This window comes from Chionomys nivalis, chromosome 21 (assembly GCF_950005125.1).
Source record: "Chionomys nivalis chromosome 21, mChiNiv1.1, whole genome shotgun sequence".
In the NCBI taxonomy this organism is placed as follows: Eukaryota; Metazoa; Chordata; class Mammalia; order Rodentia; family Cricetidae; genus Chionomys; species Chionomys nivalis.
The window spans coordinates 44,903,390-45,025,285 of NC_080106.1; the positions used below are offsets into that span (position 1 = coordinate 44,903,390).

The 121,896-nt window shown below is 42.7% G+C and overlaps 1 long non-coding RNA gene, 1 other non-coding gene and 1 pseudogene across 2 annotated transcripts; 1 reads left to right on the forward strand and 2 right to left on the reverse strand.

Moving 5' to 3' along the window:
• Window positions 1–42,073: 42,073 nt before the first annotated feature.
• Window positions 42,074–107,793, forward strand: LOC130863490 (uncharacterized). The gene is made up of 4 exons (XR_009055732.1): window positions 42,074–42,331; window positions 55,325–56,417; window positions 60,052–60,524; window positions 106,877–107,793. It is a non-coding gene; the product is annotated as an uncharacterized LOC130863490 (long non-coding RNA).
• LOC130863488 (KH domain-containing, RNA-binding, signal transduction-associated protein 1-like) lies at window positions 70,004–74,722 on the reverse strand (annotated as a pseudogene).
• A 13,567-nt stretch (window positions 107,794–121,360) lies between the features above and the next one.
• Window positions 121,361–121,462, reverse strand: LOC130864222 (U6 spliceosomal RNA). The gene has a single exon (XR_009055919.1). It is a non-coding gene; the product is annotated as a U6 spliceosomal RNA (small nuclear RNA).
• Between the last annotated feature and the right edge of the window lie 434 nt (window positions 121,463–121,896).

Here is a 121,896-nt window from a genome sequence, read left to right on the forward strand (position 1 = left end):
AAGGGGCCAAGTTTACTTTATTATTTTATTTTTAAAATAAGAGCTCATTCTTTCTGGAACTAATGGTGGCCTAAGAGAACTAGGTTAATCTCTTCCTCCACCACACTCCACGACATAATTAGTCCTACCCTGTCCTCTTACTTCTTAACAACTCCCTTCAACTTCAACTGCAGCATACCCAGTAGCTGACACTTGGTTGGACTCCATGTCAATCCATAACCACCCTGTTAATATGAATGATTTGCTCATGTAACAAATCAGAAAATAAAAACTAGATGGTGGGATTGCTATTAGAAGCCACATCTTCCACAGCTCCATATAGACAATTCTTGTTTCCTCCCTCTGTGAACTTGGGTGAGTCTTACAAGAATCAAACACCCTAGCGACTTAGTTCAGAAATATTCCCTGACCACAAGTCCAGAAGAAATAGAATATACCCTCTACCATAAGTCCAGACAGAGAATATTCCCTCCACCATAAGTCCAGAAGGAATTTACCTGCCATCATAACTCCAGAAGGAATGTACCCGCCACTCTAACTCCAGAAGGAATGTACCCGCCACTCTAACTCCAGAAGGAAGTGTAACATAATAAAAACTGGCAACCACGTGTGAGCAGAAGAACCACTAGGTTAGATAACCCAGTATTACAAGGCTTGACCCCACTCCAATCAAGACATACAAAGTTAATACAAATATCCCAATAACATCATTCTGAAATGAGCTAACTTGAGTATCAGGCATAGAGATTTAGAAAATTAAGTTAATCACTGAAAGTTCCTTTAAAAAAATACTTCTGAAGCTGAGAGTTGAAAACAAACAGAACAAAAAAGGCCTACCCGCATATTCCAAAACCAGGCAGACTAAAATTAATGTGAAGACTGTGTTATGAAAGATTTATTCAATAGAAGCAAGTACTATATAAGACAAATTCTCTATATTTGAGGCTTGGTAGAACGTCATTACAAGTGAAGTCAGAAGCATGCTGTTCCAGTACTGCATCAGCTCAAGTTATTCACCTGCCGTGTAGGACTACTAGAAAATGAAATTTTATCACAGTGCTACTTGGAAATGTTTCACCTTGGAATCTCGAGAAAATGAAATCTCTCCAGCTGTGTGCCAGGAAATGCTGCAAGAGTCATTTTATGCATGTGAAGACTACTTAAGAAACTCCCTGAGACTCATAGGAAATAGATTTGGTGGCAAAGTGAACTCAATAAAGATCCCAACAGTGAAGGAGAAACCTTGAGCTTTAATTTTTAGAGAATGAAAACATGATACAAAAGCCACAAGCAAACTTCAAGATCTTTCTATTGGCAAGCATGCCCAGGGCGGTGTCACTTTCTCAGCTCACTGCACAGGTAGCACACAGTCTTGGACATAGCGCCTTTCTTCATGAGTCTTACGGGACAATAGCCTGTGACAAATCTATTTTACTTCTAGAAACTGTTTCTTGCTAGTTCCTCAGTGCTTCACTGTCTACTGCTCTCGTCCTCCTTCCCAATCATCTTCGTCTTTTTTACGCCTGTTTTTTTCTACCATGTCCTTATACAGAAAGTCAACTCTCTTTGCTGTATTTTGCCACAGCCTCCCTAGCATGTGTTCTGAGATGGACAGCTGCATGAGGCACACATGAACAGAAGAATTTATGGTCTCAGTCATTCTCTGTACTTGTCTTTCTCAAAAGTGACCGTGCTAAAGCTCATGTGGGGGCACCTACCAGCTCCAGGGAGGGGAGACGTGCCCTCTTAGATTTATTAACATAGGAACACTTGTGATATTTGTCTTCTGTACTTGTGAAAATAGTGCCACATTTTAGGCTATAACCTGGCAAATGTCACAAATACCTTCATCATTTTTTTCAAGATAAAAGGGGGAAGATGATTCCACAGACCAGCAAGAAGTTTAGAGAGCGATTAACTTAGGTCTTCACCGGCACACAATGCTTCAGACTGGTAACTTAAGGCATGTAATTCTTAACCATCTTCCAGAGGCAAGGAAAAGAGTCTCAACCAAGAACAGGTGCTGAAGCCAGTTGTCTCCACTGAGAAAGAACTGCGATTTCAGTTACGGTACAGAATAACACAACATAGTATATAAACACAATACCATAAGCACATACTATATATACATGATGGGAGTCCTCTATTCACCACACTATTTGCTGAATATCAGAGGGACACAGTACTAAACTACGCCAAACACACAATAACACTGTCTCCCCTTCTTTTCTAGCATCTCTTGAGAAGGAAGATGGTAAACACTTTCAGTAACTTAAATTTACGCTGCTCAGGACCCTAATCAAAACTAAGCAATGACAACAGCACAGGTTGCTGGGAAAGGTAGCAGGTGTGCTCTTGGACGTGCCTATGAGTCCTGACGCATCCTCTAGGTGGCCTTGGGCAGGATTTCTAACTTCATTGTTCATATCCTCAGCCATGGAGCTGAAATCCTAACTCCCAGGAGATGGCATTGCCAATGGGTTCTGGGAGGGGTTAGGTTACACAGCCTCAGCAGATGAGGGGAGCAGAAAACCTCATCTTTGCTGAGCTTGTTCTTCTGTCTTCCCAGTAAGGGTAGATTAGAAATCAGAGCCTTTACTATCATAGACTTCTACACAAGTGCTTCCTTAGATTTTCCCTTAAACAGATGAACTAAACCTGAATTTTTCCATGTGGTTGAGGGACATCGATAGAAGAGTTGATCGGGTAAGTTAATATGAGGCCATGGAGTTTGCAAGGACTCTAGGTTCACTCCCACAACAAATAGCTCAAGAATTCTATATGTTTGGATGAACGAGAAAGAGAGAGAGAGTGAGAAAGAGAGAGAGAGTTATTGACTTTGTTATCGAGTTTACAAATCATCGAGGAGCAAATATATCTTTGAAAGACTGCGATTTCCTAAGCAACAGTAACAACAACAAGTTGGGCTGGTCGAAATTTCTTGAAGCCACCAGGATTTGAAGGGTGGACAATGAGGGATTTCTACACTCTAATAGACAAAAGATCTCAAAAAAAAAAAAAAACCAAAAACCAAAAAAACCCTGCTGTGCTGTAATTATCAGTCTGCTTGCCTCGTCCCCTCCTCTCAGGAGCTGGAAGACAGCTGTTAAAGCACCCTTTGCTTAATGATGCCTCTTTGGCCACAGCTCCCAGGTCATTAGAGAACCTTCCTTCCCACAGTCTGAGGAGTTACAGCCTTTGCTCATGTGACACATTTTCCAAATGATCAAACTTTCCCATAACAATTCTGAAAATGATTTTCCACGATTTTGTGTATCTTTTGAGCTTGCAACCCCCATCTCCCAAATTGTGGTCAAATAATAAAATCATTACAACTGATTTCATGTAAAGTAATACCAACACTTTTAAAAATGGTTAATCTGAAATCAGGGTTTGAGCATTTAATGAAAGGTCACTAAAGTGGTGTAACTGAGGAAATTACATTCTTTCCAGCATCATTATTAAAGGACAGCTGTATGTATGTATCTCTCAATACCCTCTAATGTGTGCACGTATGTATCTCTCACATACACTCTAACAGACTTTGCTTGGGATACAAGAATTTGGTGAGCTGCTTTTAAGGCTTTGTGTTGATCCTTTGAGGTTAGCCGAGAAGAACCAGGCCATGGTGTTCAAGCAGGATGGCTCCCGCCTGCTGCACTGCCTTTCCAGGCTCCTCCCCTGGTAGCTGTGTGTGAGCAGCAGTGCACGAGGGCTTCCTATCTGTTTTCCTAGGAAAGCATGGAATTGCTAGGCTGTGCTCGACATAATGAGCCTATGTTTGAAATACATGCTTTAGATTAACACCGAGTCAGTTAGTAGTTAATCCATTCTACGCACACTGGTTAAAAGGTCATTTAGAACAGGGTTCTCAACCTGTGGGTTGTGACCCCTTTGGGAGTCGAACAACCCTTTCACAGTTGCCTAAGACCATCAGAAAACACAGATATTTACTTTACAATTCATAACAGTAGCAAAATTGCAGTTGTGAAGTAGCTATGAAAATAATTAATGCTTGGGGGTCACCACAACATGAGGAACTCTGCTAAAGGGTCACAGCACTAGGAAGACTGAACACTGACTTAGAGGGACCGGGGAAATGGCTCAGCCAGTGAGGTTTTGCCACAGAAGCATGGGGTCTCTGCACAGTCCTCGATGAAATGCGGTACCCACGAAAACACTGGGCACCGTAGCAGTGCTGCGCTGGTAGAAGTGGGAGGATAGCTGGGGCTCGCTGACAAGCCCAGGTCCCAGTGGGAGACCCTGACTCAAACAAACAAACAACCACCTCCTCCAAAATCCCAAAACACAAACAACAAAAAACGACAGTGCCACTCGAGACTGACCCTTGCGCAGGTACACGCATGCACAAATCTGAACAATATGCTCTCTTAGATGTCAGCCTCACTTGCTTTATGGACAGGGATGGAACCATGCTCTGTTCTGTGGCCACCTTCATTTCCAAAATGTTCTCTATGCAGATGGTCCCCTGCACTCCCCAGGGACCTCCCAGAGCACCCTTCCCAAATCCTATTGCTTCCTCAACTCTTCTGGTCATTCTGATGTATCTTCAGAGGAAAATAGCCTTTTACTTCCAGTCCTTAATCTAACACTATAAACATTTGGGCAATATTGTGAGATATTTTCTTGAAATAGTATAAAAAGAATGGATCATTTGAAAAATCTTCATAAAATGTGGAAGCTGATATGTAAGCTCAGGGAAATATTCTGTCCTAGGTAAAAAGAAAATCAAAGAACTGAGTTGCATAATAACATTTGGGACAGATGCTTTGTTTGCCAGTGGAGAACTGGGGTTCAGTGTGTTTCTGAGCACCGCCAAGCTTACCTAGCCAGGACTGGGACTTTAAAACAATCTGAAGGTCCGTGCATGTGTGCAGCATCTTACTGCATCAGGTACAACTTAGCAGTTCATGTGAGCAGTCAGAGAATAGGTTCCCAAAAGCCTAAAAGTGAGACTAAGAATTTTACTTAACCATACTGCTCAAAAAATAATGTGAGGTAGTTGTATATTCACCTATTATAAATGTCATATAGTCTTAAAAAGTAGTGTATATGTGTGTGAGTGTGTGTGTGAGTATGTGTGTGTGTGAATAGAGATAGTCTTTAGGTAGTTAAGATAATCAAGGCAAATATTTGAGTCATTCTCACCAATGTGGGGAAACCGATTTACACAATTGTTTGTTTAGGCTCAAGTCAGTCCAACAGACTGAGGTTTCCTCCTGTGTTTGCCAATCTTTGACAGCTGTCAGTTTGCAGGTCTGACTGCTTTATCTGGGCCTCACCAATGCCGCACTGGCATCTTCAGAAAATGGGCCGTGAGAGCTGCGGCTCCACTGTCCCAAATCAATTACTGCATTCTTAAACTGGCAGGGTGTTCATTTGTGGGCACAGAGACAGCCGTAGGGGGATCGATTGGAGGATAATGTCATGTGTAGCAGGGGAGAAAGGAGGGAGTGTTTTCTGCTTAATGGGTTGGTGTTAAGTGGGTGGGAATGACTTCTAATTAGCCAACAATTGCTGTGTTTTCTACTTTCCCTCCTTCCCTCCTCCTGTCGGTCACCAGCTGCCAATCCGCCTCCATTTCTGTTTTTTCTTCCTTGAGTTCATTGCTCATTGCGGTGGAAGCCTTTGTTTAGGGAAGAGGGCTCCCAGGGTCTCAGCTGCCTGGCTGTAGCAGCTCGCAGCCTCCCATGAGTAGCAACTGTCAGCTGATTCTATCTTCACTGAACCCACCCGAGAGACCTGCGCACTCAGTACCTGCGTTAGCCAGACTGTGCAGCCTCTTACTGCGGAGTGAGCCAACTCAGCACTTACTGGGATGCAGTCCACCTTAACCCCATGTTGCCCCGGAACACGTGAGAAATCTGGCCCCTTTCTGGTTCAAAGCTTGAATTGACCAGAGGTGCTTCTTTTGATGCACACTCCTAAGAGTCTGAATATTTTGCTTTGGCCAAAGGACAAGGAAACGGTCTCTGTTCTATGCTTCCCTGTAGGGAACTCCCCGAGGGGAGAGAGCATAGAGTGGGACGCAGTATTATTGCAGCCACAGGAAAAACAGGCAGGAAATTGGACAGCATTTTACAAAATGACTTTATAACATGAGGTATTAAAACTCATTTCTTTTACAAACATCCAATGGTGGGATGGGAGCCTTATTTTGTAGGCATATGACATATGACATTGTTTCTCTTTATACTTATTTATTTAGTGTGTGTCCGTGTGCGCATGCGTGTGTGTGTGTGTGTGTCACAGCACCCATGTGGAGATCAGAGGACAACTCGCAGGTGTTTTTTCCTTTCAACCCATGGGTCCCAGGGATTGAACTCAGGAAGTCAAGCTCGGCACAAGCCCCCAGCCCACTGAGCCATCTCACCAGCTTTAATGCAGCGTCTCTATGGGGTTTCCTGCATTTCATTTTACAATCAACCAGATAAAACTTCCTGTATAAATCAGTAGTATTTGGAAAATAATCTCCTAGAGAAACCATGGAACCTGTTGTGTCCAGAGCGTGTCTAAAGAGAATGAACGGCACGGCAAGGGGAACCTACTTGTGCCACGGGGGAGCATAGAGCACACTGAAAGCCAGTTGCGGCATGCCAGGAAATGGGGTGCCCACACTTGGAAGTGTGGAGCAGCAAAGGGCTTACATGTAGCACAGTCAGAGCAGCTTGTTAGGGAGACAAAGCTGGGTAGAAAAAAGTAGATCATTTTAGGTAAATCAGGACACCGCAAGTAGTGACACGGGGCTGAGACGAGAGACAGCACTTGTTCCGGAAAGCTGGCACCGCAACTGGGTGCAGTCAGAGTGTGAACCAGACAGATGCTTGAGCCCCTGCGGCAGGCACATGGCGTCCACTCAGTGGTCACCCCTCACACGTGAACCTGCAATCTCTTCCCACGGACCGCATCTCTAGGAACTGGGGAACGGTGCGGCAGAGACAGCACCGAGATGGAAAGAGCTGTCTGCACACATTTGACAGGCAGAAGGAGTTTGGAGTCGGTGCATGGGCTTATGTGAAGTGACATGTAGTCAGGGGGAAGCTACTACACAATCAGCTCAAACGCTGAAAGACAGGACATCTAAGACCAGTTCTCACACATGAGAATCCAGCTTGCTCTGAAAGCAGGCTCTGGGGTTCCACCACTGGAGGTCTGTATTCATTAGTTCCGAGGGCCCTGGAACACTCATTTACAACAACTCTGTGCCACCCTCACAGCTTTAATACAAGTGACCTTGAATTCCACCTTGAGAAACTGCCTGGAGTTAATGTAAGCTTTAGTTTTAACCATAGGTCGCCTTAAAGCACCTGTGTACAGTAGAAACCACAACAGAGTCCGGATTCACCAAGGGGTTCTTCCAGCTCCAGGGCTGTTTGTGTCGTTTTCCTTGTAAGACTCTCCTACCCAAAATGAAAAGACCGGAATGGGGACTATAGGACAGAGAATGTCAGAGCGCTTCCCAGGCGGCACAAATCGTGTTTGTCAACATCTTGGCGCAGGTCCTAGTTCTACCTACAGCCCATCTTCACAGAATAGCTGAAAGCCAACCAGAGAGGTCTTCTCAGGCAGACCTCAGTGGTTTTTTCTTACGTTTGTAATGAAATCCAAAGCACTCGCTGTGGTTTAAGAGAACTATTAACCAGCTGCCCCCAAATCCTTCCCTTCTCCCCTTCTCTCCCCTCCTTCCTCTTTTCCTGTCTTTCTCCCTTCCTTCTCCTTTCCCCCTCTCTCTCCTGGCTCCTTCCTTTCCCATCTGCCCTCTCTGTCTCTCTCCTTTACCTTTCCGTCCTCCCCCTCCTTCTCTCCCTCTCCTCTCTACTCCTTCCTCTTCCCCCTTCTCCCCTTCTGCGCCTGTTTCTGCTCCCTTCACATTGCTGTTCCACAACGGAGTCTGGATGTGCCTGGGGAAGACCTTTCCCAGAAGACCTTGCTGCTTCCTTTCCCAGGCCTGCTGTGAGGGCTTCCATCTGGACTGGTCCCACACCGCTTGGCGAGCTCTCTTCTTATGCTGCTTTACTTTCTTATCTTCTTTATCTTCATTGCTACCACTACTTCTAGGGACTGCCTGCCAGCGTCTTAACCTGCTTCTTTGCTGACAGGATTCCCAACTTTATAAACTCAGGTGGGAGGCTGAGATGTGTGCTCACTGTCTATGTTAAAAGGGGACGCATTTTGCTGCTTTGCCTCACAGATGGTGGGATGCTTGTGAGCCAGGGCTCACCTATCATCTTTGCGTCTGCTGTTGGGAGCCAGAGGCAGTGATCCAAGGCTATCCAGAACCCAATCCAGCAAGGGATGGCACCAGGCAAGATCTGTACTCTAAAGCATTCTTAATATTTCCCACGACAACAGATCAGCCCGCCAAAATATATACATTGTGTAGCAGCCCTGGGTGCCCTGGAACTCGTGATCAGGCTGGCCTCAAACTCACAGAGATTCACCTGCCTCTGCCTTCTGAGTGCTGGAACTAAAGATGTGTGCCACTATTGTCCAGCTAAGGCTTTTCTCACTGTTATCAAATCTTGGATTTGATACATATAAACCTGAAAGATTTGTACCTGCATTTTGATTTGGGAGTCACCGTCTTGGATCCCGGACGCTCAGTTTGTACACATGTTTACACAGACCTAGGTTCCCCTAAGTGTGATTATAATCCTATCTGATTGTTTAGTTACTTCTTCAATTTGATTTATTCATGAATGCAGGTTTTCATTCACAGGTATCTTTAATTTCTGTAGATAGCTTTATTATTATTATTTTCATTATTTTTTTCTTTAAATAGGTTTGCAAAAGAGTCAAAAGGTAGTCTTGAAGAGATATGGTTTTATATTTTACTGAGAAGGCTACTCAATGGAAGCAAAAGTTAAAAAAAATTCTGTGTTAGATATAGAAAGTGACAAAATTATGCATAATTATCTATGCAATTACACTTGCCCTGGCTTGAAGATTTTTAGCCAGGAAAGCTTAATAACATTTGCATGGCTAAATGAGACAGCAGGAACAATGGGAAGGGCCTCGGGGCATGGTCGTCTACTTGAGCATCCACTTGGATTTTCAGCGTAATTAGTCATATAATTGTGTGCCTAAACTTAGTGGATCCATGTAAGTAACTATCAATTATTAAAAAGTAGAGCTTGTAATGTTTTTCTCTCTGCTTCCTGCCAATCAAATTACTAAGGAACATACTACGTTCATGTTTCATCACATACATTTTCAAGTCAAATTAACTGTGAGGCCTTAGGTGAAGGCGGATGAACAATGTATCTGTGAACTCACTCAGATGTCGGTAGCTAAGTCAGCTGCTTGGACATTGATGTTTTTAGGGAGTACTCTTGCTATCCAATCATAACATCATTGAAGGATTTGACCATAGTAAATATTACCACAGTACTTCTGAGAGTTCAGGAAGCAAGTCTATTCAAGTATGTTCATAGTGATGTCAAGATGCATTTCAGAAGCATTGACGCAGCTCAGACTGGCCTGGGCTAAAAGGTAGAGATGGACATTGCATTTCTTCTCCAGATCCTGGCCCAGTGCTTCCCATATGGTGTATATTGTGCTATATATGGTCTATATAACCCCAGGAGGCTACCATCATGCAGGAGGAGTTACAAATATGTCCACGGGTTGCTATTCTAGTCAGTGCTGCTTCTAAGTCACTGTAAGCAATTTCTAGAAGAGAAATTGCCATGAGAAATGTGCAGTTTTCTGATAATTTTGTCAAATATCCGAGTTACACAGCTTTCACTCATATCTGAGAGTTAAAACAGTCTTCCCCTGGAAAGTGCATGCCAACCGATCAATGCTGAAAACATATACACTAATAACTCATACACCTGGGCAGGTTGTACTTATGAGTTTAGGAATAATGTGCACACATGCACATGTGTGCACACACACACATACACACACTCACACGTGCACACACACACGCACACATACACACACACATGCATGTCACAACATTTAATGAAAAAAGAGGGCACAAATTTGAAAGAGCAAAGAGGGGAATGTGGGAGGGTTTGGAGGGAGGAAAGGGAAGGGGAAATGATGTCATTATATTATAATGTAAAAAATAAAAGAAATAAAAACCATGCCCCAGGCGGTAGAATAACGTAATTATATTATAATTTAAAAATAAAAATATTGTAAAAACTTTGAAAACTAAGTTAAAAAAACACAAGGGTTATAGAGTAAGAAAATTTCTAGAAAAGTAAATTCTGGAACCAGTTTATAATTTTAAAGAGGAATTCCCAATTGGGGAAGGTTTAGGAAGAATTAAAATTGATGTCTCTATTGCTCATGCTTCAAGTACCAACAGTGTGTCACCTCTTTCTTTAGAAGAAAAATTAAAATGAGACAGTAACAGAATTGTCCTAACAGAAATTTGCCAAAGATGGGTGACAAGGACCTAGGGGAGAGCCTCGTGTCCCCCAACTCTGGCAGTGGTGGAAGGAGTTAGCTACATTCATAGTGTGTCGGACTCATGGCCACAAGTCAAGGGTTACAGCAGGAGGGAGGAGACAGACACTTCTCAGGCAGTGAAACAAATATGACCTGGGGAGAGGGGGTTCGCCCAGCCCTACAAATGCAAACCCCTGGCTGACTCAGTTCTGGCATTACCTTGGTTTTGCATGGTTTAAATAATCCAAAGACTGTTCATGGGATTCTAAAATTATCAATAAAAACAAAATGTCAACAGCACAGTAGGAGAGCCTACTTCCATTTTTCTTAGGAGAGGTGCGCTCACTGTGCTTTGGAAAGTTAAGCCCGGATGCACCACCAACTAGCAAGCATTGTGAGCAGAATCTAAAGAAGAGTTATTTTTCTGTTGGAGCAATCAAGAATTCTCTTTTATTGAACCAAGGCAGCAGATAGAGAAGGAGATTCTCAGAGTTCGGGAAGAAACAAAACAAGAAGCAAATCTCTCAACCTGAGGGAACTGGAGTCATATTATTAGTTTCCAATGAAACTAGTTTTAGCTTTGAAAAAATACTTTATTCTGTAAGAAGTAACTTGTCACTGTGCTATACAAAATAGACGAAGGGTGGCATTGTGTATTTTAACGAAGAGATTGAAAATCCACACACAAATTCTTCCTTTTTCTTTTAGAATTGGTTGCAGCCAAGTACTGTTTCTCTTTTCAGGCATTTTGGTGTTATGCTCATTTAGGAAAAGTTGCGGAAGGCACCAGATGCTTTCCCTGATGTCTGTGAGGACCTGATTCACATGATCACTTTAAGTAAGGCTGACAGTGAGGTGCACATTGGTTTTCTTCTTCTGACACAAGTGTGGAACACATAAAGAATGTATTTTAATGCTTTTATCCCACCCATTTGTCTCATCCAACTTGTTTGCTGTGACTAAAAATGGGAGTTTAATGCAGTATTTAAAGGGTTTCTATCTTTAAAAAAATTCACAGGCAGACCCGGAGAATATAAATGCCAATTGTCCTACAGAGAGACAGCTGCCCCAAGCCTGTCACCACCACCCTTACTGCTTCGGTCCTGGGGCTTCTGGAGTCAGAGTAGGCTAAGCAATATGGAAACCTATATGTGGATGGAGACTGAGATCCTATATGTCTTCTCCTAAAAGCCATAGGTTATCAAACAAAGAGTGTAAGGTGCCTCTTTATGAGCCCTGGTACGGCAAGATCACAAGATTAGCCAACAAGTCCTGCCACTAGTACTTTCTCATCAGAACTAGGTGATAAGGCCCCATTGCTGAAGGTACTTCATCTCTTGATTAGAGGACAGAGCGACCAAGATGGAACCGAACAGGAAGTTTCCCCACTGATGACAACAAGACAGAGCCACCAAGCTGAAACTGAAGAGAAAGCTTCCCCACTGATGACTAGTTTTCATGGTGTTGCAAGACATCAACTGTTTCACCCAGGTGTGAATCCTAAAAACCACAATATCATCCAGTCAGGCAAGGTGTGCCTACTGAAGCAATAATGGCATGTTATAGGAGTAGCCAAATGCACTTTGAGTAGATATGAGGCTTGACCCTAGTAGGGAATCCTTGCCTGATAATGTAAATGCAGTAAAAAAAATCAAATAAGCAAACAAATAAAAAACAAAACTCATGGTTGATGAAGTCTTCAACTCTACTGGGGAACTTCTGTTTATTACTCTTCTTTAGTTTATCGTAACATCACACTGCTTTCTGAGTATGTATGTTTATGCCCATATACAAGTGCTAAACTCAGCCTTAATCAGAGATGCTTCTCTTTGTAATGAGTGATGGTGAATACAGAGAAGCCTTGGCTGCTCAAGATGCTGAGAATTATAGACCGTTGAATGCTTAGCCTTAAACAAGACATTTATACAATTGCCACAATGGTTTAGGGAACATGGCAGAAGAGGAAGTAGAAAAAAATGTAGAAACAGGAAAACAGGAAGAGGGGCTGTGAAATGCTAGCTTCTGGCATGGCGATCATGATCTCACAGGAGCTTTGCCTGAGTGCACTGGGCTCGTCAACAGGTACATCAATTCAATAGGGCTTGGGAAAGTCCTACCTCTCACTCCTGAACTACTGGTTACTCATGGACGCTGTGGCAAGGGAAAGACATCATTGCAGTCAGTTAGCCATTGATAAGTCCGCTGGGCTCCAGTATTAGTCCCAAACCCACCATCACAGAGAAGGCCCTAGTTAATCTCAGTGGGTCACAAAACAAAAAGACACCAAAGGGTAGAGGGACTTGTAGGCAAGAGAGGCACAAAGGGGCTAGGTAGGAATTCAGAGAGGGTGGGGTAACAATAATCAGGATATACCATGTACATGTACAAAACTGTCAAAAAAGCAAATTCAATGAAAGTTTTTGTATTTCTTAAATCTTGCTTGCTAGCCTATTGGATAATTTCATTATTGTCTCTTCATATTTATGGTTATTAAGCTATAGGAAAGGTATCCAGTCACAGGAGAGTATGAAGGCTTGGTTATGAAGATGAACTTTTCATTTCTTTAAAAGGGTGAGGTAAGCACATGACTGAGAAATGCAAGCAAAGTTTACAGTAGCAACAGCTTGGTACTAAACAATGCTCGCCACATGAAGCCAACGTAGAGGCAAAACTGTGAGACCAAGTCATGGCATTTCTTGAAGAATATTGTAGGAGCCATAAAATCCAGATGATGACTTTCCCATTTCTGTAAGCCTTCACATAACATCTCACTGAGAATTGTGTCCTCACATTCCAACCAGCTGGTGTGCTCATCTGTTTTCTTTTTCTGATGTAATTTGCCTTTGGCCTCAATGAGAAAGTGGATAGAGATCCTGCCACTGAAACAGTTCTCCCCAGTGGTGGAGCTCATGATATTGCCACTTAAATGGGCATAACCGCATGCCTGGATTAACACCGCTGTTAATACTGAATGGGGAAAGCATTTCTTTCTATGTTGCTGTGTCTTTGGTTACAATGTGAATTACATTTTTCTATAAAAACACACATTTCCTTGATTGGGAAGATGTCTTGGGTTTGGGGAGCAAACAATACTCTGGAGAATTCAGGAGAAGGTCATAGGCCCCTGAGCCTTCCAGAACCAAACAATTGGAGTTGCTTCAGCATCAAGTTGTTTTGGTGAGGTGTAATAAACTTGATTTCCCCCCCTCAACTTTTAAATTTGGGAGACTCAATGTCGGAAGGAAGGGCAGGCTGTATGAGTCATTCCCACCCTCTCCCGGTATTAGAAGAGTCTGAAGGTGCCTGTTCTTGAGTGTCCCTCCGAGATGGACAAAGATGACCGTGGGTTCTGGTGAGTCACCGTTCCATTTCATTTGGGGACCTCAGTGTTCTCACTGCACAGTTCCCTTAGGGGCATGCTCTCTGCTTACAAGAATATTGGCAGTTCTTTGAGCTAATGATTTGTTTGGAGGGTGGAAGTCTCCAAGGTGCCAATAACACACGCACAGCTTTAATAATATAGCTTTTTGATCTTTGATGTGTTTTTTTTCTCTGAATACAGGGGACCCTCAATAGCAAGATTAAAGATGCCTCATCCTACAAGGAAGGTGGGAGTTGAAAACTTAAAAGCTCATATTTCCAAACAATATTTTTGTACTTTTCCATTTTGTCAACATCGTGTTTGGTGAGCACCATCCTTCCCTCATGTGGTAATTGGATGGTAATCCAAATAGCGTGGTATCATATGCTTCCCAAGGACACATCACGCACAAGCTTAAAACGTGGTTAGTGCAAACTAGCTTGTGGTTTGGCTTACATAGTCATCTTGGATTCTGTTTGATTTAAGCATTTACTTGGCAACTTGTAGATGTCAAATATCACATCTTCCTTCTCAGAAAAATACCAAGAGTTTAGAATGTGTGTTTGAGAGACCCACGCTCTCAACTGAGCAGCTAAGGTGATTAAAAAGATGGTCGTGGTAGAAAATGAAATGAAATGGCTTGCAGAGAAATAAATGATAGCAGAGAAATAAATGACAGCCACTGAGATCAGAGAAGAGAGCATTTTCAAGTGGTAGGGGCCTCAGGCATCCTGTCTAAGGACCTGACTGAACTGAGCTGGAAGGAAGGAGGTCGTCGGGACAGCCACGTGGGCAGGGCTGGTGGAGTGTGAGTAGGGGAGCAGCCGGGAAAGAACCCGGTCAAAGGTCAAGAAGCCTTTATCCAGAACCCAGAGAAGAGCCAGGGAGGAGTTTTGAGCAGAGTGAAAACGGGGTGTCTTACGTCAGATTTTACGAATGCACATGTGCAAACAGTCACACGTGTTAAATAGTTTCCTGTGGGTTTTATTCCCAAGAAGAAAAGATACAGCGTGAACTGTGTCAGCAGACTGAGAGCTCAGTACTTGCACTTGTCTACGTTTTACTTCTGCAGGGAAGATGCTCATCCCTGCAGAGCTGAGTCACATGAGATGAAGCAGTGCCGGTTGTGATTTCTCGAGCACTCCACGCCTGTGCAGACCATGAGCGTTAGTGTCTGAAGCACAGAGAAAAATAGATGGTTGCTCCCAAGCCCTTCGGAAGAAAATTTAGCTCTCGAGAAACCAAAGAGCCACAAATGTAAGCGGTACAGATGGGCAAAGGCAGAAGGGTTTTCAGAAACTGCACACTAGGACTGTGAGACACACCTGGAACCCACCAGAACATGGCTTTTCCGGCCTTTCTCCCTGCAAGAGAGTTTTTCTCACAGTATCATAGGATGATAAGAGTTTATTCAAGACAAACTGAGACACTGAATTGCTGGCTGACCCTTTTCAGTTTATGACAGCTGACATGGGTCATTTCCTTGTATTCTGGGCAGAAAACATGAAAATCTAAGATGTAGGTAATTCCAAGATGTGTGATGAGCTCTCCAGGATCTAACAATGAGTTTTAAAAAAAGTTTGGTATTCAGGGTGGCTCAGTGGGTAAATGTGCTTCCCACCAAGCTTGGTGACCTGAAGTCACCTAGAGTCGAATGAAGCTAAAACAGAAAGCTGATCCTTATACTAACCTGGCTGTTTATAATAAAATAATATAATTATTCATAAGAAAAGATAGTTTAAGGGGCATTGCTATAAAATATTTTCCAAACTCAAAACAATAAAAGTAACATTAACCACTATCCGTGAAGCACATTATCTAAGCAGTGTGTCTGCGGTTGCTCTCATCTGTGCACCGTCCAACCAGATAGTACTAGAAAGCACAAGCTGATTTCACGCGTCTTACTCCTTGTAAATTGTTCCTTACAACCCGTCGGTACAGAGTGTGGCCTCGAAGATTACTGGGAAGTTCCTGCTCAGGAGTGGAGAATGATTGGCAGACACATCATTCCCACTGTTTTGTGCTTCTCTTAAACACCACCAGTAAGATACAGCAGGAGAGCGCACCTAGCTTCCAACGTAGTAACCAAAGAACAAGAACAAAATTACCAAGCAAATTCAAGTCAGTAACGTGCGAATAGACATTTCCAACACAAATACCTTGGCTACTAAGAATGATACAAAATCTAAAAGCCAAAGCCTTACCCAGAACGGGGTCATGTTTGACTTGCGTTCTGCTTTTCTTCCAGGACAGCAAGCAGTTGAGGCTGTCCATATCTGCAGACTCTATGTAACTCGTCATGGTCAGCATCAGCTGGTGGGCTCTGGCTATCCCATAGTGAACTTTGGTTTCTTCCATCAGCGCTGTTTTCATGAGCTCCACAGTGGTGCTGAAAGCTTGCTGGAAGTACTCGGAAGCCTTGCTGTACTGCCCCTAGTGAGAAAGAGAGAACGCTGTTTTATTTCTTACCTTGCCCATCTCACACACTTGCTCACCTCACCTCGGCACACCTGTTTCTTTCATCAGAAAAGGCTGTCTTCTGTAAGCAGAGCTCACATGATGGTCAGAACCTTGAGATTAATTCGGTTAAAAATCTGCATCTATGGCTGAAACACTGAAGTACATAGCAGCAGGGGAAGGAAGTAGACACAATTTCAACACAGTTTTACTAATTATACCATTGTATTTATCCAGTGAAATATATTTAATTGTCTTTTGTTTTCATTTATAGCAGGAAGGCCCTTGGCGCCAACCTAGTGGCCACAACTGACAGACACACCTCTCTGCCAACTCTGGTCACTGCTTCTCTTTCCTTCGATGCACATGCTGTCGTTTAGCTAAGGACACGGGAGAGTCTAGATTTAAAACATGTCATTGTAATATAGGGCTAGAACAAAGCAAAGGTGAGAGGGGTTGAGCAAGATACATGACTTCAACCCCTCATCTCTACATGCTTCTGCAGACACACGCCTGTGTACCCACACAGCTGTGCCCCCTGAGTGTGTTTGAGCACTCAGACACACATAGACAAAATAGAGATATTTAAAACATTGTTGAATACTCCTTTCAAAAGAAACTTTCACAGGAGAGGAAATTTTTTGCAATAAAATTTTTAGCCATATTCCCAAACTTTGTCAAAAGAAGTGGGAATTCAAAGCACCATGGACACATCTCCATGCCACACACCTGCACAGATGGGGTGGGCACACCTGCACAGATGGGGTGGGCACCCCTGCACAGATGGGGTGAGCACACCTGCACAGATGAGGTGAGCACACCTGCACAGATGGGGTGAGCACACCTGCACAGATGAGGTGAGCACACCTGCACAGATGGGGTGGGCACACCTGCACAGATGGGGTGGGCACACCTGCACAGATGGGGTGGGCACACCTGCACAGATGGGGTAAGCACACCTGCACAGATGGGCTGAGCACACCTGCACAGATGAGGTGAGCACACCTGCACAGATGGGGTGGGCACACCTGCACAGATGAGGTGGGCACACCTGCACAGATGGGGTGGGCACACCTGCACAGATGGGGTGGGCACACCTGCACAGATGGGGTAGGCACACCTGCACAGATGGGGTGAGCACACCTGCACAGATGAGGTGGGCACACCTGCACAGATGGGGTGGGCACGCCTGCACAGATGGGGTGGGCACACCTGCACAGATGGGGTGGGCATGCCTGCACAGATGGGGTGGGCACGCCTGCACAGATGGGGTGGGCACGCCTGCACAGATGGGGTGGGCATGCCTGCACAGATGGGGTGGGCACGCCTGCACAGATGGGGTGAAGCTTCAGCTCCGAGACCCTATGTGTAGTGGAGCAGTTGGATGAGTGGTCACACTGATTGAATAAGAGATACCTGACAGCGTGATGAGTGGTTCCTCTCCCACGCAGCAATGCAACACTGCACGTCCTGTCCATAGGGAAGTCTATGTGCACTCCCTAGTCAATTCCTTCTATCAAATTTGCTCGTTGATGAGAAGCGCCTTCACATTGTATAAGTAATAGTTATTATTTGATGCTGTAAGCAATTCTTTTTAAATCATAAAAAGGTTTATAATGAGAAAAGATTATTTAATTAAAACAAATGAAAGGTGGTATCTGTTCCAATTATATATGATTGAGAACTATGACACATATTAAAGATACTGAAAATACAGACATCCTTGATAGATACCAATGAGTAAGGAAAACTACACACACAAAAAAAGCACAATTTGGTCAAGGATAGCTTTGTTTAAAAAAATAGAAATTGAAGCATCTAATTGCTCCTGTTATATTTCTGAGTTTTGGGCTGTTTATTAATTAGGTTGGGAGTTTGAATCTGTTAGCACAAGGGCTCTAAACAAATGGACACATATTTAAATTTCCAGGATGATTTACCGACATAGGTTAAGATGAACCATCATTTGTCTGCTGAGTCATGAAGCAGCCACTATGCGTGAGTCTGCATGGCACCCTGAAATCTCTGACAGTTCCAGGGTACAATCTCAGTGACATCATAGATAATGAAACAAAGCTCATAATAGAATTTTTATGTGTATTCTGTTTCTTACAGATCTAACAAGCAAAGTAAAAAAAAATGGGTGTTTTCTAAGGGTAAATAATCTCTCTCTCTCTCTCTCTCTCTCTCTCTCTCTCTCTCTCTCTCTCTCAGTGTGTGTGTGTTTGTGTGTGCCCCTGTGTGATGTGCTTATGTGTGAGTGTGGGCTTGCACATGCCATGGCACACTTGGGGAGGTCAGAGGACAATATTCAAGAATCAATTTTCCTCTTTTATGGGTTCGAAGGATCACACCCATGTCACCAGGCTGTGTGGCAAGTGCTCTGACCCACAGACCCATCTCACTGGCCTTTTCCTGCTATTTTGACATAATAATGACCGTATTTTGAACTGTGATTATTTTTGATCTTAACAGGGAATGAGAAATCTCATAAAAGGCTGCCCTTTGGTCACTTTGTAGCAATTATATATTTTCAATTAACATTCTATCAAAAGATCACGTCTAGAGAGTGGCATGGGACATCCCTTCCCCCAGATTTTATAATAAAAGGCTAACTAAGATAAAGACTATTTTTAAGATGCACTAATTTAAATAATAAAAGCACTACCGTAATCACAGAATATGCCAATTCAGTATTTTTCAAAATGATAATTTTGCCTTGTAACTTCTGTCTCACAATGCTATGCTTTGAAACTTGTTGCTGACAATACCATTAACACCAGCGGCCCCAGCAATGTGAAGGCAGAAAGGAGGAGATACAGCAGCCAGTAGGGAGCTGTTCTGCTTGTGGCTATCGCTCTGATTAAACGCCATGACCAAAATAACTTGGGGAGGAATGCATTTATTTCCCCTTACAGCTTACAGCTTATCATGAAGGGAAGCCAGGGTGGGAACTCCAGTTAGGAACTGAAGCAGAGGACAGGAAGGAACTCTATTTACTGTTGCTCATGTCTCACTGAGCCTACCCAGGGGTAGCCCCATCCACAGACGGGTGGAGTCCCCGACATCAACCACACAGACTCCCCGACCAATCTGAGGAGAAATTAAGGTTCCCTCTTCCCAGATGGCCCTAGCTGTGCCAAACTGACAAAAAACACAGTACAGGGGTCTCACAGGTGCGAGCCTGCTGAGCCACAGCTGCGTCTGGTTTGTTTTTAAGGATTCGGGACAAGTTTTCTAAGTGACAGGATACTTTAGGAAACTGAAAGCGTGTGGGATTTCAGAAGTGACAGTGCTTTCTCAAGTGGTGTGACGCTGGTTCCCAAATGAGGTCAGTGGACTGATGCCCTTCTGCTTCCCAAGCACATCAGGCTCATTTCTTAGACAGGAACTGCAGACAGGGTCTTGGCTCTCACAAAAAGTTATGTTCTAGCCAACAAAACAACAGCAAGAAAGCAAGGCAGGCAAGAGAACCATGCAACAAACACAGCATGGACTATTAAAATACAGCAGTGATGAAGTTTCCCGGTGGTCACTTTTGGCCACCAAGGGTAGATACCAGCAGCACATAGACCTACACAGAGTTCCAAATGGCAAGAATGTAAACTGAGGCTGGAGAACAGTCCAGAGAGAACCTTCCAGCTGAGGCTCCCACGCTCAGTCAGAACTAGCCTTGAATGTGTGACAACTATTGAGAAGTCTGGCTGTGGTGGAGCTGGTGAAGGAGAGATCAGGGAGCGCTGAGGTCAGAGGTCGGGTGAGGCCGACTCATAGTTCAGGACAGGGTGAGGACGTAGCTTATGCCTTCTGCCGCGGACAGGCTTACTGGAGAGGGCATATTTGGGATGGGCGAATGTGGCTGGTGGACTTTGAACAAGGGGAATGATGGATAAAGTGGTGTTTATTATTATGTTTGCCGTGTCTACTAGGGGACGATGGATAAAGTGGTGTTTATTATTGTGTAATGTTTGTCATGCCTACTAGGGATCTGGTACAGGTGAAAGTGAGCAGATGGATGGATGCTCAAGGCTAGAAGCTGGGGGGGGGGTGCGAGGATTTGGAGTTGTGAGTATGACCGAGAAGTAGAATAGAAGGGAGAGAAGATGAATTGGCTTAGCAGTAATAGTTTATATCTAAAGAGATCAGGTTAAGAATGTCAGACAGCCAAAGGGCTATGAATCTGGACTTGATGAGGAGGGGGGAGCTTGATATATCAAGGAACAAACAGTGATTATGTACTCAGTGTGCAATGGGAACCCTATCATGTGCTCCATGTTTATTTTACGATGCCCAGTCCAGCGTGTGTGTGTGTGTGCATGCGTCTGTATGTGGGGTGGATGTGGATGTATGGAACTGCACATGAGTGCAGATGCCAGAGGCATTGGATCTCCCTGGAGTTGGAGTTACAGGTGTTTGCTAGTTGGCTATGGGAACCTAATTCATGTTCTCTGGAAGAGCCGTGTGCGCTCCTCCACTAAGCCCCCTCTCCACCCTCCATACACCCCTTTAGACATCCTCTGAATATCAGCCACACTCTGGTTACTCAATGAATAGGCCAACATTGCAGGAAACATTTAATCACTCAGCATTTTAAGGTTTGTATGAAAATTCAAAATTTTAAAACATTTCAATTTAAGTATAATAACTTATCCTAACATTTTAAGTACTGTTTTCTAATAGATGTCTTAAATATATAGAAAATCACATATTAGGGCTGCTCAGATGTCATAGCAGGTATAGGTGCTCGCCTCTAGTGTTAAGTTTTCTTGTTGCTGCCAACTAGGTGAGGAAACTGGGAACTAGGCCACCCAATGTCTTAATTATCAACTGCGCACATTTCAAAATCAGGTGGACAAAACCCGGGGTATATCCTCTTTGCCTTGTATAATCTCCCTCCAGAAAGGCATTAATTCCTACTTTCACAAATAACTTATGGGATTATTCAGCTGTGTAACTAGGATATCAGCACTTAAAATAATTGCGAACTGTCCGCAGCCACCAAGTGAAGAGGTATTAAGTTATTTATTGTCAATGTTTTCTTAGAAAGAGATTCTGAGGAATTTAGAGAAAATTAAAATAGCAACCATCACTCAGTTCTAATTAGTCTCCTTTGTTAGAACTACTACCTTTCAAACTGCACTGAGAAGTATCACTGCCGAGAAGAAATGATGGGACAATTCAGGTTAGCCTGAGCCATCGCCAGCAGAACGCTTTGAAATGACGACAGTGTGAGGAGTGGCAATGAGAAAAGATTAAATGTAACTTTAATAATTTGAGAAGCAGATCAAGCTTTGTTTTGAAGGGCACGTGTTTATAAAATTATGTACTCGGTGTTACATTATTTGTCATTGTCATTAAGACTATTCACCAAAGTATTGTATCAACTTGTGTATTTGAACCATCCGTCTGTCTGTCTTTCACTGGTGGTGTGAATGAGAATGCCCCAGCATTGGCTCAGGATGCTTAGTTCCTAGTGGGTGCTGCTGTTTAGGAGGCTTGGGAAGTGTGGCCTCGATGGAGGGAGTGCATCACCAGGGTGGGTTTTGAGTGTTCAAGGACTCAGTTTGCTGAGTCTTTACTCAGACACAATTCTCAGTTTGCTCTGTGCTTCCTGCTTTTGGTTTCATACATGAGCTCTCAACCTTCTGATCTGGCTGCCACACAAATCTGCTGCCATGCCTCCCACCATGATGGCAGCAGACTCATATACCTCTGGAACCATAGCCCCACACAAACTCTTCCTTCTATAATCTACCTTGGTCATAGCGTTTATCACAAGAGCAGAAAAGTAATTAATATAGTGTCTATCTGTCTGTCTACCTGATTATCTATCTATCCATCCATCCATCCACCACCCACCCATTATCCATCTGTCTATCTATGTGTCTGTCTGTCTGTCTATCTCTTTCTCTGAATAAATTATATACATATATATAAAGCATATATATGAACACATATATAAAAAGATGAAATGAATGTCCAGAATCCTCCAAATTTTATAATGAGAATAAATGGGCAAAAATTAACTTTTAGTTGTTGACACAGTATTTGAAAGTTAAACTGTTCAAGAATCAAACACCAGAGAATAAATCACACTAGTGACATTAAAAACCCTTGACAAAACTTGAGAAATGAAAATGAAAGCATAAAGTTAGTATTTCTGTTTGTCTCATTTTTCTTATCTTTCAGTCATGAGGGAAACAGGTGGATACTTGGCATTGCTGTCAAGTGGACTGTGGGTGTTCAGTGTGTTGTTTGGTAGGATAGGAAAGCTGTAGCAATGTATGCTTTGCTGTATTTCTGAAGAGTCATCCTTTTAAGGAGTCAGTTGTTAATTCAGCTAGTGTGGGGTGCAGTCCCCTCTGACGCAAGCTTCTCTAGAGTAGTCTTGGCATGGCTGTGCACTACCGCTTTATCTTGAAAATTAAACAAAACCCCATTTTGGGGACCAACAGAGCAGAAGTGATCCAGGAGGTAGAAACGGCAGGTGAAGCATAAGAGAAGGTCCTTGGGGACGGATGTGGAAGGTAGAAAAAGGAGAAATGGAGTGGGAGTCAGCCAAGGTGAGGGCAAGGATGGGAGGCCCCGAAGGAGAAGGCAGGAAAGCAGGGGAGAGGTGAAGGAGGTGAAGTGGGAAACCAAGGAGACAGGAGGCCTTGAGACTGTGAGCCCCTTCCCCAGGGTCTCAACAGCAGTCTCTGGGCAAGGAAAGAAATGGCGTCACTGTCAGCACATTGACTAATCCTGGTGGCTTTGTGCTTTGAGAAACCCATTATAAATTCCCTTTAGAGTCACTTTTGGGATGGTGGCTTCTTTTCCTGTGGAGAGCAAAGGAGCTAAGGGAGCCACAGGTAGCTGAGAGGAATGGGAGGCCAGGACTTGCTTGCAGAAATTTTCCTCAGAGCAAAAACGAAACAAAACACTACGTTCATGAATTTGTGTTCATTTGAAACTCATTTTACTAAAGATTATGGTAGTGGTTAAGAGTGTGGATTGGACTGTTACAACTGCTTTGAATCTAGGAGACTTGGAGTGAGACAGACTCCCAGAGGCTCTGGAACAGAAGATCGCAGACGTCATAGAGTCGTAGCAGAGTCGTAGCCTGAGACACAGGGTTAGCCCAAGGTGCTGCTCTTACTAGGCCAACTCCTTTTCTCCTCAGTATTTACATTGCATGTAGTGCATGCTTGTGTTCATATGGATTGTGTATCTGCTCATGTATGTATACATGCTTGTGTATGTACATATGTATGGAGGTCAGAGGTCAATGTCTAGTTTCTCCCTCGAGTGCTTTCTATGTTGTTTTTTTGAGTCAGGATCTCTCTCATTGAGCCTGGGCTCACTGATTTGGCTAGCATGGCTGGCCAGTGTGCTCCATTGGCCCACTGGCCCTGCCCTCGCATCACTGGGGTTATAAGATGCGCTACACACTGTTTTCCACACAGGTGCTGGGGATCTGAAATCAGGTCTCCATACTTGCAAAACAGATACTTTAATGACAGGGCCATTTCCCCAATCCAGTCCAGAATTTATTTACCGTGTGTGTGTGTGTGTGTGTGTGTGTAACTATCTGAGTTTATGTGTATCTCCTGCATGTAGGTGCCCGCATAGGTCAGAAGATGGTGTCAGGCCCCATGGAGCTGGAGTTGTAGGTAGCTGTGAGCTGTCAGGTGTGTGTGCTTGGAGGCAAAAGTCTTTTTCAAGAGTGGCAAGGACTTTTAATCATTGAGCCTGCTCTCAAGTCCCCTGGGGTTGATTTTTTTAAAATTAATATTTTAGTTTGTATATAAATCCTGGGTTTCCTTATGACACCTTCATATGCATATACCATGGCACCCTGTTCGTAATTACTGCCCCCTCCACAGCCCTCCTTCCCCACCCTCTCAGGGTTCTTTCTTCCAGAGTTGCCCTTCTGCTTTCATGCCACTTAATTTAATCCTTATAATAACCCCACTTGAGGCAAAAGTCAAAGCACCTAGAAGTGTAAATAACTTGTGGCAGGTTCCAGATCTTACGAGTGAAGGAGCTGGGCTTGTCACCCGAACAGTGGGCTCCACGGCAGTGCTTTCAATCACCGAGCACTCAGATTAGCACAGAGTGTATGAACACAGTTGGAGAATATAATTACCCTAAAAAATGATGGATCTGAATCATGATCAAAACGGCAATTATAACCGGAGAAGCAGGCTTCTCCCATACAATTTCTAATGGAGACCCTGGGCAGCTGAAGACAGTAAAACTGGGATTACAACTGTGCATTTACTAATCTCGGCTCCTGGGATGCTGTGAAAACCACACTCTAAATTCCCTGCGGAGTCATTCTTAGGATTTTCATTTCTTTGCCTGGTAGGCCTCCCAACTGGATTAAAAAGAAATAAGAATTTGGACTGAGAGAGGAATGTCAGAGTAAGCCGGTAAGAGTCAATAGTTATCACAAAGTGCCTTTGAATTTAAATCTTTACCTTGCTCCCCACATTCAGTCACCTTGAATACTGAATGGCAGTGGTTGCTGATGTGGGGTGTCTCCCCCCAGATGAGTAGGAAAGAGGCATTTCTAATTCTGCCCTTGCCTGTGTCTGTACCACATCTTGCAACTGCAGTCATTGTCCACACTGACTAGTGAGACAACAAGCATAAAGCGAGAAGAGATTTTCCAAATCTGCAAGCTTTTCCACAAAAAAGGAACACACAACTCACCTTTTCATTGTAGATGTCGCCAAGCATCATGCTTGCGCGTATCACGTCGCAAGCTTTGGAAGTTGTTCCTTGCGATTTTCACAACCTTTTCCAGGTATTTAATTGCTTCTGTCATCTGTCCTTGGCTGGAATAAAACGGGAAACCATTAGTGTACATCTCATCGTTGTGAAAAGAAGGAATTTTGTGTCTTTGCTGTAAAAAGTGTGGGGTGTTGGTCAGATGGTTAGACTTACAGCACACACTGTGCATTAGCAGACACGTGGCTCAGGATGTCAGATTTACAGCACACATCATGCATTAGCAGACACGTGGCTCAGGATGTCAGACTTATAGCACACAGTGCATGACCAGACATGGCTTATCTCTGTTGGGTATACAATGAATTAAAACTCAAAACTTAAGTTATTTTTTCAAAATTCTATACACCATTTCCACTCTATCCTTCTCTACTCCAACTACTTCCATGTCCCCTCCACTCCTTCCCAAATTCATAACCTCTTCCTCCTTAATAACATTTTACACACTCACTCTCTCTCTCTCACACACACACACACACACACACATACACGCATGCATACAAAGCACATACATATATGCATACATAGCCTGCTAGGTCCATCTAATATTGCTCATCTGTATATTTTTAGGGATGACCACTTAGGATTGGGTAACCTATCTGGGTCTTCTCTCTAGGGAAGACTGAACCCCCATTTCTCTGCCATTAATAGCTCTTCACCTAGGGTGTGGACTTAAGAGAGTTTCCCATCTACAACAGCATGCCAGCTGGTGGTATAGGAGTTCCTTCTGCTTGTGTGTTGCTTTTGTTGGTTAATGAATAAAGAAACTTCCTTGGCCTGTTGATAGGGCAGAACTTAGGTAGGTGGGAAAGACAGAACTAATGCTGGGAGGAACAAAGGCAGAGTAGAAGAGTCACCATGGAGCCATCAGAATCAGACATGTCGAATCTTTCCCAGTAAGCCACTGCCATGTGGCAATACACAAATAAATAGAAATGGGTTAAACTGAGATGTAAGCGTTAGCCAATAAGAAGTTAGGGCTAATGGGCCAAGCAGTGTTTTAATTAATATAGTTTCCGTGTGGTTATTTTGGAGCTAAGCTAGTCTGGCAGCTGGGATGAACAAGTAGACCTCCTCTAACAATTGGCGCCAATGTGATGGACTAAATCCACTTGAAAACCTGAGAGAGCTTAATTTTAAACACAAAAATATAGTTCAACACAGCTTTTTGCTGTTTACTGGCTCCTTTAAGAGAGATTTTCCTGACTTAGCCGCAGCAGGAAAAAAAGTGTTGGTTTTAAAATGCTGGCTTTCTGGGCTATGCTGCTAGCATGACCTCTGTCTCTTGTGGGAGATGGAGCATTTGGATGGGGTTTGTGAGTAAAGTGCTATGGTTTGCTTTATGGAAAGGTGGACTCACTGTGTGCCTGGAAGTGGGGCAATGCATGTGGCTCAGAGACACAAGAGGCTCCACCATGCTGAATTGTGTAGAGGCTTAGCAGGAACTACCGTATTTATCATAATAATAACACAGATTAAGTTTTAGACTGGGCTGACAAACAGGTGGTTCTATATTACTCCTACTAATGGCGCAACTTAAGTTTTTAAGAAGTGCTTAGCATTTTAAGAAGTGCTCCTGGATAGTAAAGAATTACAGATTCCAATAGAACAAATTCAGACATAAATGACCTATAAATGGTTCATAATGTTGGATAAATGTATGTAGGCTTGGAAGAGAGAAGAAAAAGAATATAGAAAGTCATTAAATAAAGTTAATGCTTAAGAAAGGTAGTCTTTAAAGAGACAAAGTACAGATAGTCATAGATTAAAAGGAGTAAAGAAAAATAAGCCATATAAAGATGGAGTATACACAGAGAGTCTGGATTATGTATATTATTGTATTTTCTTTGAATTTTTTGACTGTGAAGAAGCGAAGTACAAGGAGACATTTTATTGTATGGGATGCTAATCTAAACCAGCATGTATATTATAAAGGTATTATGACTTCAGAATTTGGGTCTAAGGATATGGTGCATTGGAAAAGAGGTTCTTCTTTTGTTTTCATAGAAGATGAGAACCTGTGGATTGCTTCTAGACAAATATGATTTGATAGACCACAGCCCCCTGAAAGGTCACCATGAACACCCTCAAAAAATTACTTCCCCAAACTGCTGACTGAGATGAACATAGCACACAGGATACACCTTTAAAGACCTGAATAACAGCTCCCCCAAACAGCAGGAAATAGTATGGACAGAACTACACCCAGATTCCCAAATATTGTTTATAGATGTTCTTTTACATTTAAAGGAGGATATGCTATAGAGATTTACATTGATGTGGAGCTTGGTTTATTGATACAAATTTAAAGTCAATTTTGTTATATGTATATGTAGTTTTGATCTTGATTAAGGTATTGTGATTGTGCAGCTCATTTAAAAGTGTAATGTATAATTAAGAAATATAGGTTAATAGAGAGTTATCTTTAATAGTTAACCTTGTAGTCATGCTAGTTAGATTTTCTAGATTTATGGAGATATATTTCGGCTAGTTAGGCATTTAAAAAAACTCAGAATAGCCAAAACAGTCCTGTACAATAAAGGAACTTATGGAGGCATCACAGATCCATGACTTCAAACTATACTACAGAACTACAGTACTGAAAACAGCCTGGTATTGGCATAAAAACAGATAGAAGAACCAATGGAACTGAATTGAAGACCGGATGTTAATCCACACACCTTCAAACACCTGATTTTTGACAAAGGAGCAAAAAATATCAAATGGAAAAAGAAAGCATATTTAACAAATGGTGCTGGCATAACTGGATATCAACATGTAAAAGAATGAAAATAGACACATATCTATCAACATGCACTAAACTCAAGTCCAAACTGATTAAAGACCTCAACATAAAGCCAGCCACACTGAACCTGAAAGTGGGAAGTACACTTGAACACATTGGCACAGGCGACCACTTCCTAAATAGAACCCCAGTAGCACAGACACTGAGAGAAACAATATAAATGGGACCTCCTGAAACTGAAAAGCTTCTGTAAAGCAAAGGACATGGTCAACAAGACAAAATGACAGCCTACAGAATGGGAAAAGATCTTCACTAACCCCACATCAGACAGATATACAAAGAACTCAAGAAATTGGTCATCAAAAGAACAAATAATCCAATAAAAAATGGAGTACAGACCTAAACAGAGAACTCTCAACAGAGGAATCTAAAATGGCTGAAAGACACTTAAGGAAATGTTCAACATCCTTAGTTATCAGAGAAATGCAAATCAAAACAACTCTGAGATTCCATCTTATACCTGTACGAATGGCTCTGATGACAACGTATGCTGAAGAGGTTATGGGGTAAAGGGAACACTACTGCATCACTAATGGGAGTGCAAGCTGGTACACCCCCTTTGAATGTCAGTATGGTGATTTCTCATAAAATTAGGAAACAACCTTCCCCAAGACCCAGTAATACCACTTTTGGTATATATCCAAAGGATGCCCAATCGTGTCACAAGGACATATGCTCAACTATGTTCATAGCAACATTGTTTTTCATAGACAGAACCAGGAAACAACCTAAATGCCCCTCGACTGAAGAATGGATAAGGAAAATGTGGTACGTTTACACAATGGAGTATTACACAGCAGACAAAAATAATGACATCTTGAATTTTGCAAGAAAATGGATGGAGCTAGGAGACAGTATTTTGAGTGAGGTATCCCAGATACAGAAAGACAATTATCATATGTACTCACTCATAAGTGGCTTTTAAGCATGAAGCAAAGAAAACCAGCCTGCAAACCACAATCCCAGAGAACTTAGACAATAATGAGGACACTAAGAAAGAAAAACTTACATAGATCTAGCCTACATGGGAAGTAGAAAAAGACAAGATCTCCTGAGTAAATTGGGAATATGTGGACCTTGGGGGAGAGTTTAAAGGGAGAGGAGAGGCAGGGAGGGAAACAGAGAAAAATGTAGAGTTCAATAAAAATCAATTAAAAAAAAGACAAAAAAAACCAGACAGGAAGACCATGGAACCGAATTGAATACCTAGATATCAATCCACACACTTATAAACACCTGATTTTTGACAAGAAGCCAAAAATATCAAATGGAAAAAATAAAGCATATTCAACAAATGATGCTGGCATAATTGGATATGACATGAAAAGGAATACAAATAGATTTGTATCTATTGCCATGCACGAAACTCAAGTACAAATGATCAAAGACCTCAATATAAAGCCAACTACAGGGAACCTCATAGAAGAGAAAGTGGGAAATACACTTGAACTCATTGGCATAGGAGAGCACTTCCTAATTATAACTCCAATATCCTGAATCAGAGCAGATTCTGTAAAGAAAAGGGCACAGACAAAATGCAGCCTACAGAATAGGAAAGGATCTTTACCAATCCCACATCTGACTGAAGTCTGATCTCCAAAATATACAAAGAACTCAAAAAATTGGTCTTCAAAAGAACAAATAGGCTGTGCACACTGGCGGCGCAGAACCATGGCGCACACCTGCGGCACAGACCAGCGGCGGACACCGGAGGCGCAGACCCACAGCAGACACTGGTGGCGCAGACGGGAACCTGGTTCTGTCCCTGAAGTCCCTCCTGAGTGGTGAGAGTGTTCTTGACCTGCGGTGGGACCCAGGAAACGGAGCAGGAGCATTCCCCGACCCCCTTGACTACCCTGTCAGTCTGTGAGGGCTGGTACCCTCTGCTGCGACCTCTCTCTCCCTGGCCCATCCCAGCTTGCCCCCAGAGGCTACCTTCCTTCTCTCTCCCTTCCACGGGGCCGTAGGATCACCCAGTTCAGACTGTTTGGGCGCTGGTCGGGTGCTCGGGGCAGAGAGCAGCGGGAGTGTCTTTGTTTTGGTGACTGGCCTGCAGAGTGGTAGGCCTTTTGTTGGCGAGGTCCCTGGCAAACAGGGAGCCTGGTCAGGTTCCTGTAGACCCTCCTGAGTCGTGAGAGTGATCTTGGCCAGCAGCGGGAGCCAGGAAATGGAGCGGGGGCACTTTGTAAGCGGGGCCCCTGGCCAGCAGGGAAATCTGATCCTGTTTTAGAAGTCCCACTAGATAGCATCTGTGGAAAGAGATGGGCAGACTCCAAGGCAACAATTCACCCAACAATCTGAAAAACAACATGAAAACAACAGAACCCAATGATCTTACAACAGAAGGACTTGAACACCTTAACACAGAAGAAGTGGAAAAAATTGACTTTATGAAAGCAATAGAGTACCTCAAACAACATGTAAAAATGCCCTTATAGAAATGGATGAGAAGTATAACAAAAAGTTTGAAGAAATGAGTAAATACGTAAATGACACCCTGGGAAACCAAGAAAAAACGATCAAACAGGTAATGGAAACAGTTCAAGAATTGAAAACTGAAATAGAAGCAAGGAAGAAAACACAAACTGAGGACCAGCTGGATATGGAAAATCTAGGTCAACGAGCAGAGACTACAGAAACAAGCATAATCAATAGAATATAAGAGATAGAAGAAAGAATCTCAGATTCTGAGGACACCATAGAGAAAATAAATGGACTGATCAAAGAAAACAGCAAAGCCAACAAATTCTCATCACAAAACATTCAGGAAATATGGGACACAATAAAAAGACCAAATCTAAAAATAATAGGGATAGAAGAAGGAGAAGAGTCACAGCTCAAAGGCCCAGAAAATATTTTTAACAAAATTATGGAAGAAAATTTTCCCAACATAAAGAAAGATATTCCATTGAATATTCAAGAAGGATACAGAACACCAAACAGACTGGATCAAAAAAAAATCCCCTCACCATATAATAATCAAGACACCAAACATACAGATTAAAGAAAGACTACTAAGAGCTGCAAAGGAAAAAGGGCAAGTAACTTATAAAGGTAAACCGATAAGACTTATACCTGACTTCTCTATGGAAACCATGAAAGCCAGAAGGTCCTGGATAGAGGTACTGTGGAAACTAAGAGTCCATGGATGCAAGCCCAAACTACTATACCCAGCCAAGCCATCATTCACTATCAATGGAGAAAACAAAACATTCCAGGATAAGAACAAATTTAAACAATACATAACCACAAATCCAGCCTTACACAAAGTAATAGAAGGAAAATCATAACCCAAGAAATCCAACATTGCTAACACTGCTTACAATAACGCAGGCATCTAGCGACCCTTCACCAGCACAACTCCAAGAAGGGAGACACACAAACTCTGCTACCAAAAACAATAAGAATAACCGGAGTAAACAACCACTGGTCACTAATATCACTTAATATTAATGGACTCAATTCACCTATAAAAAGGCACAGGCTAAGAGATTGGATACGAAAACAGGATCCAACATTCTGCTGCTTACAAGAAACACATCTCAACCACAAAGACAGGCATCTACTCAGAGTAAAGTGTTGGGAAAAGGTTTTTCAAGCAAATGGGCCTAAGAAACAAGCAGGTGTGGCCATACAAATTTCTAACAAAACTGACTTCAAACTAAAATCAATCAGAAGAGATCGAGATGGACATTTTATACTCATAACAGGAACAATTCATCAGGATGAAGTCTCAATCCTCAATATCTATGCCTCTAATATAAAAGCACCCACTTATGTAAAAGAAATATTACTAGAACTCAAGGCAGACATCAAACCACACACACTAGTAGTAGGAGACTTCAACACACCTCTCTCACCAATGGACAGGTCAATCAGACAGAAACCTAATAGAGAACTGAGAAAGATTATTGGAGGTAATGAAGCACATGGACTTAACAGACATCTATAGAACACTCCACCCAAATAGGAAAGATTACACCTTCTTCTCTGCAGCTCATGGAACCTTCTCGAAAATTGACCACATATTCGGTAACAAAGGAAACCTCCACAGATACAAAAAAAATCAGTGTCCTCCTGTGTCTTATCAGATCACCATGGATTAAAGTTAGAAGGCAACAATAATGCTACCCCCAGAAAACCGACAAACTCATGGAAACTGAACAGTCAACTACTGAACCACACCTGGGTCAAGGAAGAAATTAAGAAAGAAATTAAAGTCTTCCTTAAAATTAATGAAAATAGACAACATACTCAAACCTATGGGACACGATGAAACCAGTGCTCAGAGGAAAGTTCATAGCACTAAGTGCCCACTTAAAGAAAACGGAGAAAGCATACATTGGGGACTTAACAGCACACCTGAAAGCTCTAGAAAAAAAAAGAAGCAAACGTGCCCAGAAGAAGTAGAAGACTGGAAATAATTAAACTGAGTGCTGAAATCAACAAAATAGAAACACAGAAAACAATCCAAAGAATCAATGAAACAAAAAGTTGGTTCTTGGGGAAAATCGACAAGATCGACAAACCCCTATCCAAACTAATTAAACGACAGAGAGAGAACATGCAAATAAATAAGATCAGGAATGAAAAGCGGGACATAACCACAGGCACAGAGGAAATTCAGAGAATCATTAGATCTTACTACAAAAGCCTGTATGCCAAAAAACTGGAAAATGCAAAAGAAATGGACATTTTTTTAGATAAGTACTGTATACCAAAGTTAAACCAAGACCAGGTGAACAATCTAAATAGACCTGTTAGTTACAAAGAATTAGAAGCTGTTATCAAAAACCTCCCTTCCATAAAAAGCCCAGGACCAGATGGTTTCAATGTGGAATTCTACCAGAACTTCCAAGAAAAGCTAATACCTATACGCCTTAAGGTATTCCACAATATAGAAAAAGAAGAGTCATTGCCAAATTCCTTTTATGAAGCTACAGTCACCCTGATACCAAAACCACACAAAGACTTAACCAAGAAAGAGAATTACAGCCCAATCTCACTCATGAACATTGACGCAAAAATTCTCAATAAAATACTGGCAAACTGAATCCAAGAACACATTAGAAAAATTATCCATTATGCAAGTAGACTTCATCCCAGAGATGCAGAGCTGGTTCAACATACGCAAATCTATCAATGTAATCCATCATATAAATAAACTGAAAGAAAAAAAACCATATGATCATTTCATTAGATGCTGAAAAAGCATTCGACAAAATTCAACACCGCTTTATGATAAAGGTCTTGGAGAGACTAGGGATACAAGGGTCATACCTAAATATAATAAAAGCTATTTACAGCAAGCCGACAGCCAACATTAAATTAAATGGAGAAAAACTCAAAGCCATCCCACTAAAATCAGGAACACAACAAGGCTGTTCATTCTCTCCATACCTCTTCAATAGTGCTTGAAGTTCTAGCAATAGCAATAAGACAACATAAGGGGATCAAGTAATTCATATTGGAAAGGAAGAAGTTAAACTTGCATTATTTGCAGATGATATGATAGTATACATAAGCGACCCCAAAAACTCTACCAAAGAATTCCTACAGCTGATAAACACCTTTGGTAATATGGCAGGATACAAGATAAACTCCAAAAAATCAGTTGCCTTCCTGTACACTAAGGATAGGAAAGCAGAGAGGGAAATCAGAGAAGCATCACCTTTCACGATAGCCACAAATAGCATAAAATATCTTGGGGTAACTCTGACCAAAGAAGTGAAAGATCTATTTGACAAGAACTTTAAGTCTTTGAAGAAAGAAATTGAAGAGGACACCAGAAAATGGAAGGATCTCCCTTGTTCTTGAATTGGGAGGATCAACATAGTAAAAATGGCAATTCTACCAAAAGCAATCTATAGATTCAATACAGTCCCCATCAAAATCCCACCAAAATTCTTCACAGACCTTGAGAAGACAATAATCAACTTTATATGGAAAAACAAAAAACCCAGTATAACCAAAACAATCTTATACAATAAAGGATTGTCTGGAGGCATTACCATCCCTGACTTCAAACTCTATTACAGAGCTACAGTATTGAAAACAGCTTGGTATTGGCATAAAAACAGAGAAGTTGACCAGTGGAATCGAATAGAAGACCCGGACCTTAACCCACAAACCTACGAACACCTGATTTTCGATAAAGGAGCTAAAAGTATGCAATGGAAAAAAGAGGGCATCTTCAACAAATTGTGCTGGCAAAACTGGATGTCAATCTGTAGAAGAATGAAAATAGATCCATATCTATCACCATGCACAAAACACTCAAGTCCAAATGGATTAAAGACCTCAATATCAGTCTGAACACACTGAACCTGATAGAAGAGAAAGTGGGAGTACTCTACAACACATGGGCACAGGAGACCACTTCCTACGTATAACCCCAGCAGCACAGACATTAAGGGCATCATTGAATAAATGGGACCTCCTGAGACTGAGAAGCTTCTGTAGAGCAAAGGACACTGTCACTAAGACAAAAAGGCAACCTACTGACTGGGAGAAGATCTTCACCAACCCCGCAACTGACAAAGGTCTGATCTCCAAAATATATAAAGAACTCAAGAAACTAGACCATAAAAGGCTAATCAACCCAGTTATAAAATGGGGCACTGAGCTGAACAGAGAATTCTCAACAGAAGAAGTTCAAATGGCCAAAAGACACCTAAGGTCATGTTCAACTTCCTTAGAAATCAGGGAAATGCAAATCAAGACAACTTTAAGATACCTGTCAGACTGGCTAAAATTAAAAACACCAATGATGGTTTTTGCTGGAGAGGTTGTGGAGAAAGGGGTACACTCATCCATTGCTGGTGGGAATGCAAACTTGTGCAACCACTTTGGAAAGCAGTGTAGCAGTTTCTCAGGAAATTCGGGATCAATCGACCCCTGGACCCAGCAATATCACTCTTGGGAATATACCCAAGAGATGCCCTAACATACAACAAAAGTATATGCTCAACTATGTTCATAGCAGCATTGTTTGTAATAGCCAGAACCTGGAAACAACCTAGATGCCATTCAGTGGAAGAATGGATGAAGAAAGTATAGAATATATACATATTAGAGTACTACTCAGCAGTAAAAAACAATGACTTCTTGAATTTTGCATGCAAATGGACGGAAATAGAAAACACTATCCTGAGTGAGGTAAGCCAGACCCAAAAAGAGGAACATGGGATGTACTCACTCATAATTGGTTTCTATCCATAAATAAAGGACATTGAGCCTATAATTCGTGATCCTAGAGAAGCTAAATAAGAAGGTGAACCCAAAGTAAAACATATAGTCATCCTCCTCGATATTAACCTTCATCTGGCGATGAAAGGAGACAGAGTCAGAGTCCAACATTGAAGCACCGAACTGAAACCCCAAGGTCCAAATCAGGAGCAGAAGGAGAGAGAGCATGAGCAAGGAACTCAGGACCGCGAGGGGTGCACCCACACACTGAGACAATGGGGATGTTCTATCGGGAACTCACCAAGGCCAGCTGGACTGGGTCTGAAAAAGCATGGGATAAAACCGGACTCGCTGAACATAGCGGACAATGAGGACTGCTGAGAAGTCAAGAACAATGGCACTAGGTTTTGATCCTACTGCACGTACTGGCTTTGTGCGAGCCTAGGCTGTTTGGATGCTCACCTTACTAGACCTGGATGGAGGTGGGGGGTCCTTGGACTTCCCACAGGGCAGGGAATCCTGACTGCTCTTCAGGCTGACAAGAGAGGGGGAGTTGATTGGGGGAGGGGGATGAAAATGGGAGGCAGTGGTGGGCAGGAGACAGAAATCTTTAATAAATAAATAAATAGAAAAAAATAACAAATAATCCAATTTAAAAAAATGAAGTACAGACCTAAATAGAGAACTCTCAACTGAGGAATCTAAATCTGAAAGACACTTAAGGAAATGTTAAACATTCTTAGCCATCATGGAAATGCGAATCAAAATGACTCTGAGATACCATCTTGCACAAGTTAGAATGGCTAAGATCAAAAACACCAATGACAGTCTATGTTGGAGAGGATGTAGAGTAAGGGAAACATTCTTCCATTGCTGATGGGAATGCAAACTTGTACAACCACTCTGGAAATCAGTATGGCAGTTTCTCAGAAAATTGGGAATCAACTTACCTCAGGATCCAGCAATACCACTCTTGGGCATATACCCAAAGGATGCTCAATCATACTACAAGGACATCTGCTTAACTGTGTTCATAGCAACATTATTTATAATAGCCAGAACTTGAAAACAACATAGATGCCCCTCAACTGAAGAGTAAATAAGGAAAACGTGGCACATTTACACAATGGAGTACTACTCAGCAGTAAAAAATAATGACATCTTAAAATTTGCAGGCAAATGGATGGAATTAGAAAAAAATCATACTGAGTAAGGTGACCCAGATCCAGAAAGAGAAATATAATTTGTACTAACTCATAAGTGACTTTTAGACATAAAGCAGAGAAAAACCACCCTACAGTCCACAGCCCCAGGGAACCTAGACAACTTAGAAGACCCTAAGAGAGACATGCATGGATTCGCTAGAAAGGAAAAAAAGACAAGATCTCCTGAGTAAATTCGGAGCACAGGAGGGGAGGGGAAGGAAGGAACAGTGGGGAAAATGTATATAGCTCAATTAAAAACAATGAAGTCTATAAAAAAGAAAATAGGTAAAAAAATTAGACATGAAGTTATATGTTGTGTATTCATTTTATGCTGTTTATACAAATCAACAAAGACAAAGTAGACTAATGGTTGCTAGAGGCTGAGAGAGCTGGAGGAAGGGTCATTAGTAATTCATACAGGACTTCTTTCAGGGATAATGGAAAGTTCTTGATATCAGAAGGTAATCATGGGCACATAATTCTGTGAAGGTATTAAAAATCACCGAGCTGTGGAATTTCAAAGGAAAATTTGTATGTCATTTTATGAATTGTCTCAATAAATCTCTTTAAAAGTTTCTAAAATGTTTATCAGAAGTGAAGCTGTTAGATGGGCAGTGCACCCCTTTAATCCCAGAATTTGGGAGGATCTGAGTTTGAGGCTAGCCAGAATTACATAGTGAGTGAGTGAGCGAGCGAGTGAGTGAACCAGTCAGCCCCCCCCCTCTCACATGCACACACAGTGAGTACTTTCCTTGTGTCTCTCAGCAGTGAAATTTCAGGTCTCACTAAAGTTGCACATGTTCTAGCAGAATGCTCAAAGATTTGTGCACTTTCCAGCAGAGTGTACGGCGTGTGCTGGCCATGCAGATCCTTTAGAAGGAAGGCACAGATGGAAGCTGGATAGAGGAAAGATGCAGTCCACATGAGCTGAGCATCAAGGAAACCGAGGGAGCCTCAGCCACGTGGGTATCTGGAGATCTTGTCTTTTCAGTCACATTGGGATGCTTGATGAGAAGGGAACACAGCTGCGCTGGAAGGGTGTGTGCCTGGTCAGCACAAGTCCTGCGTTTGATCTCCAGCACCTTAAACTATGAGGGCACACAAAGTCTGTCTCATCCTCTTTTTTGAGGCCAAAAATCCCAAAAGTTAAGCAGTTAAGAAGGACAAACAAGACCACCTTTGCCTCTTGTTCTGCTTGGGCGACTGTGGCTGGCACTGAGGAATTTGGCTTTCTCTGGAAGGTTGGGCACATCCTGAGCATGGTAGACTTGAGAGATGGCTCAATGGTTAAGAGAACTGCTTATTCTTCCCGAGGACCCAAGTTCAATTCCTAGCACCCACATGGCAGCTCACAGCTGTCTTTAGCTCCACTTCTGGGTACACACATGATACAGACATACATGCAAGCAAAACACCCATACACATTAAAAACAAAATTAAAAACCCGAGGCCTCACCCTGACACCTCAAGAATAAACAAGTACTTGACCTTGGTATCTCCCCTCACCAGTAAACTGGCATAAAGAGGCCAATGTGATGGAACCCAGGGCCTTGGCATGATGGGTAAGTGCTCTACCCAGTACACCCCCAGCCATCCCAAGGGTTTTCTTGGTTTTCTTTTTCTTTACTGTGTGTGTGGCCACACATGCAGAGCCATTAGCTCTGTTAGACACAGAAAATACTGGCTGCAAGGCCGGAAGACTCAGTTAAGCCTGGCATCTGGCCCTGTATTCTTTTTTCTTTTTTAGGTTTTTGTTTTGAGGACAGGATCTCACTATGTAATAGGTCAGGTTGTCCTGTAACTCACTGTGTAGAACAAATTGACCCCAAACTAACAGAGATCTACCTGCCTCTGCCTCCAGCCTGTGACCTCCAAACTCTTACTGGGGTGTGTGTGTGTTTCAAGGCCCCAATGAAGGACTCAGGAGGCAGAGGCAGGTGGATCTCTGTGGAGTTCAAGGTCAGTCTGGTCTACAGGAGCTAGTTCTAGAACAGGCTCCAAAGCTACAGAGAAACCCAGTCTCAAAAAACAAAAACAAAACAAAAAGTAGCAAGATATAAGAACCAGAGAATGGAATGGAAAATGGATATGTGCTATGAATCTACTGATAGGTACAAAATAATGTGCCTCAGATATGTGAGAACTCAGGGATAATCTACAATCAAACAATAGAGTTTACAATTCCTTTTCCTCCTGTTTCAATCCCACCTATGAGACAGGGAATTGTAGAATGTATTTAAAGTTGTCAACTGCTCTGTGAGCTTTTCCCATTCTTCTCTGAATGCATTAACAGGTGTTGACCAAGACAGGCAGAGAGCAGAACTTGTACAAGATGGAATGAGTCCTCCCAGAACTTGCAGGCTGGGATCTGTCTCGACCCACCTTCTGAAATGCTTACTCTAGCAGATACTGGAGAAGCAGAGTGCATGCAGTCTTAACAAGCTGGCAAACAGAAGTATTGAAGCTGGTTTGGAAAGGAAGCAGTACCAACCTCCTGGAACTGATACTGATGTAAACCAAGTGTGATAGTTAAGGACCACGTGTACTGTTTTACTCATTTCTCAATAACAGTTTCATCCAAAGGCTCCACATGCAGCTCCTATAATGTGTCATAACCATTGTAATTCTCTGTGAGGCAATTACCAGCTGTGTTATAGACATTGTGGGTCACATGAGGTGTGTGATGGGTTCTAAAAGGAATACTCAGCCATATTGATGGGCTTTCATTGATGTCTACAAAATGGGAAATGAACTGTAAGGATATAATTAGTGGTGGTGAACGAACCCACAAGTTAAGGAGAGCAATACAATCATAGACTGCAGCTTTTCTTTTCTTTTCTTCTTTTTTTTTCTTCTTCTTTTTTTTTTGTCTTGCCAAGGGAAATGTGATGTCTGTGTTGGTAACTTCCAAACTGTTTAAATTCTCCCATGAAGTGATTTCATGTGGTTCTATGGACTAGTTTTAATAGAGTTACAAGTTTAGAACTGTGGTTAGATGAGTGATAGACACAGTTATAGAGAGCACTGTTTACACTAATTCAATGTGAATATAGACTCTTAAATTATCTAATTATTACACCCCATTGTGAGATTGCCAATGTGGGTAACTGTGGATACCTTGTGACAAAGATAGCAGTGTCAGAAGATGAAGAAGAGCCACTCGACATGGTGAGAGAAAAAAAGCAGTCATTTGTCCTTTAGTCCACCGCCATCCAGACGTATCCAAATATCATTTATTTTAGAGCAGTTTGATGAATTACATCACTGCCATGATTACTTTTAGTCAGCTTGATGAAATTCATAATTGCCATAGAAACAACCCCTGGCTTATCTGTGAGGATTCTCAGCCAATTGGGGGTCAAGTCAGCTGAGGTGGGAAGATGCAGATGTGGCTAACATCATCCATGGGCTGTGGTCCTGGACTGGGGTGGGGGAAGTGGTGGGATGTGGCATCATTTTTTCTATTTCCTGACTGTGGATGCAGTGTGACCAGCTGCCTCAAGCTCCCACCTCCATGCCTTCCCCACCGAGGTGGACTGCGCTCTCTCTCTCCATATGCATTTCTCACTGTGGTGGACTGCGCTCTCTCTCCATATGCATTCCCCACTGTGGTGGACCATGTCCTCCACTGTGAGCTACGATAAAGCCCCTCAAGCTCCTGCCTCCATGCCTTCACCACTGTGGTGGACCGTACCCTCTCTCTCCCTGCCTTCCCCACCACGGTGAACTGTGTCCTCTCTCTCCCTGCCTTCCCCACCATGGTGGACAGTGCTCTCTCTCTCCACATGCAGTTCCCACTGTGATGGACCGTGTCCTCCACTGTGAGCTACAGTGGAGGACACAGTGTTGTCACCTCAAGGACACCTCAAGTTGTCACCGCAGTGAGAAAATAGCGAATACATTGGCAATAGCGACCACTTTCATAAAAATCCCTGAGACAGTGACGAGGCAAGATGATGAGGCTGGTACTGAAGCCTGCAGCTGTGTTCACAGCTGTACACTGGGAAAACAGACTGTGATGGCATCATCAATTGTCACTGATAAATACAGCCTATTAGGTCACCCTGTTAGCATGTATGGGCCACTCTAGGCTGCACTTGGCACAGAGTACACAGAGAGAGAAGCCCTGGGAAAAGCTGCTGTTTGTGACAATAACGCAAGATGTATCTAAAGAGTCAGGTTTCAAGGAAAAATAAGGCTTTCTATACTTCCACGGGGCCACTCTGTAGTGATGGGATGCAGGCAGCCTGATTTTCATCCTGCCCAGCTCCTGCACAGCTAGCTTTAAAGCACCCGAAATAACAACTCACAATTATATTCATTTAAACACTGCCTGGTCCATTATATCTAGCCTCTTACTGGCTAACTCTCACATCTTGATTAACCCATTTCTATCAATGAGGTGGTTGCTTACCGGGAAGATTCTAACCTACATCCATCTTGGGCCAGAGCTTCATTGTGTCTGCCTGAGGCGCCTGCCTCATTGCCTTCTTCCTCCCAGCATTCTGTTCTGTCTTCCCCACCTACCTATGTTCTGACCTATCAGGCCAAGCAGTTTTCTTTATTAATTAACCAATGAAACAACAGATAAGACAGATGACCCTCCTCCATCACCACTCAATGTCTAATACTCATTAAAATGACACTGTCTACCCTAAATCCCATAGCCAAATGCCTAATAGTCCCATTTCTAAAGCAATACAATCCATATTGTGTGGTGGAGGGCAGGAGCTAGGGCTAAGGAGGACATTGGCACAGGACTCCCCCAGGCTTTCTGAAGAGGGTGGGAGCATCTATGTCCTAGCTGAAGCCATTGTGCCCCTCTTTATATTCAGAGGACTTTTGAAAGGTCAGAGAATTTCATGTGTGTGTGTTGGGGGAGGGAATAAGAAGGACACTTACACGACAGCTTTCTTCTCCAGGCAGAGAACATGTAAATGCCAACATACTAATCAAATCCCCTTGAGAGACCAACTGGAGATCTTGGGTGAAGGGGTGTGAATAGTGTGGTCTGGTATTAATTCTAGTGAACTGGACTTAATTTTCTACTTTGGGAGGCAGCACATAATAGTCACTGTTTAACATCATTCCCTTCGACCTCAAAAATCGTCTCAAAAGAAACCGTATGTGGAATTTATGTACTCCATGTTCTGCCAAAGTCTTAAAAGGGCTAGCATGGGCCTTGGTGAGTGGTAGAGGGCCCTGCTTGTCTGAAGGGTCTATGCTCACCATCTGAACCACATGGGAGGAGCCGAGAACCTGGTCAGACACTGTCCCAAACAAATCACAGTGCTGATACTAACAATACTAGAATCCACGAAGGAGTAGAAATACCTTGGCCCAGTCCACAGGAGACATCGAGGCCGAAAACTTACTGAGTTAGTGAGGCACACCCATGGAATAAGAACTAGGTCATACCAGTTCAGGAATCTTCCACTGGCCAGGTAGGTGACTTCTGGGGTCACTCACTCTTTCATTTTGAACTTGTGCTATTTTACAAAATGAATGTGGTGGGTTTAATTAGGGAATGTGCATTTTAACTTTTGCCAAAGCGCAGCATCTCACCTGCAGAGACTCAAGAAGACTAAGTGGTGCAAAGAGACAGACACCATGTCACTCCAGAGTTGGTGGTTTCAGCAGAATGGGAAAGGTTGCCAAATTTATGACTTTTTATAGAGAAACTAGAAATAAGGAATGTTTGTATAAAGCCCAAATGTTCAAAACCAATTCAGTTTCTAAAGCACTCAATTGCCCAAACAAACATACAAATAAAAACCTGTTGGTGTGACATGACCCAGGGTTTGTGTTTCTCCCCCAAGCAACCAGCTAAGTTTAATTCATTTCTAAAGCCCTTTTCCATCTTTGAAGAGAAATTAAAGAAAGTGTCTGACAAATGACATGGTTTCTTCTATCTAAGATCTGTTTCTCCCTTTGCAGCATGTTTGGGAATGAACTCCATGCAATTGCCTTCTTCCCTTTAGACATGGCTTCCTCCCCTTCCCACTGAAGCAGTGCAATTGAGCATCTCCAGAACATGAGCACAGAAGGCTCGCCTGGACTGCATTCCTCACAGAGGTGGAGCAAGTGAACTGTTAACAGCATCACATATTGCAAGTCAGTCTCTCTGGTTCCCACCTGTTTCTAATTCCCCACCTCTCTACTAGATACTCCCTTCCCATCCCCCACCCCATTTCCTCCTTTCCTACTACTTCCCAAATGTGTGTGTTCCCCAGCCTCAGTTCCTAGCCCTCACTGTTTTCTCGCCCAGTGAGCTCATCACTACCTGCAGCTGCAAACACCCTAGATTCACGTATGTGCATAAACAGCTTCTGATCAATCTCAGTCTCCCACCCTTCATTCCCAACAGCCTCTTGGACATCATTACTGTAACTAATTTATGCTATCCACAAATCTGACACACTCCAGATGTTTAAATTACTTCCCCAGCATTCCTTCACTTATCCTGAATTAAAAATCATATTTTTCATCTTTGCCTCACCCCCTTTTCCCCTAGCATAATATTATGCACGTTCATGGATTGTATTCTGAGGAAGACGTGTGCTGTAATTCCTCATGGACTCAATGCACTCCAGTCTCCATGTTAGAGTTCATGGAGAACAATGCTGTCGTCTTCTGCTTTGTGGGCATGTCCCAAGTCTGCTAACTATTGACCATGGGACACATTCTCTCAACTCTCTGAGTCTTGAAGCTTTCACCCCAGCTGGACGCATCTAATCAGTGCCCTCCAAATTCCATATTTCATCTGTGCTTAGAATATGCCTCCTAAAATCCCATGTGTTCAGATCCTACAATTATCCAAAGACTAGTTCAGTTTGTAACTTCTAAGGAAAATTTTCTGACTTTCTAAGCTAGGGGTTTTATCAGTGTGGCATCTTTACCAGCAGTGACAAAGTTATTTCAGATGTTAAGACTAAGAGCCATATGATATTGAAAAACCCTAATTTTCTAGGGTTCAGGGAAGGATCCCCAGATTCAATAAACCATGCCAATGGATGCAACAGCAAGAGGATTTTTTTTTTTTGATTTTCGAGACAGGGTTTCTCCGTAGCTTTTGGTTCCTGTCCTGGAACTAGCTCTTGTAGACCAGGCTGGCCTCGAACTCACAGAGATCCGCCTGCCTCTGCCTCCCGAGTGCTGGGATTAAAGGCGTGCACCACCACCACCCGGCCAGCAAGAGGATTCTTTAATGTCGAAGGTGCCAACGGGGTACTCAGTGCTCCAGTGAGACTGAGCCCCCTTGGTATTTTTCCATCAAGTATTTATAGGGTCTCAGGGCTACATAACAGGGAACCATAGCAACTGCAATATCATTGGTTAACATGTGGGGGTCAACATCAGGACGAAAACAAGTCTAACAGGATGAAAACAGGACAAAAACAAGTCAAAGAGGACAAAAACAAATCAGGACAAAAACAAGCCAGTTTTCAGCCAGTTCCTGCCCTGAGCTTTGGTACTGAGTGTTTTTCTCAAGGCTGCTTCTGCTGTCCACAGATTTCCTGTTTTTGCCCCCTTGGCAGGTGTAGCCGGTCTCAAGACTGCTTCTGCCGCCCACAGGTATCCTGTTTTTCTCTGGTCTAGTTTATCACAAAAACATCCAAAGATGGAGACTAGGGTTGGGGTCTTTCAATATGGCTTTTAATACATAGGTCTGTGATTACTCTTTTTAAAAAATAATTTCCTATTTTTTTATTTTTTATTTTATGACCATTGGCATTTTTTCTGCATGTATGTCCATGTGAGGGTATCAGATCCCCTGGAACTAGTGTTATAGACAGTTATGAGCCACCATGTAGGTACTGGGAATTAAACCCAAGTCTTCCAGAAACACAACCAGTGCTCTTAACCACTGAGCCATCTCTCTAGCCCATGGTTACTCTTGTATGTGTGTGATATTCAGTAGGGACCAGCTTTTTTGAGGGTTTTACCTAGATGTTTTGATGTCTGCCTTCTCCATTGTTCTCCTGTACGAATGTTGTTATGAATCAAGCATTTGTGATGTGAAAGTTGCAGTTTAAGATTTCCTATGCATTAGGAACTGTCTTCTGGCTCTTTCTTCCTTTCTCACTGACAGTGTATGGCCTATACACTGGAAGTGTTTTCACTTCCACATACATTTTAAAGACAGCTTGTCACCTACCTATCACAAAAAATTCACTTCAGTGTTTGATTAATTTCAAACCATCGAATTTTAAACTGTGTGGTAGTTTGAATGTAATTGACCCCCATAAATTCATAGAAAGTGGCTAGGAGGTATTGTTATTGGAGACTGCTTGTTTGTTCCTGGCTGCTCAGCTCCAAAATAGCAACATAAAACTGAATTAATTAAATCACTGCTTGCCCCATTAGCTCTAGCTTCTTATTGGCTAACTCTTACACCTTAATTTAACCCATTCCCATTATTTTATATTTTACCAGAGGCTTGTGGCCTATCAACAAAGTTTCAACTGAAAACTTGCATCTTTATCCTCTGGTGGTTCCATAGCTTCTCTCTGACACCACCTCCTTTCTCCCAGCATTCAGTTTAGTTTTCCCTGCCTACCTTTATTCCTTTGCACACGCCTAAGACAGTTTCTTTGTTAACCAATGGTATTCACAGCATACAGAGGGGAACCCCACATTAAGGTATGGTCTTTTTGGAGAAAATGTGTCACTGTGGAGGTGGACTTTGAAGTCTCATATATGCTCAAACCATGCCTAGTGTTCCAGCTTACTTCCTGTTACCAGTTTATCAGGATGTAGAACTCTCAGTTCCTTCACCAACATCAGGCTTGCCTGCATGTCCCACCCTGATGATAATGAAGTAAATCTCTGAAACTAAACCAGCCCCAATTAAGTGTTTTCTTTTATAAGAGATGCCTTGGTCTTGGTGTTTCTTCACAGCAATAAGACATAAATTGATACCAGGCACTGGAGTATTTCTGTGATAGGCCTGACCATGCTTTTGTTTGAAGGAATATGGACTTTGGGACTATGGACTTAAAGCAGTTGAATGCTTTAAGTGGGGCTTAATTGGCCATCCTTGTAGGAGCATGGAAGACAGTGATGATAAGGGTGATTTAAATTGTGGGGCCTCTGGTTTCAGAAAAGAAGAATGTTAGTATGTTTCCTAGAGATCATTCTTGTGATATTTTGGTAAAGAATGTGGTTGCCTTTGTTGTCTTAAGAGTCTACCTGAGGTTAAAATCAGGAACTTTGGTTTAATTCCATTGATAGAGAAAGTATTGAAATAGCCATGTATAGACTCTGTTGTGTGGTTATTAGTGCTAACTCTAATGAAGATTTATAATGAAAAAGAATAAGCTGAGAAATGAAAAATACAAAATATAAAATTTGAGGAGAAAAGGAGCACCAGGAAGTGGAATAAATAAGTGTTTAGTTTAAGGAAGTAAACAATTAAAAATGGAATAAGGGGAGTGGTGACTTCAGGGCAAGGTCCCATCCAGCTAAGTTTCCAACTTGTGAAAAGGAATAAAAGGAAAGCTTAGAGACAGGTGTGGTATTGCACCCCTTAAATCCCAGCACTCCAGAGGCAGAGGCAGGCAGATCTCTGGGCAGATCCAGCCCAGTCTATGGATCCAATTTGAAGACAGCCAAGCTTAGGCTATGAAGGAAAGCATAACAAAACAGAAAGTCGATGAAGATGTAATTAAATGAGAGGGCCCATGTTACAGAACCAGAAGTCCAGAACTTGGCAGCTTCAGCCATGTGGTTCTGGAGTTAAGGAAAAAGAAAGGAGCTATGAAATTTACCTTTGTGACTAAGGAAAGCATGTGTCAGAAGTGTTCCTGAATGGAGGCCTAGAGAGGCTATTGCGTGAAGCTGTGAAGGTGAAGTCTGGATTGCCTTGGAGACCTCAAGATATTGACGATGCCAGAACCATGCAACACCTAGTGAGGAAAGTTGCTAACAGGGAGTGGAACCAGCCCAAGAGAAAGAAGTGTGCTGTAAGCAATAAAGCTGAAAGGAGTTGCACTTTGACCTCAGACATGGAGATGCAGAGTTTGGAGTTTGTCCCATTTTTCGGTCTTGCTTTGGTCAGTATTAGAGCAGCTGAATTTCTCTTCCTTGGAAATAGGAGAGCTTGTGTTTTTAAGGATCTGCCTGAGCTGTCAGTTTTGTATTAGAAACTTCTCATATTTTAAAATATGATGACCAAGGGCTGTGGTGGTTCAGTAGTTAAGAGCTCTTGTTGCACAAACGTAAGGACAAGAACTTATCTCAGCACCCATGTAAAAAGCCAGGTGTGGTCCCAGCTGGCCTAGAGGTGGACACAGAAGGGCAGGGGCTTGGTGGCCACTAGTCTAGCAGAAAAAAACATGAGCTGTAGATTCATCAAGAGATCCTGCCTCAGAGGCACAAGGTGGGAAGTGAAAGAGGGGAACTTCTGACACCCTCCCCAGAGACACATGCAAGTGCTTATACCACACACATACACACACACACATACACACTGACACACATGCACAGCATATACTCACATACTTACACAAATGTGTGGTAACTATTTCTATATGACTTTAGTAACAAATACTGTCTTGACCCACTTCACTTTCATTTACTTATTCAACAAAACGTAACTGAATACCTACCAGAACCTCATGCTAAGAGATGACATTGAAAGGCATGGTCTATGTGAAGCATATACCATGGTACACAGTGTGGCCCCTAAACCACCACCAGCAACAAGAGAACTGAACAAACATGGATTACTTTGATATAGTATGACATAACAATAAAACATGAAAGAATATTTGACTGTTGGCAACTTTGCAAGGCAAGAGCATCACATCTGAGACAGGCCTTTTACTGGCAAGGTGGCAAGTTTCAAGTCCCCCCACAGGAACACAGAAATATGTAGGAGTTAAAAATTAGCAAATGGGAACTATAGCAATCTCAAGTATCAGGGTCAAAGGAAAACTCCACTTTCCCAAATTCTGATCACTGTTTGAAGGGACAAATGGGTATCTGTCATACCAAAAAACCTCTGGGGTCAGCTGAAAGTCAAAGCTTTCTGAGAAAAACTAATATTCATTCCCAAAGTATTGAGAACTTCTGTCAAGCACTCTTTCAGGTTTTGAGGGTTTAGTAATAAACAAAATCAGAATGCCTATGTTTGATAATGCCTCTATTCTGTGATAAGAAACATGACCCCAAATGCCATGCTTGGATGCAAAGGAAAAGGAGCCCAGCAATGAGAACACATAGTATGCATTTATTTATCCTCTCCTATAGGGATTTATGGATCAGCAACAGTGCAGGCTCAGCTACAACCCCTGATGCATTTTTAGAATGTAAAATTATAAACCTCAGTTCTACAGCAGTATGTGGCTGGATCTACAAATCCTTTACTATGATTAGCAAACAGGAAATGGAGAACTAGAAATACAAAAGCTTCAGTTTTAAAATTACCCTAGCTTTGCCTTTGGCTTTACTTAGTAAGTGGGTTTGTCCCCAGTGCTACTGAAATTCAGTTACTGCTCCTAGAAAGGCAGGCTGCGACATTTAGAGGCCACTGCAGGGAGTCACTGGAAACATCTTACACCATTGAGGATACGTGCAGAAGACTTTGAGGACTGGGGCATGTTCTGCAATCATGATAATTTATAATAGTGAAAATATAGGCAAACAAAATTACATAAAATTCTACTTGGCTTCCAATTTAAAAACTTCAATTAATAAGGTCACTACTATAAGGCTCCAGGTCTTTTGCCAAGTATCCCCTGTCTATGACCAACAAAGGAGCAAGAAGATGCCAGAGTGTCTGGGAGGATGAGCGCGGGGAGGCGGTGAGTGAAGGGGTCTCCAACAAACAAAACCTCTACTGTCTCAGCTCTAATTCTAGGAAGGTCTAGCAACTTAAGTTTGTGGTTTTTATGAGTTTCAGAATTTGACCACAAGAAGGTGATATTGACTTGGGGGAGGTATTAAACTGTATCCTATAGAGTTTATCTACTCAAGGAAGATGGCTGAGTGGAAAAAAATGGTATAAGGACCTGAGTTCAAATCTTCAGACTCCACATAAGTCTGATGTGTCTCACAAGTGGGGCATTCTGTGATTCCAGTGTTTGCGTTCTGCAATTCTAGTATTCCTACTGGGAAACAGCAGGCAGAGATGGCAGAGTAAATGGAGCTCACAGGCCAACTAAGGTGGCATAGCTGCAGGAAGACGATTGTCTCAGACAAGATGGAAAGTGAAGACTGACACCTGAGATTGTCCTCTGTCCACCACATGGGTGCCATGGCATGTGCCAGTCTGCACCATTCACACACATGATGTACACACACATTGTATACATTTGTAGCCATACAGGAGCACACCTTATCAGGTATACACAGTATACACACGTGCACTCACCCCACACACACAGCGCGAGGGCCAGTTTGCTAAGTCAAAGGCCTTAGTGGACACTAGGTGTGACTTCATATACACAAAAACATGACTGGGTTATCAAAGTCTTCTGAAAACTGGAAACAAGACTTCCTATCCAGGGAACAGGGTTGAACCAAAAGAAAGTTCTGTTAGCAAAAGAGTCTGGACAGAGGGGCATAGCACATGCAGCAAAGGAGAGCCTCTGGCATCTGCGACCCTGTGCTGAGTTCCAGACAGTCACCAGCCCACTGACAGTGCTCCCAGCAGTAGCCCATCCACTTCTTCCACCTCACTAGTTTCAATCCAAAGCCAAGTGTTTGGTTCCTCCTCATTCCAGTCCCTCTTCCGTGCCTTCAAGGAAGTCCCAGGAATGATCCTTGGGTAGATGTAGCGTGGGTCACTTCACCAAATCCCAAACCTATTCATTCCTTCATACTTAGTAGCATATGAGTAGTTTCCAGACAGTGTTAAACCCACATGAATTCTGTTAACGTGATGGGTAAATAAGATAAGAGTAATTTCCTTTACCTCACCATTGCCACTCTCCACATAGGAGCACAGACTGAAAAATTCAAGAGCTGACCGACAGCAAAGTTAGTCTAAATTATCTCTCCTGGAACACAGATTTCTCAAAAATAAAATAAATACTAAGATATAATGAAGAGCTTCCATTTTCATAAGACCTACTGTATGACTTGTTTTTGAATAATGTTTAATTCCACAATTGAAAATAATGCTGAAATCTACCAAAATATTTTCAGTAAATAAGAAATTCTGACCTAGGTTTCGTTAGATGGCTGCCTTGAAGTAGCTGAATTATTTAAAATAGCCTTAGCACAGTCTTTCGTGAAGTATGCATGCTTTTGCAAGTTTAATACATTTATTTATAAGTTAGCATTTTAAAAGTTAGTGTGTGCATGCAATGCATCTATCTCTAAATATTTATGAGTGTACTTCACCATTAAGCAAGGAGATAGGAATGGAAGACCATTGAAAAACATTCTAAATACTGAGAATGCTTTCAAATGGGAGGAGAAGACTCGGTATCCTAACTGCTGACTGCAGTTTAAAGGTCCGCTGGTTTCAGGTCAGCATTTCCAATTAAGAAACCTTTCCATCGTTAATCTACTGAGTCATAAAGGCTGTTAGGAAACAGGCCAATCCACAGAGGTGGGTAGACCAGGACAAAGGACAGGGATCTTAGGATTCTTGAGCATCTGGGTCAGAGAGAAAATTCTCGGAAAGCTCTTTCTCCAGTCTACCCTCGTAGTGAAGAGAAAAGCTGCTTTCATAGCTCTGTGTTTGGAAAGGTATTAGGGAAAGAACGGTTGGAAAGGAGAAGGTAGACTTCCCAAGCCTGTGCATTCTTATGGGGAAGTGATGAGCGTTCATCTGCCCCAATGGTTGATTGTTCCTTCTATGGCCACAGCTGCCAGACATAGGTACCAGCCTCTGGATTTCCTGTTTATCCATGACCTGTGGACTGAAAATAAATTCTCCTTAAGAGCTGATAGATATTCCTAAGGGAATATGATCTTGTAACATTTTCTTGCAACTTTCTACCTTAATAAATGGGTGGGGGGGCATCAACATAGTAAAACAAACAAACTAAAGCAGACTTCCTATTCCTGGAAATGCAGAAGACAGAAGACAGCAAAATATGAACAATCCCCAAAGAAAGGGTAGATGAGGCGGAGTAGATGTTTCCAGTGCGATTTCTGTTACATTGTTACATAATTTAAAACTCTAGCTGGTAAGAGTGCTAGCTTTCACATGTTACTTTTTTCTGCTTTTAATCCAAGAGTCATGGGAAAATCTAATTTCTTGTGCAATTACAGCTCACTTTCAAGTGATTCCCACTGCTAGAGACTTGATGTGGAAAGTTGATCCTGTTCATAATAAAATTCTGAAATGTTCTTTTACTCGTTCCTATGTTGAAAAGGCACAGAGAGCCTCAGGACTCTCTCCTTTTGAATTTTTAAATCAAATTGATTTTTAACTTATAGACAAACAGACAAAACATAAACATATTATGTATCTGCCACATGATGTTTCGGCCTGTACTTAGTATTGCAGAATGTTTAAAATCAGATTAAGTGTATATCTCTCCTCTAGTGTTTGGCATTTCTTTGTGATAAAAAATATTAACAAATCTTTTCTTCTAGCTTTGGAAATACATAGTAATTGTTGCTGTCTCTAAGAGAGTGTCTCTTTAAAGAAAAAAGCTATAAATTCTAGCTGTTTCCTGTGTACACTTTTATTGTATGTGCATGAAGTGTGATCAGGAGCATAGGTAAACACATTATTGAGAAGCTCGGAGTTACCAATATTGACTCCTGGTTGCATTAAGGGAATGATTTAAAAACATCTCCCTTCAGGGTAATTTTTACCAAAAGTGAGCCCAAATTTGACTCTCTACTTCTCTCTTCCTATGTAAGCACTCTTGTGTGGTGCTGAATCTGTGCCTATCTGAAGACTGTCTTGGAAATCAGTCTCTCCCTATGTGTGTGTGCATGAGTGTGTGTGCGTGCGTGAGTGTGCGTGTTTGTGGATCCCTAACAAAGGGCTGTGCTCACTCTTTTATTGAACGGAACAGAAAGTGTCACCTGGGAAAGGGATGAAGAACACTTTGCAGGAATCTTTATCAGAGTTTTACAAGTGATTTAGTCCTACCCTAACCGACCCAGAGTCTTACAAGTGATTTAGTCCTACCCTAACCGACCCAGAAAACATGCAAATGGTATCAGCCAATTTCAACATTTATGTCGGACACTCATTTTGTAAGATAGTTTCTTTCTATATTGGCTGTTTCCAGCATTTATTACTATAACATATATACACATATGCATTACTCAGGGTGGGGGGCACGGAAGAGTACATAACTTAAGACTTCAGCCATGCATTAGGATGTAAAAGCCGAGAACGTGAGAAGTCCAAGGCAGTAAGGTTGGCTGCTCCACCGTTCTAACTGCAGATTAAACGGACAGGCTAAGTACACAGTAGGACAACTGTCTTAAGTATTAAGTGACTTCAAAGTTCGTTATTAACTCTGGCCTTGAGGTCCAGCAGAAGTTCCAGTCTCTTGGGATGTAAAATGTAATGTATTGCTGTATTCAGGTATGTGTGGAAGCCAGATGTTGGATTCTGTAGATTTGGGGTGACAGGCAGTGATGAGCTGCCGTGTTGGCGCTGGGAACTGAACCCAGGCCCTCTGGAAGAACATGCACCTTTGATCACTAAGCTATCCCTCCTGCCCCTCTAGTTTTACTTTTGAATTAACATAAAAAAATAATGTCCCAGACGCACACTGCTTGTTATTCTTATGTTCTCTTTGTTTTTCTAAGTACGCCTGTTGTGATCCAGCTGCCCTCACTCCCCCTGACTGACAGCGGAACTTCCTTGTGGTCTGTAATTGACAAGGATGTTTATGTTCTTTCTGGCTGGTGGGTCTCCACAAAAGGAGTAGAGGTATAAAAGGTTGCTGGGCAAAATAAAGGTTGCTGTTCTTCCACCTGAAAAGAAGCCTCCATGTCTCAATCCCAGCATCCCCCGCCAGTCTCGGCTATCCAGGCTGCGCTGGCTGCAGCATATGCCCTTTACCATATTATAATTGTATGCATACAATATTGTAATGTCTCACATATCTTCAATGTAAGGTTATATTTATAGTCATAATTTTTATTAAAATAATATTCTACTCCTTGTGAATTTTCTAGTTTGGAGCTATATGCTATCATAAAATGTTAATTTTTTAAAAACATCTTTATGTATTTTCTGGCACTTTCTGGATCCAGCAGTGAGACCTGAAATTAATGTTTAAGAGAGACAACTTGTACCAATTGATCACTTCCAACTACGTAAACTTAGTTTCTTTCTCCCATGTAATTAGCTTCGTGGGAAGTTCCAAGATGCTATTACTCTGACCAGCTTTCCCCAGTATTTTGGGAATTATTGCAAAAAATGACAGGCCATCCAACAAGGAATACACAAGAGAAGCATAACAGAAAACTGACAGGGCAAGTCCTACACCAGCCTGTGAATTACACCCCGGCGACACGGTGACACTCCTCCCTGTGTCCCAAGTTCACTGCTGTTTGTGGGCTCAGCCTCACTGAGGAACTCCCTGAATGCATGGAGTCTAGACAGTTCCATTGGGGTGTGTTCTCCATCCTCTTGGCACACTGGTCACTGAATCCCAGAACTGGGTGAAAACGTCTCATTCCAGAATTCCTTCCTGCTGCTGGTCTCCACCACCAACACCAGGTGCCTGCACCACCCTCCTCCATCTGCCAAGGCTGCTGCCTTTTGTGAATAGTTAGGTCACACTGTCATCGCTCTCTAAAAGTGGGGAACAAGGCTTGGGAGTCAACGGAAACTGGCTTTCTTTCCCCCAGCTTTTCACAGTATTTACTAGAGAGACAGACACTGTTCCTGGCCCCACAGGGCTCCCTCTATGCATGGACTTGTTTTTTTCTGCCCACTCAGATAATTTGGACTCACACATCCTAAGTAGTGTATTCTTGTACCAGAGTAGTGTAGATACCAAATAATGAAATAATGAAAAGCTATCTCCCAGTTTGCACAGACACCAGAAATAAAGACAATTGTTTCATGGCAATCCAAGATACTGATGTTTATGAATTTTCCTTTATTTTGGTTTAGAATAAACAAATAAGATCTAGTGCAGCCTTGCAGTTATTTCTTAGAGCAATACACAGTAGTAATAACATGTCCACTAAATGGCTGACATTCTACATGCATGCCTTTATTTAGACTTAACAATTCCAAATACTAGGTACCACGGCCCTCATGAACTTAGAAACAAAGTCAGCACTGGGGCAGCAAGATGACTCAGTGGGTAAAGGAACTTGCCACGAAGACTGATGATCTGAGCTCAATCATTGGGACCCACGTGATGGAAGGAGAAAAAAACAGAGTCTCTCAGTGTCCTCTGACCTCCACACATGTATTGTTGTGTGCATATGTGCTTGTCTAGTGCACACACACAATTTCAGTAAGGGAAAGTAATTTTTAAAAATGAAATTGAGAATGCAAAACTGTGACTTGCCCACATCTACGGCCTTTGTGAGGAACACAGGCCTGATTCCAGAACATTTCTGAACTTCGCCACTTTGAGGCTATCCTTGTTGAATTAGCTGGAAGTTACAAGGCTATTACCCAGTCCAATCCACTTACCATCCCTAGTCACCATCCCTGACCACAGCGGCCACTGTCTGCCCACTATCACATGGGCACTATCACATGGTTTGAATCAAATTTCAACACTGTAAAAAATGAACTAATACCTAATTAATTGGACTCTACTGTAGCCTTTTACTCCAAACTACAAATTGGAAACTTACTTGGTTCTTTCAATAGAAGCCAGGCAATTAGTCACTGGCTGCCAGCGCAGGTTTAGGACGCATTTTCTATTTCTCTAATAACTAAAATGAAGAAGACGTTTTTTCAGCTCATTTGGCATTTGTAGAAACTCCATAACAGTGTTAAATTGCACTGCAATTGCTTAGGGCTCACAGTCTGATTCATACAAACTGACTTTGGGGGAGACCAAAACAACGGGAGAGCAGCCCTCGGCGCGAAGCCTTCCAGATCCTGATCACAGGCTTCAACAAATGGCTGGCAAAGCATTGTTTCCACACCAGCAGGGAAAGAATTCAGTTGCTCATCAACTGCAAGGCGACAGCTGCTCCATGTGGCCATTGCCCGAACACACCGACTTCTGCTAACATCGTCCTTCAAAGATGAGAGAAATATTGTGACTGCCCACTGTAGAGTTAATTAGCAAAAGGCTTGAACAGGCAAGGCTTTAAAAAGTCAGAAAAACACAAAACTACAAACTGAAACAGACACCATCAGATCAGAACATAGTCTCCTTAACCTGGTACCTACGCACACACACCCACAGAGAGAGAAAGTTTTAGCTTTGTTTAGAAAAAACAAACAAACAAACAACAACAACAAAAAGAACCATGTTCAGCCTCCTTGAAAGTGCATGGAAATTTAAATTGACTTTAACCACAATGAAAGTTAGAAACGCTGACTACTGTTTTCTTTCACTCCTGTGATGTATTCCATGAGCTACAATTAACAGTTTTCATTGAGTCTTTTCACTGCCCAGGTTCGCTACAAAGTTACCAATTTATTGGTGGTGTTAGGTTTTTACATTTCCAATCTTTGATCATCTTCAGTTACACTTCCCAATAGAAATAGCCTCTGCCTTCTGAGTCTCCCAAGTGTGTCAGTGTATTAGTTTACTAATAGTTTGCACTCTGGTATACACGTCTCTTTGGGGCCAGACTCCATCTGTCCTGGAGCTGCTCTCCACAGCCGTGTGCTCTGGAAAGCTACATTACTGATAGAGTAAAAATAAAATAACGTACTATTGACCTGGGGTGTATTTCTATAGTGTGGTTGCCTGGCACACACAAAGCCTTGGGTTCAATCCCCAGCACTGTAAAACAAACAAACAAATAACAGATCACCAATTAGAAAATCTAAGACTTTTTTTTTCAAAATTATAGTTTTAACTCAATAGCAGAGGCTGGAGCATAATGTATCCTTGCATCTTGCATTCTTCCTCTCTCTTCAAACACACAAGCATATATATATATATATATATATATATATATATATATATATTCTCCATATAAATTAAAAACCTGTGGCTGAGTCCAGTTATTTCTTTTGTCTTGCAGGTTGAAATTGAATGACTGGAAGATGCTGTGAAGAACACACAAAGGAACACCAATTTCATTCCCTTTGTCATCTGACTAGCTATATTTAAAGTTAGATTGCACAAAAGAGAGATTGAGGAGGCAAGAGAAGCAACAAAAGACAGACTGATTCCCATTGCCCAGACATTTCCCCTGATGTCTGACTGGGGGTCTAGTGGAGGAGCAGCAAGCATGACATGGGGGAAAACAGCAACTGAAACCCACCGTCTGGTTCCTTCCATTTCCTACAGCACGCAATGGAACCACAGGGCTCCCACAGCCTGAGAGGGAGGCTGCTTTTGAGAGCATTGCCCACAAAACTGTGGCTATCACTCTGCAGAGACAACCTCTTGCCTTTTCTGTTGTCTTGTATAACTAAGGTTCAGCAATCGCCTATAATCTAAAGATATTATAGCAGCATCGTTTGATAGCCCACTACCTAACCTGTTTTTTCAGGAAAAAAATTATTGATTTTACTTTTTTCATATCAAAAAACTCTAGCCCAAATTCTAGGATTAAATAATTAATAATTAAATAATTCAGTGATTAAAAAATTAACAAAGGGGATTTTTTAAAATTTCAAACCTGAGAAGCACTGATGGCACACACTCCTGGCACACACTGATGGCACACACTCCTGGCACAAACACACTCCTGGCACACACTCCTGGCACACACTGGTGGCACAAACACACTCCTGGCACACACTGATGGCACACACTCCTGGTACACACTCTCGGCACACACTCCTGGTGCACACTGATGGCACACACTGATGGCATATACTCCTGGCACACACTGATGGCACACACTCCGGGCGCACATTCCTGGCACACACTGATGGCACACACTCCTGGCACACACTGATGGCACACACTCCTGGCACACACTGATGGAACACACTGATGGCACACACTCCTGGCACACACTGATGGCACACACTCCTGGCACACATTGATGGCACACACTGATGGGTCACCCGCCACCCTGCGCGCCACCCTTGTTCTCCCACTCCGGATCCGTCTGGCCCAGGCGCGGACCTGGTGCTGTTTGTGACTGTACAAGAAGATCCAAGGTCAGTTCTAGTCTTTCCTAATGGGAACCAGAACTGGAACAAGGGATAGGGTCTCAGCCTGGGGCTATCGACTGGGAGGAGTTGGGGTGTCGCGCAGCGCCCGCCGGGGCTAGCTCCTACCTGCCCTGATGTCCTGTGTGGGTCACCTTCCTGGGAATCTTGAGCGCTGCGGGGTGGGAGTGGAGTGATGAGCTTTAACTACAGATCAAAAGCATTTTATATCCCCAGGAAAGACTCTGATTTTTAGGAAGAGGAAGTTGGGCCAGGGATGTCTCTTTCTCCACAGTCAGGAAAGAGCTTTCAGTACATCATGCTTAAAGCTTGCTCCCAAGTCTACTGGTTAAGTTTGTGGGGCAGCCTCTTCGCATCCCCCATCCAGGGTGTGAGTAGCCAAGGACACTTACTGTGAAGATCCGACAGCTGTGAACCCCTCCTCACACCACGACTGCAGCTAGTGTTGGGAATCTGGCTGTTGCTGGAGGTCTGGGCTGTTTGTTCTTATTCTCCTTTAAAGGGCACTTGTTGCCTTTCACGCGTGGAACACTAGCAGTCTGCAGATAAGCCACCTCTGTTTACACCGCCCTAATGGCCTCACCCCAGCAGACATGGAGTGAAGGCATATTAAAGTCAGACGGTGCCACCAAGGAGCAGCAGAGAGCAAAACCACAGAGAACTTCAAAGAAAAGTTTTTAGTTTAATTTTTTTCTCCCCTTGTAGTCGTTTATGGATACCCCCCCCCCACTAAACCATCTGTCTTTAAAGTGTTGGGCAACTGAGAAATACCCTGGCAGCAGTGTCTTGCAAATTACTTGTTCTAAACATGTGCAGTTTGGGTGCCATGGGAATTTCCAAAGAGCTAACAGTGAATGAACTTTCGTCCCGAGAGTCTGATATGTTAAACAGCTAAAGGGCTAAGCAATCAGCACTTGTTAAAGCAGTCCGAAATCTCCACCTCACAAAAGGAAGAATGCTGAGTGCTTAGCTGCGTCCTTCAGTCTTGAATGGGGTTGCTTCTCCAGAGTTGTGTCTGACTACAACAGAAGATGCCCAACCAAGTTTGCCTCGAATGCACCAGAATGAGCTCCAGATCCGTCCTTGGGAGAGCATGCATTTGAAAGAGGTTTCTTTCATTTGGTTTTGTGTTTTTTCACTCTGTGACAATATGGCAGCCACATGTTTTTGGCAGATGTCCCTTAGACGTGGAGAACTGACAGAGGTGTCGGGAGTTCTTTGGTAGTGTCTTTGTTGAGGGGAAGCCGGGAAGGAAGAAGTTTTGATGGTAGCTGGCTCACACCATGACAAGAAGCCGTGGCTTTGGCATTCTCAGCACCCATAACTGATGGAAGAAATCAGCAACTCATGTGGGTACCAGTGAGGTGCTTTATGAAGGGTACAGGGCCAGTGACAACCAAGTGGCTCATGAAGTCACCTCCTAGATGATCTTAACATAGCTCATGAAGCTCTTCTGTTTGTGGAAAAGACCTTTGCCTCTCAGTTGTGGGAAAACTACTACTAATTCCATCCCCGTTGGGAAACTAGGATCTTTTAATCAAAAAGCAGTCAAGAAATTAAAGAATTGTGTCGTCCCTTATTATTCAAAGAGACAGATTTTAACTAACTCTGTGCTTGGGATTCTGGCCTCCATCTGGGAAGGGTAATGAAGATACCGACTAGGCCCTACTAATGAGTCGGCCAGAGACTGTTCTGTAAGAGACAGGAGAGGAAATCTGTAAATTCCTTATAATTCAGGGTGAGCAGAAGTAAGGGGGCGACAGGATGGTGGCAGGTTCCTCACTTTGAAATCGTAGCAGCAAGTGGAACCCTACAACTCAGTTATGAGATGGAATGGCTGGCCTGCCACTCTCCCCTCACGGCCCATTTCTCTCAAGTGAAGTGTGGACCTTGCTTCTTCTACCTGCTCTACTGGAAATGCTCAAGCCAATAACAGATGGCGTCTGTCAGGTGCGATGTGTAAAACGCTGTTGTTGTTTCCGGAAGTGGAAGTACACGGTGCTTGGCTGGCCACGGCACTCGGCTGGCCATGGCGCTCGGCTGGCCCTATACCTCCTGTGCCGGTCAATATGTCTTGCTATGTCTACATAGGGACTAAGACTCAACTTAGTGATGTCCCACAACAGCTACCAAAATTCATAAAAGTGGTCAGCAACAGTCTTGAGCAGAGTCGAGAAAAAGAATGTGAATCTTAAAATTTAGGATTAGTTGTGTGCCTTCGATACACACCACTGCCCGTAAAGGAAGCTATGGTCTTCATGTACAGATTAATACAAGAAAGACACAGAACACTGAAAGAGAAGGAGCTATTTGCCTTTGATTGCTAGCTTCTCGCCACCAGCCATCCTCGGGTTTCTAGTGTCTTTTCTTTAGTGCTAGAGGAGAAACCTAGATTACTGGGCAACAGGGACCATGTGCCCTTTGCAGGTGACAGAACAAACGAATGCCAAGTAGTCTTTTGATAACACCTGGCCTCCCTCCCCAAACTGCTGCCTCATCTAAACTCTAGAGACATCATCAGTATGCTGTAGACATAAATAAAGCACAAACACGAGACAGGATGGCCTTGTGGGTAAAGCTCAGGTTTGGAGTCAGATGGACTCTAAAGGGGGGGAAATGACTGAGGAAAAAAAATTTAGTTTGAAACCCTTGAGTTGTGGATTTTCCACCATCTGTGACCTCTGTGAGCTCCTGAGCTTTCTTTTCCGCCTCCCTGTTCTCCCGTCTATGACTTCATGAACTAGACAGCAACAGCATGTGACATCTTCGCAAACCCAGCTAGGTAGGATGCGCGCAGGATCATATAAAGTTCACTAGCCCTTGGCAAACCAAACAGTGCACCATCCTGGGGAAGGCTGTCACTCACACGGTGCCCACTGACAGGTAACGTGGTGGTTGCTGAGGCATGGAAAGGGGAGGGTGCTAAAAGATGTGAATTTTTGCACATTAATGGTCAAGGATTTCAAACTAAATCTTTTCATCAGTCACTTTTTCCTCCTTTTTGAGCTGCTGGAGATGGGCAGGTGTGAGCCTACACAGCAAGTGTTCTCCTGCAGCCCCAAGTTATCCCACAGTTACTTAAAACTTGAATTGTTAGATGTACTCATGGTGCTAAGCAGACATCTGGCTTTAACTGAATGCTTCAACACTCTAGACTACACCATTGCCCTGCTCGTTCCTGCCGTGTGCAAAACAACACTCACTGGGGGATACTGAAATTATAGTCACAAAATTAGATTCTTGTCTTTTGTGCCTCAATATGAAGCAACTTTTCCTCTTTTACCAAAAACGTTTCTGTCTCACTTTTGGAAGATTCAGGTTCTTCTTAGACCAAATGAAGAGAACCTGCTGTTGAGGGAAACAGAAATATCTTTATTTGTATTATGGTCTAGATGTAGAAAGAGCTGTAGCTAGAGCCCAGATGGAGGACAAGCGGGGGTCATTTCTTGATGTAATAGATCTTTGGTCTTTTCTATTTTGATCTGGGTAGCCTGAAATAGTTACATCATATCCAATTACCAAATATGGATTATATTTTCATTAAATTAGTCATTGCCTTTGGGGGCTGATAGATTTTGTAGCAAATAATGATAAGAATTTTTCCTACTTTTTTTTCTTCCAGGTGAAAGAAAGGTATAAAAACAACTTAAGACTTTTCTTCAAATCCACACTAAGATGGATACTTTTTGCCTCACGACATCTCTTTGGCTCGTCCTGCTGGGACAAGTAATCAGTGACAATCCCGAGAGACACAGCACGAATCTAAGCAGTCAAGCGGGGGACTTCACCCCTTTTCCGGGGACAGAGCTCAGCTTCCTGGGAACCACTCATCGACCTACAAATTTGGCCCTGCCCAGCAATGGCTCAGTGCGTAACTATTGCCCACAACAGACTAAAATCACGACAGCTTTCAAATACATTAACACTGTGATATCCTGCACCATCTTCATTGTGGGAATGGTAGGGAACGCAACCCTGCTTAGGATCATTTACCAGAATAAGTGCATGAGGAATGGCCCCAATGCACTCATAGCCAGCCTGGCCCTGGGGAACCTGATCTACGTTGTCATTGATCTCCCCATCAATGTGTTTAAGGTAGGAAACTCCCATGGACTTTGCTGATCTCTGATGCCTGCTCTGTTCTGACTTGGAGACTTATTTCTGCTGTCTTATAGCTCATTGATGGTTTAAGATTGTTACTGTTATATATGAGGCTATTTTCTAACTTAGCTGTTGACAAAACAGTATTTCAAGGATGACCTTTGAGATGTGTCTATGGCATGAAGTGGGTTCCCACGCCACTGCTCAGTTTGCTGGCTCCACAGGAGGTCTTGGAGCATTCAGTGACTGGAAGATTTTTGAGTTTTTAGAGCGAGATGTATCAAGCTCCCAAAGAACATAAAGTTAAATATATATTCACTCTTGGTTATCTTTGATGGGATGCTGTTCAGAATAGATACCACAGCAGAGCTTCAAGTGGAACGCTTCTATTTTAGTCTGAGGGCCTGGGTGGATGGTTGAAGGTGAAGGACTTGCTGGCTTCCCTCACTATCTGGTGACTTGGAGATAATGAAACCCATCTATAGAAGGCCAGGACAGATTTACTAACTAAAACCATTCACACAGGACTGTTTGCTCCTTCCCTCTTCCAGCTGCACCATGTGCTCTCCCCTGAGTTAGGCAACAGGGGTCCAAAGATAACAAGATAAGTAGCTGCTTCAGTGGGGGAAGATAAGTGTCTAAACATTGCTGTGATTGCCCTGTCTTAGAGACAATTTAAGCAAAATAAACTAAAACCGAAAGAAGCAGGATATTTCATATTTGCTGCAGTCTTTGTGAGAAGGAAATGCTAAAAAATTTTAGTAAAAGTCAAAGGAAATTGGCATATGTGTGCTGCGTGTTCAGAGATGCCTCACCCTAAACCCAAGGAAATTGCTTTCCCTAAACTTTCTTTCTCCCCCTCTTTCCCCTCCCCATTCCCCCTTCTCCTTCTCCTTCTCCTTCCCTTTGCCCTCTCCCTCCTCCTCTTTCTCCTCTTTCTCCCCTTCCTTTTCTTCCCCACCTCCTCTAATGTGAAGTCAGCCTCCTCCTCATCTTCTTTTCCGTCTCTCTGCTTCCTCTTATTTCTTTTCCTCCTACCCTTCCTTTTCCTCCTCCTCTGCCACAGAAATAAATTAGTCTAGGTCAGTGGTTTTCAACCTGTGGGCCGTGACCTCTGTGGGGGTTGCATATCAGGTACCATGATATCAGATATTTACACTATGATTCACAACAGTAGCAAAATTATAGTTATGAAGTAGCAAAAACATAATTTCATGACTGGGGGGGTCACCACAACATGAGGAACTGTATTAAAGGGTCACACATTATAAAGGTTAAGAACCACTGTTTTAAGTGATATAATTCTGAAATATTACTTTAAACTGCTTTGTCAGTTGAATTATGAGTATCAGGGTAGCCTGGGGTCTCCTCCCCATTTCTGGTAGATGTGCTAATCCAGTGAAAACTCGTGACAACATCACAAGCACCAGTGTTCAAGGACTAAAGATGGAAGAAGTGGTTTGTTGTTGTTTTATTCTTTAGCAGGCTTTCTCTGTTTGGTCTGGGCTGTCCTGGAGCTCCCTGTGTATTCCAGGCTGGCCTGGAACTCACTAAGATCCTCCTGTCTCTGCTTCCTGTGTGCTGTGATTAAAGGCATGTGCCACCATAGACAGCTGATAATTTTTTAAATGTTAAAGACCTTTCAAAATTGTACCATGTACTTTTTTGGAAAAGTAGAGAAATTAAGACAATAAATAATCAAAAAATTACATACTCTTTCTTTGCTCAGATTAAGTTTGAATGCATGTGATTTCAGTTTGAACACAAAAACCAAATTTTGGAGCTAAACTATGAAGCAAGATTGAAAATACATAATTTGTTTAAATGTTCAGTACATGCTTCAAAATTTACTTTTTTCTCTTAAAGAGTTTTTAATTTTCCATCTATGAGTTGTCAAGAGTACTTCTAGTGATAATCTCCAATGACAGATTTTACAAGTTTGTCATGACTTTTGGTCAAAATTTGACTCTTTAGTCTGAGTTGATTATTGGTGAGTATTATTATGAATCCTTGATTACTTGTGTGTAGACACTGGCTACCTAGCTCATTCATCTTTGTTCAAGAGAATGATTAACATCTCTGAACTTACTCCCTGCTTCTGTTCTGTCTGAGGCATGTCCTGTGCAACTCTGTGCAAAGCAGTCTTTTGGCAAACCAATAGGGGAAGCTGCAGGGGGGGCAGGGGGGGGCTGCTTGTCTTGAGTTGCTCCTGCCAATCAGTACCTTAAACTTCATTTCCACAGGACGGTGAGTCACATTAGCTGAGTGTGTTCTGACTATTGTAGAAATCCAAATACAATCTACGTTGGGTTCACGTAGCAATTAGATGGACAGACACATCCATGTCTGACTCTGTGGTTCTTCTCTTTGGGGACTTTCATGATTGATGCACCTTGTTATAATTTGAAGTCATGTGGACAATTTGGTCATGGTGCTTTCATATCACATGACTGTAGCTGTTTGATTCCTGGTTTTTAAATGCAATATGAATCAGCGGACCAATATGAGTTTCAGAAGTTAAATCTTTTAAAATATTTAAACATTAAGTAATTAAATAATTACGCCACTCCTCTTTTGAGGAAAGAAAACAGCACTGCCGTGAGCTTAAGGGACCCCAACAATGATGTTCTCTCCATGCTGTTCTGTCCTACTCTTCCCCAGGTCAGAAGCGCAGGACCTCTGCTGGTCCTCTGAATTCTATGCAGGCTAGTCAGGAGACATCCTTCCGGGTAGTGAGGTCAGGCCCTGTTCCTCTCTCCCTCGCTGCCTCCTGCCAGTTCACCCCAAGGCATTCAGTTATGGCCTGTCTCAGACTTGGATCCTCTAGCCACATCTGGTTCACAATGTCAGCTCCTGTCCATCTCCCTTCATCACTGAATTTAGGTGCCCAGAAAGTAATGTAGAGATTTCTCTAAAAGCACAGATGCATGAACTCTTTTCATCTCCCTCGTTACTGGAAGAATTATGTTGAAAGTAGAAGGGCTGGCCAATCTTCTAGACTCTCTAAGTAGTTGAGTTTCAGGGCCGGGGATGTGGCTCAGTGGACCATGTATGAGGACCTGTGTTCAAATCCCAGCACCTGAGTGAAGAGCCAGGCATGGCAGCACATGTCTGTAACCCCAGCTCTGCGTGGTGGACACAGGTGGATCCTGGCCACTTGATGGGCAGCCGGTCGAGCAAAAAGAGTGAAGTCCAGGGAAAGCTTCCTGTCTCAAAAAGCCTTTGACCTCCACATTGCACACTTGCACGCGCGCACACACACACACACCAGACACACAAGGTGAGTTTCCCATCACTCTTGCTCTGTTTAGCAGTCACAGCAGATTTTTTTTAAACTCGCCATCCATTTTTCATTAAACAAAGAATTTTTTCAAGTTGTAGGAATCTTTAAAAATGCTGTTACACAAAAATGGGTCAAGTCTTCTTAGAACTTCCGTTTCACTACACATATTTAAAGTAGAAGCCACACATACGTGAGGTGATCAATGCATGTCTTCATCCAGGAAGCACAGGCTCAAAACCATTTACCCCAAAGTCTGCTTCACCTGACATAATGTACAGGCAAGCCCAGCTGCCTCGGTCGCTCTGCACACCCGAGGGTGAAAGCAGCTGTACAGGCCTCCAAGGGAGAGAGGCACCTGCTATCAATGCCCCTCTGATTCAAACATCGTATTGTCGTAGCCTTATGACTTTCCACCCAGCATTCCCCGTGTGGTGGACCAGAAACTGTTTCTTTGGCAGAGAGCTAATATAGCTGGGATCACAGTTGTCCTTGGGCATCGACACTTATTGGAGCCTATTGCTTGACATGCAGCTTTAGCCCTTAGGCTGGAAAGGAGGGTCAACGGTTGTAGCACTGACTGCTCTCACAGAGGACCTGGCCTTGTACCCAGCACTCACTCTGCAGTTCACAAGCACCTGTAGCTCCAGGGCCAGTTCCAGAAATCCAGCTTTCTGGTCTCTGCAGGTTCCTGCATGCACATAAATTAACACACACACAAACACACACACACACAAAATACTAAATAAATAAGTCTTCGTTTTTTCAAAAAAATATTCTTGTTGTCAAAAAAAACGCACTTTCATTAGTGGCACTTAACTACTGTTTGGCCTCACTTGTACATGAGAATAGATGGGTTAGAAATAGGCTAGTTACCTTTAGTTGAGTCTTACTCAAATGGGGGACATAAGTTTTCTGTGACGAATTCACCTGTGACATAGGCCCTCTAAAAATTTTATCTGAACGTGTGATCTGAAACTCTGTTCTGCCTCAGTTACTGCAACCACGCCACTTACATACTCAGCCTAAGGTGTCTTGGGTGAGAGTCCATTTGCAGAAGCAGGCAATGTGCAGACAGCACCTTAGGGCAGCTAAGTCAGTGGCAGCTCAGTCACATGCAGCAGTGTCCAGAAGAAAGAGAGACTACCATGGCTGGCATTCTGCCTATCAACGTTGTGTCTCTTTTCTCTCATTTAGGAAGGGATTGTACAGGAGTCCTGTAGGATGGCTCACGGGAAGCAAGTGTCACACATAGATGAGCTGTTTCTCATCCACCATTAGCCATGTAGTGGGGCCTTGGTAACTTTCCATGGTCTCTAGGCATGTGTACCAGTGAGCTCGACCCCAAATAGTTGCTGTCAAGGCATTTAAAGACCTTAAATCAGAACCTGGGTTAGCTCTGGAGTGTATATGTGGCATTAGGAAGAAATGAATCAAAAAAGGAAGAGAATGGCTCCAGACTTTGCTTACACGCACACCCTCACACGGGTGACAAGAGAAAATCATACAATCTAACAAAACAGAATGCACAGCAGATGGGCCACAGAGCACAGATGAGTGCCAGTTGCTTCTGGAGTCTCAGACACCAAGGCCTTGCAAGTGCTGGTGCTGAGGGACAGCTGTGACAAACTTGATCCAGGACGACTCTAATTTTTAGTTGCTCAAAAGGCAGATAATATCATATTTGCAAAAGAAGACTAATAAAAGGGGGAGGGAAAGAAAGAACTTCAGTGATCTTTCCTATGCCCAAGCTTGCAGCCTGTACTGGATACACTAGAGATGGAGTCAATTTGCCAGCAAAATGCATTCTCTAATATCCAGTATTCAAGAAATACAAAATTTGGCCAAGAATATTATTATGTTCTCAAAGCATTTGCGTGCTAGAACGGTAACACAATGCAAATATCATCTCTGTATTTGAGAATCAAAACTAATCCCCAGTTAGCATATTGGTTAGATACATAGAATGTAATCATTTTTATTCTTTAATGATTTAGGAAATTATATTTATATCAGGTAGTATTGTCTGCCAGGATATGAGCTATGCTTTGCAATAAAGTAGAGACCTCAAAAGTATGGTTTGTGGGTGGGCCAAAGCTTGGCAGCATGTAGTTTCAGGATAATACCCAGATGTTCACACAGATGTTCCCATAAGCCACTGCGCCTTGCCTTTTTAGCAGAAATAAGAGTGAGAGAAAACATATGTATGAGAGAAACAGGGTGAAACAAATGGGAGAGGCGAAGAGCTGAGCTTGTGGCCCAGGTCCTCCGGCAGTGACAAGCTCAGACTGACGGAGCTCTTTGGACAGTCGAGTGAATAATGCCTCCACTTAGCGCAGAGCGAGAAGTAGGTTCGTGAGAATCAGATTCTGTATAGTGACTGGCGAGTACTGATTCCGGCCTACTTTAGGCAGCCACCCCTTACTGGGAGCAGCAACCAAGTTTGTATGAAATCATCAATGTTTTGCAATGGGAAACCAGCGCTCCCAGGGTCTCTTGCTGGCAGAGGATCTGAGCAGGGTGGCAACAAAAGATTTTACCTAAGGCCAATGACTCTCCATATTCACTCAGTCTCTGCATCTCGTACTCTTTTGAGGGCAGCGTTTACGAATGTCATTTCATGACACAGCCAATCACCGAGACAGTTTGGGTCTCAGAAATAAGCTGCCATGACTTATACACCAACTACCTCAAAAAGAGATGTTCGATACCACGAGAAGCTGGTAACGCTTGTTCTGATTTGACGTGTTCCTTGACTGTTGAAATTAACTTCAAATTGATTTTTTCTTTTCTTTTTAAGTTATTTATTTATTTTTATTTTATGTGCATTGGTGTTCTGCCTCTCTGTATGTCTGTGTGATGATGTCAAATCACTTGGAGCTGGATTATAGACAGTTGTGAGCTGCCATGTGACTGCTGGGAATTGAACTTGGCTCCTCTGGAAGAGCAGCCAGTGCTCTTACCTGCTGAGCCATATCTTTAGTCCCCATAATTGATTTTTCTGACAACTTCAGATGATGATGGTGATGAAGCTGAGACAATGATTATGATTTTACCAAAGGATTTTTTATTTATAGACTAGGTACCTGTTGTCTACAAATTCTATTTTCCAAATTAAATTCCATATGTGGTATTCACACTGCATCTCCACAAAGAGAAGCAGACCTTTTTCATTCATGCTAGTAGCCGTGTTATAAGCATAAAGTTAACTGCAGGAATTGCCCCTAAACTTTAATAGAGAAAGCCTGTTCCTTTGGTGCCGATCTGTGCCCCTTGTTGGTGCCCTATATTCCAGTGGTACACGCCTCCCCTCCAGTGCCTGTCTCTTTAGGCTTCTATCTACTCCAGCAACCTGACCTGTCCAAGATCTCAAGATGGTTCATCCTCTTCAAATAATTTCCCCTCGTGTCTCTTCTGGGCTTATTACACTCTGTATTCTGGACCTCAGCCCCAGCATCTTTCTGCCTGGCAGCTATTCCTGACCCAGACTAGGTTGCTGCCTCCCATGTGCTCCCACAACATCCCCCATTAACCCTATGAGAACATTTAACACATGCTCCATTGTATTTGCCAATCTATTGGCTTGCCTGCAAGTTCCTTGAGGCAAGTTGCCATCATTCCCGTTTCTCATTGCCTCTCCTATGCCTAGCTTAAAATACTTGATGATGAGGTTTAAAAAAAAAAGCATTGTAGTTAACTCTATTAGACTGTTTTTCTCCAAAACCTAAAAACAGACTTGATTTATTGACTTTCTTACTCAATTTATTGACTTTCTACTCCTCTCGCCCCCACAAATCAGAATGACTTGGGGCTCATAAAACTGAAAAAACTTGAGAGAAACAGAACACCACACCGTGACTGAATAGACCCCATCCCTGTGTTTCTGGAGGCCAAGAATTCTTTTCCTATGGCTCAGGAATTATCCTATATAATTTCCTCTCTCTTTGGGAATATACAACCAGACAAAAAGTCTTTCCAAAATTACCATGCAATACACAGTTTTAAACTTATTTATGATGTGATTTAGATAGCCATATTTAAACCCACAAGTGATTTAGAATAGCGAAATGAACATTCATATAACAGAAATTTCATTTACTTTTCAGGGAATAAGAAATGAGTTAAACATTTCTGGCATTGTGAAGGCATGTTCATTGCAAAAATCCATCTAAATGGCTTAAGAATAAATATACACATGAAATGGCAGAGTGATAATTTATTAGCCAGTTTTCTGTTTGTTGTTAGGAAGTTGCTGTCTGGACAGACTTCAGAAGCCTATCCAGATTTTCCTCCCTCCCTTCTGGCTGCCCATTTCCTGTGTCTGGGAACCTTATTGCTTTCTCTCATGGCCGTGTGATGTAATTATTCTCATGTGGGTCTGCTGTGCTGACCCTTGGCATCTGCCTTAAAGCACAGTGTTCCCCACTTCAGCTATGGGGGATGGAAACTATCGTAACTGCAAGACTCTTCCCCTGGCCAAGGAGGGGAAGATGTTTTCCATTATTGTTGGGAAGTTCTGAGAGGTAAATGGAGTCGTGGCTGATGGGATTTCTCCATCAAAGAGTTCACTCCTCCTAACCAGATTTTGCTTTATTCCATACTGAACATAAAATGAACATGTGAAACCAATTTAGAAAGTAGTTTTCATAGAATGTGCGTGTGGGTGTGTGCGTGCGTTCATGCATGCGCGTCTGCATGCATATGTGTATGTGTGTGTGTGTTGCCTTGATTCCAGTATTCTGACTGATAAAAGCAGATGACTCTGACGTAGATTTTTAGTGTAAGCTTACGAGTTGCAGAAGATGATGCAAAGTCAGGGGAGCCTCTCAAGCTGAGGTCAGGCTAGCATGGTAAACCGCTTTAGGACACCCTGCTGGGATGCGAAGGCTGCCTCCACACTGGCCATGCTCTCTTGGGAACTAGAATGATGACTTCCTGCATCTGCAGTTTTTTTTTTTTTTTTTTTTTTTTAAACTGGGGCCAGCTGTTCCAGAGAAACTTCTGCACTGTGAGGTTAACTGTATGATGGTAAAACTGAATGTGTCATTCAGGGTAAATTGTGGATAGCCTTGTATCTAAATTTCTACATCAACATTTTTCATTCAACTGTGGAGCATTTGAGTTCTTTGACCTCAGGATCCTGAGTCAGACGCACCCTCAGAAAGTTACTATCAACTGCACACGTACTAGTGCAAATTTAGAATCTAAATTCCTCTTTCACTTTTTAAAGTTTTTAAAATTTTAAAGCAATTTTTCTTAGACTATTATGAATAGTGGAAGCAAATTTCAAACTTTTCATAACTCTTGTTCAAGCTCAGGACTTGGGGCTGCAGAGATGGCTCAATGGTTAAAAGTAACGATGGCTCTTTCTAAGGACCTAGGTTTGATTCGCAGCACCCACATGGCAGTTCACGACTCTCTGTGACTCCAGTTCAGGGAACCCAGGCTCTTTTATGTTCTCTTGGGCACCTGGCAGTGCCTGATAAACAGACACGCGTGCAGGCAAAACACTCTACATATAAAAAACCGAGTACAGAAGGGACAATTTATTTATTTATTTTTTACTTTGATTAAAAAAGGACTAAACTTTATTGACAAACTGCTGCAGACATTTTGACATAAGTTTAAGCTACCTATTTAGGCAGACTTAACACATGTATCATTTAATCTTCTGAGAACAAAATGGGAGGACGGTACAAATCCATTAGGACTTTAACTTATGTACAAAGTGGATTTTATTCCTTTTTCATTCAGCTGCAGTGTCCCTTTTTATATCATGCTAGTGTTGAGACATACTTGACTACCTTGGGAACAGCTCAAAATTGACAACGGTCAATTTAAGGAACATCATCAGCTTTTGGCCCCAGTGTCCAAGTGAGTTTTTCATGGAGTGCAGAATCTCAAATGGACAAAATACTCTGACATCGTAAATACTGAAAATTTGATTATCAGTACTATTACTGAAAAGATTGTGGCTAAAAAGTACTCCATCAAATTCCATTTAGGTGGCCAGCTCCTCTCCCCCATCATTCTTAGTCAATCTCTACCCCTCCCCCCACTAAGTATCTCTCAACACTGTATGTCTGGGGCTAGATTTCAAAACCCACATAAAGAAAAACTCAGTTTTACAAACCTAATTTTGTTGTTGTTTTAAGTCAATTAACGTTAAAAATTGCATCAACTATTTCATGAGGATCTTTCGTATTAAAATTTAACCTTAAGATTCAACCGCCATGTGCTTTTAAAGGAAATGTTTTAGAGACGTCTGAGCTCACTTTTACATGGTGGTGCCTACTGCCGTTAACATTGTGATTTTACATCTTAAGCAGCCCTGAATTTTGAAATGTAGCCTAGTTTGGGATTCTGCAACTATGACTTTACGGGGTGCCTCAAATCAAAACTAAGAAAAAGTTAACAAGCCTTTACTTCAGAACCTTTAAGCAAGCAATGCCACTTTTGAAACTAACATGTTTGTGTTTTTTTTACTCAACTTCTTTTTTTATTATAAAAGGTACACTGTTTATATTTAAACAACAAAGAAAAAAGCATCTACACACTTAAAAAAATTAATTCAATATCCTAAATCTATTTTAACTCATTTTAAAATACTACATACAGAAGCCAGAATGCAGAGTTAAGAATGGAGGAAGGTGGGGAAAAGAAGGGACCACGAAGAAAAACACTTAGACAATTACTTGTCTGTTGTGGGTAAAGCAACAGGAATCCTGGGATACAAGAAATCAGTAACAACTTTGCTCATAACTGATGTTTTCCCCTCCTGTTTGTTTTTAATAACGTCCATATGGGTGCTCTCTGTATGATCCCTTCACTGGCCAAGCTGGGGGGGCCTTCAGTGATGGCCTGGTCTCATTCCAGTCATCTTGTCCATAAGCTTCATAAGAATCTTGAACCTCCCCATGTCCATAGTCATAATATTCTGACTCCCCTTGGCTCTGGCTGTAATAGCCTTCATATCCTTCATAACTCTGTTCTGCATATGTATCATCATATCCATAGTCTTCGTAAGTTTCTGGTGCAGGTGGTGAGGTAAAGGTATTCTCTGGATGCCTGCCGTTCGAGCTCTTGGTGTTGGGGCACTGATGGAGGAATTACTTTCATTTAATAAAGAAACTGCCTGGCCCATTAGTTCCAGCCTCTTATTGGCTAGCTCTTACATATTGATCTAACCCATTTCTAATATTCTGTGTAGCACCACGAGCTGGCTTACCAGGAAAGATCTTAACCTGCGTCTGTCTGGAGTGGGAGAATCATGGCGACTCCTGACTCAGCTTCTTTCTCCCAGCCTTCTCTCTGTTTACTCCACCCACCTAAGGGCTGGCCTATAAATGGGCCAAGGCAGTTTCTTTATTAAATGAAAGTAATTCCTCCATCATTTCCCCTTTTTCTGTTTAAACAAAAAAGAAAGGCTTTCACTTTAACATAGTAAGATTACATATAGCAAAACAGTTATCAAGCAAGAATTACAGTTATAATATTTATATCTATTTTATCATAACTAAGGAAAACTATAACTATCTATCCATTCTTCAACTCCATCAAAGACTCCAGAAGGATATAATATTACCTAAGTAAACAAGAGATCCAAAACTCTAGAAATGACAGAGACATCTCACTGCCTGGACAGTCACCCAAAGTTCTTTTGTACCATTGGGGCATCCATCTTCAGCCTTCAGGCCCATAGTATCCAGCAGACATTTTCATCAAGCAGGAAATTCCAAAGACAGTTCAGTCACTATCTGCTGTGTCCTGCAGAATGTCTCACAGACTCTTTCATGAGTCAGGAACCCTGAAAGACCATCTCACCTTTAGGCAAGTTCAGCAGTCCTTTTTCTGCGGGTTCTTTGTGTCCAGTTTATGCAACAGTCCAGGCATGAGCAGTTTCATGCCCAAATGGCTATCAAACTCCATAAGGAGCCTCTTCGATGCCCATCATCCTCTTGAAGTAGATTGGTGCTGCCAGGAGCAAACGTGTCTCATTGTCATGAAAAGCCCTAAGTTATTAAAACATTAAATGCCATGTTCTATAGTCTTTGAAAGATATGAAGAATGCCTAATTGAAGTATATCTCTATATATCTAGAAAATCTAACTAACATGACTACAAGCTTGACTATTATTTATGATTATCCATTAGCAACCTATATTTCCTAATTATACATTACATTTTTAAATGAACTACATAATCACAATACCTTAATCAAGAGCATATACATATAACAAAATTGACCTTAAAATCCATACCAATGCAAATTATTCATATCTATATCATATCCCCCTTTAAATGTAAAAGAATATTCATAAACAATATTTGGGAATATGGGCGCAGATTTTTCTCTCCAAACTGCTTCCTGCTGAATGGGGGCACTGTATTCAGATCTTTCATGGTGTAACCTGTGTGCCAGGGTCATCTCAGTCGGCAGTTGAATGAAGTAATTTTCTGAAGGTGTTCATAGCAACCTTTCAGGAGGGCGTGGTCTATCATACCACATTGGGATAGACACAATCCACAGAGTCTCATCCTCTGTGGAAACAAAAGAAGACCCTCTCTAAAGCATCATATCCTTAGACCCATATTCTGAAATCATAATACCCTTGTATCCATTTTGGTTTAGCTTGGCAGCCCATATAATGAAATGTCTCTCTGCACTTAGCTCCTTCACAGTCAAAAATTTTAAAGAAAACACAATAATACAAAAAATCCAGACTCTCTGTGAATTTTCCATTTTTATGTGGCTTATTTTTCTTTATTTCTTTTAATCTACAACTATCTGTACTCTGTCTCTTTAAAGACTTTACCCTTTTTTTAAAACAATAACTTTATTCTTTATATATATATTTTTCTCTCTCTCAAGCCTATGTACATTCATCCAACAGTGTCTGAATCAGTTCTACTGTGAATCTGTAATTTTTTTTTTACTGTCCAGGAGCATTTTTTAAAATGTTAAGCACTTCTTAAAAACCTAAGTTGCACCATTTAGAGGTATTATGGTACTGCCTGTGTCCTGCCCAGTCTAAACCTTAACTGCGCTGTTATTACAGTAATTATGGTAGTTCCTGCCTGAGACCAGCAGAGTTCCTCATGGTGGAGCTGAGCCGCTCCTGCCTCAGAACCGTCTGGTGTCCCTGAGCCACACACAGTTCCAGGCACACAGCAGTCCACATTGCCATCAAGCAAGCCATAGCACTTTACTCCAAATGCTCCATTCAAAGACTCTGTCTCCCGCAGGAGCCAGACAGAGATCGCGATGGCGGCACAGCCCAGAAAGCCGGCATTTTAAAACAGCCAGTTTTTTCCTATTGCTGAGTCAGGACAATTTCTTTGCCGCACGCAACCCACAAACAGCAAAAAGCTGTCTTAAATTCTCTCTGTGTCCTTTTTAAGCCCTCTCAGGTTTTACGTGGAGTTCATTAGCACGTTGGGTGCCACTCTGTTGTAATAAAAGCGGCAGGGCTGTGTCCCCAGCACCCAGCCGCCCGCATGGCTAGCATATGCCCCGAAATAATTACACGGAAACTGTATTCTTTTAATCACTGCCTGGCCCATTAGTTCCAGCCTCTTATTGGCTAGCTCTTACATATTGATCTAACCCATTTCTAATATTCTGTGTAGCACCACGAGCTGGCTTACCAGGAAAGATCTTAACCTGAGTCTGTCTGGAGTGGGAGAATCATGGCGACTCCCGACTCGGCTTCTTTCTCCCAGCCTTCTCTCTGTTTACTCCACCCACCTAAGGGCTGGCCTATAAATGGGCCAAGGCAGTTTCTTTATTAAATTAAAGTAATTCCTCCATCAGGGCACCTCTCACAGTGGGTGGGGGTGGCACTCCTCGAGTCACAGTGGCACCTCTGGTAATGGAACCTCTCACTGGGTTCTCACAAACCAAAGACCCTCGAGGTGGTCCAACCCCACGACCTCTGGGAACAGGTGGAGGAGGTGGGGCAGCTCCTCATCCTCTCACTGGTACCCCACGACCACGAGAGGGTTCAGGAACTCCATTCAAGTAGGACAATTCTAGAAACTGCTCCTGGCAGATATCATCCATCATATCTGGTACTAGAAATTTCTTGACTTCCTCCATGGCATGGGCCATAAGAGCATAAGCCTCACACGGGGGTCCAAAGACTTCAATGAAGACATGCAGATCCATATTTAAATGGGCATATTTGGGGTCTCCACCCTTGCGAAGCTCTTCCTCCTTAGCTTTGTCTCTCATTGAACCCTTTCCCAAGACAGAGATCTTTGCACCAGTCTCTTCTTGAAGTCTTTTGATTGTATTTCCTTGTGGTCTAAGAATTTTCCCCACAAAATTGAACTTTGGATACTGCTTGACAGGTATCAGTACCCGTTCTTTCAGTTTCATGTTCTTATGAGAAAACAAATCCAAGTAATTCTCCTCATCGTCTTTTTTTGACTCTCCCTTCTGAATCTTCTCAATTTCTACGGACAAGAGCTGCATGGCGTGAGTGAAAGATGGGTCGAGGGAGTCCTTCTCTGCCATGAGTTCGGGCAGGTACTTATTCTCCGGCTCCATCTTGGCCGCGGCTGTGGCTGACGGGGGCAGCAGTGGGGTAGGCGCGGAACCCACCACAGTCGCGTCGGGACCCGTGGCCGAGGGAGGCAGCAGCGGTGGCGGCTGCGTGGCGGGCGAGGCCCGTACGCCCCCTCTAGGCCCACCTCCGCCTCCCCGGGACCGGTGTGGCAGCGGTGACGGCCGAGTCGGGGTCTGACGCACCGAGGGTGGACACCTGAATTGTCCATGGAGCCGCTGCGGCCCGAGGATCGAGTCAGGCGTGCGGCAGGGTCGTCCCGGCGCTGCATCGGGGAGGATGTGTAGCGAGCGAGCCAGGAAGCGACGCGACGGCAGCAGAGGCCCGAGCGGCGGTTGGCGGGGGTGGAAGATGAGAAGGGACAATTTAAACGAAAGAGGAATCTGTTGAAGTGGGAGCAGCGGGGCTGCGTCCCCGGCACCCGGCCGCCCGCATGGCTAGCTTATGCCCCGAAATAATTACACGGAAACTGTATTCTTTTAATCACTGCCTGGCCCATTAGTTCCAGCCTCTTATTGGCTAGCTCTTACATATTGATCTAACCCATTTCTAATATTCTGTGTAGTACCATGAGCTGGCTTACCAGGGAGATCTTAACCTGCGTCTGTCGGGAGTGGGAGAATCATGGCGACTCCTGACTCGGCTTCTTTCTCCCAGCATTCTGTTCTGTTTACTCCACCCACCTAAGGGCTGGCCTATAAATGGGCCAAGGCAGTTTTCTTTATTAGTTAACCAATGAAAGCAACAGATAAAATACAAGAACCACCTCCATCATTTCCCCTTTTTCTGTTTAAACAAAAAAGGTGTTCACTTTGACATAGTAAAATTACACATAACAAAACAGTTATCAAGCAAGAATTACAGTTACAATATTTATATCTATTTTATCTTTTATCATAACTAAGGAAAACTATAACTATCTATTTATTCTTCAACTCCATCAAAGACTCCAGAAGGATATAATATTACCTAAGCAAACAAGAGATCCAAAACTCTAGAAATGACAGAGACATCTTACTGCCTGGACAGTCACCCAAAGTTCTTTTGTACTGTTGGGGCATCCATCTTCAGCCTACAGGCCCATAGTATCCAGCAGACAGTTTCATCAAGCAGGAAATTCCAAAGACAGTTTAGTCACTATCTGCTGTGTTCTGCAGAATGTCTCGTAGACTCTTTCATGAGTCAGGAACCCCGAAAGACCATCTCACCTTTAGGCAAGTTCAGCAGTCCTCTTTCTGCAGGTTCTCTGTGTCCAGTTTATGCAACAGTCCAGGCAAGAGCAGTTTCTTGCTCAAATGGCTATCAAACTTCATAAGGAGCCTCTTCAATGCCCATCTTCCTCTTGAAGTAGCTGGTGCTGCCAGAAGCAGACGTGTCTCATTGTCATGAAAAGCCCTAAGTTATTAAAATATTTTAAATGCCATATTCTGTTGTCTTTGAAAGATATGAAGAATGTCTATCCAACTGAAATATATATATATATATATATATATATATATATATATATATATCTCCAGAAAATCTAACTAACATGACTACAAGCTTGACTATTATTCATGATTATCCATCAACCTGTATTTCCTAATTATACATTACATTTTAAAAATGAACTACACAATCACAATACCTTAATCAAGATCAGAAATACATATACATATAACAAAATTGACCTTCAAATCCACACCAAAGCAAATTATTCATATCTATCATATCCCCCTTTAAATGTAAAAGAACATTTATAAACAATATTTGGGAACATGGGTGCAGTTTTTTCTCTCCAAACTGCTTCCTGCTGTATGGGGGCGCTGTTATTCAGGTCTTTTATGGGATAACCTGTGTGTCAGGGTCATCTCAGTCGGCAGTTGAATGAAGTAATTTTTTGAGGGTGTTCACAGCAACCTTTCAGGAGGGCGTGGTCTATCATACCATATCGGGATAGACGCAATCCACAGAGTCTCATCCTCTGTGAAAACAAAAGAAGACCCTCTCCAAAGCATCATATCCTTAGACCCATATTCTGAAATCATAATACCCTTATATCCATTCTGGTTTAGCTTGGCAGCCCATATAATGAAATGTCTCTCTGTACTTAGCTCCTTCACAGTCAAAAATTTTAAAGAAAACACAATAATACAAAGAATCCAGACTCTCTATGAATTTTCCATTTTTACGTGGCTTATTTTTCTTTATTTCTCTTAATCTATAACTATCTGTACTCTGTCTCTTTAAAGACTTTACCCTTTTTTAAGACATTAACTTTATTCTTTATATATTTTTTTCTCTCTCAAGCCTACATACATTCATCCAACAGTGTCTGAATCAGTTCTATTGTGAATCTGTAATTTTTTTAGTATCCAGGAGCACTTTGTTTTGTGCTTTTAAATCGCTAAGCACTTAAGAATCTAAGCTGTGACATTCCTAGGTCAAAAACAGGTACTGCCTGCTTGCCCCGCCCAGTCCAACGTGGAGGAGCCGCTCGTGCCTCTGATCCTTGCACATTGCACCAGTAGCGTGGTGGAGCTGCTTGTGCCTCTGAGCCGCAGCACAAAATGACTTCCTTTTAGGCACACAGTGAGTCTAGTTGCCATCAAACAAATCGTAGCACTTTACTCCAAATGCTCCATTCAAAGACTCTTTCTCCCGCAGGAGCCAGACAGAGATCGCGATGGCGGCACAGCCCAGAAAGCCGGCATTTTAAAACAGCCAGTTTTTTCCTGCTGCTGAGTCAGGACAATTTCTTTGCGGCATGCAACCCACAAACAGCAAAAAGCTGTCTTAAATTCTCTCTCTCTCTCTCTCCTTTTCAAGCCTTCTCAGGTTTTATGTGGAGTTCATTAGCACGTTGGGTGCAGGAATCCAATCAATTCAACTTCGTATTCACAAGCCAAAGAGAAGGCAAATACTTAACCATTTGATAACTGAGTTTCATTAGGACTTTATTTCCTAAGTTTTTTTCATTAACTGTACAATAAAGACATTGGGGAAATAAAGGTAAACAAAACTCATAGACACTCTCACCTTTGTGGAGCTTAAATAGGAAAGAACAACAGGCAAAAGGAAGATAAATAAGCAAAAATATATGTAGAAAAAATGCTGAAAATAATCAAATGGGAAAAGAAGAAATATATTAACTATTAAGTAGGTAGAGGACGGGGCCTCAAAATAAGTTACAATTGAACAAAAACTTATATGGGGAATTGAGGTTGTAATTTAGTGAAGTCTTTGCCTGATATACTCGAAGGTCTGGATTTGTCTAAAGTACCACAGTTTTTTTTTCTTTTTGGCTGTTGTATTTTGTTTTCTAGGTTTTGGACATTATGTTATATTGTGGATTTTGGCTTGGTTTTTTTTCTGTTTTGTTGTTTTGGGGTTTTATTTATTTTTTTGTTTCTTGAGAAAGAACTTAAAGTTGGATGGATAAGAAGGAGGCAAGGATTTAGAAGAACTTGAAGGAGGGTAAGAAAATTATAAAAATATATTTAAATTTAAAAATAGTTTTAAATAAAAAAAGGAAATGAAAACTGTGAAGGCACACACCTGTAATCCCAGTACTTGGGAGAAAAAGGCAGGAGGCTTTGGCGTTTAAGGTCTCTCTCAACTACATACAGAATTCAAGGCCATTGTGAACCACTTTAAAACCCTGTCTCAAAAAAAGAAAAAGAAAAGAAAGGAAGAGAAAGGAGGAGAGATGGAGAAGAGGTAGAGAAAGAAACTTCGCTGACTATCTAAGGCAAAAGTATTCCTGGTGCCGGAAAGAGTAGGTTCAAAGACCCTATAACAAGATCACTTCTAAAAGTTTAAAGAAAGCAAGATGGCCATGATGGCTTAGTGGGAGGTGACAGGAACAAACAGGAGAGAGGCAGATCACAGAAGCCTAATCGAGGGTGACCGTGTAACTTACTTGTCTAAATCAGGAGACATGATTAATAATTGCCTCTGGGTAGATAACAGGCATAAATCACGAGTGATTTGTGTATATAGCAAAGTGGGGGAAGAAGACAAACTATGTATATTAGTTGTGAAGAGGGTAGAGAGAGAGTGAAAATTTATACGGGGAACAGGGATGTAATAAAGGAGAAGGGATAAAGTGGGAAGAATGGTTCATCTGTCTCCATGTCCTTGTGAAGCCTGTGGCTTTCTTCTCTGAATGAGCTGGAGAGTTTAGAAAGGTGTGCAGGTAAGGGTGTGGTCTGGCTTAGACTCTAACAGGAATATCCCCGCTGCAGTTGAGAAGCATCTCCATACTAATAAAACAGAAACGGGCCATCCTCAAAGACGGACTGGATGTTGCCTCTTCACAGCTGTTGATTTCCTTACTGCGTGTGGGCTCATGACTGCACACGGGTGGGAGTCAGAGGACAGCTTGTGGGAATCACTCTCCTTCCACCATGGGGGTTTCAGGGATCAAACTCAGGTTGGCAGACTTGGTGACAAGCATCCTTACCTAATGAGCCATCTTGAGGTCCCAAAATACTGATATTTATTCTGAGAATAGTTATTTCCTAACTTAGTGTCCACCCTCTGCCAGGCTCGCTAAGGCTCTCTTCCTAAGAAATTTACAACATGCCACTGTTAAATGACAAAATTGATACACAGACTATTTCAGTAAATCTCCTTGAGTTCATGCAATATACAACTGCAGAGCTAGCACCAGGGTTCCGACACCAGAGACTGTGTTGTAAGCCAGTGAGGCTTCTTCCAGTACCTCCTAAAGCAAATGCATCCAAACCCCACTGCTATCCCAGAAGCACAGCTCCCAAGACCTCAGTGACAGAAGCCATCCATCCTTCTTCTCATGTTCAGTTTGTAAACTTTATTTGCTCACTAATCTATTTATTATGGCACTGGGCTAGAACCCAGGGCCTCAAATACACAGGCAGCATTCTCCCACTGAGCTACAGTCCACAGCCCCTAGCAGTCTACTTCTCTATTTAGAATGGATGTAACTTATTGTTAAGGGAAATGTGGACACTAGAGCTTTCTCTCCAGTATCGCAGCTGTGCCGGAGACTTGCACACTGCCTCTGAGTACCTGGTAATCGGGATTTGTGTATGCTATATTCATTGTCATGAAAGTGAGATCAACCGACGGAACAAAACATGGGAAATAAAATATAAGTAAACAGACTAAGAAGAAAGGTTGAACTCTTGGATGGACTCTTGCCTAGACACTTGCTTAGAGGAATACTTTTGGCCACACTAATGTCTTATAGTTTCCTTTAGCAATTGAAAGGCCTCTCAACCATGTGTCTCCAGAAACAATGCAGAAAGATGGGTTCCTATGATTTATCCACCATGTCAGCTGAGATGGAAAGCCAGGCTTGGCTGGTAGAACTGAAGGTTGTCTTTGTAGACTTGGTGCCCGTGTGCTTGCCAGGTGCACAAGAATCTAAAGGACAATGTGGAAATGTAACATGTGACATTTAAGGAAATGTCTAAACTGATTGTTAAAATAAGTCAGAAGTCCTCAGTTTTAAAGGTATTTTTTTAATTGACCTGTGATCACTGTATGTATTTACAAGATAGAGGCATTTCGGTACTCGCAGTACGATGTGTGGTGATAGAATTCTGTTATCTGCATCTGTCACAATTTGGCTGTATTGGCAACATTTGGAATCCTCCCTACCAGCGCCGTTTCTAAGTTGAAGTCTGCAGTTAAGTGTTCTCAGCTGTCTCTACTCTGCCACAGAACACTGCAAGTTACTCTCTCCCAGCTGCTCTGCATCCTTAGTCATCTTGGCTTGATCTCATTATCACCACCCCCAACCCCGTTTCCTGATAACCCCTCTTCTGGTCTTTACTCCTTAAGCATCTTCCAGCTCCTAACATGTGATTAAATGCTCTCCTTACCTCGTCATAGCTTATCTTGCTTAACGTCGTCCATTTTACCATGAAGATGAGGCAAATCCCCCTCTCTTATGGGGCTTACACATAAAGCACACTGGCTATGAAATGGTTCCACAGAATCTAATCAATGGGAATTTCATTATTTGTCCCTAATTTAAAATATGTCTTGAGAATGTTCACACTGTCCAAAGTCATTGCCTGGATGCATGCCTATTTGTCAGGTATGGAATGTTATGCATCTGTATTGTGTGTGTTTTATGTCAGATAAAGGACCTAATCACTGTGAAGTTTTAGCTCACAGGAAGACTTATAGGTTCTCAGAGTTTACTGGAGTTTCTCTTTAAAGGGGTCCTTCCCCAACTACTGCCATAGATTTATGCGTTTGTAAAAGCTAGTCCTATAAAAATGGCAGCAGTGCTCCGTCATTTAAGCACCATAAGTTAGACATCCCGCAGTAGTAAATGTACTGAGAAGAATGTGCTGCACAAAGTGAGCGCATGCTCACCACTATAGCCAAGACAGACAGAATGCTTCCAGCTCCCAGATACCCCACTCACCATCGTAACCCTAAAGAATCCCTTCCTGACCAATGGCGTGAGCGTGCACACTTTGGAACTTCATTTCTATGGATTCAGCTCATGAGATCTACTATTTTGTGTCTGGCTTCTTTGTCTCACCAACAGACGTCTGACAGTCATCCATATGGTGGGGTTGGGTTATAGCTCATTCCTTCTCACTGTGGGAAAGTATCTCATTCTGTGAATAGGGAATTAAATAGTTTTCAGTTATGAGATGTGTACACGTGGACATTCTCCATGTATTCTTGTGCACACATTTATGCACTCCTGTTGCATGTACAGGTATATGCTGAAAAGACATTTTAATGTGATTATTTATACTAATACATTTATATTTTAATTAACAAGTGTGGAGAACTATATCAGGACAAAGTACAGAATTATGATTGAGGTAGAATTTTCTAGGAATTTTTTTTTTACTAATTCAAAACCTTAGACAGCCATGTAGCCTGTTGTAAACTTTGTCCACTATGGTTCTTGACCTTTTAAGGAGATCTGCTATTTCTGCCCAGATGGATAACCCCTGGGTCAACCCACACACTGACTAAGCATCTGAGAAAACAGAGAAAAACTGAGGATACTTGTGACTTCAAGTTATACATGTTCTTTGATGATACAGACAAATATTAAAGTTAGTCTGAACCCCAGGGGAGTTTTACGATCTGTTTTTTCTTTGTCTGTTTATCCGTGACAGTTCTGACTAGTCTGGAACGCACTGTGTAGACCAGGCTAGTTTCTAACTCAACTCTCCCTTCCAAGTACTGGAACTAAAAGCCACCTGGCTTATAGAACTTTTGAAACCATAGAGCACACAGACTATTTTTAACGTAAAACACCATAAAAGCATTCCTTTGAAAACATCCTTCTCCCAGAATAATAGATCTATCTGAAATTCCAATGGTCAAATTACTCTCAAAAGACACAGAAAGAAATAAGGTTTGTCTTCGGTATTTCACACTGTCCTTTTAACAGACAGTCTTCTTGGTAAAGGTAAGGCACACTGTGAAGCATGGTTAGGAGGGACAGGTGCAGCCAATACATTTGTAGTGATCAGAACTGGGTTGTCAAGGTACGGTGTGCACCAGGTCTGCCCACTCCTTGCCTCTCCCCTCCCCTTCAACCCTCTCCCTCGGTCTCCATGCTTCCAATTTACTCAGGAGATCATGTCCTTCTCTACTTCCCATGCAGATTAGATTTATGTAAGTCTCTCTTAGTGTTCTCATTGTTGTCTAGGTTCTCTGGAATTGTGATTTGTACGCTGGTTTACTTTGCTTTATGTAAACTTATGAGTGAGTACATGTGATAATTGTCTTTCTGGGTCTGGGTTACCTCACTCAATATGATGTTTTCTAGGTCCATCCATTTGCTTGCAAAATTCAAGATATCATTATTTTTCTGCTGTGTAGTACTCCATTGTGTAAATGTACCACATTATCCTTATCCATTCTTTGGTCGAAGGGCATTTAGGTTGTTTCCAGGTTCTGGCTATGACAAACAATGCTGCTATGAACATAGTTGAGCACATGTCCATTTGATAAGATTGAGCATCCTTTGGATATATACCCAAAAGTGGTATTTCTGGGTCTTGAAATTTTCTGAGAAATTGCCACACTAATATCCAAAGGGGATATACCAGCTTGCATTCTCACCATCGATGCAGGAGTGTTCCCTTTACCCTATCTCTCCAGCATAAGTTGTCATCAGTGTTTTTGATCTTGACCATTCTTACAGCTCTAAGAGGGAATCTCAGAGTTGTTTTGAGTTGCATATCTCTTATGACTAAGGATTTTGAGCATTTCCATAAGTGTCTTTCAGCCATTTTAGATTCCTCTGTTGAGAGTTCTTTGTTTAGGTCTGTACTCCCTTTTTTTTTATTAAATTATTTGTTCTTTTGATGACCAATTTCTTGAGTTCTTTGTATATTTTGGAGATCAGACTTCTCTCTGATGTGGGGTTGGTGAAGATCTTTTCCCATTCTATAGGCTGTTGTTTTGTCTTGTTGACAGTGTCCTTTGCTTTACAGAAGCTTTTCAGTTTCAGGAGGTCCCATTTATTAATTGTTTCTCTCAGTGTTTGTGCTGCTGGGCTTATAATTAGGAAGTGGTCTCCTGTGCCAATGAGTTCAAGTGTACTTCCCACTTTCTCTTCTGTGAGGCTCAGTGTGACTGACTTTATGTTGAAGTCTTTGATCCATTTGGACTTGAGTTTTGTGCATGGTGATAGATATGGATCTATTTGCATCCTTATACATGTTGATATCCAATTATGCCAGAATCATTTGTTAAATATGCATTCATTTTCCATTTGATATTTTTTGCTTCTTTGTCAGGTGTTCAAAAGTGTGTGGATTAATATCCGGGCCTTCGATTCAGTTCCATTGGCCCTCCTGTCTGTTTTTATGCCAATACCAGACTGTTTTCAGTACTGTAGCACTGTAGTAGAGTTTAAAGTCAAGGATTGTGATACCTCCAGAAATTCTTTTATTGTATAGGATTGTTTTGGCTATCCTGGGTTTTTTGCTTTTCCATATGAAGTTGAGTACCATTCTTTCCAAGATCTGTGAAGAATTTTGCTGGGATTTTGATGGGCATTGCATTGAATCTGTAGATTGCTTTTGGTAAGATTGCCATTTTTACTCTGTTAATTCTACCTAACTAAGAGCATGGGAAATCTTTCCACTTTGTGGCATCTTCTTCAATTTCTTTCTTTAAAGATTTAAAGTTCTTGTCATACAGGTCTTCCACTTGTTTGGTTAGATTTAAGCCGAGATATTTTATGTTATTTGAAGCTATTGTGAAGGGTGATGCTTCTCTGATTTCTTTCTCAGCCCACTTATTATTTGTGTAGGGAAGGGCTACTGATTTTTTTTAACTAATCCTTTATCCTGCTACATTACTGAAGGTGTTTATGAGTTGTAGAAGTTCCTTGGTAGAATTTTTTGGGTCACTTATGTAAACTATCATATCATCAGCAAATAGTGAGAGTTTGACTTCTTCTTTCGGGGTTTGTATCCCCTTGATCTCCTTTTGTTGTCTTATTGATCTAGCTAGGACCTTGAGAACTATATTGAATAGAAATGGAGAGAGTAGAAAACCTTGTCTTGTTCCTGATTTCATTGGGATCATTGTCCCCATTTAGTTTGATGTTGGCTGTTGGCTTGCTATATATTGCCTTTATTATGTTTAGGTATGTTCTTTGTATTCCTGTTCTCTTCAAGAACTTTATCATGAAGGGATGTTGTATTTTGTTGAAAGCTTTTTTAGCATCTAATGAGATGATCATGTGGTTTTTATTTTTTAATTTGTTTATATGGTGGATTACATTGACAGATTTTCATATGTTGAACCATCCCTGCATTTCTGGAATGAAGCCAACTTGATCATGGTGGATGATGGTTCTTATGTGTTCTTGGATTTGATTTGCCAGTATTTTTGCATCAATGTTCATGAATAAGATTGGTCTGTAGTTCTCTTTCTTAGTAATGTCTTTCTGTGGTTTGGATATCAGGGTAATTTTAGCCTCATAAAAAAGAGTTTGACAGTGTTCCTTTTGTTTCTATTGTGTGAAATAATTTGAGGAGTATTGGTATTATTTCTTCTTTAAAAATCTTGTAGAATTGTGAGCTGAAACTATCTGGTCCTGGGCTTCTTTTGGTTGGGAGACTTTTGATGACTGTTTCCATTTTTTTTCAGCAGTTATAGGTCTATTTAATTTGCCTATCTGGTCTTGATTTAATTTTGTAAGTGATATTTATCCAGAAAGTTGTCAATTTCCTTTAAGTTTTTCAATTTTGTGGAGTACAGGTTTTCGAAATATGACCTGATGATCCTCTGGATTTCCTCTGTGTCTGTTATGTCCCCCTTTTCATTTCTGATTTTGTTAATTTGGGTATTCTCTCTCTGGCTTTTGGTTAGTTTGGATCAAGTTTTGTCTATTTTGTTGATTTTCTCAGAGAACCAACTCTTTGTCTCATTGATTCTTTGTATTGTTTTTGTTGTCGTTGTTGTTGTTTCTATTTTGTTGATTTCAGCTCTCAATTTGATTATTTCCTGCGGTCTAAATCTCTTGGGTGAGTTTGCTTCTTTTTGTTCTAAAGTTTTCAAATGATTTGTTGATTCACTAGTGTAGGATTTTTCCAGCTTCTTTATGTAGGCTAAATAGTGCTATGAACTTTCCTCTTAACACTGCTTTCATTGTATCCCATAAATGTGGGTATGTTGTGTGGTCATTTTCATTGAACTTTAGGAAGTCTTTAATTTCCCTCTTTATTTCTTCCTTGACCCATTGATGATCCAGTTGAGCATTGTTTAATTTCCATGTGTTTGTGGGCTTTCTGGGATTAGTATTGCTGTTGAATTCTAGTTTTAAGCCATGGTGATCTAATAAGATAAATGGGGTTAGTCCATTTATTTTTGGATCTGTTTAGGTTTTGGATCTGTTTTAGGCTCCCAAGTATGTGGTCAATTTTTGAGAAGGTTCCATGAGGTGCTGAGAAGAAGGTATATTCTTTTATGTTTGGATAGAATATGATATATATGTCTGTTAAGTCCATTTGAGTCATAATATCTGTTGGTTCCCCTATTTCTCTGTTAATTTTCTGTCTGACTGACCTGTCCAGTGGTGAGAGTGGAGTGTTGAAGTCTCCTACTATTAGTGTAGGGGGTTTCGTGTATGATTTAAGATTTTAAAGTGTTTCTTTTACATATGAGGGTACCCTTTTATTTGGGGGCATAGATGGTCAGTATTGAGATTTCCTCTTGATGATCTTTTCCTGTTACTAATATGAAATGTTCTTCTCTGTCTCTTTTGATAGATTTTTAGTTTGAAGTCTATTTTGTTAGATATTAGGATAGCTACACCGGCTTATGTCTTAGGTCCATTTGATTGGAATATTTTTTCTCAACCCTTTACTCTGTCTTTGAGGTTCAGGTGTGTTTCTTGTATACAGCAGAAGGATGAATTCTGTTTTTGTATCCAATCTGTTTTAGCTTGTGCCTTTTTATAGGTGAGTTCAGTCCATTCATATTAAGGGATATTAATGACCAGTGATTGCTATCTCCTGTTAATATAGTTTTTATTTTTGGTGATGTTAATTTGTGTGTTTTTTCCTTCTTTGGGATTTGTTGCTGTAAGATCGTCAATTGTCTGTGTTTTTGTGGATGTAGCCTACTTCCTTGGGTTGGAGTTTTCCTTCTAGTACTTTGTGTAGGGTTGGGTTTGTGGCTAGGTATTGGTTAAATCTGGTTTTGTCGTGGAATATCTTGTTTGGTCCTTCTATGATGATTGAAAGTTTCACTGGGTATAATAGTCTGGGCTGGCATCTGTGGTCTCTTAATGTCTGCATAACTCTTGACCATGACTTTCTAGCTTTCATTGTCTCCAATGAGAAGTCAGGTATAATTCTCATAGGTCTGCCTTTATATGCTACTTGGTCTTTCTCCATTGCAGCTCTTAATATTCTTTCTTTATTTTGTATGTTTAGTGTTTTGATTATTGTGTGGCAAGGGGTCTATTTTTTGAACCAGTTTATTTGGTATTTTGTACACTTCTTGTATCTTCATAGGCATATTTCTTTAGGTTGGAAAAGTTTTCTTCTATGATTTTGTTGAATATATTTTCTGTGCTTCTGAGTTGAGCTCTTTCTATACCTATTATTCTTAGGTTTGACCTTTTCATGGTGTTCCATATTTCCTGGATATTTTGTGTTAAGCTTTTATTAGATTTAATGTTTTCTTTAACTGATGAGTCTATTTCCTCTATTGTATCTTCAGCACTTGAGATTGTCTCTTCCATCTCTTGTTTTCCATATGTCTGCATTTGTGGTTCCTGATCATTTTCTCATGATTTCTCTTTCTATAATTCCCTCAGCTTGTTTTCTTTATTGTCTCTATTTCTGTTTTCAAGTCTTGAAATTTTTCTTTCATATGTTTGATTGCTTTTCCTTGGTTTTCTTTAAGGGATTTGCTGATGTCCTCAAAATTTTGTTTGTCTTTTCCTCTATTTCTTTGAGGGAATATCTCATTTCCTCCTTAAGAGTCTCAAACATTCTCCTGAAGTTATTTTTATGTCATTTTCTTCTGCTTCATCTATATCTGGTTGTTCAAGTCTTGCTGTTGTAGGGTCTTTAGGTTTTTCTCGTGTTCTCTTGCTCTTTGTGGTGTTGTGTGTGTTCTTACTTTGTCTACTCATCTTTTCCTCTAATTGGTGTGGTTGGGGCTGTCTGTGACTCTGATGATTAATCTTCTAGGTGCCAGTGGATTCAAGGCTCAGATGATTGTTCCTTGTGGTACAGTCAGTGCCACAGTTCTAGTTACCCCGTTGGTCACTTTGTGTTCCTGGAGGTCACTCAGTTCTCCCAGGATTTTCTCCACTTTCTTGGAGTTTGCTGTCTCAGGCCTGCTCTGGTCTTGGTTGCCGGCTCAGACCTGTTTCTGTAAATGTCCCTGATCTGGATCTGCTCCTGTGGGGGTCCCTGGCTTGGGGATGGCCCTGCAAATATCTCTGGTTCTGATCTTCTCCCTTGGCGGTCCCAGACTTGGGTGTTCCCAGATCCTCAGAGGTTCTGGCTCAGGCCTACTCTCTCAGAGGTCTCAGACTCAGACCCAGACACACAGGGGTCCTGGTCTACTCCCTTGAAGGTCCCAGATTCATGTCCAGACCTGCAGTGGTCTCTGGCTCTGGCCCACTCTCTCAGCAGTTGTTCCCCTGTACCTACTCCTGTGGAGTTTGGCCATCCCAGGCCAGTTCCAGCCCAGGTCGCTGGCTCAGTCCTGCTCCAGTAAAAACTTTCTAAATTGTAAAACATAAACATAAATCTAAAAGAAAAATTCCTTTTTAGCCACCAGCCAAGTGCACCTCATAGCATCCCCCAAACCAAATTTATCTAAATGCTGTTCACATACTAAATAGAAATATCCACAAATACATTAGGCCACTCCTTTTCTCACTGAAGTTGAACAAGTTTTCAACTCTTTGCCACTTGCTTAGCTGTGTTCATAACCTTGTCTTTCAAGCAGTGAGAAGACGAGCGTACTGGGAAGCCAGAGTTTTAGGTAGGCATTCATAATTCCAGGAAGGGGAAGAAGGGAAGCCTGGCCCTTTTTTCCTTAGGGAAGGTTCATGCTAACTGGTAATAAAACTGTTAAAGATGAAAAAATATTGCAAACTTGAAATATTCAATATGAACATTTCTATACATGACATTTGTTTAGATGGACTGATTAAACTGCATTGTCATAATTAAAGGAAGTGGATTTTCTTCCACTGTTACTGAAAAGATCAGGGACAACTTCTTTCACAGCCATAAGAAAAGCCAAGTGACCCACAGAAAAGGAGGACATGTGGAGGTAGGACATGCCTGCTGTGTACCATTTAACACTGTGTGCACATGCATGCTTGGTATTCTATGACACAATGTTCTTTGCATACATAGACCTTTCTAGATTGCTGGAGAGAAGGAAGGGAAACTATAGGGGATGGTAAGAGGAAAGCAGAGTCAGGTGATGGAAGACTCCCCACCAGGCTCATCTCTTAGATGCCAGATCTCAAAAGACATTCTGTGTGGATTTAAGGGTGCTCAGATGCAGGGTGTGAGACTTCTACCTATGGTTCTAGTTATGAAAGAAGCCTGAAGAACCAGAACCATTTTTAACTTCACAAAGGCAGGCATTCCAATCAGCCCTTGTCTTTTGTTACTTTTCTAGTATGGTGATAAGACACCATGACACTGGCAACTTATAGAAGAAAGAGTTGTTTGGGGCTTACAGTTTAGAAGCAGAGTCCACGAATTACATCATGGCAGGGACCATGGCAGCAGGCAGGCATGGCACTGGAGCAGTAGCTGAGTGTTTACATCTTAATCTGCAAGTAAGAGAGAGAGAAACTGGGAATAGCATGGGCTTTTGAAACTTCAAAACCTCCCTCTAGTGACATACCACCTCCAACAAGGCCACACCTCCTAATTCTTCCCAAATAGTTTTACTGACAAGACACCAGGCATTGAAATCTATGAGCCTATGGGGACCATTCTCATTCGAACCACCGCAACCCTGCTTGCAAATGGAGCTATCCAGGCAGCCTCCAGTTGCTATACCATCCATGATCCCTATGAATTTGAAGTTCATTTCTTGTTTCCAGGGCACTAGTGAACTGTCTGAAGTGATGAACATCTAGTTTGCCTGTGAAATCTCAGGTGACAAAGACGATTCTAGAACTGATGGTATCTGATAAAAATTTCTTTCTCAGCATTTTATCAGAATTTCTAGATAAGTGATGAATGACGAAGATAATATTTGTCGCTGGGTTGCTTTTCAGGGTCTGTGATTCTTGGTCCATGCCCACATTTTGCTCCGACTACCCCTTCTCTGTGAGTGCCATGCCTTTCAAGGACAGTTCTTCCCCCACTAGCAAATGTACTCTCAAGCATTTATGTCTTTACAGTCAATAAAAATGTTCAGAGTAAATTCTAATTTTCCTTTTCTTTCTTCCTTCCCCCCCCCTCTCTCTGTCTCTGTCTCTGTCTCTCTCTCTCTGTCTCTGTCTCTCTCTCTTTTGAATAAGGAATGCCTTCTCTTCACACACGAAGAGAAAATGATATACACACTGAGTTTTCCTGCTGGACCAGTTGCCCCGTTTCCGTTTCTTTTATGCAGCTAGTGTTTATGTTGTTTTTGTTGTTGTTGTTGGTTGGTTGGTTGGTTGGTTGGTTGTGTGGTTTGACAGGATCTTACTCTGGACCTAAACAAGCCCTTGATTTGAACTCATGGTAATCCTCCTTCCATAGCTTCCCAAGTTCTCGGATTATAGGTACAAGCTACCAGGCCTGGCTTTGCTGTTTAGTTGGTTAGTTATTAGTTAGGTGTAAGTAGGAGACCAAGTAACAGATTTCCTTCTAGTAGTCCCTCTATATTTCTCTCCTTCACCTCTCTCCACCTCACCCCCACTTGCATAATTGCATATTCCAGTTTCTTAATCAGTATTCTGCACCTTGGTCTTTTCATTTATCATTCTATCCATGAGGTCTTTGAGAATATATAAAAGGCTACGTCACTGTTTTTACAATTTCACAGTCCCCAATGTGAGAGAACATCATAGTTTGTATGATCATTTGCTTTAACAGACAATGCTATGATTATAGATGCGTACATACACCCTCCTTATCAGTATGGGTATAATGAACACATGAGAAATTTCCGCACATTCCTGGAACCAAGGGTTATTATGCATATTGCTTTGGCAACTGTAGCCAGATTGTCTCCATAATAGTTACACTTTCTTGCAGTCCCACTCACAATGGAAAGGGTTTCTGTTTCCTAAGCATGTTTTTTTTTTAATTGAGATTTTTCTTTCTTTTGTATTATCTTTTTTCAATGCCAAGGAGAATGTTGAAAACATAGGCCCCTGAGTAAAGTACTTGCTGCCCAAGTGTGAGGACCTGAGCTTGACTTTTCAGAGTCCTCATGAAAGCCAGACACAGTGCGTGCATCTGTAAACCCAGGGCTCCCAGGACGGGTCAGGAGGTGGAGGCAGGAAGATCTCCAGGGACCTGTAGGCCAACTAGCCTGGCGGGCACAGCAGAAAAATTACAAAGAAACCTTGTCTTAAACAGGGTGTAAAGCAAATCCTTGCTCTCAAATTCTGAATTCCACCTGTGAACTGTACCGTGTTCTCTCTCTCTCTCTCTCTCTCTCTCTCTCTCTCCTAGTGTTGCTTATAAGAATAGTGAAATAAAGTGGAATAATTCGGAAAATCCATTGGGTCTCAGAACAAAATGATCAATAAATCATTCACTTATGCTTAAAAATAAAGAAGACACTAACTCAGAAGAACAGAGTAGAGTGCTTGACATTTTCCTGCTCTGGGGCAGGCAGTGATGTACACTCTGTGTCGGTGAGTTCTACACTCTCATAACCTCAGAATTTATTTACCTGAAAGTGGCCAAATCCATTCACCTTCATACAGATTATGGTTAGTTATTAGAAAAAGAATCTATGGCACACTCTTCCAAGCTACTGTACATCACAAAATGTTCAAAGTGGAACCAAACTATTCCATCATCCTGGAAGAGATTTCTAAATTCAGGTCGAGAATAAAGTGAGGCCACCATTGGAGATAGCAGACTGTGCTCATTTTTAGAATTGAATTGGTGAATTGCAACAACTGTCTTCCATTTCGTTTTCACTTGCGTTTTTTGACAGAATAATAAAAACCTGGTCCAAACCCTGCCGGCTGGGCTATGGCTCAGGCAGGAGATGGAGCATGAGATAGAAGTCTCTAGTGCCAACTTAGATGGTGGCACTTTAAGGCTGATGTCATGTGGCAGCCATGGGCACTTTGAGTACCATGACTAGCTTGACTCTGGGTCTCCTTGAACTGAGCTAAGTGTCAAAATGCCCAGTGTGGTGTGTCCTCATCCATGTGTAGACTGAGGCCCCCTGTGCCATGCCCTCACCCATGTGTAGACTGAGGCCCCCTGTGCCATGCCCTCACCCATGTGTAGACTGAGGCCCCGTGTGCTGTGCCCTCACCCATGTGTATGCCGAGATCCAGAGCAAGCACAGATCCCAGGAAACCAGAAGTGACAAGAAAAAGCATTCATTCCCATGCAGAGCCCTTCTCCAATCATGAACCCAAAGACTCATCAGCCTAAGGCGTCCAGCGTCCCCCACACTGTCCTCTTCAGATTGCCATGCTGAAAGCTAATTGAGGCTAGAGGCTACAACTGTAACAGAGAATGATGGTCACAAGTTCCCAATTAAGATCATGGCTTGTTTTCTTACCTAACAACAAACAAAATAAACTATCACCAAGGTTTTTATGTGATCTTTAGTAAGCTATGTGACATTTCTATTCCTTTGAGTTGTCCCATCTTTAAAAGTACCATGAGAGCCAGCAGGATATTTCAGTGGGAAAAGGCACTGGCCACCAAGCCCAATGATCTGCATCTTTTTTTTTTTTTTTTTTGGTTTTTCGAGACAGGGTTTCTCTGTGATTTTGGAGCCTGTCTTGGAACTAGCTCATGTAGACCAGGCTGGTCTCGAACTCACAGAGATCCGCCTGCCTCTGCCTCCCGAGTGCTGGGATTAAAGCTGTGCGCCACCACCGCCCGGCCAATGATTTGCACACACCACATACACACACATCTCTCTCACACACACACCATACACACACCATAAGCACACACATCACACACATATGTACATATGTACACCACATACCCATATATATATATACAAATATACACACACCAATAAAAACGTAAATATATATATATATATTTATAAGTTTACTGATCTAAATTTATTTCCTCTAATTTTTTGTCTTCATTTTTGTATTCTTAAAAGTTGTTGAAGGGGTTGGAGAGATGTCTCAACAGTTAAAAGTGCTTGTTGCTCTTCCAGAGTACCTGAGTTCAAACCCCAGCTGCCACCTCAGGCAGCTCCCGACTGTCTGCAACTCCAGCCCAGGGAATCTCATGCCTTCTTCTGATGTCCTTCACTACCCGCATGCAAATGTGCGTATTCACACAGAGACACACATAAATAACAGAAAAACAAATGCTTTTAGAACACTGTTGAGGCCTTACAATTAGTAGTTGTAGAATATTATGTTAAGGTGTGTTACATTTGTTTAATGACACAAAGATGTGTTACATTCCTTTATGTTGAGTTTGTTTAACTTTGTAAAGCTGTGATCCTTTACCTGTCTAAAATACCTGATTGGTCCAATAAAGAGCTGACCAGCGAATAGCAAGGCAGGAGAAAGGATAGGTGGGATGGGCCGGCAGAGAAAATAAATAGGAGGAGAAATCTGGGAGGAAGGAGGAGGGAGCAAGAGATAACAAAGAAGGGGGGCATCAGGGGCAGCCACCCAGCTACACAGCAAGCCCTGGAGAAAGAGAAAGTAAGAGATACAGAAGTAAGGAAAGGAAAAAGACCAGAGGCAAAAGATAGATGAAATAATTTAAGATAAAAAAAAAAGCTGGCTAGAAACAAGCCAAGCTAAGGCTGGGCACTTTTAAGAAAGCTAAGACTCTATGGCGGTTTATTTGGGAGCTTACCCCCAAAAGAGTAACGAGTAAAAACAGTCAAAACAATCAAGTACAGCTAGTTTCTTTATGACTATTGAAATGTACCACATTACAAGTAAAAACTTGGAATTCTACAGAATATATACACCTTGATTCACAAGAAAGTAAGGTAAACCCATTAAATATTAATCATTTTTGTTGAGAAAGGGGTGTTTTTAAACAACAAAATATTTAATGAGAAGAATGGCACTCATTTGGATTTGAATAAAACTCTTTAATGTCCAGCGTAATAAAATGCAGCTGAATTCTCCTATTAGTTCCTGGTTTGGATCTGTTGAATTATGCTTTTTTCTTTTAAACACATACATGAACACATCTGGTCTCTCCCATATAAGTAGTTGAAGAAGAAAGAGAATATTAAGAGCTTTTTCATATAATTATGAATGTTCTTAATATGCTACCCAACTGCCCCTGGCAGCATTTTAAGCCTTTCATATGGCCTGAGGAGCTAATGAACTCTCCATACACTCACACCAGAAGCCCGCTGTGCTTCCCACGCATCCTTAGCAGTCACAGGCTTTGTAACTCCTGTCCGCAGACAAGTCCTGCATCGGTCTTTTTTTTCTTTTAATTCATCTAGATCTTCTAAATGCCAGCCTATTTGTGGTATTGTACCAAAGGCACATCCACCAGTACCACTAATGGCTTTGTCAACCAGAGGATTAAAAAGATTCACCCTCTTCATGGAGCTTGAAGATTGAAATCAGGTAGCACTGCCCTGACCAGTGGGACCGCGTGCTATCTCCCAATGATACAGATAAAACAAGTCCAACTCACCTTCAAAGCTTGAAAGTAGTTTGTATAATGGTATGTGGCAGACCCACGACTAGAAGCTTAAAATTAATTCACTGAAATTGTCTATGAAATCACTAATAGTTGCACTGTGATGTTTATAGCCCACTGAGTTAACTTACTAGATGGTTTAGCTTTTCCTTTGAAAACCATAAAGTAGGCTTCACACCTTCAGAACATACAGTCTTGTGGCTTCATCTGTGAACGTTCCCAAGTTCTAACAACCTTGATCTTTTCTGTAGGGAAAATATAGAGGGATAAGAGACCAAGGTAATCTGTAGGAGAAATAAAAGAGAGAGGCAAGAGAATTAGTCATCTAGGCCAGGGAAAGGATAGTGGTCGGACCAAGAGGAAATGGAGCAATAGTTTCAAACAAATTTCATTTGGATGTGAAAATAATAAATAATTTAAGAGCTTGCTGAGGATTTGGGGGCGGGGGGGGATGATTCTAGTCCAGAGATATTTAACTGACAGAGACCAGAACCGAGACTCAAGGATTTCAGCTGGGCCTCAAGCCCGCAGCCAGGTTTCCACTGGCCCCCATGGCACATAGGATGCATCCTCCCTCTGTGTTAAAGGCCTTTTGTGACTCTGATATTCTGTGCACTGCACATAGCATTTAGCTGTGCTTCTGGTGCCAGAAGGGGAGACTTGTTAAAGCATATGTCATTTTCCCATGCAGTCACTGAGTAGTGAAGTCCCCTTGAATTTACTGGCTCTAACTTAGGCCGCTGCTATCAGAAGTGTGATTTTACTCTCACACGAATTTCTGTTACTAGATACTCGGAAACACCCCCATCTTCATCCCCTTTATATTGGCCACAGCGTTGATGGTCCTCAGAACACATATGGCATTGTTTGTCGTCATGCACATAACGCTATCTTTACAGACTCATTGTTTCCACATACACACAAGATGATTGTGAACACATGGCACACTCTAAGTGGGGGCTAACTCAAGTTCTGAAGAATTTTTACATTAAATCAGTGCATCAACTGCATGTTTTCAGATATGCTTTTCCATTTCTCCTGATTGTTGCCACTGGGAAGACTACTACCTAAGTCTACATCTGCCCATCTGAAATAAGCCCCAGAGGGTCCTATCAAAGAGGCTTAGGATTACTAGGAAGTCTAAAATTTTCCATTAGTTTTAGGCCTTGTTACACATCCTCCTCAAGGCACTGACTGTCAGTAACTCTGTTTGTCTTTTATTTCAACAAATCACCGGTCTCCAGTCACAGCTTGGAATCCCTTCTCCTGTCGGCAGTCAGGTCTCATTTACCTTGCCATATGAACCTCTGCTCAGGACTAAGCTGCTACTCACTGGCCACGCACTCCTTGTTACATAGTAAAATTTCACTGTAAACAGTAGCTCATTTTTTCTGCTATAAAAATTATATTCTTTCTATTCAGTGATCCTTTGGTTTTATGTTTGCAATCTAGGAAGTCTTGGGTCCTTTGGTTCTGTGTCCATTTCTTTGAATCCGTTACTCAAAAAAAAAAGACTCTGGTTCCTACCCATCAGGAGATGATACTGTGGTATGAGAAGCCTCTAGGGTAGGGAATCCTCTGGAACTCTGTTTTGTTTTGTTTTTCTGTTCAGTTGCTTTTGTTTTGTTTTTGAGACAGGGTTTCTCTGTGTAACCCTGGCTGTGCTGGAACTCACTCTGTAGACCAGGCTGGTCTTGAACTCACAGATTCTCCTGCCTCTGCTTCCCAAGTGCTGAGACTAAGGGTGTGCGCCACCACACCCAACATTGGATCTGTCTTTAAAAACCATCCTCTGGGCTGCAGAGATGGCTCACAACAACTACAACAAAAATCATTTCTTTCCCTTCTAATCCTTCTTCCTTCTGGTTAGTATTAACATCTATGTGTTTCAGATTACAGAAATTAAAGGCCTCAGTCAAAAACAACAACAAAAACACGGAAACAGTTAAAAAAATAATAGCAATGATTCCATGCTTCAAACACAAGTCAGAGGAGTAAGGCAAACCCTCAACCTTCAGACCCCACCCTGTTCACCCTCCTGTGCTTCAAATCCTGAACGACGCACCTTGCCACCACAGTCATGGACACCAGCCACAACAGTGCGGGTGCTCTCTGATCCACACGGTGAGGGTGCTCTGTGATCCACACGGTGCGGGTGCTCTCTGTTCCACATGGTGCGGGTGCTCTGTGATCCACACGGTGCGGGTGCTCTGTCATCCACACGGTGCGGGTGCTCTCTGACCCACACTGTGCGGGTGCTCTGTGACCCACACTGTGTGGGTGCTCTGTGACCCACACTGTGCGGGTGCTCTCATATTCACAATTTCCACTGAGAAATAGGGATGTGTGCTCTTTGTGTGAGATCACACGACTCCTTCCATTGAGGTGTATAGCTTAGAGCTTCGGGTGCCATGACTTCTGCCTGTCTTCTAGACAGTAGATTCCTTGAGAATGGGGGTCTTGTGACTCTGTACCAGGTACCTGCCCACTCTTCCTCCACCGTCTGCTCCACAAAAGCATTGGAGGCTTGGTTCCCAGTCCATGACACTATCAGATGGTAGAGCCTTTAAAGGAAAAGTCTGGAAGAAGGAAGTTAGGTCATTTGGAGGCATGTCCTTGAAGAAGACTGTGTAACTTTGGCCCTCTCCTCCTCCTCTGCCTTTGCTTCCAGGCTACCATGAGGTAAGCAGCTCTCTTCAGCACACTTTCCGTGCCATGAAGTGTTGCCTAGCAGACCCAAAGACCATGAGGCTGTGAAGTCATAGACTTCTAAAACATGAAGCCTTTCCCTTAAATTTGATTGTCTCAGATATTTTGTCCCAGTGACATACGCTAGACAACCTCCTTAGCAAAATGAAACCAAAACAGAGCTGGCCAAAGGTCATCAGTGACTACAGTTCACATTTCTAGACCATTCCGTGTGCCAAGCTCTTCGTTATCTCTGCTGCTGTCAGTAGCAATTAGTCCTCTGAGGTGGCTACCAGAGTCGCCATCATTTATAGAGGAAGACATGAGAAGACGAGGAGTGAGCCAGTGTGCCTGAGCCAAGGATCAGAGAAGGCACAAGTCAGATCTGGTCCACAGCTGAAATGAAGCTTCCTCGTCCCCCATGTCACTGAGAGCACCCAAAGCCAGACCAAACAGCTGTGCCCCTTCTCTGAATGTCACATACCATGGGAGGCAATTGGAACCTTGACAAAGAACTGTGTGTGGATGGCACAGATACCAGCTTTTACTACATTTGTGTGAGCTCCGCCTCAGTCCAGAGGCAGTTAAAACATAATGGAGGGGCAAGAACCTTTCTTGTCATGAGAGCAACTGATCTTGGAGCTTCTGACCAGAGAGTGGAGATAGCCAGAACTCATATTCTCGCTAAAAGCACTGTCCTGGGATCACAGGCTTTGAAATCATCTCAGTCTGTGCTAGTGGGGCCATAATCTTTTTGACGGCTTGATAGTGTAACAACCTGTATATCCTGACTCTCTCTAAGAGTGGAAGGAGAGGGAAGCAAAGAAAAAGGAGACAAGGGAAAGAAAGGAGGGGGAGGAAGAGGGGAGAGGAGGAAAGGAGGGAAGAAGAAGGGAAGGGAAAGGAGAGGAGAGGAGGGGATGAGAAGGGAGGTGGGGAGAAGAGGAGGAGGAAGGAAGGAGAGGGAAAAAGAGGAGCAGAGGGCAAGAGAGAAACAAGTCAGTCCCTGCTCTTCAAAGACTGGAGTCTGTCTGGTTCCAAGTGACCCACAACAATGCATGTTCCAGGGGAAGTGAACATTTTTTAAATGGTGAGGTTTGAAATATTGCAGACTATGTCCATAAATCCTTCATTCCTGTCTAGGATGGGCGTGGTGAGACAAAGGGAAAATCTCCCGGCTTTACCAGAGGGATGGGGGGAAATCAGGACAAAGAAAAAGCTGTTCCTGGTTTCTGAGTGCAGCTTTAAGCTGCGGTGACAATGACAAACCAGGGCCTGAGTGACAAGATTCAGCGGGGCAGAGAGTAAGATCTGGAGTCTGAAAGCAGGCGCACAGTTACTCAAATTACCCATTTTCTCATAAAAGTCGTGCATAAATGGCACATGCATTTATCTTGGGTTTACAAATTATAGCAATCCAAAATAATATAGCATTCATAGTGTGTGCTCAGATGGCAGGATTCCCACATTAGCATTGTCCTGTCTGAGCCTCCCGAGTGGCCATTGCACCATCACCGCAGGCTTGAGACCACCTCCATTTGACTGGTACAGAAATCGAGGTCCAGTGCGTTAAATAGCTCATACTAGATGATGCAGCATCAGGAAGTCCTCTTCGCCTGTCCTGACCAGAGGGCAAGAATGAACAGCATCAAGTAGTGAGGTCCAGACACTGGATGCTTGTTGCATGTCTAAGTATCTCTGTGCACTGCCCTTAGGACAGTGAGGGACATTAGCTGTCAGCCACACATCCCCAACTATTACAGTGGTTTTCTCCCTCGTAAATATATTGTATATGCTTCCCTGCTCATCCAGTTCTAACTGGCTACCAACTCTCATTCTCACTGCTCACGGAGCTCCTAGCATAATGGTTCTGAAGCAGCATCCGAGCCTCTGGGCAGTTAGGAATGCCCATGCCCATGCCCAGCCCCAGAGCCGCTGACTCCCTAGTTCTGGGACACAGTACAACAGTCCGTGTAGTTAGGAGCCCTTCAGGTGCCTCTGGTGCTGTTCAGCTCCCGCAAAGCAGCTAGTCTAGCTGGCCACACATGCTCTCTTTACTTCTGTCCACTCCAGAGATTCTGGTGTAGTTCCTGGGATGGTGTGTTTCAACCTCAACAGCACTGATGTCTTGCATCTGGTGGTTATTTGGAGGAGATACTGGCCACTGCCTTGCAAGATATCAGCATCTATTTCCTAGATGTCAGGAACATCCCTCCTAGTCCTTAACACCCAGAAGATTCTGATATTGTTGCCTATTCCCAAGAGAGACAGATCAGCACAGGTCTGGGTTGTGGCCCAGGTGCTGGGATGGTTTTCTTCAACTCCCTTAATCCTCATATTAAGAATACTTCTCTGAAGTGCTTCTGCTGGTGATTAGCTTGAATCTGCCAACAAGTTAAAAAAGAAAAACTGAGCTTGTAGCACTGGAAGGGAAGTAACAATAAGCCAACCTACAATGAGGGCTGTGTTTACCTGCCAGGACTAGGGACCGCTAGGGCAGGATGTCACGTCATCTAGCTCGTCCCAGACTTTGCCCTTACTTCTGGTTGTCAGGCATGTTCCAGATAAACAGCACAAACTGACGCTGTGCATACCAAATGAGACACCACTTTGCACAAATGTACAAAATACAGAAGTGGACATAAAGGTGCCTGGGATTTAGCCATTCTGAAAACAGGCCCTCATATGTGTGCCAGATTATACACATTTGTAAGTAACCTATGTCTAGCAGGTTTAAGAAAAGACACCCTGTCGATTTCGTGATGTTGGCTTGACACAATCCAAATCAACCACCTGAATTGGAGTTTTTACATTAATTTTCAGTCTTAGCATGAACATCTACTTCAACTGGTTAGAAAAAGGCCAGTGTCCCCTGCTGAGAGGACTGTCCTCTGTTGTCTGCAGTGCTCCTCCGAACTCGGCTGCAGAAAGGGGAGGAGACAAGTTGAGGGTTTACCCACATGACTTGTGTCATCTCCCAGACCTTCCCTGGACCTCCTAGAGAGCTATGCACCTGTCACCCAAAGGAGGGTTTATGGCAGCCAGCCACCTTGTAACCTAAGTTGACACTTTCCCACCCAATGCTCTGTGTATCATTTCACTTAACAAAAATAGTGAAAATGCTACTTTGGAGCACTGATACCTTGTGCTGCAGCCAGTGCAGCCTGGATAGCCGAGACTGTCGGGGGAGGGGGGCTGGGATTGAGACACGGAGGCTTCTTTTCAGGTGGAAGAACAGCAACCTTTATTTTGCCCAGCAACCTTTTATACCTCTACTCCTTCTGTGGAGACCCACCGGCCAGAAAGAACACAAACATCCTTGTCAATTACAGACCACAAGGAAGTTCCCCTGCCGGTCAGGGGGAGTAAGGGCAGCTGGATCACAACACCTTGGAAATAGAAAATAAATCACAGCGTGAATATGCACTCCGAGCCTGCATACCTTCATGTCAGAACATGAGGACATGATCTGAGTTTATAACTTTAGAGTCTCTGATGCAGGGGTGGAAGCCCTGGTGCAGTCGGTGCATAGGGTCTCTGATGCAGGGTGGGCTGGAAGCCCTGGTGCAGTCGGTGCATAGAGTTTCTGATGCAGGATGGGGTGGAAGCCCTGGTGCAGTCGGTGCAGTCTCTGATGCAGGCTGGGCTGGAAGCCCTGGTGCTGTCGATGCATAGAGTCTCTGATGCAGGGTGGGCTGGAAGCCCTGGTGCAGTCGGTGCATAGAGTCTCTGATGCAGGGGTGGAAGCCCTGGTGCAGTCAGTACACAGAGTCTCTGATGCAGGGGTGGAAGCCCTGGTGCCATCGGTGCATGGAGTCTCTGATGCAGGATGATGGTGGAAGCCCTGGTGCCGTCGGTGCATAGAGTCTCTGATGCAGGGGTGGAAGCCCTGGTACAGTCGGTGCATAGAGTCTCTGATGCAGGATGGGGTGGAAGCCCTGGTGCTGTCGGTGCATAGAGTCTCTGATGCAGGATGATGGTGGAAGCCCTGGTGCTGTCGGTGCATAGAGTCTCTGATGCAGGATGGGGTGGAAGCCCTGGTGCAGTTGGTGCATAGAGTCTATGATGTAGGGTGGGCTGGAAGCCCTGGTGCCATCGGTGCATAGATTCTCTGATGTAGGGTGGGCTGGAAGCCCTGGTGCTGTCGGTGCATAGAGTCTCTGATGTAGGGTGGGCTGGAAGCCCTGGTGCAGTTGGTGCATAGGGTCTCTGATGGAAGGTGGCCTGGTGCAGTCAGTCCACACTCTCATGCTAGCAACCACATGCTGTTCTCAAAGAGACACAACGTAAGACTTTCATAACACAGGCCTTTCTATGGTATAAAAGTAAGCTATGTCTCCCATGTTCCAAATGAGCCTTTGAGTCACTTTGACTTGACAGTTTGTTGTTTCTCTCATGGCGCTGATCATTGCTTGTGAACATTAAAGAAATCAGCAGTTACTTTTCTGTGGCTGAGATATCATACTAAATAGCTGCTAACCAAGCGTGGTCCTTGCGAAAACTGTTTCATAAAAGGCATATAAAGCCCAAGACCTTTTTCTTAAGTGATAGTGCTTTCCATCAAATTGCTGCAGAAAAAGAAAACACACTAAACTTTTAAAATTATTTTTGCGTATGTTCCTGTTTGTTTAAGAAAAGGACAAAGATTGTATTGCATTGAAAGTTTTCTGTAAGAAACCACATAGCTATCAGGAAGGGTTGCCTTTAGGTGGGAAACTTGGGGACCTTGATAGACTTGTCATTTGGTTTGGTTGTCATTACCTGTAGTGCTCCACGGTGCCGCCACGTTCTCAGGGTCTGGCACTCAGCCCATTGCCGCCATTTGCTAATTGTCTCTAGTTGGTAAACAACTTCTGCGCACGCTCGCCTCTGGCCCACCTATCACTTGCTTACACTTCTTGCTCACACGATCGCCTCATTGTGGTCTGAGCCAATCAAGCAATGACACGTCATAGGCGGACCAGGCGCTGTATATATTTCCCCGCACGCGGTTGGGCTAGGGTCTTTTTGCCTCCATCTAAACTTCAGTCTTCTGCGCTCCAATAAAGTACGTTCCAAGAAGAATCCTGTTGTGGTCGTCTTCTCTGCTGGCAGAGTTGCACGCCACAATTACCTAAATGTAATACAGCTTAATTCTTACCATCTTAAAATATTCTATTTTTAATTTTAAGTGTTAGTAAATAAGAGGAAAGATGTATCTCTGGCACTCATCAGAAACCTCAAGAGCCTCTGAAAGAAAGAAAGAGAGAGAGAGAGAGAGAGAGAGAGAGAGAGATGGGGGAGCGAGGGAGGGAAGGAAGAAGAAAGGAGAGAGAGAAAGAAAAAGTATGTTTAGTGGCTAACCATGTATACCTCAAAGCCTGGTGACCTGAGTTATTCCCTGGGTTCAAAGGATGGAAAGAGGCAGCCAGATCTAAGGTAGATCTCTGTGAGTTTGAAGCCAGCCTGGTCTACATAGAGAGTTCGAGGCCACCGTTCTACACAGAGAGTTCCAGAACTGTCAGGGCTACACTGAGAGACCCTATCTTGAAAAAAATAATAAGAAAGAAAGAACTGCTTCTGGTCTTTTAAACATTTATAAATTGACGTATAGGCATACGCTAAATATGACAAACAACTTCACCTACATAAAAGATGGTCTACCCTTTTATTGTGACATGCCACATGTCAGGGTGTCAGCAGACACACATCCTGTCCCAGGCTCCCCATTCCCTGGAGACTGGCTTGGGTGTGGCCACACCCACCCCTTGCCTTTCCAGTGCTTAGGGTTCCCATCTTGAATTCAAAGGCAATATTGAACAGCCCAGAGGTCCATCCTTGTTTTAAAATGATTTGATTCTATGCTTTGAAAAAAAAGGAGAAAGGATTAGCTTTTGTATGTGTTACCTAATCCAGGACTAGCCTGACAAGCAGCAAACTGTTCATAACATAAAGTGCTTTGTCCAAAGTAAAACAGCGCGCGGTACGGGGGAAGGACACAGCAAGGATGGGAGAAGACACTTGACTCAGCAGGTATCTGTCTGGTACCTGTCGCTTCATACGGGAAACACTCAAAGTGCCCTGTATGGCAATAGTTGTCTAGATGGAGGGCTGGCTCAGACAATCAACAAATACGTAAAGAAGTAACTTTTGGTTTTTCCCCATAGTGGTAAGCACTATGGGGAAAACAGACAAATGTAAATGGAACAGGAAGAGGACTCCGAAGTTTGAAGTAGGGGTTTCATAAAATGTCAGGTGAGCCCCAGCTCAACAGATCTGGTCCCAGCATCTGGGACAGTAATGTAGGGAACCACAAATCCAAGTCCACCAGTGGCTAAATAGTTTGTTTCAGCCCAGTCTTGGATGCACAGTGAAACCTAAATTTAAATTTTTAAAAATGTTTTTAAAAACCAACTGAGTGTCTGGCAGTGGTGGCGCACACCTTTAACCCCAGCACTCAGGAGGCAGAGGCAGGTGGATCTCTGTGAGTTCTAGGTCAGCCTGGTCCACAGGAGCTAGTTCCAGGATAGCCAGGACTGTTACACAGAGAAACCCTGTCTCAAAAACAAACAAACAAAAGCTACTCCTGAGTAAAGACCTGAAGGAAGAGAGCAAGGAAATGTGCGGGTGCCTCGTGCGTGTCCCTGAAAGGAGAGCAGTCGAGGCAGGTGGGAACAAAGCATGCCCTACTTAGTAGGTTCGTCTCCATTGCTGTGTCCAAGGAAGGCTGTGGCAGGGCAAGACAGGTCCAGACACCAGTTAGGAAACTATCGAAACTATTTAGGCAGCATGATGATGGGTGAGGGGGAAAGTGAGCACTTCTTTTTGTGAGTTTTTGTTTTAGTTTGGTTTGGGGGTATTGGTTTTTTTGGGGGGGTTATTTTTATTTGTTTGTTGTTTGTTTTTTGAGACAAAGTCTCTCTGTGTAACCCTGCTGTCCTGGAACTTGATATGTAGGCCAGGCTGATCTTGGACTCACAGTGATCCTCCGACCTCTGCCTCTGCCTTCTGAGTGCTGGGATTAAAGTGTGTTGCATCATGCTAGAAATGGGCACCTTCGAAGACAGATGTGAAAAGATTTACAAAAAAGACTGAGTGTGTGCTGGAAGAGGAGAGAAGCAAGCTTTGGGGGCAAGGTGGTAAGAACTGGTCAAGGGGATGCTTTGGAATGTTTGGGTGCTCACTAGATGCCCAGTAGAACTCTCAAGTTGATAACTACCTGTTCAAATTCACAGTGTGAGTTGGGTTCGAGGCTAGAGCTATAAATTTGGTCATTATCAACATATTTGGTTTAAATGATGATAATTCCGTGGGATGGAGGTGTTCCAAGGACTGGGGTCTAGCAAATCCACTGCTAAAGATTTGGGGCTGGAATGGACCCAGCTAAGGAGATGAGGACTGACCTGGAGCGTGTGAGGAAGCCAAGTGATGGAACATTTCACGTGGGAATATCAGTCAGTGGTGACAATGATGGCAGAATATGACACCTGAAAACACCTTTCACACACACACTCAACTAAACTAAAAGCTGTTCAGCAGTAAGAAAAGGTTGTGTGTGTGTGTGTCCACACAGACACGTGCTATAATAAACTTCCAAGAAAAAAATCAACACTGGAACATTTAAGGTTTCTTATTTTCCACAGCCTCCCATGTACATCACCACAAGCTGTTGTTTCTATTTGCTCTATAGTCATTTTTAAATCTCACAAAGATGTTATCAAGATTCAGGTGATAACAAATGGAAAATAATCTAGTTCTTTGTGATATGAGTCAAAAAGGACGAGACTGGTTATGAGTTGTTTAGTGACTAGATGCTAAAAATTACTTCTATGCATGTAAAAAAATCTATATCAGATTATGGATGTGTGTGTGTGTCAGTCAGATTTACTCATGATACAGTATGCAATGATGCTGATTTGTAAACATAGTCATCATGTTGTCTTACCATCTTCTTCTGGAGATGCCAGCTAAGAAACCCAGCTTCTTCTGCTCTTGAGAGAAAGGGTGTTTTATTTAAATCACCTCAGCTGGCAGTCTTTGGACACAGACATCCTGTCTCCACTCCAGCTTTTACTGAACATCAGGCTGCCAGATCAATAAGCCACAAAGAGAGTCAAATAGAATGGGAAATCAAAATAGGCACCAAACTTTATCGTACTAAAAAGAACCATGAATTTAGGATGACTTTCTGCCGAACTATGAGAGGGTTCTCATGCCTCTTCGTATAGCTGCATTTTTTCCCATTCTCAACTGACCTGGCCTTTTCCCAGACATTCTTATGCACATAAATCTTACTCACCCTGAAAATATCCTGCAAAATATTTCTCCAGCCAAGTGGGCTCCACATGTGTCCTGTGGTGTCATCATAACATACAGAAGTTTATAGGTTCTAATCTCTAAGCAAATCTCAGAAAAGATTAGGCATTATTATTCTCAGGAGCTGGGTTTCACAGATAAATCCTGCGTAGACACACTGAAATGGTGAACTAAATATAAATGGCGAAAACCTCATTTTGGTTAAATTGGAGGACTTGTACACTGCCTTGACTCACTGGTTAATCTTCAGCAGTCAATCTCAGGTCCTGCAAACCCATGTGCATATGTCTCCGATGCTTTGGTTTGTTTTACAGCCTTCTCCTGCACTATTCAATGAATGCTATAAAAATAAAATGTTTATTTTCCATTACAGCAGGAGGGAAAATGTCGAGAATGAGACCACAAAAACACCATGCCACAAAAAAATAAAAATAAAAAATCATGCTATGTCCCAGGTCTTTTCTTCATAGTAAGTCTGACAGCAGTTACCATTGGGCCATCAGATCAAGTCAAAGAGCATGGACTTTCCAAGCCAGACATTTAAAGGTGGTTGCTATCATTAAAAAAATTAAATAGCCAGGCAAGTGGCACACATCTATAGTCCCAGCACTAGGGAATTAGAGGCAAGAGGGTCAGGAGTTCAAGGTCACCCTAGGAAATGTGAATTCTACATCCTGGGCTACGCATGACACTGTCTCAATTCATACACACACCAAAATATTGAAATAAAAACTAAAATAGGCATGATTTCCTTTTAATTGTTTGTTTTTATCTTATGTGCATAGGTGTGTTGGGTCCCCTGGAACTGGAGTCACAGATAGCTGTGAGCTGCCATGTGGGTGCTGGGAATGGATCCCAGGTCCTCTGGAAGAGCAGTCAGTGCTCTTAACCACTGAGCCATCTCTCCAGCCCCAATAAGCATGATTTCTTAATATCAGAGAGTTATTTATATTTTATTTCTTCTTCATTTACCCTTATGCTCTATCATCTGTATGAACTATTATTTTCTCTTAGGTTGTTAGTCTGAAGGTTAGGAATGAAGGGTTTGTAACTCACTTTCATATTCCCTGGAACAGAGCTAAAATGTGAGATACTTAACAATCATTTAGTACTTGCAAAAATGGTATTTGTTGAGCCTGATGCCTGGTAAAGCCCACTCTAATAATATCTTGAAGACAAAGGAAGGGAGGAACTATGGAATATGTGTGGTGATGATTCACTCAAGAATCACACATTTCATTAATAATCTTTCAAGTTTTGTTAATAAAGAGAACCCGACAGCGGTGGCCCATGTCTTCAAGCCCAACACTCAGGAGTCTGAGGCAGGCAGATCTCTGTGAGTTCAAGGCCAACCTGGCCTACAAAGTGAGTTCCAGGATAGCTTGGAACTGTCTGGAATATGCATTGTGTTTGTGTGTGTGTGTGTGTGTGTATATACATATTGCTATAGAAAGCCCTCAAAGGTTTCACTACCCTGCTCTCCTCCTGGTCCTCAGCGTACAGCTCACAGGCACACCCACAGACTGGTGTCTCTTTCTAAGTATGCCAAAGTTTTCTTTTCACTTTTGCTATTATTTGCTTACTTACTGCTTTATTGACAATTTCATACTTATATGCAATGTATTATGATTATATTCAGCCCCATTACCCTCTCTGGTCTCCTCTCTCTGAGCCCCTTCTTCCCGACTCATCCTGTCTCCCACCTAACCCTCAGTTTAACTAGGTTACTTACGAGTATGGGTAGATGGTTATTTTACTGGAACATAAACAACTTGCCAGTGGCCACACTACTGAAGAAAAAGACACTGCCTCCCAGTACTACCATTAATGCCAATGACAGTTATTCAGGAAGGGGGTGGGCACCAGCCCCACCATGATGAACTGCCGAAGGGCCCAGTTCTGTGAAGACCTCATGCAGGAGTCCCATAGCTGCTACGTGCTCATGGTTACTGCATCCACATCATATCCAGATGCCTATTTTATAGCACTCCTTAATCTTCATTCTTTATAGATTTCGGACAGCCCTGCCATGATGGGTAAACTGCTTTTGCTTTGTTTTGTTTTATTTCACATCAAGGCTCAAAGAAAACACCTGAAAGCCAATGGCATTCTTCTGCCAAGGGGAGGCACCTTCCAGTCAAAATTAGTTGAAACTATACTAACTTGATTTACCCCTCTTCCTTCCCCCTTCCCCTCCTCCCTTCCCCTCCTCCTATTCAGGTACAGAGCAATGGCCTCGTGGAGTCGTGTTCAAGGAATCGGGATCCCCTTGATTACCGCCATTGAAATTGTCTCCATCTGGGTCCTGTCCTTTATCCTGGCCATCCCAGAGGCCATCGGCTTCGTCATGGTACCATTCGAATACCTGGGTGAGCAGTATTGAACCTGCATGCTCAATGCCACGACCAAGTTCATGGAGGTACTGAGCCCAGTTCACCCACCATATCCAGGTCAACATTATAAAGACATGCTAAAGTCCCAAATGAATTAGCTGGTCAGGGAGGCTCCGTCCTTCACTGTCCTCAGCTGTCAGGAAGACAATGTTGGCCTTGTGTAGCCTCTTAAATAGAGCAGCTGTGTCCTCTCCCGCTCTCCCCTCATAGCGCAACTACAGACATTCCGTCCTACAGACACGGACGTGTCACTGAGGACATGCAGGTTGCTCAGTTATAGTTCTGAACACAAGTCTTATTTACCCTAAACGTACGTCACAAAACTCTTGTCCGGCAAAGTGAGCTGCATGCGTGCCCTATGAGGAATCACTGCAGCACACACAAACCATAGATCCTGACCTCTACACATATTCGGCAAGAAATTGGACACCCAGAGTCCCGGAGGTCGGGCTCTCTCGCTGTAAACAGGCTGCCTTGCTGTCTGGGCTCATACTGACACAGACTCTAGGCCTGGCCCCCAAGAACACATCAGCATTGTTCAGAAAAGCTTAAGCACCTGCCTGAGCACACTGGGAAACACGGTTCAGAATGCATATTCCCTTTGCAAAACTGGTTCCAGGTGGACAGAGGACAGAACCAGCAAGTTATCCATGCCCCCCGAGGCGGGAGAGTTAAGTGTTTTGATGCCAGCATCACCTGCTCAGGTCCACATCACAGACAGCTCAAGCTATGTTTTCCTAAGAGGAAAATTCACCAAATTCATGATTTTGCAGTTGATCGGTTATCTTGCTTGGATATTTTTATTTTAAAATTAAAAAAAAAAACTCATGAAAACTGGCAACCACAAAAATCCAAGTCTTTTTCTTATTGCCTTCTTAGCTAGGCCAGTTTACCCAATGAAAACAAGACAGTGGGTGGCACAGCCCATGGTTAGGGTTTGGAATCGAGAGGAGCACATAAGCATTAGACTGTCCAAAGAAAAACAGCAGAGGAGGGTCCTGCAAGAAGGCCCTTTCCAATCCCTGGAAATAGACCAGATGAAGCAGGCAGCATCCTAAAGAGTTTGAGATGAGGGAGGCTGAGTGCCCGCAGGGGTGCCCGTGGGTTCGATAAGGGTTTAAGTCAGATTGCTGAGGTTTCGGAGTTCATCCCAAGCCTGGAATAAACACACTTATTTTTCTAACATGACCTCCCATCTACTTTCAGCTCCCCTCTTCACCTTTGCTCTGCTCTAAACTGGCCCAAAGCCCTCTCCAATCCCTAGCTAATGACATCAGGTTCAAAACAAAACTGTGCTCCCCTTTCTCAGTAGGCCTCTGAGATGGGGGTGTGGGGGCTACTGCAGCCAGCTCTGTCCTGTGTCACCTTCCAGCCCCCAGGCAGCTGCTTCTAGGCAACACCCACTTGTCCTCTGTTATGTGGGAAGAGGATACAAGAGTGGGGTGGGTGGAGGAGGGAGTGGAGGGGGTGGGGCAGCCTTAGAGGATGTTTGTGCCTGCAAACAAGGACAGAGTTGGATTTTTTTATTTTTTTAAGTTCCAGACAGAGATCCTTCTGCAGTAGGTGCACTAGGGGAGATCTGTTTAACAATCTGAAGAAACAAACTTCTTTGGGAGTTTGTACTTCATCTGGGATTGAATTCAGGAGTCTAGGAGTTTGGATGGGAAAAAGAATGTGTTTGTTTTCACTGAGTTCCTCTGACTTTAAAGGTACACGATAGCCTGTCAGTGGTGGCACACGTCCTTATTCCCAGCACTCAGGAGGAAGAGGCAGGTGGATCTCTGTGAGTTGGAGCCAGCCTGGTCTACAGAATAAGTTCCAGGACAGCCAGAGCTACACAGAAAAAAGCTATCTCAAAAAACCAAAACCAGCCTGGCAGTGGTGGCGCATGCCTTTAATCCCAGTACTCGGGAGGCAGAGGCAGGCGGATCTCTGTGAGTTCGAGGCCAGCCTGGTCTACAAGAGCTAGTTCCAGGACAGGAACCAAAAAACTACGGAGAAACCCTGTCTCGAAAAATCCAAAAAAAAAAAAAAAAAAAACCAAAACCAAACAGAAGTCTAGTTAGCAAAGTGCTGTGACGTTTAAGGGAGCTGTGACTTTTTAGCGAGAAGCAAGTGGGCGCAGTCCTGACATGTTAGTGCTCACTGCTGGCATTAATGCTTGATGCCTGGCAGCTTTTTAAGCCATTATATTATTTACTAGGACCCATATGCTATGCAATTTTCTGCTGAATATATATCTTTATCAGAATTTTATTTTCAGTATTTTGATAACTCCATTTCAATGTAATTGGTTTCCCTTGTGACCAGTTAACTTTGTGCCTTTTTTCCCCACTGCGACATTTAACTTTGTGCTTTTTAAAATACAATGCTGATGTCTAGGAGTTTTACCAGTTGATAAAATGATAAAGTTCAATCCCCAGAATCCATGTAAAGAGCTGGGCATGGTGGCACAGGCTTGTTACCCAGTGCTGGGAAGGCAAAGGCTTTGGCCAGGAAGCCTAGCCAAAGTAGCCAGCCGTAGGTCCCAGTGGGAGACCCTGTCTCAACAAACAAGGCAGATGGTTCCCGAAGAATGGTATCTAAGGTTGTTCTGCCCCCTCCACACACACACACACACACACACACACACACACACACACACACACACAGAGTATTGTTCTCGGAAGGAACCCTCATGTTCACCAAATTTCCAAGGGGGTCTTATGGCATTTGACAGTTAAGAAGCCTTGCCTTAACTTTTGTCTTCTGGAACTATTTTTAGATTATTTAAACAGTCATAAAAGGTTCCTTTCCATGTCCAGAAGCTGTCAGGATTTACGGAACAGGGTGACCATATTGAGCTATTACAAGAGGCTACATTACCCTCGGTAATATAAGAGTCTGGAGAAAAAGCATGAGGAAGTTAGATAGCATGCCTTCCCAAGTTCGAGGTTAATTCAGTAAAGCATTTGAGTATCATTATCCAACTTCCAGTTGTATTCTCCTTTAAAAAGACAGAAAACCAGGGGCTGCAGAGATGGCTCAGCTGTTCAGAGTACTGACTGCTTTCTCAGGGGACCTGGCACCCTCACACATAGATGCAGACAGAGAATAAAAATAAATAAAGTTTTAAAAAAGACAGAAAACTGAACAATTTGGATTTGTATAACTCCTTGCCGACAGAGACACATTGCAGCTAAAGGCTGCAATGTTCCAGGTCAGTAGTTTCCAGGTGGCAAGTATTAGGAGAGAGAGTGGAGTTATTGATGGCTGAGCTGCTTAACTCTGGGGTCACACAGCAGTCATACCAGGCAAAGGGTTAAGTCCACTCACCACAGCCACAGATAAGCCATTCGCCGTTAGCTTTCACTGTTCCTACATGAGAACGCTTTAACTACACTGAACTTATCAAAACATTGAGGCTCATCAATACTCAAAGATGAAATGTCTCAGATCCCATTTTATGAACTTCAAGAGGAGACTCTTTGTACTGATCGAGCTCCTCCATTGTGTAATAGAAATTGGAATGAGGATCTCAGAAGTCTCCTTGTAGGGATGAGGAGATCATTTTGATACGCATGTTTTTCATGTGCTGCAGTTTAGAGTACAGAACTTGCCTAAATCCACTGCTAAAAAATAAAAGTAAATATTGAGCATAATGCAAGTTCTTTCCTGCTGTCAAAAAGGGAACATGTGACTGCATCTGTAAGCACAAAGGGTGGCGTGGGCAGGGTGCTGCACAGTCCGCTTACGTCCCATGCCCGTCTGCCCTTTTCCTCACTGGACAGTTTTACCAAGACGTGAAGGACTGGTGGCTCTTCGGCTTCTACTTCTGCATGCCGCTGGTGTGCACGGCCATCTTCTATACCCTCATGACCTGTGAGATGTTCAACAGGAGGAATGGCATCACCCCATTATGTCTCATGTTCAATAGGCAGTCGCTCCTTACTCCCATCCCCCAGATGCTAGAAACCACTGATTTCCTGTCTCCACCAATCAGCTCCTCTGGTTACTCCAGACGACTGGAATTGTGTAACAACATGGAGTTTGTTTAGGAGCTACTTTCCTTTGCTTGACTGGGAAGTTTTAGCCTCTGTGTCTTGGGAAGGTGGGAAATAGGAAGCAGAACTGCTTTTGTCATAGAAGTATTTGGAGGAGTCATGAAGAACTCAGTTTTCTGCCTTACTATTTTATCAAGACTTAGATAACACATCTGTTTCATCTGCTCCAGAAAGTCTGCTCTGTGTGGCTCTTTCTATGGCGTTCCACGCTGACCACAGCTGGCTTCAGGTCAGGGCTGAGAATGTGAGTGGTGTCAGGGGGCCTTTCTTCCCCTTAGGGAGGCCCTCCTTCCCAGAAAGTGGCCAGACAAGACCCCGTTCGTCTTAAGGTCACATAGCCTGAAGGACCCAGTGGTGCTTATTGCCAGACACTTACTAACTTACTAAGGATAAAAGCAAGTTGTCTTTGGCAGCAGTAAAAATTATTCATGGATTTTATGTTAAAGGGATGTATTTACAAAGAGAAAAAAGAAAGAAAGGAAAAGGCAATCACATCAATTACAGAAATCCTTTCCAGAAGAAAATTTCTACCCCTTGTGATACATATGGCGCCATATTCATTGCCCGAGGAGCACAGCTTACTAGGTTTGCTCGGAAACTGGTTGCTACAAAGCATACATAGAATGAAGGAACACCCAGCATTTGGAGATGAACCTTGATGACCCACCACGACTTTACATCTTCTGAAGCTGGCCGAGAATGGAGGGGCTTGGCAGAAAGGACCTGAAGGCTCTGAAAATGGATGCCTCACAAATGTGGGGTCCCCAGGGCCAGCTCTCAGCACTGTAGCCCTTGCAGGCCTGTTTCGGGGCTCCTAGGTCTCACTTGCTGTGCCCTGCAATCGTTACTTGATCTGATGAAGTTCATTAAGAGAGACCTTAGTGGTTTATTTGTTTTGTTTTAGAATCTCTCTTAGTACTCATCTCTCTCTTTTTCCCTAATAGCCAAACACGAATACACTGCAAATCATTTTACCTCTAACTGCTGCTACTTACACACTTGCAAACATCAAGTCTGGACTCTTCCTCAAACAGACTCCTGTTGTTCTGCTCCTGCTTCCCGACATGGACCACTCTTCCTACCGTTATCCCGTGCTGACTTTCTTAGATGTAATCCTATACAAAGGTGCTACAGCGACTCAATAACACAGTCCACGTGAGGATGAGGGAGCATCGTGGGCTTCATCTCAACACAGAAGGCTTTGCAGTGTTCTTTCCCCTCAGAACTTTCTGGACTCAGAAACAGAACTCAACAGACTACAGTTACAAACTCACATTGGCTTCTTTTTAAATAATTGCAGCTGTCTTTTATGAGAACCCTCATTCTATGCCATAATCATTTACATGCAGAAGATGTGACTACCACACAGTGCCACTTAGCTTGAACAAGTCTACCTGCACTTGTCCACTCATATGAATGATGTTTAATATAAGCAGTAAGCAACCTACTAAGGATTTTCAAAATAGCTCTGGTGTTCCAGTTAGGAGATTGAACAGCTTAGTCTAAATACAAGACTGATAGAATGAGACCCATCTTTCCTCCTCCCCCTTCTGGTTTCTCTTTGTGTGTGCACACATGCATGTGAGTGTGTAGAGGGAGTGTTCATGAGAGAGGGGAGAGAGAAGAAGGGAGAAGAAGGAGAGACAGGAAGAGGCAAGCTCTATAGACCAGGCTGGCTTGAAGCTCCTTGTGCCTCTATGTGACGTCTACATACTGAGACTGTGGGCACATGCTAACAATGGGGTTCCTTCCACTTGCTGGGCTGTGGGCACACTGCTAACAATGGGGTTCCTTCCATGTGCTGGGCTGTGAGCACACTACTAACAATGGGGTTCCTTCCACATGTCGGGACTGTGGGCACACTGCTAACAATGGGGTTCCTTCCATGTGCTGGGACTGTGGGCACACTGCTAACAACGGGGTTCCTTCCATGTGCCGGGACTATGGGCACACTGCTAACAATGGGGTTCCTTCCACATGCTGGGACTGTGAGCACACTGCTAACAACGGGATTCTTTCCACGTGCCGGGACAGTGGGCACACTGCTAACTGGGTTTCCTTGCTAGTACTAAACATCATTCCAAAATAAGAGCCAGAAAGATCTGGAACTGCAGCAGTGCTGTTGAAAGAAGTATCCAAACTTCCAAAGCAGCTCCTCTAAAAGATGACATTAATTTGAATATATGGGTTTTTCTTTCCTGAGAAAACCAGACTATTTTTAACCTTGCTTGATTTTCACACACTATATTATTACTAGTTGGCTAAAGGCAGTTGGCTCTTTTTCAGCTTGGTGTAGAATCCAATTTTATCTAGTAACTCCGTTTTTGGACTGAACAGAAGTAGAAAATCTTCAAATGCATTCTTAAAACATACATGGATATATAATATCAAAACCAAGCCATATTCTATGTGCAACTGATATGTATAATCATATATATGATTTGTATACAATCATAATAATTAAAATTAAACATAAATATACATATGTATATGAACAAAGTGTTCAAATATAAGCTCTCTCGCCATGTGCTTTCAGGGACTGGTTTCCAGTACTAACTGTGTTAATCACGCCTATGACTACTCAGGAATGGGCAGTGGCCTGAGACCATTGTGCTGGCTGTTTTCAAAAGACCTTGAAAAGGGGCCAGAGAGGTGGTTCAGAGGTTATTGTTGTTGCTCCTACAGAGGACCTAGGCTTGATTCCCAGAACCTACATGGCAGCTCATAACTGTACTCCAGTTCCAGGAGATCTCATGCCCTCTTCTGGCCTCCTCAGGCACTGCATGCTCATGGTGCACATACACACATGCAGGCAGGCAAAACACATAAAATAAATAAATCTTAAAAAGTTTAAATTAAAAGTAGACTATTTGAATTAATTCATAAAGGGAGAGGGCAATGCTATGTCATTTTTCTTTTCCAGAAAGATTCCAATATTACAAGCCTGGCAGTGCCACCCACACAGGGCAGAGGCAGCAATCAGGCCCCATTCTTCTGGCAGGTGCTACCCACACAGGGTAGAGGTGCAAGCCAGACCCCATCCTTCTGGCCATAATCAAAGCCTGGCAAGTTTCTGCTCCTGGTTATAGATGTTGATTTTGAGAGATGGCCCAATCCTTGATGTCTTCAGAGTGGCTAATAGCTGTGGAATAGCATGTGTGAGACCCAAGCGCCACCAGCACCCACATACAAAGGAAGGCATACACCAGAAATGCTAGATAAAGTTAGTCTAAAAACATTTTATGTTAAGACACTCATAAAAGCATATATAAAGAAACTTGTATTTTGTTTCTTCTTTTTCTATCAACAAGGAAAAGGTAGAAGGGCACACCACACAGTGCACATTATCATGTGCTGAGGGCTGAATCCGTTATGAATTTCATGCTCTCTGCATCTCTCAGCTAAGGATGAGGAGAACAAGCATTGAAACAGCCAACAGTGGCAGACCCTGACCACTGAGAGAGCATCACCTGCACTGAGCTGGAGGAAAAGGCAAATGATACACCCACGTGTTCAGGAAATGACACAGCATCTTCTGGATCACTCTTTTGCTTCCCCTAAGCAGAGGCTGCCAATCCTTCCAACTGCCTTTCCAGCAATCTCAATAATTCTCTTGTCATACTTTTCCAAAAACGAAACAGGACAATTACTTCCCGATCTAGGAAAATAAAATGTCCCATGAATTATTTATCTTGTTATTTAAACAGCAAGCTTTTGGCACCCACGTTGTTTGGGTGGGGCATTTAAAGATAAGGCAAGCCAAATAAAGAACTGCTGAAGCCACAGAACAAAGGAAAATCAGGACTTCTAGTGAAATGAGACCCAGAGACTTAAACATCTAAGGAGCAAAGGTTACAGATGTCAATCAAAGAAAGAGTAAGGGGGGGGCCTCCATGTAAAACAAGGGGTGGGTTTGAGACTGTGGCAAGATTTTTCATTTGACCTTAGAGACTATGTCTCTGTGACTTTGTTTTGAAGTGTTTCTACTGTGTTGCTGTGTTAATGGCTCTACTATATGAGCGCTAGCCCCTGGCTCCTCTTATCCAGCCTGCCTTGGGCTTAGTTTCCATCACCTCACACCCTATCAGTTGCAATTTGAAAGGAAACAAACTATTCAGATTAAAAATAATGTTTTTATTCCCCGTATTCTTAAAGAGTTAAAAAATCAGAGTAAATATAAGCACCACAATTTACTAATATTTCATATTTTGGTTTTAGTTATGTTCAGCAGGGCCACGGAAGAAATGCTGTGCAAATCCTCAAACATTAATCAGAAATGTGGGTTGGATTGCACAGACGCTGCCTCTGCCCTTCCTGTTCTGGCTCAGGCTACAGTTGTTTTCACAGCACAAGGATACACAGAAATTTGCGTTCAGTGCTCATCTCATGGAGTCTGTAGAGGAAGCAGAGAACATCATCGTCTTCTGCTTCCAGGAGCGCATTCACCAGAGGGTGCCGAGAAGGGAGGGTTAGGTCCCTCCAGTCACACATTGCCCTCTGGCACCCAGACTCAGCTCCCCAGAGGGAGACAGTAGAAACTGGCTTTTGCAGTTCTAGGTAACATTTCCCACAACCCCTAGTTCACAAATATTGACATTTTGGAAAAAAGAAAAGGAAAAAAAATGCTTTGCAAAAAAGTTGAAATGTTTATGTTTTTTTAAATAAATATGCACTATCTTGGGATTTTTAAAAATAGTTTTATCCATCAGCAACTAGATAGTCTAGGAAAGGAACTTCCAAGGGAGTTTTCTTATCTTTTCGTTTTCTACCAATAAAGTCCTTCCAACCAGCAGAACTGAGTGAGTTTAAGGTCCTTTTCTCTAGAAAGTGCTGCAGCCACCTTTTTGGATGTTATTTTTTCCTGAATAACCAATCCGTAAATCATAGTAGATTTGAGGTTATTTTTCGTAAAGTGTTTTCTTTTTTCCTTTGTGATATTTCCTTCCACGGACCTCCGCGGATCCTCGGAGCCCAGCCTGATTCCGCTGTGGAACTACAGCGCGACCTGGTGGTCATTTCTGTTCCCTGCCACGGTTTGCGGATGTGAATGGCCAAAACACAGGGAAGCACTGTGTGTCCAAGCCAGTGGAAAACAACCAGCGAATAATCCATAGTACCGCTCTTCAAGCATAATCACCTTGCAAGGAACTCTTAAAGTGTTTAACAACAATATTCCTTTTTAATAATACTTCGGGACAATTGCTGGTGCGTCGTTACATCAACAGAATCGTTAACCTTCCTATTCTTCCACAATTCTTTTCTATGGAGACTGGGAACAGGATACTCACTATGGATCCCAGGCTGCCCTGGATCTGGTTATGTGCACAAGGCTAGCTTAGGACTCACAAAAGATCCTCTGCCTCTGCCTCCTGAGTGCCACTATGCCTGGCTAACACTCCCCTTTTCCAGACTTCTGCATTTATCTAAGTAAATTTTTAAACTATTCTTATGCAAAGACCTTACAAAGAACTTAAGCTAAGTAGATGTCAACTGTGGGAGGCATCTTCTCCTTGTATATAGGAAAATGTTCAAAAGAAAGAACATGCCTTTGTCCTTGGATTTTGTTATAGTTTTCAAATTCTAGATAATTTGACTTATTTAATTCTGCAAGGCGTGCCTCAGCCTCCCCAAAGGAGTGCTGGCTTAGAAAATGCCCAGCGCTGGAAATGCTAAGGGATTTGGTTTCAGTTTTTTGCAGGGATGGAGATAGAATTTCAAAGCAGTTCATCAGAGTGGCATGACTAGACCTTGTTCATTGTTTTTGTTGTTGCTGTTGTTTTATTGTTGCTTGCTCATTTGCTTGTCTTGAAATAGGGTCTCTGTATTTAACTAAGCCTAGACTGGTGTCAAATTCAAAATCTTACTGCCTCAGTGTCTTGAGAGCTGGAATTACAGGAATCCATTCTGCAGAAATGAGTGGTTTTAAGTAAACTCCTTCACACACATGTTAGTTTGCTACTGAAACTTGAAACATATCAGAAGTTCCTCTTGCTGCAATGTACATATTCAAACTGGGGAATCCAATTATCTGCTCTTGTTGTGGGGTTTCACCAGAGAAGACGTCTCAAACATGGCTTTAAGCCAATGGAAAGCCCTTATTAGGCAGTCAGTGACTACAGCAGGTGTACAGGACCCCACAGTAGAACCGGAGCTTTCTCAGGGTGGGCTTTTAAGTACAGAAACCACATTCCATCAACAAGAACAGTTAGTCAAAAGGCAAAGTTAGTACATTTAGGTACTTCCCTTGATTTATGGCCTTTGATGGATAAGGTCTTTGTTTTCATTTTGGCAGATGCACTGTCCGTCCCCTGAATGGCACTTCCATCATGGAGTCCTACGAAGCACCGGGGCCTGTCACCCTCTGCCCAGCATTTTCTTTACCGTGGTCACTGACAGCCTCCTTCGCTTCACTTCTTCTTTTCCTCTCACTGATATCAGCTTCAAAACACATGGGAACACGTGAGCCCTAGCATGGCTCCGACTGGTCAAACGGGAGTGGGAGGAATCAACTTCCTCCTACTAGGCAAGCACTCTATCCACAAAGCTACAGCCCCACTATAGGGCTCACTTTTGCTACTGAACTCCCTTAAGCATAAGTCTACGTTCTTTTTCAAACTGACAAACTGCTCAGAGGAGTCTCAGAACAGGTGCACCTCAGTCATGTTACAGAGAAGGGATTAGCATTGCCACTTAGATTAGAAAACTCAGTCTCCACGATAAAAACACTGTTGCTCCAAACCCCTTGGCTATTGAGTGGCAGAGGCTTCCTGTTCCAAAGCAGGCCCTCCATAGGACAAACTCAGTGGACAAACGTATCTACTGCAGAATATTCCAAGGAGAGCAGGAAGAGATGGAAGTCTTTTCCCACCATTTCAGCTAACTAACTGAAACGCTCGCGCTTCTGCAAACATGAGTATCCTTCTCAGCTTTCAAAGTCTTGTATTTTCTGGAAAAGAACAAAGAATCAACACCAGTCTGAGGTCTCCTGGGCCTTACTTGGGTTATTTTAGCTAAGGGACTCTCTAGCAAGCAACCTTTGCCAATTTTGAGCCACAGATTTGTTTGGGAACTTCTGAAGCCTTTTTAATCTTTTAAGGTACATTAAGAAGGCAACCAACTCTTTTAAATAAAAATTCCCAAGGGTTTGTTTGGTTGGTTCACTTGCTTTGTTTTTTACAGGTATCACTGTCTAGCTTGGCTAGCCAGGAACTCTCTACATAGCCCAGGCTGGCCTTAAACTCACAGAAGATCCACCTGCTTTCTGCCTCTGCCTCTGCCTCTGCAGTACTGGATTAAAGGAGTGCAAACCACATGGCCTCCAAAGAGCAGTAAGTAGAAACGACGTTCACTCGTCATACAACAAAGATGTCTGTGATTTTTATTGCTAGGATCAATGTCTCTGTGATGTGTCACCTGTGTTCATACTTTTTGTAGATGACATATTTCAGGGCTGGTGAGATGGCTCATGGGACAAAAGGCGCTTTTCCTGGGACCCACATGGTGGGAAGAGAGATCCAACCCCACAAGTTGTCCTCTGATGCCCATGAGAAATCTGTGGAATATATGCACACACACAACAAATAAATATAGAAATTTGAAAAATGAAATAACACATTTCAGTTTAAAATTAATGAAAATATATGTGTTTTGTTTCCATGTGATTTTTATCAAGACTACTCTGAAGTGACTCAGCCAATGTTAAACCTTTTCTGAGACCAAGTTAGGTCAAACTTTCTTGAATTCTGTCCAAAAGCACTTACAACCATGTAGTAATACTTTTCTACTAACAGGTGGGACGTTTGTTTTAATATAGTCTGGTGTGCATGAGGAAAAGTTACAAAAAATAATTATGAGTATACAGCCTATAATGATGCTACAACTAGCCTTACCTGCATCTTGGGCCATTAATCAACAAAGGATACTGACTTCTGTTAATTCCACCATGAGAAAAAAAAGCACTACCACAATTTTTGAGCCAAATTTGAAGCAGGCCTGGTTTTTATTGGGGTGTTCCTGAAATATGGCCAGTGACGGCCTCCTAAGTCAGGTTAAAGAACCTCCCTGAGGTCACCACTTAGGCCCCTTTTAAGAAATAAAATCATGAGTAGTGGCAAAGCTAGTTCACAGAAGCAAGACAATGGAGCAATGAGGAAGTACAGAAAAATCTCAAAAGTTCTACAGCCATCACCATGTGGTCACCATGTAATTAGGAAAGGTTGGGGTGACCAGGGAAGGTCAGGGTGTTCTCAAAAACAAGTCAAGGGCATGAGTGGGGGCAGATTAGATTCCAGAAAGCAGAGACTTTGAAATGGAAACTCAGCTCTTACAGCACATGGAAACTTACTTTTAACAATATAGCATAATGGCTCCTGCCTCCAAAATGGAGTCGGGGGGTTCCTCACCTACAGTGATAGTTCAGTATGAAACCCTGTGCACAGCAGCTACTCCAGTCCCTATCTGCAATTGCTCTGAACAGTTCACTAAATTGAAGTGTGTGGCATAAGTCTGCCTCTCCAGCTCCATTACGGTGAGTTTAAACGTTTCTCCATGCATTTGGTTGCAACCTCACTTGAAACCAGATTGTGACCTCCTAGTGTGACAAGAAGTCAAGTCTCAGGCAATCACAGGCAGCCAGCTGTGCAAACTCTGCTCAAACAAGACAGACATGAAGTGGAAGCAACTGGACTCGATCTACAATCACACACTTCCATTTCTGTAGCTGCTTCCTTGTATGATCATTGATTGGCCTGTGATAGAACGCATGCCTGGAGCACAGTAAGGAGAGCCTTCTGATCCCTCGCTGAAGGGGACCTGGCCCAGGGCAGTGGGGAAAGCACAGCTGCAGCCATGGCTGGAAGCTGTCAGACTGTGGACGGTTGCTCACTTCTGGGAAGATTAAAACAGAGACAGGACAGGAAGTTGAGCCAGGTTATAAATTTCAAGGTTGCCCAGCAACCCACTTCCTCCAGCTAATCTCTACCTCCTCCATGTTCCAAACCTCCACAAACAATGCCACCAGATGGGAAACAAGTGTTCAAAAGCATGAGCCTGTGGGACACTTTTCGTTCAACCATAACATTTTGGTTTGGTTTGGTTTTAGATGATGGTGGAGTCTCACATATTCTAGGCTGGCCCCAAACTTGCTCAGTAGCCAAAGATATTGTTGAATTGTGTGTGTGTGTGTGTGTGTGTGTGTGTTTTAGATATTTGTTTGCTAATATGTTAAAATACATTCTTTGGACTTTTATCAGGAAGAGATAACAAATTTCTTTCTCCATTTTTTTTTTCAGACAAAGTCAGTCAGGCGATGGCAGTGCACACCTTTAATCCCAGCACAAAAGAGGCAAAGCCAGGCGGATCTCTGTGAGTTTGAAGTCAGCCTGGTCTACAGAGCAAGTTCCAGAACAGCCAAGGCTACATAAAGAAACCGAGTCTGATAAAACCAAACCAAACAAACAAAACAAATCTTAGACCGGGTCTTGTTGTGTAACTGACTGTCCTGAAACTCACTAAGTAGACCAGGACAGCCTCAAACTCACAGAGATCTGCCTGCCTCAGTGCTGGGATTAAAGGTGTGCACCACCATGCAAAAGATACTGAACTTTTTCAAGTGCCTTTCCTGTGTATTTTGGGAGTATTGCGCAGTTTCTGTCTGCAAGTCTTCTCGTTGTGTTAACTGAGGAGCTGCGAGCTTGTGGAAATGTCACAGTGGCTTGCTTACCTGGTCACATTGCATCATCAGGAAACAGACCAAAGAACGTGTGTACTCAGCTTATTCTAGAATTCAGACCCATGGAAAGGCATAGCCCACATCCAGATGAGCACAGTGCAATGGGTGCAGTCATCACATCCAGATGAGCACAGTGCAGTGGGGGCAGTCATCACATGCAGATGAGCACAGTGCAGTGGGGACAGTCATCACATGCAGATGAGCGCAGTGCAGTGGGGGCACTCATCACATGCAGATGAGCGCAGTGCAGTGGGGGCAGTCATCACATGCAGATGAGCGCAGTGCAGTGGGGGCAGTCATCACATGCAGATGAGCGCAGTGCAGTGGGTGCAGTCATCACATGCAGATGAGCGCAGTGCAGTGGGGGCAGTCATCACATCCAGAGGAGCGCAGTGCAGTGGGGGCAGTCATTGTGAGTAGACAGATGGCCTGGGGACAGTACATATGAGACTGGGCCACCTTAGGGAAGTCTGAAAGTGCCATGTAAGAAATAAAGATTTTAACCAACAAGTGGAAAGAAGAGAGTCCTTTTTTTCTTTAATATAGGGAATACTTCAAAATTTGCATATCATTCTTGTGCAGAGCCATGCTAATCTCTGTATTGGTACAGTTTTAGTATGTGTGATAAGGAAGTAAGCACCAAAGAGACGTTATTACAGGCAAATATGACATAATAAAGAGATTGTTTTATCATATTCATATGACAGTGGAGTAGAGAGTATCATGAAGGCAAGGTTGGTTAGCAAGTATCCTAGTCATTGTTCTGTGGGTGTGAAGAGACATCATGACCAAAGCAACTCTTATTAAAAAAGCATTTAATTGGGCGCTTGCTTATACTTTCAGAGGTTTCCTAACATCATGGCAGGAAGCATGGTGACAGGCAGGCAGACTAAAAAAGTAGTTAAGAGTTCTACACCAAAGCCCATCCCCAGTGACACACTTCCTCCAACAAGGCCATACCTCCTAAGCCTTTCAAATAGTGTCACCCTTGATGATCAAGTTCAAATCTTGGAGCCTATAGAGGCCATTTTCTTTCAAGCTACCATCCACAAGGAAGTCTCTGACAGTCTACAA